Source organism: Myxine glutinosa, chromosome 5, assembly GCF_964187855.1.
Source record: "Myxine glutinosa chromosome 5, kmMyxGlut1.1, whole genome shotgun sequence".
NCBI classification, from domain to species: domain Eukaryota; kingdom Metazoa; phylum Chordata; class Myxini; order Myxiniformes; family Myxinidae; genus Myxine; species Myxine glutinosa.
In genome coordinates this window covers 156,710,459-156,854,637 of record NC_136265.1, presented here as the reverse complement: position 1 = coordinate 156,854,637, position 144,179 = coordinate 156,710,459, and the positions used below count along the sequence as shown (strand labels likewise).

The 144,179-nt window shown below is 44.0% G+C and overlaps 2 protein-coding genes across 2 annotated transcripts in view; both read right to left on the bottom strand.

Annotated features, from left to right (window-relative positions):
* The window catches only part of LOC137426894 (solute carrier family 22 member 6-B), a 95,469-nt gene extending 89,695 nt beyond the window's left edge, over nucleotides 1-5,774 (bottom strand). Inside the window, exon 1 of the mRNA XM_068115896.2 lies at nucleotides 5,305-5,774. Coding sequence (XP_067971997.2) covers nucleotides 5,305-5,700 — 396 coding nt within the window. The 5' untranslated portion in view covers nucleotides 5,701-5,774. The remainder of the gene's footprint in view (nucleotides 1-5,304) is intronic.
* Nucleotides 5,775-43,842: 38,068 nt separating this feature from the next.
* LOC137426897 (uncharacterized) lies at nucleotides 43,843-133,019 on the bottom strand. The gene is made up of 19 exons (XM_078777106.1): nucleotides 132,917-133,019; nucleotides 130,197-130,304; nucleotides 118,905-119,087; nucleotides 118,690-118,804; nucleotides 107,175-107,277; nucleotides 106,796-106,943; nucleotides 84,503-84,576; nucleotides 82,064-82,204; nucleotides 76,055-76,159; nucleotides 71,894-71,959; nucleotides 70,053-70,145; nucleotides 69,703-69,828; nucleotides 66,473-66,630; nucleotides 58,209-58,428; nucleotides 56,296-56,483; nucleotides 55,976-56,055; nucleotides 55,225-55,670; nucleotides 53,635-54,842; nucleotides 43,843-47,110 (listed from the first exon to the last, which is right to left on the bottom strand). The coding sequence occupies exons 1-19, from the start codon at nucleotides 133,017-133,019 to the stop codon at nucleotides 46,537-46,539; spliced, it is 4,239 nt and encodes a 1,412-aa protein (XP_078633232.1). The 3' UTR covers nucleotides 43,843-46,536.
* Between the last annotated feature and the right edge of the window lie 11,160 nt (nucleotides 133,020-144,179).

Here is a 144,179-nt window from a genome sequence, read left to right as displayed (position 1 = left end):
GAAGATCAAATAAAGACTCAGAGAGCGCAAAGAAAGGTCTCTAAGCAAACCAAAGTTAGGCAATTATGGACAAATAAACTAAAAAACAAAAACATGAAGCAGAGCTCCTTGAGCAACCAAAGATAGGCAGTTTAAGGATAAACAAACTAAAAAACAAAGGCTTGAAGCAGAGCTCCTCGAGCAAACCAAAGATAGGCAGTTTAAGGTGAGTTTTTGATAAATGACCAAACTTTCTTTTTTATCAAATGTTGTACTTGTGTGCTTCCTCCTCTCTCCCCATCTTGTCCCCCTCTCCCTATATTATGTCTTATGTGTCCATTTGTTTGTTTTGTCATTAATGTTAGCTCTTACACGAGCCTCGATCTTGTGTACAAAAACAAAACAAATAAAAAAACATTTATTAGAGATTCATTCATCAGTGGACTACAATCCCCGTTGATCCGCCAACGCCTCCTAGAAAATAGGACCTTAGACCTAGCGACCATGTTCAACCAAGCACGAGCCCTAGATTCGGCGCAAAAGAGCTCCGAGCAATATGGGGCATCATCGGGGTCATCGTGTAGTGCCGCCGCTGCTGAACTGAAACAAGCTGTTCTGAATCCGTTCCACCCAACTATCGAGTCACCCGACTCTCCAACAGTATCAGCTGCTACCGGCAGCAAATGCTTCTTCTGTGTTTACTTGAAACACCCACGTACAAGGTGCCCCGCACGCGAGGCTACATGCAACAAATGCGGGAAGAAGGGGCACTTTGCTAAAGTCTGCCGTTCGTTACCAGCTGCCGCTGCCGTTGGCGCTACCTCAGCGCCAGGGAATCGCCCAACCCTTGCCTCTGTGACATCTGCAGCCATCTCTCCTGCACTATCAAAAGCAACCTGTAAGGTTGCCATTAATGGAACTGAAGTCGATGGCCTCATCGACAGTGGAAGCACGGAAAGCTTTATTCACCCACACCTCTGTCAGGCGACATTCGCTAAAGTTTTACCAGTCAGGCGAAGCTGTCTCTATGGCTTCAGCATTGCTTTCAATGAAGACGCTTGGATTCTGCATAGTCAATTTAACCCTGAAAGGACGAAGCTACCAAGATGTGTGACTGTCCATACTCCCCAAGCACTGCGCAAACGTTATCCTCGGGCAAGACTTCCAGAAACAGCATGACAGCGTCACACTGAAATTAGGTGGTAACCTGCTGCGTTTAGTTCTCTGCGGACTAACCACACTATGAGTTGACCCCCCCGGAACTGTTTGCCAATCTAATGGCGGAATATCGCCCTATCGCTGCCAGGTCGCGTCGGTTCATCTTCATCGACCGCAAATTCATCGAGAAAGAAACTCAGCGGCTACTATGCAAAGGAGCCATCAAACCGAGTCAGTCCCCGTGGCGTGCCCAGGTTGTTGTCACTAAAGACAAAAACTACAAGAAACGGCTCACGATTAACTATTCTGAGACCATCAACCGATTTGCGCTACTCAACGGGTACCCGCTACTGCACATCGATGACACAGTGAATAAGATCGCCCAGTATTGCATCTTCAGCACCATTGAGTTGCATAGTGCTTACCATCAGGTACCCATAGGGAACCAAGACAAGCCCTATATGGCCTTCAAATCGAGTGGAAGTCTTTATGAGTTCACGCGAGTCCCATTTGGCATCACATACAGTGGAACTTGCTTCCAACGCATCATGGACTCCTTTATCAAGGAAGGGAAACTCACTGGAATGTTTGCTTACCTAGACAATCTGACTATCTGTGGCATGACACAAACCGAGCACGATGTCAACCTGAAGCAGTTCCTCAAAGCAGCCGAAAGGAAGAACATCTGCTATAATGAGGACAAGTGTGTTTTCGACCACTAAACTCAGTATACTGGGCTATGTAGTAAAGGAGGGTCGAAAAATGTCATGCATCAGTCAAAAAGGAAGCTAAGGCTATCATCGAAACTGTCTGCCACTGGAGACACTACCTGACAGGAAGGCACTTTACACTGAAGACTGACCAACGCTCTGTCAGCTACATGTTTGACAAAGGACAGAAAGGCAAGATAAAGAACGACAAAATCATGTGTTGGCGCATGGAGTTATCCTGCTTCGATTTTGATATTATCTACCGTCCGGAGAAAGAAAACATACCTCCAGACGCATTCTCAAGGTCATACTGCTCATCTACATTCCTGCACCATCGTTCACGATACGACCTCCACCAGTCCCTATGTCACCCAGGAATCATCACACACATGTACCACTTCGTGAAATTTCGAAACCTACCTTATTCGGTGGATGTCGTTCGACAGATGACCGGCTTGTGCAGAACCTGTGCAGGGTGCAAACCCCGGTTCTATCGGCCAGAAAGGGCCTACCTCATAAAAGCCACCCAGCCATTCAAACGCCTTAACATGGATTTTAAAGGACCTTTGCCAAGCACTGACAAAAACCAGTACTTCCTCACTATCATCGATGAGTACTCAAGATTCCCTTTTGTGTTCCCATGTGCGAACGTGACAAGTTATACGCTGATCGACTGCCTTTTGCCAACTTTTCACCCTCTTTGGAATGCCTGCCTACATCCATTCAGACCGGGGACCGTCGTGTGTGAGCCGAGAGCTCGGTGAATTCCTGACAAGTAAAGGCATCTCTAGCAGCAGAACCACTAGCTACAACCCGCAGGGTAAAGGCCAAGCTGAGTATTACAACGGAACAGTATTGAAGGCTATCACCATGGCCCTGAGGTCAGGCCAACTGCCTACCCACTACCCAGTGTTGACAAACTGTCTTGTCTGACGCCTTACACTCGATCCGTTCTCCTCTCGTCAACAGCTACTAACGCTACCCCACATGAAAGACTTGCTCGCCACACCACAACAGACGGCTCGTTACTGACTTGGCTATGCATTCCTGGACCTGTCCTACTCAAAAGACATGTGCACCAGAGTAAGACGGAACCACTGGTCGACCAAGTGGAACTCCTGCAGGCGAATCCGCAGTACGCCCAGGTCCGCTATCCAGACGGCAAGGAAACCACTGTATCCATCTGGCATTTGGCCCCGACTGGAGACACAATAGGATGGGAGCAACAGAACAAGGCACCGTGTGACTCGGAGAATGGGGTTGGCAGAGATTGGATTGCATCAGACGATTCTAGCTCCATGCCCACTGAAGTCTCTGGAGATGCTACTGAACAACAGCCGCTACGATGATCACAACGTGCCCTGCGGGCCCCCGACCGTCTTGGCCTCTGAGTAGTGTTTTTCTAAGCAAGGGGAGAATGACATAATTCCAATTTTCTGGATGCCCCACTTCCTGTGTACCTCACTTCCTGTGTCCTCACTTCCTGTGTTCTGGGATCATTACTGTATAAAAGCGGGTCAGCCGACGACATGCGGCCTGCCTATGATCCGCTCCATGCTACGTTCCCTCTTAATGACTTCAAGCCCTGCTTAGGCCTCTTCTTGTGCACCTGGCCACCATTGTGTTGATTAAAGCCTACCTAAGGCCTACTTGTCTTTTCTGCTCTGCTCTGCCACAACACCCTAAAAGGCCCAGAGGATTCAAAATACCATGAAGACTCAAATGGCCCTGAAAACCCAAAACACCATGAAGACCCAAAAGACCTTGAAGACCCAAAAGACACCAAAATTGTCAAAGATGCTTAACCCTTTCAAATGACGTGTGGTGAGGCGCACAGAGTGCGTTGAGTCACTCTAGTATTATTAATTGGGAAAACATGATGGAGTATAAAGTAGCACGGTTTCATGTTTGATTGATGAAACGTTGCGCATAATGGCCGGATGGTTTTGGATCCGGTGGCAGAGCTTTATGATGCTCTATGATGATGGCAGTGCTCAAGTTCATACATGAGCTCAAGTTGAGCAGAGCTCAACTATGATGTTCCAGGGGGAGAATTCCGGACGAGATTAGTGCAGGTTTGTGACAAGACACAGCACGGGTTTTTTGTGAGTAAATCAGAGTTTTCTCCACCCGTGATGATTGATGTGTGTGCCGTGAGGTTTTGTTTGCCCCGGGGATTGTTTCTTTTCCTTTTATGTCAGGACACTGCCACTTTTGACCTTTGCTACATTTGTTTATTTTTTTTTGTCTTTTGCCTACTTTTGTCTTTTTGCTATTCCTGTATATTTTTCAACTATTTGGCTTTGTAAAGTTACCACAGTGCGACGGTGACTTTGTTTTGCGAAGTGTTGATTAAAATTCCAAAATCTCAATTTTGCCACTTGACAGCAAAATAATTCCAGTGAGTAACCCTGAGTCATGTGTGTCCGAGTGTACTGGGCAACAATGAGCTTATACGATACATTATTCAATCCTGCCAGTAGCCAATCACATTGCACTTAGCCTCACAGCCAATCAGCACAACCGCAAATGGGCGAACACACAGCCATCTCTGTCTTATAATTTGGTAACGTGGTTATTATATTGGTTTTAGGTCAGGTCAGCCTTTTGGGACTGCCACTGGTAACGTGTAGTCCAGTGCTACCTGCGGCATGGTCGGCGACTAAACCGACACTCCTCACTAGCTTTGCTAGTGGGGAGGGTGACTGTGACACCCTGCCAGGACCAAAAACAACACCGAGCAAAGGGTGGATGAGCTCCTGTCGGGAGCCAACGGCCATCCAGTAAGGAGATGGTGTCCCCTAAAGACACCCATCTGGTTTGGACCAGTTCAAGTCATACCAAAGACTTTAAAAATGGTACATGCTGCTTCCTTGCTTGAAAAGCATAGAGCACGGACAATCCCATCGGTTGGCATACATGAGGAGGAGGAAATTCCTCTTGAGGAAATGCCCCACTGAGTACTGTGAGAAAAGCGGCGCCATTGTTATAACCTCGCTGGTACCCAGAGTATCCAGGAAGTGACGGTAGTGATGGCACTCTTCCCCCAAGCTCAGTGGCTGTGTTAAGATCTTTCAGCCAATTCTGACCATTTAGACCTCAAATTACACCCTTCGACCTTTTAAGACCATTTCGACCCATTTAGACATTTAGACCTACACTTTTCAACGAGACCATTTAGACCTTTCATTTGCAATCAATGACCTTTCATTTAATAAATCCTTCCATTTATTTGCTACACAAAATACACCGCACAAAAGACACCACTCAAAACAAAGTCATGGCGATAGAGTCTGCAATCTCCGATTTCTCTTTCTCGTTTGTATTTTGTAAACTTGCTTATATCTTCAAATCCAATTGATGACATATCAATGCATTCAGTATTCATTTACCCGAGCACCGAATAGGAGCCTAAATGTCAACAGCACACTCATAAATGGTAATGAGGTACTTTCACCTCAGTAACGATGGTGGACCTGAACTCGCTGGAATCGAACTTCCAACCATCCAAACAGCCCTCAATCTCTACATCGTCCGACACAGAGTCGTTGAGCAAGAGCTGCCACTGCGGTCGGACAAAGCGACTGCACCTGCTCAGAGAGTCATGTTCCCAGGGAATGGCGACCCTCAGGAGGTCCTCCTTGCTCAGGTTCCATGGAGTGTCCCGCGTAGCCTCGAGCGTCGCATTCTCTATCCACGGGACCCGACAATGGTGCCGAGGAGTCGCAGCACTGAAGTTCTGTATTAAATGATGAGCTGGAATTATCAGCAAAGGAATGCACAGTATGATTGAGTTTATGAGCTGAAATCGCCCAGAATCTCCAACAGTTTTGAGCAATTTTGAAAACGCCATTATTTGAACAGGTTATGGACTTTCTTCTGCTGAAGAGAAGTAAGCGATTCATTTTCGACGATCATACATATACTGTTTCCTAATCTTTAACTATTTATTGGTCAGCTATGTTTCAATCAATATTCGTCAAGTTGAAGTATTTTTTTTTAAAGCTGAAAGCTAATGTTTTACAGCATTCCTCATCCAGGTTAATATTTAGGGATAAAGCGAGTTCAAACGTTTGTCAGCATTTGTTTCATGAAATGACCATTTCATCAAAAGTGATCGTTCTATTTGCCTGGTTATAAACATCAATTTGAGGAAAGGGGTGCCAATGGGTATTTTTTAACCCCCCGTTGGACTTTGTCCCAAACGGGGGGTTATGGATTGGGTATCCGTCCTTCCATCCATCCAAGCGTGCGTCTGCAGCCATATCTCGGAAATGTATGGACCGATTATTCATACCTGGCAGAAACACATTAGGTGATAGTATACAAATGCACATCATTTTTTTTTACCTCCGCCACCAAAGGTGGATGGAGGTTATGTTTTCACCACTGTCTGTCTGTCTGTCTGTCCGTCTGTCCGTTTGTCTGTCCGTTTGTGAACAATATATCTCAAAAAGTTGTGGACGGATTCGGACGAACTTTGGCAAGCCGGTAGCAAGTGTGACAAGGACGAAATGATTAGATTTTGGTGAAGATCCGGATTCGGATCCGGCTACTAGAATTTTTGAAGTGATTCTTCACCATTGGCAGATAGGACCAAAAACGATACAAAGCAGGATATCTCAAAATGTTGTGGATGGATTTGGACGAAACTTGGTGGACCCGTTGGGTGTCTGATAAGGACAAATAGACTCGATTTTGGTGAAGATCTGAATATGGATTCGGCTACAATAATTATTTAATTTTAAAGTGATTCTTCACCATTGAGAGATCGGGAGAAAAGCGATATATAACATCATCTTTTTAAAAGGTTATGGACGAATTATGTCTAAACTTGGTGCATGAGTTGGTTAGTTTACTCAAGAACAAGCCGATTAGATTTTGGTTCAGGTCCGAATCCAGATTTGGCCTATTGGTGGGATACAAAACGTAAACTCTTCATCAGGTGGAGGTATGCTCGCTACTGAGTGACGTTCTAGTTTCGTGATGCGATCAAAGGTGGCTGTCTGGCGGCCATTTTAGTTGTAAAAAAAACCTGATGTTGAAAACATCTTCAACCATTTCTCGTACATTTATTTACCCATGTTGTTCAGACTTGGCACACAGATGACGAATGAGGCTTACATATGCACGTCATTGTCTTTTGAGATCAGATCCAAGATGGCCGACTGGTGGCCATTTTGTTACTTAAACGTGTCCCCAACCATTTTTCAACATGCATCGGCAAATTTTGTTCAAACTTGGCACAAAGACAATACATGAGAGTATACATATGCAGAAGATTTTATTTTGTAATCCGACCAAAGATGGCCGACTGATGGCCTTTAACTCCGTGCAGCAAAATTACTAAAACCATTGGGGCGATGACATTTTATGTCTTTTTCTTGTTTGTTTGTTTTTAACCAAATTAGAGTACATTTGGGAAAGAAAAATCTGTTTGGTAATGAAAACAGTAGTTTGTGTGACAAGAATGAAATGATCAGATTTTGGTGAAGATCCAGATACCAAATTTTTTTCGTGAATTGTGCTCCATTGAGAGATAGGGGCAAAACGATATATAGCACAATGTCTCAAAAAGTTGTGGACGGATTTGGACGAAATTTGGTGGACAGGTTGGGTGTGTGACAAGAACAAGCCGATGAGGTTTTGGTTGACATCGGGATCCAGAACCGACACATCAGTGGGATACAAAACGTAAACTGTTCAGCCTACCGAGTGGCGTTATAGTTCATATGGTTTTCAGTTAGTTCAGATTTGTTATTTACAATGTCTACAGATCATTATATATCGTTTGTCACATCTGGGACTAATTGCGGGAATCTCGAGCACAAAGCCAAATTCTATCTATCTTCACACATTAATTTCGCGAAAATCCTAAATGTACGTCATAACTTATTTGTGAAATGTCTTTCCACGTCCTTTTCTCAAATGAATGGTACACTTTATGGTAACACAGGTGGGCATTTTGCAGCTCGAGCAGTAAAATGAGAGGTTCACATTAATCAATGTTGAGGTAAATACAGTACATGAGCAGCGTGGTGTTGGCTTAACCGTTAGGGTCCCAGCTTGGGATCCAAGGATCCAGACTTTTAATCCTGGTTGATCGTTGGATTAACGCCAGGGGGGTTGACTCAGCCTGTCATCCTTCCGAGGTCGGCAAATTGAGTACCAGCTCACTGGTAATTGGGGCACTGAATCAACAGCACTAACGCACCTCCAGATAAATTATGCAACCAGCAAGCAGCCACAGGCTGCATACAAAGACTAGATGGTATTCATAGAATACTTACCCTGCGCAGTCAACTTGGTGTGAGCCAACTCTTCTATTTTTGAACGTTTCTTTTTTTTTTAAATCCAATATGGCTGCCAGACCACGTGAGCGATGACATCATAAATTTATATTCTCCAAATATTTGTTGCATAGATCATGCTAAATAAATTTCAAACTGATCAGACTAAGCGTTGTCCCTGTCGAATTATGACGTCATAATTATGGCACCAATGACGTCATCGTTAACAACACCTATTCCCCATATGGAGTTCTTTACAATGAGCCACGTTTCAATTTTTAAAATGCTGACATGGCACTGTTACGTGCTCCTCACCGACCCCCTGGTCACGGTGTACCTCCGAGCCCCAAGAGGAGTCACGGCAGAAAAATGTGTTATTCTGTATGTCAAAGATCAATGGAGAAGCCACCCCAATTGTTACTCACAAACAAAGATTGTATTAAGATCACACAAGAATAACAGTACAACAATAATAGTAATCAAAAGTACAATCAATATGTCCTATGATGGTACCATCAGTTTTGTAATATATAACTCACTGTGCTCCAAGTGAGTGAAACAAGAACACCCCCAATGTCTCTTATTCCCGGCTTCCAGCCAAAGTTGCTTCGCTCCAGCGATCGCCAGAACGATGTCCAATCGAGACCGGAATCCCGTTCGGATGGCAAGAACAGTCCCGCTGCCAAAGCGGGGCAAAGGCGCCCTCAAGGCGACTGGGAAATCCAAAGGCGCCCTCCAGGCGACTGAGAGATCACACCCTCGGGTATGGACGTTCCACAGCTCACAGTCGGCGACACGCAGACTTTCCACTCAAAAGCCACGTCACACACACACACACCCCAGATCGACGTCTGAATGCGATGAAAATGGTTGAAACGAGACGAAACCGTGAGCGAAGCGCAAATCCTGCGTGAGTCAAAATGGCCGACGGCCCGGTCTCGTGGGGCAACGGCACGACGATGATTCTCTCCTGAATCAATTGCAAAACCTGACACGCAGGTTAATCTGTCACAGCGATAACCACTCTGTCGCAGGAATCCTTTTCCTAGGAAACTCAAAAGTTCACTCGTGACTCTTGCTCGCCAACGTTCGCTCCAGACCGCAAGTAGCTCGGCTCCTTCTTGTCCGACTAACTCGCTCCGCCCTCTTTTCTCTTCTTCTTCCTCCTCGTCGCCGTCCGGTTCCTGTTTCATTTAAAACATTAACTTTTAACTTTTGAAAATAGAAATATCTATTCCCTTTAAATGACAACAATAATAATACATGGAATCAGAAATGTTTACAGTGGATGAAAACCACCACAACGGAAGTGACGAATCCGTAACAGGCACACACTTTACTTTACTGAAATGCCTACACAAATGTTATATTTTCGTCAAAAATCGTCGGAATTTCGCCAAATCTGTTTTGGTCATTTATTAATATACCTCAGCGATTGACAAATCTGAAATCAGAATGTTATTTGAGGTCAAAATGACCCCGTGATGTCGCTCCGTACTTTGCCTGCTCGTGATGTGCAGTGTGATAATTAATTCCATGCCCACTCGTGAAGACTTCTTCTTCATGCAATAACAACTTCTAGCTTCAATACCATACATCCAGTCATCTTGAAATGTTGCACACATGTTACACTGCATTACCTCTACTATAATATAATGCTTCCCGTCGATCAATGAAGCGGTTCAAGAGTTATAAAAATTTTTTTCTCGTTTAATTATTTATATCTGCCAAACCACGTGACCTCTCGCAAATTAGAAACGGTAATTTTAGTAGACTGATATGCTGACCACATCTGTGAAGTTTCCCCTCGATAGGATCAAATATGGGGGAGGAGCTAGGTTTTAAAAGTTTATGCTTAAAAACGTCATAACTCTGAAACCATGTGACATGACGTCATGATCGTTGACGTTTTTGTTCGTCATGGGTATGCGATCCTGCCTGCAAAGATTGGCCTCGATCTGTTCAGTCGTTAAGGAGAAAATTGGATTTTAGTAGTTTTTCACTCAAAACAATATGGCGTCCGAACCACGTGACCTACGACGTCATTATAATTTTATTTCTGCATCAATTTATGCCGAGAAGATGCTCAAGAAATTTCATCCTGATCGGATAAAGTTTTTTACTTGTCGAATTATGACGTCATAACGGCGGCACTTATGACATCATCATTCACATATATTATTCCGCATGGAGAGTTCTTTGCAATGAGACTTGTCTCAATTATTTTTGGGCAGCTGTTTTTGAGATATAGAGGTGCATTTTTTTCGGTTTTTTCAAGATGGCGCCCGTACCACGTGACCTGTGACGTCATAATATTCACTAAAATATTCTACAGGAGGAGTCCCTCCTGTGGTGAAAATTTCATTTCAATCTGTCCCACGGTTGCCGAGAAAGTGCATTTTTAAAATGCAGACACGCACGTACGGACGGACCCGAATGCTTAACCCTGCCTTTCACTTCGCGAGTGCAGGGTAACAACAACAACAGTACATGAGTCAAAATATATCTGATACGACTGAGTGGGCCTTCCAAGATGGAGACTGCACTTTGGTGGCGACAAATCCGCCCCACTCATAATATTTCCAGCAGAATAATAATAATAATAATATTTATTGTCCCATATTCAGGGAAATTATTATTTGGTGACACCGTAAGTTAACAATAATAAAAGCATAAAACACAAAGGGAATAAGAAAACAAAATAAAAAGATATAAAATATGGAAGATGGACTAAACAGCAAAATGTCTAGGAATTTGAATTTAAATTTCGCATTTGAATTGCACAAGGTAAAAATGACTTTTTGAAAATGTTCGTCTTCATCCTCCTTACACGAAATTGTCTCCCTGATGGCAGTTTTTCAAAAAGTCCGTTCAAGAAGTGAACTGACGTAGCCTAAAATCTCATAATAGCTCAACTCGCTTCGCTCGTTTCACTATCATTCATTTTTAGTCTCCGATACCAAATCACAGTCCAGTCCCTCCTTTTGGTCCCTACTCCACTGCATGGGGCTGGCTTCACCCTTTAGAGTAGATTTAAAAAAATTATATTTATATAGTATGAAAGTCAAGTTTATTGAATTTAAGAAAATCATTCATAGATCCAATAAATATCTGATCATGTTTTATTTCTCTGATAAGATCCATCCTTTTAGCACAGGAATCACCATCTAAAATATTGACAAATATTACATTAGAATTTAACTCTTGGTTTTGATATCGCTGTTGAGCTAATATGAAATGATAAACCTCTCTTAATGACCTCGTCTGACTTCCTCCTAAGCCACATATCATTTTGAGATTGTAGTAAATTATTTTCCCATTAAGGTATTGACAATAATCGAAATCTTCATTCCATTAAAAAATGTTAAAATTTCTAGAAACAGAAGATAAATCATTTGTTTCAACATTTATTATTTTATTTGTTTTATTTACTTTTACCCTTGTTGTTTCTTCAGTAAGACTTATTTGATATTTCTCACATTCGTGATGTTTGCCATTAATATACCAATCTGAACTATTCCCTCCATTCTTTAGTTTCATTCATTTATACAGATTTAAACCCGTATGGAAGTGCATTTACTTTATCATCTTTTATATACCTTTTATCATCAAATGAAGAAAGAGCTTTCTTATTAACAGTCTCTGTAAAAAAAACTCATGACCATAACTTATAATAAGGTTCATCTCTCTAAAGATGACATCATCTTTATGTATACAATCATAATAATGATCAAAGTTTATTGTTTCCTTCAATATTCCCTTTTTAATACCCTTTAGTTTTATTTATCAGTCTTGTATTTATCTCCATCCAAATATTTATAAGCATATGCTTTTGATCTAACCCCAACAAATTCACTTAGAATATTACCTCCGAGTTCATCTTTAAATTTACCAATTACCTTCTTATTCTTTGATGAGTATAAATCATTATTAGGATTATAATTACTCATATCATAACAATCTATATCTTCTTTAAGATCATTATAAATATCATCAGTTTTTATCTCTAATATAAAACAATCAGTCTCCATATACAATAAACATGCTTCATTTTAATACCTTCTCTTTATATTATTATACAGATAATCATACATAAGATATTTTGATAAATCCAATACCATTGTTCCAACATAAATTGGTTTATCCATTAGTATACACTCTTTAACTAGACTCTAGAGGAACTGCACAAAAGTTTTCAGTGAATATCTCAACTCTTTTGAAAACCAGGTTTGTTTATTAGTTTCTCTGCTTTCTCTCTTGTAGCTAATCTTACATCTTGTCTACTTCTTAGATTCTCCATAGTTTTCCCAAATACAGCATTATTCATCAACTTGTAAAAATCCTTTTCAAAATCATTATTTGCCTTTGTTCTCATGTTTGTATTATAATCAATATATTTACCTAACCAATGACTTTGACTATAGTTTAGTATCCTATGTACTTTCTTCACTACTTGTCCAGAATCCACCATTTGAACAAGATTTCTTTGATGAACATAATTCTTTTTATCATATAATGTAGTCATAAGTTTTGATGTTGGAATATATTTAGATGTTTCAAAGAATCACTTTTGATAATCACTAAAAAAAATCTGAATTTAGAGTTTCACCACCAGGACCAAATGGAAGATCCTTATGTTTATTATGAATTATCTTGGGATATTTTAAATCAATTTCAAAGTAATGACCAAACTTCCTATTATCCAAATTTTTATCAGTATGTTTTAGAACATCTCTCAATACCTCATCATGCTTATTCTCATCAATCCATTAAAAACCACCATATGGTAATGCTTCCGACATTGCCCATCCATAAAGATTATTAGCATCAAAATACATAAGATATGATAAACTTTTTCCTTATCATAATCTGGAAGATATTTATCATTTGCTTTAGCATACCTCTTACTACATACTTGTGATATACCACCCCTCTTTGCTTTCTCAATCATCAATAACATATCAACATCACTTAACAAATCCAACGGCTGTTTTGTCATCTTCAACTTAGCAGACCAAGCTAAACCAGGTGCTGTGAAATAATTTACAGGATCGAGACCATATGATTCTTTGTTATGGCAAACATCTCTGAATGTCTCGAATACATCAGCTAATAGTAATACATCAGTTTTTAAATAGAGATCATGATATTCATCCATATTATTTATGTTGAAGTTATCCCATACTTCCTGTGTTCTTTTATACTCTTCATAAGTTATATTTAACTTAAGTTCATTATATAAATTTTCTTTTGATGGAAGTTTTGTATCATTAAACTTTTCAAATGAACTCGTATAAATACCCTTCTCATAAATAGAACCCTTCAATAGAACTCATATAAATATAAGGATAAATACCCTTCTTAGTTAACAAGTTGATATCTTCAAAATGACTTGAAAGAATAGGAAATGACTTTATGTTTGATACTAAAGAAGCTAGAGGACTTGCCATGAATTTATATGAATCAAGAAATCTAATATTTGTTTGTTATTGTTAGTTTACGAGTCACCACAATTTCACCGTTAATACTGTTACGGATTCGTCACTTCCGTTGTTGTGGTTATCATCCACTGTAAACATTTTTGATTCCATGTACTATTATTGTTTTCAAAAGGTTTATTGTGTATGAACTGTTTTCAAAAAATGAAAAAGTTAGTGTTAAAAGAAACCGGAAACTGGGTCGGGAACCGGACGACGACGAAGAAGAGGAAGGGAGAAAAGAAGGCGGAGCGAGTGAGTCGGGGAAGAAGCCGAGTGGCGTTGAGGGTTTGAGCCAACGCTAGCGAACGGAGGTCAGTAGCGAACTTTTGGGTTTCCCAGGAAAGGGATTCCTGTGACAGAGTTGTCATCACTGTGACAGATCAACCTGCGTGTCAGGTTTTGCGGTCGATTCTGAAGAGAATCATTGGAGTGCCGTTACGCCTCGAGAACGGGTGGTTGGCCATTTTGACTCACGTGCTTTGCGCGTCACGCAAGGTCTTTGCTTCGCTTCAGCCATTTTCACCGCATTCAGACGTATCTGGTGTGTGTGTGCAACGTGGCTTTTGAAGGTTAATTTGCAGTTCGCCGACTGTGAGCCGTGAAACGTCCATACCCGAGGGTGAGATTTCCCAGTCGCCTGGAGGGCGCCTTGTGATTTCCCAGTCGCCTGGAGGATGCCTTTGTGCAGCTTTGGCAGCAGGACTGTAACTGCCAACCCAATGGGATTCTGGTCTCGATTGGACATTGTTCAGACGATCGCTGGAGCGGATCGACTTTGGCTTGAAGCCGGGAATAGAGACATTGGGAATCTTCTTCTTTACACTTACTTGGAGCGCAGTGAGTTATATTGTATGAACCTGATGGTACCATCATAGGAATGATATACTATTTGTTGTACAATTGATTACTATTGTTTTTGTGAACTGTTATTCTTGTGTGACCTTAATACAATATTTGTTTGTTGGTAACAATTGGTGTGGTTTCACCATTGATCTTTGACACAGAATAACACATTTTTCTACCGTGACTCCTCTCGGGGCTCGGAGGTACACCGTGACCAGGGGGTTTGGGGAGGAGCACGTAACAATACCAACACTCTTTTCAATGATTGGATTTCTACTAGCAAAACTAAATGATTTTGCAAGTTTATCACTACTTATAATTTTGCCATCAAGACCAATTACTTTACGAACAATATTTGATCTTATCGCCTCCTCTATTTTAGCACCTTAAATATGTTTATTTGAGCGTATATGTCTATTATACGTCTTTGGTTCTTTATAGTCTCTATTGCAAATATCGCAGAAAGTTTTACTCTCCATTTATAAGCAATTAAAGTTAATACAACACATAAAATAAACCCTAAAAAGGGCTACTATTTACTAATATATCTTTGCTTAAATTAAAAACATAATCTAGAAATCATCATCATCTTCATATGGGTCATAATCACTATCACATGTATCTTTTGATCTTGCATATTCAAGCAATGAATCAAATGATTTAACACCTTTAGTATTCATCTTGGTCATATGTCTTTTCGTTTGTGTACACTCCCGGTCGAAAGTTTTAGAACACCTCAATTTTTCCAGTTTTTATTGAAATTTACGCAGTTTCATGTCTCAATGTACTCGGAAATTAAGCATAGAATAAATAAACAATTGCAGATAAAAAAGAAATCATAGAATCATTTTGTTTAACAAAATTTAATTTAAATAATTACTGTGAGTTTTAAAATGGTGCTCACATAGATAACAATAAGTTGGTTCTGGTTCAGACGGATGTTTCTTTGTTAACGTTTGTCTTATATATTTTAACCTTGAAGGAAAATTATGTTCACAAATATCACAATATGTAATAGGAGGATACATAACATTATATGTTTCTCACTTATTAGGTGATTATGAAGAGACTTCACAGAGCAGTAATAGTTTTTTACAGTCTGAGCAATAAGTATCCATTGATATATGAAAATTTTATTTAAAATAAAATCATTCATAGTAATTTTCAATCTATTGATTCTTCAATTTCCTTCAGTGGAAGGGTTTTTAATAAAGATGGTCATGTTTTTTCTCCTAATTAAATATGAGTTTATTCAAGTGAGGATTTTGGGAATTATGATAGTGATGATAGTACCTCTATTGGACCAGAAAACAGTTATGATACTGAGAGTTTGTTTTCAAACAAGAGTTATAAAAGTAGATCTATAGATGATGATGATTATGAAAGCACTGATTATAGTGAAGATTAAATTTATTTCATGTAAAGTTTTACGATATAAATATGATGAATATAAATGAAGCATCAGATGTTGAGCCTCTTGAATTCCCTGATACTCCAGATGATAAATTGGAGAATTGTCCGGCTTGTGATAGAGTGGGATTAAACACAGAGTCAAAAGCCCATAAACAATGTTTATTCTGTGATTATCTCTTAATTAATGATGATAAAAATATAAAAAGAAACATAACTATTTTAATATTACTCCAAAAATGAATTACTTTACAAGATTAATAAGAGTTCAAACCTGTCTCCCTCTTCCAAATCCTGGTGGCATCTGGTCAAATCTGTTTCTGGTGTTTGTTCCCCCTCCATCCCCTCCCTTACCTCAAACGGCTACACAGCTGACTCGGCACGTGAAAAAGCTGAATGCCTCAACTCTGTGTTTGCCTCTAAATCTTGTGTCTCAAAGCCATCCCTCTCTGTACCCACCGTACCCAGTCGTACCCAGCTGCTCATGGACTCTGTGTCCTTCTCTCCTGACAAGGTGGAGATGTTTCTGTCAATCCTCCAATATGATTCTGCAACTGGACCAGACGCCATCAGCCCACGGGTCCTAAAATCCTGCCCTACCGCTCTTTTACACCCTCTCTCTGTTCTCTTCACCCTCTCTTTTGCTAAATGTCATCTGCCATCAACTTGGAAATCAGCCAACATCACCGCTTTACACAAAAAAGGTGCAAAAACAGATCCTTGCAACTACAGACCATTGCAACTACAGCTAACTCCAAGGGCCTTTCACACACTCACCGCAGGCAGGTTGGTGGTCTTTCTGTCTTCTACCGACTCCTCTCCGGCCTAGCTCCCCCAGCTCTCTCTGTGCTCTGTCCCCCAAATATTCCTACAGGTCGCACAAGATCTGCCAGCAACCCACTTTTGGTTAAACTGCCAAAATCAAGACTCTCTGCTCACCTTCACTCCTCTTTTCTCCCGCCTCTGGAACAAACTGCCTCACTCTCTTCAATCCCACTCCTTCCTCCAGGTATTTCAAACAGCTGTTCACCACCATCTCTTATCTTCCCCCATCAAAAACCTTGATCTTTTCTACCCCCGTTAATTTCACCCCAAATCCACTTTTTTGAAATACCAACTTCTTTTCTGGAAGCCCTTGTAGTGTCCTTGTGTTTTATACTTTTCCAATCCCCCCCCCCCCTTCCCACGCCTCCTCCCCCAAAGCCCTCTCCCTCTCACAGATCTCCCGATGTCCCTGCTCTCAAATGTTGTGTTTGTGCTTCCCCTTCTTTCCCCATCTCGTCTACCGCTACCCTTATTATATGTTTTGTGTGTCTGTTTGATTTTTTGTGTGATAAATGTTAGCTCTTTCATGAGCCTTGATCCTGTATACAAAAAAAAAAAACCCCCAATCCCAACCCATCCCTAACCCTCACATTCAAAATCTCAACCCCAACCCTAACCCTAACCCCAACCCAACCCAACCCAACCCTAACCCTCACATTCCAAATCCCAAACCCAGCCCTAAAACAACCCTAACCCAACTCTAACCCAACCCAAACCCTCACATTCAAAATCCCAACCCCAACCCTAACCAAACCACAACCCACCAACCCTAACCCAACATAATCTCTTCTTTTCTTTTTTTAAATACGTATTTCAATAAAATAAAATAAAATTCCTCTTCTTCCAATTCTGTTTTTTAAGGCTTTTAAGTTTGAAGAAGTAAAAATGTGGAGGAAGAATTTTCCAGCATTTTCTTCCTCGAACTTTCTTGATATTGCTGCAATATATGTAAAAAAAAGAAAAAAAAGAACTTATCTAATATTGAATTAAATAACATATTGTTGCGGTTTTGAGAACCCACACAGGTAACATCATTAAAGGTTAAAGGTTGCACCCCATAGATAGGCCATATGCAACACGTAGGTCACCTTAGGACGTTAGTTATTTCTTAGTATGTGTTTAGGATAAGGCCATTCCCAATAGTTGCATCTGCGTTGTGTAGAACAAATAAGAGTAGGCCCCATTCGTCCATTTTGCAGCTTCCCTTCAATCGACGCCATTAAGCGCTAACCAGTCTGTACATCGCCCTCGCCATTTAGGCTGCCAGCAGCCTTCGTGAACTCGTTGGGCCTCTGCTCAAACCAGCCCAAAGGCCATGAGGTAAGGCCCGGAAAGGGAGCGGAGCGCAAGGGTGGAGGTGCGGCCATGTCAAGCAGCCATCAAGGCGGAGCCGGTAAGCCCTAAACAGCCAATCAGGGCTGAGGCGAGATCGCCTGACAGGGTGTGGCTAGAGATTCGAGAGGGTTCGCGGGGCGTGGCAATATAACCCCTTGCGCGAGGCCCCCACCTCAGTTATGAGCGGGGATAGGGAGGCGCTTGACCTGATCAGAGTTGAGTTACGGGAGAGACGCTTGAGTAGTTACGAGAGGGAGAGACGCGCTGTGGCAACAAGCTTTACAGAGGGCGGGCGCGCGGCACGCATTGCAGAGGACTGCAGCGTGCAGAAGGACATTGGGGAAGTGGTGCATCGATCGTAACAATACCGGGCGCGTATAAAGGCGCCGGTACAAGTATTACGTACGATATATAATCGCCAGCTTACCGATCCCCCGAGATATAATAATTGTCCGCTCGCGCCTACGCCATGGGGACAGCTGCCTGCCGTATTCCACCATCTGCACGGTACGAGTCGGGGACCGGATGAGCTGTGGACCCTTGGACCCTCAACCCGACCATCTACAAACCCCGTGTGAGTGAGTCTGAGAGTGAACGGGCCCGTGTCCAGGGATAAGTTAAGACTGTTATTAAGGCTGCCCTGTGTACCTGCTTCTTCCTCTTCCCTGTACATTCTTTCTTTTCCTTCCTCTTCTTATTTGTACATAATTAGTAAACCAATCTGTTCTTCCTGTTTTCCTGATTCGACCGTATCAGTCTTTTCTTCAATTGGGTAAACGTGGCACGATTATAACCGCTCCAATCGGGTTAGTTCCTGCTAACGGCCCGGATCGCGGCTCGCTTCGCTCGGCGAGTCCACTAACGCCGTGGTTCGGGTGGGGTTATCTCCTTGCTTCACGGTCGGTGTTAGTACTTAGTTCCTGTTCTAACTAAATTAGGACTAAATTCGACCAACAACCCTATTTAACACCGACCGGAAGGAACGTGATAGCTCCGGATCGCGTCGGCTAGTAAAAAGGACAATGGGATTAATCCCCCCTTGATAAGGGGAAGGCCGACGTTTTGGGAGATCCGCAACAATATATAATAATAATAATAATAATAATAATAATAAGACATTTATTTTATATAGTGCTTTTCAAGAAGCCCAAAGACGCTTTGACAGAGTACAAAAAAAAAACAAGTGCAAAAAGACAAAAATCAAAAGGTAAATAATCAAAGCAAAAGGAAGGAGAAGGAGAAGAGATAGTCAGGGGTTAAATGCTGTGGGTTAAATGTTGAATGCAGTGTTGAACGGGTGGGTCTTGAGTGATGTTTTGAATGTGGTGAGTGAGGAGGAGTCTCTGATGGTGTGAGGTAGTGAGTTCCAGAGGGTGGGAGCAGCGATGGAGAAGGCCCTGTCCCCCCAGGATCTGAATTTGGTCCGCATGGGGGGGGGGGAGGGGGGGGTCAGGAGGTTGGTACCAGCAGAGCGGAGGTTGCGGGTGGGAGTGTGTCTGGAGAGGAGGTCAGTCAGGTAGGATGGGGCCAGGTTATGGAGGGCTTTGTAGGTCAAGAGGAGGATTTTGTACTGGATTCTCTGGGGGATGGGGAGCCAGTGAAGCTTGTAAAGGACGGGGGTGATGTGGTCACGGGTCCGGGAATGGGTGAGTAGGCGGGCAGCGGAGTTCTGAATGTATTGGAGTTTATTGATGATTATTGAGGGTGAACCAAAGAGGAGGCTGTTGCAGTAGTCCAGACGGGAGGTGATGAAGGCCTGGATGAGGGTTTCTGCAGCCGTGGAGGAGAGGGATGGACGGAGACGGGCGATGTTTTTCAGGTGAAAGAAGGCTGTCTTTCTGATCTGTTTAGTGTATTTGTCGAAGGAGAGGGTTTGGTCAAAGATGATGCCAAGATTCCGGATGTGAGGGGAGGTGGATACTGGGATACCGTCGATGTTGAGGGCAAAGTTATGGGTGGATTTGGTGAGCGTTTTTGGGCCAATGATGATTATTTCAGATTTATCATAGTTAAGTTTGAGGAAGTTGATTTGAAGCCAGGATTTTATTTCAGTGATGCAGTTTGTCAGGATAGAGTGGGTGGCGGTGGAGATGGACTTGGTGGAGATGAAAAGCTGGATGTCATCGGCGAAGCCGTGGAATTGGAGACCATGAAGGCGGATTAAGTGACCAAGGGGGGACAGGTACAGGATGAAGAGGAGGGGGCCAATAACTGAACCTTGGGGGAGGGGAGCAGTGCGGGATTTGCAGTTATTGATGGAGATGAACTGGCATCTGTTGGAGAGGTATGATTTGATCCAAGAGAGGGCAGTGCCGGTAATGTTAAAGGTGGTTTCAAGTCGGGTGAGGAGGATGGTGTGATTGATGGTGTCAAAGGCGGCGCTGAGGTCAAGGAGGATGATAATGTTGAGCTTGTACTGTGGTTGGAGCAGAATCCGGATTGGAATGTTTCATACAGGTTATTGGCAGAGAGGTGATGTTTAAGTTGAGTGGCTACAGCGCGTTCCAAAACTTTTGACAGAAAGGGTAGGTTGGAGATGGGTCTGAAGTTGTTTAGGGTGTCAGGGTTGAGTCCGGTTTTTTTCAGAATGGGGGTAACAGCAGCAATTTTGAGGGATGGTGGGACGATGCCTGTAGACAGGGAGGAGTTTCTTGTTGCAGTGATAAGTGGAAAGAGAGCAGGAAGGGAGGCCTTGACAAAGCTGGAGGGGATGGGGTCAAGAGTGCAGGTGGCAGTTTTCATTTCTATGAGGAGTTCAGAGAGGTCAGTAGGGGAGACTGGGGAAAACTGAGAATATATATATATATATATAATTTAATTTCTTTTCAATCAACTCAACTTACCTTAAAGCAAGCACCATTAAACAAAGAACAATGTTCATTGCTTTAGAATCCAAAGAGTTTCCAAGATGGACCCCACAGGTAGAGTCTCCAAGGTAAAACTCTTCGGTTGGGTCATCAGGGTAGAACTCATTCTGTGAGTCTTGGTTGCTCAAAAGGTCTTCAAACATATCAATCATTTCACCCCAAGTTGTGTTTAAAGCTGTGTTTTCATTTAGTATCTCAGATACAATTTCCTATGAGAGAAAATAATAATATGTTAATTAATTAATTAATTTTCATTTAATACATGATTCTTTTATGTATATTTTAACATAAAATCTTACCTCCATTGATAAGAGGTTTGAATCTAGTTCATCAATTTGAAGGTTTAGGTCCACACAGGTAGAGTCTCCAAGGCATACTTAACTCAGAATGGTGATGAACGGCACATTCACCAGCATATATTTAACGAAAAGGTAAAATGATTATTTGACATTTGTGATGGATTCTGATTTGGATGTAAATGCTTTTCCATTATATTTGCCTTCATTTCAAATATGTGTGGGAACTGATCATTGCTTTATTTAAAATTTTCTCATTAGATTGCTGACAGGCTGAGAATGTGCATCTCAGGCTCTGTGATTTGTTTTCCATTTGCCTTTTGCAATCACAGCTGGTTCATGTTATTCTCTCTGCTTATCTAACAATGAAAGGAACTATGTGGTTTCCTCCCTTTGTACTAAAACTCCTACATCCTGGGGAGGGACCTTCAAGGTTGCATGTGAGATGCTTTGGGCATGAGCCATGTCCTTGGGGGAAACTTCCTGGGGAGATGGTTATCTTTGCGCCGCTGAAACTGCCTTTGTGCTTATAAACGAAGTGCACAGTGAAACCGATTGAGAAGGGACCTGGCATTTTCTGGAGCCTTTCCTTCTCCCACATATGTGTGAAATCTACATTAAACGGCTTGTTTGTACGGTGTACGGCACCGTCTCCGGCACCGTCTTCAGTACGGTGTTTTTCGTGTCTCCTCGGACATCCGACATTGGATTTCGATATATGTTAATGTTTATTTTTCGCTTGAGCAACGCCGGGTACTCCTGGTCGGAATTTTGTTCAGGACCTGAGGGTGTTAAATAAGTTTATTGTGAGCATTGCCCTTGTGATACCTAATCCAGCTATGATTATGGCGTCCATGCCGCCAGGTGCGGAATTTTTCACGGTGATTGATCTATGTTCTGCCTTTTTCTCTATACCTTTGAGCCGGGAATCACAACATCTGTTTGCCTTAACCTACGAAACACAGCAGTACATGTGGACCCGCCTACCCCAGGGATTTGCAGACAGCCCTATGCTATTCTCGCAGGCCCTACACAAAGACTTGATGGGAGTGGTCCTCGCTGAATGGTCAACACTGGTACAGTATGTAGACGACCTGTTACTTTGCAATGAACGAGAACAACAGTGTCTGGCTGACTCGGTAACCCTCCTCTGCCCATTGGATGAAAGGGGCCACATCGTGAGTATCAATCATTTACAATCAAGTAAACCGCGACAAATTACAACTGTGTAAAACTAGGGTGGAATATCTCGGACACTATCTCCGAGATCATTGAAAAGGGTAAACAGACGCTGACAACCAAACGAGTGAACACTATCTCCGAGATCCCCAGACCAACAACAAAAAGGGCCCTTCGATGGTTTTTGGGAATTACAGGGTACTATCAGACATGGATCACAGATTATGCTGTGCAGGCCCACGCTTTGTATGATGCTACGAAGGACAGTGCACCCTTGCAAATTGAATGGTCAGCGGTCATAGAAAATGCATTTACTGGGCTGAAAGCTGCGCTGTCTACGGCACCCGCCTTTGGCTTGCCAAACTAGGACAAAACCTTATATCTGTACGTGCATGAACGGGAGGGTTTTGCCCAAGCGGTATTACCACAAAAACATTGTGAAAAAATGCGCCCCATCGCATATTACAGTAGTCAGCTCGAACCTGTAAGCAGAGGACAGCCGTCGTCGTGTCTCCGCACTGTGGCCGAAGCAGTGTATGCAGTCACTCATTCTTCCCAACTGGTCTTGGGGAACCCCCTAGTGGTTAGGGTACCCCAAAACGTCAGCGCGCTTATTTTGCAGGTGAAAACACAACATCTCACCACCGCGAGGCCTGTCATAAGCGAACTGGCGCTATTGTCAGCTACCAACTTAACTGTCGAAAGATGTAATACGCTGAACCTTGCATCACTCCTTCCACTACCTTGGCACTCCACATGATTGCCTGAAACTTGCGGATTCAGTTTCCGCGTAGAGACCAGATTTGAAAGATGAAGCACTACCGAATGCTGAATTAACATATTATGTTGACGGCTCTTCAAGCCTCCCTCAGGATGACTGTCTGCTCTCAGGCTATGTGGTGTGTGAGGACTGGGGAACTGTCGAGGCTCATGCGTTGCCCCCGCGTCATTCCACACAGCAGGCCGAACTGATAGCTCTTATGCGAGCATGCCAATTGGCTGCGAGATGTGCTGCCACGATTTACACAGACTCTGCATATGCATGGGAAGTCGCACATGACTCAGACAAAATATGGGAGATGAAGGGGTTTCTCACCTCTATGGGTTCACCAGTAAAGCACGGTAAAGTAAAGTAAAGCAAAGTGGTGCATAATAATGGCCACATGTGCGGAGAAGGGGTAGTGAAGGTGATCTTACGTTCATGGTATGTCCAAGGTATTACAACCGTAGCCACGGAAGTATGCCGGACATGTACGATTTGTCAACATCACAATGTGCGACCCTCACCAAAACGGTTTGCCGCACATCCTATGCCATGGGCACCGTTTGTCCATTTACAAATTTACTACATACAAATGCAACCATCACTGAAATACAAATACATACTCGTAATCATGGACATGTTTTCCAAATGGGTAGAAGCATATACTACTCAATGGTGTGATGCCACCGCAGTAGAAAAACACCTGGTGCATGACTTCATTTGCAGGTTCGGCATTCCGTGCAAAATATCAAGTGATCAGGGCACACACTTTACAGTGGAGATAGTCAAGGAACTATGCAAAGCATTACAGATACGATAAGTACTCCACTGCATTTACCACCCCCAGTCGGCGGGAGCAGTGGAACGTCAGAATGGTATCTTGAAGTCTAGACTGACAAAAATATGTGATGACACAGGACTCAAGTGGCTAGAAGCATTGCCTCTTGCTATAATGGCAATGCGATCGACAGCAAACAGACACACGGGCCTATCCCCACATGAGATCATTATGGGATGCCCCATGCGACTGCCAGTAATGGCACCAGCTATGACAGATTTACAAAATGTTTACCACCTAGATGATAACGTGTTGACCTTTTGTGCAGAACTAATGAGGACTGTCAAAAGTTTCCATTCACAGGTTAAGGAAGCCTTATTGGAACCAGCATCGTGGCCATGCCACCCCTTTGAACCAGGAGATCTGGTGCTAACCAAGAACTTCAAAAGGAAGCACAGTATCCAACCAAGGTGGACTGGCCCACACCAAGTGCTGTTAGTCACACACACTGCGGTGAAGTGTGAAGGAAAAACCTCCTGGATACACGCATCTCACTGTCGGAGGTGGATATCCCCAGAGGCACAACACCAAGAGGCCCCTCAAGGAACACCAGCACTCACCCAGGGCGCCAAACAACCCCAGCACAATGGGACCGGGAATGATGCAGATGTTGCTGTTAGTCATGATGGAGACACCACTAGTACATTGGCAAGCCCTAAACAGACAAGGAAGTAGAAAACTGTAAAGTATCTCGACAAACTGCGATCAATTGTCGTATGCGTTTATTCACTCTGCCGATCAAGGCCCAATTCACAGCAGCGCCATCCGAGCTCTGGCGTAGGGATACAACCCGGTCCCGGTGTAGGGATACAACGGTGAACATTTGCACTGCATACATGACATCCTCCCCTTTAAGTCCAAAATTACCAAGAGCAATACGTGCTAGATTTCCAGAATTGACATTTCAAAAGCAACATTTCCAAAACATGTGAAAATATGTGTGCAAACGGTTATGAGAATAATGAAAATACGTGAAAATAGAACATGTGTCAATGTGAAAAAAAAACATCTTCAAAGATTCAACCGGTCGGGTGCTTTTCTCTCACGCATTGAGCGTCGCGGTGTACCAGTGGATACAGAGTCCGAGGTGATTCCTTTGGGTCGTGGTGTACCAGTGGATACAGAGTCCGAGGTGATTCCTTTGGTCTCCACGAAGGGTGTAGCGTTTGCAGAGGTTTTCGGGGCATCCGAGCCGGCTGGAGCGGCCACGACGATCTCCGGCAGTGGCGGGTCGAACTGTTGTCCTGACTGTGACGATGCTACAGGCTCCATCGACTCACAGTGACGGTAGGTTATGTGGTCCTGATGTCGACGAATTTCGCGGCCGTCCTGCAGGCGAATCACACTGGACAGTGGACCTGGCTTCTCGATGATGTCTCCCAGTAGCCACGTCGCACCTGCACCAAAATTTCGGGCAAACACTGGATCTCCAATGTTGATACATCGACTGTTGGACGTCTTATCGTGCACCAACTTTTGATTAAGCTGGCTCTGATAAACATTTGATGATATGTCTGGTTTGAGATTGTCAAGTGTCGATCTCAAGTGTCGTTTCATCAATAACTCAGACGGAGCTGCACCGGTTGTTGATTGTGGCGTGATGCGGTATTTGAACAGGAGACGAGACAGCTTTGTTTCCAGGGTTCCCTCCTGAAGTTTCTGCAATCCGGATTTGATGATTCCCACGGATCGTTCGGCCAAGCCATTTGAAGCCTGGTGATGTGGGCTGACAAACTTATGTTTGATGCCGTTCCGACGTGTGAACTTGGCAAACTCGGTACTGGAAAAACACGAACCGTTATCACTCACGATCATCCTGGGCAGACCATGAGTGGCGAAACAGCGTCTGAGTCTTTCGATGACAATGGCTGACGTAGTACCACGCGTCACATAGGCATCAATCCATTTTGTGTGCGCGTCCGTAATTATTAGAATCATGCTGCCGTTAATAGGCCCGGCATAATCGAGATGTAGGCGATGCCACGGTTCGCTGGGCCATTCCCAGGGATGCAGTGGCGCTTTCGCAGGTGTATTCCGGGTGCTCTGGCAGGGGTAACAATGTCGAACATGATGTTCGATATCAGCATCAAGATTCGGCCACCACACATAGTTTCTGGCGAGTGACTTCATCTTCACAATCCCGGGGTGACAGTCATGGATTTCATCCATGACCCTGGAACGCAGATTTTTCGGGATCACGACACGACATCCCCAGAGTAGGCAACCATTTTCCACGCTGAGTTCGTTTTTACGTGCTTTAAAAGCCGCAAAATCTGGGTCACCCTCAGGTAGCAAATGCCATCCAAGCTGTACAGCCTGGACAGTTCTGGACAGAACGGGGTCTCGTCGAGTATGAGTGCGGATCTGGCCGGAATCGACAGCACAATCTTCCAGATGATCCATCAGTGCGATAATGGATCCTGGTGTAGGCGAATCATCAATGGATTCTGGAAGGGGTAACCGACTCATGGCATCTGCATTTGTGATAGACGAACCGGGCTTATAACACATGGTGTAGTCATAAGCAGCGAGAAACAGGGACCAGCGGATGATCCTGGGCGGTAGTGTGTCAGATGTCGCCTTAGTTGGACCAAACAGACTGATCAGCGGCTTGTGATCAGTGCGAATCGTGAAATGATGTCCAAGAAGGTACTGGCGAAATTTGCCGACGCCGAAAACGATTCCCAATCCTTCCTTGTCAAGTTGGGAATAGTTTTTCTCTGCCGGGGACAACGTTCTGGATGCAAATGCAACCGGTCTTTCCGTACCATCAGGCATCACGTGCGATAATACACTCCCCACTCCATACCGACAGGCATCGCATGTCAGCACAAGATCCTTCTCTGGATCAAAATGAACGAGAACATTGGACGATTTGAGCAGATCCTTAGAGGTCTGGAATGCTGATTGTTCAGTAGACCCCCAGCTCCAGGAGACTCCTTTCCTCAAAAGCCGATAAAGGGGGCCCAAAACGTCGGTCACATTCGGGATGTAACGACCATAGAACTGAAGCAAACCGAGGTATGACTTCAATTCGGTCACATCTCGTGGAGAAGGAGCATCCTTGATAGCTCGGACTTTCTCATCTGTCGGGTGTAGACCCTCGGCATCAATCGTATGACCCAGGTACGTGACTGATGGCACCATAAACTTGCACTTGTCTCGACGCAAACGTAGGCCGGAGCCCGAAATCTTCTTCAGAACTCTCTCCAGGTTCTGTAGATGTTCCGCGTCCGTACGACCAGTAACCAGAATATCATCCTGGTAACAAACGACGTTGCGTTCGGCGGCAAACAAACTGTCCATGACACGCTGATAAATTCCAGGTGCAGATTTCACTCCAAAACTAAGTCGGTGGTACCTATACAACCCACGATGCGTGTTGATGGTAAGATACTGTTTCGAATTCTCGTCCAAGCAGAGCTGTAGATAGGCGGATTTGAGATCGAGTTTCGTAAAAGTCTTGCCTCCCGTGAGACGAGCATAGAGGTCTTCGATCCTCGGGATTGGATATTTATCCAATGAAGAACACCTGTTCACGGTCATTTTATAATCTCCACATATGCGGATGGACTGGTCCGATTTTATGACCGGAACGATGGGCGCCGCCCATTCGGCATACTGGATTTGCTCGATGATCCCCAGATTTTCAAGATGATCCAGTTCCTTGTCAATCCGCTCACGCAGGGCGAAAGGGACTGGGCGAGCCCTGCAAAATATAGGATTGGCATCCCGGTCAACCCTGAGTTTAGCCGTATGTCCTTTCAAGGTTCCAAGCTCATCCTTGAAGACATCCGGGTACGTATCCAGCACATTTTTGAGTGTGCAATGAAGTCTGCGATCGACTGACCTTGCTGCTGTCTGCACATGTAAAAATTAAACCGACACAGGATGACTGAAGGAGATGGGTTGCAATGTTCCTTCAAAGCGGCCTTGAGCTCTGCATACGTGAGCTCCTGGATTGTCCGAGGCCGAATCAGGTTTTTAACGAGTGTGAACGTCTCACCTCCGCAAACGGACAGGAAGACGGCCTTCATCCGGCCTTCGGTCGCAATGCCGTTCGCCTCGAAGTAGAAAGACAACCGCTCAGAATACGTGTCAAAATCCCCCTCATGAGGGTCGAATTCATCGATATGGCCGAAAGATGTCATGGTCTAGATGTTTATCCTCGTCGCCATGTAAAGTATCTCGACAAACTGCGATCAATTGTCGTATCCGTTTATTCACTCTGCCGATCAAGGCCCAATTCACAGCAGCGCCATCCGAGCTCTGGCGTAGGGATACAACCCGGTCCCGGTGTAGGGATACAACGGTGAACATTTGCACTGCATACATGACAAAAACCCCGGGCATCACACCTAGGAATAAGACAGAAAAGAGGGTTAGATGACCCCAAAAATTTTAGTAATGGGGTAGACCCCCTAACAAACAATCCTAGAGCATTGGTTCTTATGGCACCCTCCTCTGTGATGGTCGAAAATGGGCAGAAAGTAAAAATTCCATGCATTAGCGATACAAGCATAATGAGCGTGGGTGGCCACAGGTACTCATGACCCCCATACCCTGCAAGCCTGGTAGAATGGTCTCGGAAAAATAAGAGGGACATGGGAAGCTGTGCTAGAGCATGTTTCCATTAACGAAGGGGGAAAAAGCAGCTCTATCCGACAAATGCAACCGGGTACAAATGGGGAACTAAAAATTACGCCTTATTTCCGCAATTCATGGGGAATGTGGAACCTCGATTCAGGACCCAACAAAACAGCCCCAGGAATTTAAATGCCTCGTTAAACATATAAACTGCAGAACATCTTGCGTGGGACAGACGTACCAAGTAAACATCACTATTGAGGGGTATAAGCTAGAGGATTATAGCGAAGTGATGAAGGGAAGACCGGGAGAATCGAATACCTACTGTGGGGTTGCCAGAGAAGTGGCTGCGACCCAAAATCGCACCAATTGTTGGTCTTATATGCCAATGCTTTTCTCCTGTGCAGCCATTGTATTTTGAAGTTTCTCCTCATGGTCTGGCACCACCACCAAAAAATCTGCAGACAACATTTTCCAAGGTAACCCTCTTTTCCAATGTAACCTTCTTTCACCCTCACTCAATATATCCATCACCAAACACAAGCAAGAGTTGACCCTTGATGTGAACCTACCATTATCTCAAATGCCTCTGAGCAACCACTCCAAGTTATGGTTATCCTAGACCTCTTATGCATCACCTTACCTATCCTTACCAATCTTTCAGGTACCCCCTTCTTTCTTTCCACCTTTCCTGTTTTCCTTCCAGATAGTTTGCTTCTGTGTCCATCTTGTCCACCCCCTGTGCCCTCCCCTAGTCCTCATATCCCTTATCGGTCGAGATCTCTCTTTTTTTGTCCCTAACCATGCTGTTTTGTGCTTCCCCCTGTCTTCCTGCTGTTTGTTTTGTTATTTTGCATTCTGATCCATTCTGTGTTCTAGCTCCTCCATGACCTTTGACCCTGCATATAAAAAATAGGTTGCTGACTTCTCTTAATACATCCTGCCTTTCCTCAAATATTACATCCATCAACTAAGAATGTCTTTCTCATTAAGAATCTCCCCTCAACTCCTCTTTATCTCCTTCATGTCCCCAATATCTCTTCTACCTCTCACCCACTTTATAAACTAGAGAGTTCATAGAACACCTGACCCCACGCAGTCTTGAGAAAGAGGACATGGAAGGGTCTTTTCAACTCTCGCTTTGCATTTGCAAGCACGATCTACTGTATAGCAGTGTTGCTCGTGAACTTTGAATAGCAGGCACTATGGCAATAACATAAAGCCAATGGGTCAAATGGAACAGTCCAGAGCTGAACCCTCCACCAATTCTTCTCAGAGAAACTGACGATTTTGGAACTATCTTTGAGAAAAATATGCCCTAAACAAACTTGTCTTTTGGACGAAGAGAGCTCTAAGGTTGCATTGTGAAGCGCCGTCATTTTTGGCTGAATCTTGCTGTTACCCCCTCTCAGAGCATGTGGTGAATTTGTTTGGTCAAGATAGCGTACATTTTTGTCCAAATACTACTAAACCGACTCAGTAGAGACAGAACTCTGCACTGAAGCAAAAAGCTTAAGAAGTGCCACCTGCCACAAAACCAACTAGAAAGAGCGATCATAGATTGCAGACCTTCGCCAGGACGTGTTTGCAGTGCTTTTTAAGGCTTTTGTGTTAAAACAAAATGTGGCAGCCGAACCACGTGACCGATGACGGCGTCATTATTATTTTTTTTCTCCACCAATTTATCTGTAGATGACGCTCAAGAAATTTCATTTTGATCGGATGAAGTTTTGTACTTGTCGAATTATGATGTCATAATGGAGGCACTGATGACATCATCATTTACATATTTTATTCCCCACTAGCGGTAACCTGTGAAAATCACGGGCATAAATAGTGTTTATGTTCATACAAACTAGCTTGTTAAGAAGTGATTATTACCATAAATCCACATATTTAACTTGGTGCAGCATTTTAGGTGCCTGCCGCCTTCCCGCTTCCTTTCAAAATAATTGTGTCAGTTGGCACCAACATTCATTCTGGCGGATCTCCTGAATATCGCTTTGTAATCAACTGCAGTATTGTCTCTTATGGTGTGGTTACTGGTAAATATCCCCTTTACATTTCTGATCGCATTTATATTTGTATTAAAGGACGTAGCATGCCTCTCGAGTCGCTGCGCATCCGGCACACATCAGGATGGCTTCTTCTTCTCCTCGGTACACCATCTCACTGTGCGTAAAACAAAATGGCGTGAGGTATTCAAAAATTTTCACTGATTTTCAGCTTTTATTCCACACTTTTAGACATTTGGAGACATAGGTATGCTTATATGGAAGGGTTAGTCATAACTACATATTATCACACATATCTTAGGGCGACAGGAGAAATAGCTGGAGAGAAGTTCCAATTACAAACTTCAGAAATAAGCGTTTTAATGATATAGATGGAGAGTTCTTTACAATGAGCCATGTATCAATTTTTTCTATGCCGTGCTTTCGGAGATATAGAGGTGCAAATTTTTTCGGTTTTTCTAAGATGTCGCCCATATCACGTGACCCATGACGACATAATTATTATTATTTAAAATTATACAGGTGGAGTTGCACCTCGGTGAAAATTTCTTGTCAATCGGACCAACTTTTGCAGAGAAAATCATATTTATTCTGTGCGGACAATCAAACAAACAGACAGATGAAAAATCAGTCAGAGACCGAGGACTTGCCGGAATGTACTTTTTTTATCGGCCATTTTGGATCAAAATAATAATACATAAGGACATGGGTTGAATCCCTGCTTGAGAGAATGCCAACCCACTCCCCGCCATCACGGTCATCTCTCCAACTCACAATCCCACGAGATATGCGGAAAGGACGACCCAAAACCAATTATCTTCTTTTTGATTCGTATATAAACATCATTAAAAGTAAGTAATGACCTCTGCCAAAGTTCAAACGACGTGGGTTTAACCTCTACATGAGAGAATTCCACATAGCTATTTGGGCGGTGTATAAGCTAACAGATCGCTGTCTCCATCGATCTTGCCAAGGCCGTAACACCTATTGGCTCAAAATCCTTTTAACTGTTGACTTGGTAGTTTTTACAATGAAGGAAACACGTATCGGGAGTACATACGACATAGCGATTGTGAATGTGACAGCTCTGAGGCGTCTTTCGCTTCACATCGCAGTGACGGTGAGCACCAACATGGCGGCTGTATGATTAAAATCTGGCTTCAAGCCCCTTCACCACCTAAAATCTATTCTGGCGAATAGATTCCGGCAAGTAACAAATGGACAAACAGACAGCGGTGAAAACATAACCTCCATCCACCTTTGGTGGCGGGGGTAACAAAATCAGGATAAAGGTCCCAAATCTGCCTCATCGTGGCTTCATTTAAACCATCGAATCCTTCCGCTGTATCACTCCACCTCGCCCAGCTTTACGCTGCGGTCACGATTTTCTCGTTTTGGGTGACCTTGAGCTTGACCTTGGGCCTAGAGAGTTAAAAATTGGGCACAGTCTATTCCAGGGCAAGGCAAAGATGTGTGTAAGTTATGGCGATGCTATGTGCGACGATGTAGACGTAGTACTGCGCACAAACAGACAGACAACCAGACAAACTAACCAACCAACATACTTGCCGGAATCTATTCCGGCAAGTAACAAAAAGAGAAATGAAAAATCACTCATAGAGCGACACTTAGCAAAAGAGAACAAAGTAGAATGGCACACCTTTGCACAATTTGGCTTATGCATTCTTTTGACCTTATACATTACAAAAAATAATCGGTGGTTGAATTATGTGACCTAATATGCAAATCGTCTTCAAATTAGGTTAATTGGATGAAAATTGACAATTTTAGAAATTTGGCCTATGTTGACCTTTTGGCCTATGTTGATCTCAAAATAGTTGGTGGTTGGTTTCAGTAAGCTGATATACATATCTTGTTCAGATTTCAAGTCAATCGGACGAAAAATTGGGGATTTTATAAATTTGAGAAAAGTGGTTGACCTTAGGCCTATGTTGACCTTTTGGCCTATGTCAATCTCAAAAATAGTTGGCGATTGATGAATTCAGTTAGCTGATATGAAAATCCCATTCAAATTTCAAGTCAATCGGATGAAAATTGAGGATTTTTGAAATTTGAAAAGGTTGTTGATCTTTTGGCCGATGTTGATTTCCAAAATCGTTGGTTGTTGAATTCAGTTAGCCGATATGTAAATCCTATTTAAATTTCAAGTCAATTGGATGAATATTGAGGATTTTAAAAATACAAAAAAAATTGGTTGACCTTTCGCCTATGTTGACCTTGTGACCTATGTTGATTTCACAAATAGTTGGTGGTTGAATTCAGTGCACTGATATGCAAATCCTATGCAGATTTCAAGTCAATTGAATGAAAATTGAGGATTTTAGAGATTTGAAGGAAGTGGTTGACCATAAGGCCTATGTTGACCTTTTGGCCTATGTTGATCTCAAAAATAGTTGGTGGTTGAATTTAGTTTGCTGATATGTAATCCTATTCAAATTTCAAGTCAATCGAATGAAAACTGAAGATTTTAAAAATTTGAAGAAAGTGGTTGACCTTTGGCCTATGTTGACCTTTTGGCCACAAAAATATATAGGATTTTGTCTGGCCACGAACTCTACCATTTGGTGAAGTTTCATGAAGATCGGTTTAAAATTGTGATCTGTAGGCAAGTATGAGTGAGTGGAGAGATAAACAAACACACACAAATCGGTGTTCAACATACTTGTCCCAAAAAAATTTTTTTTGCCAAGTAACAAATGGACTCAAATGCAATACCCTCTCCTCAGGCGAGAGTAACAAGAAGCAAGCTCCAAACAAATAGAAAGATGTGAACTGAAGCATAGAGGAAGAAGAGACTATAGTGTACTGCAATGTGTAATCTGTGCATGAGGCATGGGGGATGCATTTTGTTCAAACATGGCAGAAGGGAGAAAATTTCAGTCCATTAAACATGAGCCTATACCAAAAATGGAGGTGAATACTGTGAATCCTGGGAGGATTCCATTCCACATTCTGAAACCCACAAATGGATATTACAACCAATGGAAAAATATTGTTATGTCGGTGGGTAGGGCATATATCGATTTAGGTAGATCTGTATAGGTATCATGCTCTGGTTGACGTGGGTAGCTAGAACCATCTCGATGTAAATAAGTAGAGGACCTGTCTAGACTGGATGTCTGATATGTTGGGTATGTGTCCCTGCCACGAGGGGGCGGGGCTTGTTAACTAGCGTAGGGATTATGCTAATTCCATTGTACGTCGTCCCCTCTGTGAACATACCTGTGTCCCGTATGGCAACATCACATGCATTAGTTAGCCCCATTAGTGCACACATTAATTAATTCCCCTGCCGCCTCAATGACTGACCGAAAAGACCGACAGCAAGCGGCCACGCAGTGGTACACCATGGCGATCAGCCATAGAGCAGGCAGGCTGAGGCCACGCCCACCTCGCGATAGATTGACACCGAGGGTTTGGTGGGCGGATCGCACGACTGGTGGGAGGGGACTCGTGGATTGGTAAGAGGCCCGGATGACGTCAGAGCGGCCTCGACAAGATACTTGGAGCGGCAGACATTTTGTCACTTTTGGTCCGGACTTTGGTGGTGAACGGTTGTGTGCCGACATTTTCCAGCTTCTTGTCCCTGGATCGATCCTGCCCGGACCTCTGTCTCGACTCTTCTTCTTGCCCTTGTTCTCCTGCCCTTGCCTCGTCCCTGCTCGTTGGGAGAGACCTGAGTGCCTGGACCTCGTTTTCTCCTGCCCTTATGCTTTGCTTCACCTCAACTCTCTCCCTTGCGACCCAAACGTTGAGTGCATCGCAGCTTCGAGCCAAATCTGGGAGGAGATTGCCCGGGTGTGGAGACGGGTTGCACGCCGCTCGCTCGCTTCACACGAGAGGGTGTATCGAGGCCTGGTGAGCGGGGACGCATCGATCGAGGTCTTACTCCCCGCCAACATCGGAGCCACGGTTGGACGACTGCGCTCAGAGCCGGACCATCCTTGACGACTGCAGATTACTGATCGAGCTAAGACGCACCACAGAACACAACGAAACGTTTATTTTCATATCCTTTCCATTTGTCGTGTCGTCGAAGTCTGTGTGTAAGAGCGCTCAATAGGGGGTTTAGTTTTTACCGGCGCATCATTTGTTCTCGGAGTCCAGCAATAAAGCCGCGTATTTTTGTACAGCAACTCCGTATTTGGTTGATTTATTAATTTACAGGTGAAGACGGAGTGGACTGTCAGGTAAGCCGCGGCATCCTCCCCCAATCCCCCAGCTCGTGCATCGATCTGCCATTCAATTGGAAACGCCTCGTTAAGCTCGATTCCATCCGTGGACGCTCTGTCTTAATAGAGCCATCCACGCGACAACTGGCGTCAGTGAGTGAGATACGGACCCGACGGACATGTTTTTTGTCCGCGACTGAGCCTGACACGGACGAGCGTACATTGCGCTCGGCATTCGGAAGCAAAATTATTTTATAGCAGAGGCGATAAAAATTTGAAAGTCGATTGGAGTGCACGAAGCGCGACATTGCGGTTCGAAAATTTAACGTTTTAAATTTGTTCTGAGGTAAAATACGCGAGCCGGAGACGCGTTAGCCAACAGTGAAATAGCGGACGTGGAATTGGACACGCGTGAGGGAAATGCCGAGGTTCGAAGTGAGCCGATTGTAGATGGGGTGGAGCATAGTGATGGAACTTCCCCCGCAGTAGGAACGGCCCCGATACCTGACCAGCCATGGGATCGATTATTTAGACAAACTGAGCAAATGAATGACAGCATTAAAGCTCAGAGTGAGTGCAGAGAGCGATTGAATCCTAAAATGGATGCTCAGAGTGAAAACATGAAGGGAATGAACGATAAAATGGGTGCTCAGAATGAGCGAGTGAATAATAAAATGGACTGACCTTACTGACCTTACTCCTAGTGATCGGTTGGAAGGAAAGATAGGGGGATTGAATGAAAGGATGGATGCCCAGAGGAATGACATGAATGCCCATTATGAACGAATGAATAGCAAACTGGATGTCCAGATTGAACAATTGAAGGAATGGCCGAATGAATCAAAGGAAGAACTAACGAATAGTGCCGATGGGGCTCAGGAGCCGTGAATGGCAATTGAATCAAAACGGGAGACTGCAAACGGGAGAAAACGGGACGTAGATCTTGCCTTGCGAAAGCCATATTGATGGTCAGATAGAAGACTGTGAGATTCAAGATGCTTGACGAAATGGGAATTGGGAAGACGTTCAAAGACTTTGGAAATAGTAGAAATCAGAGCAATAGGACGGTAGTTGGAAGGGTTTGAAGAATCACCCTTCTTTAAAATAGGCTGTACTAAGGTATGCTTCTGGGAAAGAGGAAAAGTTTGGGTTTTTAAACAAAAACGAAACAAATGAGCAAGCACAGGAGCAAGTTCTGAAGAACATTCCTTTAAGTCACGAGGAGGAATGCCATCTTGTCCGTATGCCTTGCTTGTATCCAGAGAGAGGAGTACTTTTTTGACTGCATGAAACAGAGTATAGGGAGGCACATACGATTGGTAAGGGGTGCATCAGAGGGGGATGGAATGTTAGAGTCATCCAGTGTGGAATTAGAGGAGAAAAGAGAACCAAAGTGATTTGTTTTATCAGACGGAGAGACAGTGATAGTATCAACGGAACAGAAAAGCGAAGGAAATGTAGAGCGACAAAGGTTGTTGGAAACACTTTTAGCTGAGGACCGGAAAGATATATTAGAGGAACAAGATGAGAGGTTGTCACATTCTTTTGGATAAAGGAATGCTTCGCCTCACGAATAACATGTTTGCAATGATTTCTAGCAGATATGAAAGCTGAATGTGAGTCAGAGGAAGGAGAGTTTTTCCATGTCCGATATGCCACATCCATTGCACAAATGGCCGCAAAGCAGGAATTATTGAACCAAGAGTTGGTAGGAGAGATAGACTTGAAAGAGAAGGGGATATAAGCCTCCATTCCTGAAGCAATAATTTCATCTATACGTTCAGCAGAGATAGAGGCATCACCCAAGGAGATGCAGTAGTCTTTCCAGGGCAAATCAGAAAATAAGTTTCGTAAACCTGTCCAGTCAACACTATTGAAATGCCAATACTGGCATTTAGTCGGAGCAGGCGGAGGAGGAATGGTGGTAAGTAAAGTGATGTTCATACCATTGTTGTCAGAAGAACTAACTGGAGATGAAATTGTGTAGCTGCAACGCAACAGATTGGAAGTGAAGAACAAATCCAAAGTATTGGAAGAGTGGTCATGACGATCTGGGATATGGGTAGGGTGGGTGATAATTTGTTCCAAATCATTGGGAATGGAAAATGTAAGAGCTTCAACTCCCCCAACAGTCGTGTGTGAAGATTTCAACCACTCCTTGTGGTGTACATTGAAGTCTCCTAAATATAAGAAAAAAAACTACTCTCTTAACTTATTACTACTGTCTTACACCTTACTTAACTACCCTGCCTTAATAGTCTTAACTCTCCTATTCTTTACTCTCAGGCTATGTCCCCTGGTCCTATCATTGTCCATTTTGCTGAAGAACTCTTTTCTTTTGTTACACTTATTCAGCGTTGCCCAGGTAAAAAGGAAGTGTAATACCCTCTGCCACCATCACCAGACATCACCTGCTTTTGATTTTCCTCTATCACATAGAAGTTTTCGTGATATTTGAAAGGTTATTGCCTTATCAAGCCTTTCAAATTTGATTGGTCTCATCCCCGAAAACCATGCATGAACCACCTTTAGAGGCCATTTTTCCCTGCAGGGTGGGGGTTGGCCTTTTTCAGGCACTCTTTTTGAAGCAATGTTTTACGGCCGGATGCCCTTCCTGCCGCCAACCCTGTTAGTCACCTCTTTCAACACAGGGAATTACCAGTGAACTGGTACTCAATTTTCCGACCTCGGAAGGATGGCAGGCTGAGTCAACCCCCCTGGCGTTAATTCGATGATGACCGGGATTCGAACCCAGGATCCTAGGATCCCAAGCCAGCAACATAACCGCTAAGCCAACACCAGGCTTCCGAAAACTATGCATGCTAGAGGAAAACCAAAAACAGATTTAGAATCACCGTCCCAAGAGCGATCCAGCCCACCTAAAATGATCCATGACCTATAAAAGGCAAAAAGTCCCCCCCCCCCCCCCCCCCGTCCCCTCTGTTTGTGTGTGTTATATGCACGGATTTCTGAGATTTCCCACTACTTACATCCTCCCAGGAAGACATCCTCCCACTCACAGACACTCTTTGCCTCCTATCACTGAGCCAGTTTCCAATCCAGTTAGCTACCTGACCATCCACTCCAAAAATCCTTACCTTAGCTAACAACCTCCTCTGTGGTACCAATTATTAAGGTCTAGATATTCTACGTCCAGTCTACAGTTTGAAACGTATACCCCTGCCACGATGACAGGTACAACAGTTTCAATAAAAGGTACCAAGATGTGAGGTATTCATGGAAATCAAAATACAAAGGAGAAAAGTCAAGGAATAAGACAGCTGAACTTCGATGCTTTTATGTGGAATATTTTCTTTTTTAGGAAGCTTATTTATTTCTTCTAATTCCATTGATAATTACTAGGGCATTGCCCGTACTATATCTATATCTAAAATTATATCCCCCCCCCCTCTATTTACATGAAATGGTTTGGTCCAAAGCGAACGGCTTCCGGAGTTTGGTAAAGAAATCGCCATCGCGTGCACAAACGCGCAGGAAAGCGAATGAATCGCAAATTCGTTTTTATTAGTTTTAAAACATCGTTTAACGCCAACATAGCGCCAACATAGTTTGCAAACGTGAAATAAATGAATATGCTCTCAAATGTGCCATCCGAGGCAGAGTGTGTCCGCCACGTTCGGCACACGCGATAGTTCGCTGCTCTCTGATTGGTTGAATCGTTTTTTGGACATAGCTCGGTAAGTAATTGTCCGATTAATATGAAACCTTGAAAAGGCACATCCTCGGGTCCCCAGCAATATACCTGGCAAGTTAAAAGTATATCGGACCCGTGGTTGTCGAGAAACAGCGGTCACAGACAAACGTACAAACGTACAAACAGAGATTACTGGAATTATAGATAGACTAGGGCATTGCCCGTACGTGGGTGCCCGTTCCGTGGCCAAAAAAAAAAAAAAACGCTACCCGTACGCTCTACCCCGCCCGTACGCCCGTAAACAAAAAAAACAACGCTCTTCGCTTCCGCCCTTCGCTCTGACTGAATTGGGAGAAATAATGCGCATAAGAAATCGAATTACGTACCGTAATGGCGGTCAGCTCGTAACGCGCTCAGCTCCGCTCGTCTCACATCGGCCACGCCTACGCAACAAAGCGTTCTGTGATTGGCTGCCGGAAGATAAGTCGTCACTGTCCGGAAGTTCGCAAATCGCAGTTACGATGAATCGTTTTAATTTAATCGCAGTTTGAATTCGTTTTAAAACATAGTTTAACGGCAACATAGTTTTCCAACGTGAAATAAATGAATACGCTGTCAAATGTGCCGTCCGAGGCAGAGTCTGATCGCCACGTTCGGCACACGTGATAGCTCGCTGCTCTCTGATTGGTTGAAGCGTTTTTTGGACATAGCTCGGTAAGTACTTGTCCGATGAATTACAAACCTTGAAAAGGCACATCCTCGGGTCCCCAGCAATATACCTGGCAAGTTTAAAGTATATCGGACCCGTGGTTGTCGAGAAACAGCGGTCACAGACACACAGACACACAGAGATTGCTGGAATTATAGATAGACTAGGGCATTGCCCGTACGTGGGTGCCCGTTCCGTGGCCAAAAAAAAAAAAAAAACGCTACCCGTACGCTCTACCCCGCCCGTACGCCCGTAAACAAAAAAAACAACGCTCTTCGCTTCCGCCCTTCGCTCTGACTGAATTGGGAGAAATAATGCGCATAAGAAATCGAATTACGTACCGTAATGGCGGTCAGCTCGTAACGCGCTCAGCTCCGCTCGTCTCACATCGGCCACGCCTACGCAACAAAGCGTTCTGTGATTGGCTGCCGGAAGATAAGTCGTCACTGTCCGGAAGTTCGCAAATCGCAGTTACGATGAATCGTTTTAATTTAATCGCAGTTTGAATTCGTTTTAAAACATAGTTTAACGGCAACGTAGTTTTCCAACGTGAAATAAATGAATACGCTGTCAAATGTGCCGTCCGAGGCAGAGTCTGATCGCCACGTTCGGCACACGTGATAGCTCGCTGCTCTCTGATTGGTTGAATCGTTTTTTGGACATAGCTCGGTAAGTAATTGTCCGATTAATATGAAACCTTGAAAAGGCACATCCTCGGGTCCCCAGCAATATACCTGGCAAGTTAAAAGTATATCGGACCCGTGGTTGTCGAGAAACAGCGGTCACAGACACACAGACACACAGACACACAGACACACAGACACACAGAGATTACTGGAATTATAGATAGATGAATGTGTACCAATATAATTTACTCTAGCAACAAATGCAGGGCCCTAGCGTCCACAGCAGACTAACTTATGGAAATCAGGTACTTTCACCTTGGTAACAATGGTGGACGAAAACTCCTGAGAATCAAACTCCCATCCATCGACACAGCCCTCAATCTCTACGTGGTCTGATAGGTCCGTGGAGTCGTTGAGCAACAGCTGCCACTGCGGTCGGACATAGCGGCTGCACCGACTCAGAGAGTCATTTTCCCAGGGAATGGCGATCTTCAGGAGGTTCTTGCTCGAGTTCCACAAGGAGTCCCGCGGAGCCTCGAGCGACGCGACTCCATCCACAGGACCCAGCAATGGTGCCGCGGAATCGCAGCAGTGAAGTTCTGTATTAAATGATGAGAGGAAACTACCAGAAAAGGAATGCATATAGTCCGGCAGCTAAGCTAAATATAGCATAACAATTGTGCATTTTGTGAGGAAAGCACCAAATTTGGCACACTAGTAGACTATCATATTATGAAAAGATCTGGTTATTGGGCCATCTCAGATTCAGAGATTTGATTTTTGCAAGATTTGCAGATTTTGCAGATTTGCAAGCTGAGATTGCAACGCCAGGGACGGCCGACTCCTTCCTGCGAGCTGCCCACGTCACCCGCACAAGAAGAGCTCATCAAATCACTGCAGCGGCACTGCACATCCTGCAACACCGTGCGTATGAACGCCACTGTATGACATATGCTGATGATGCAGAAGACCTGCCTGAGTTCGAAGACCGGTATCACCAGAGAGGAGAAGACATTCCCAACTTTCAGTACTGGGCAACTGTGCTGGAACTAGAGATGTTGGTACTGGTCTACGTGCGTTCTCTGCGGCAGGATTCATTCACGATGTACCTTGATGCCCTGACGGAACTGGTCCCATGGGTCCATGCCTTAGACCACACACACTATGCCAGGTGGGTCCCTGTTCACCTGAGGGACATGATTGCACTCCCAATGAAGCACCCAGATGTAGCCAGAGAATTCAGGGCTGGCAACTTCACTGTACAGAAGACGAAGAAGGTGTTCTCTTCGATCCCAATCGAATCGAAATCTTGCAAAAATCAAATCTCTCAATCTGAGATGGCCCAATATCCAGATCTTTTCATAATATGATAGTCTACTAGTGTGCCAAATTTGGTGCTTTCCTCACAAAATGCACAATTGTTATGCTAAGTTGCCCCACTAATAGTAAGATTGCATGTAAGAGCTGAAAGCGGCCAGAATCCTCGACAGTTTTGAGCAATTTTAAGAACGCCTTTGTTTGAAGAAGTTATGGCTTTCTTCCTCTCAAATTTAAGTAAGAGACTTATAACGGATCGTTATTCCTAAGCTAGTGCCCTAATCTTCAACCAACTCTTTATTGGACAGCTCTGAATGAACACTCCACCAGTATTTTAAACCTGAAAGTAAATTATTTCCAACAATTGGCCAACTTTGTGTTTGTTCATGGATTAAATGTTAATGCAAAATAATTTTTACAGGTTGTGTCATTTTACAGGCCAAACGAACCTTTATTATAGACTATTACATTTTTAAAGTGAGACCAACCGGTGTACCATGAATCTGATTTTCGAGCTCGGCCCCAAAAAGGTAAAACACTAAATGAAACTAGAACGGAACTCAGTAGAGCGCATACAGGCTGAACAGTTTACCTTTTGTATTCCACTGATAGGCTGGATCTGCATCCAGACCTGAACCAATATCTAATCAGCTTGTTCGTCACCTATCCAACTCATCCACAAACTTTTGTCATAAACCATCCACATCCTTTTGGGATATCATGTTATACAGTGCCTTCAGAAAGTATTCACACCTCTTTTCACATTTTGTTGTGTTACAGACTGAATTTAAAATAAAACAAATTCAGATTTTTGTCACTGGTCTACACATAATACCTCATAATGTCAAAGTGGAATTTTTATTTTAGAAATTTTTGCAACATAAATAAAAATGAGAATCTGAAATGTCTTGAGTCCAAGCAACTGTCTGTAGCACTCCGTGATAGAAATGTGAGGAGACAAAGATCTGAGGAAGTGTGTAGAACAATTTATCAAATGTTGAAAGTTCCCAAGAACACAGTGAGCTCCATCATTAGGAAATGGAAATAAGATGGAACTACCCAGACTCATCCTAGAACTGGCTGTCCGACTAAACTGAGCAACTAGGGAAGAAGGACCTTGGCCAAGAATCCAATGACCACTGACAACTATAGAGTTGGTTGGCTGGGATTGGAGGACCTTCCAGAAGGACAACGGTCTCTGCAGCCCTTCAGAAATCTAGGCTTTATATGAGAGCACCGGCAGAGTTAGGGTGGGGGAGGGCAATGGGGGCAATGCTCCCACCTTTATACTTTTCAGTAGTTTACAATTAAGAATAAAACATCCTGTATTTAACCCTGAGTAACAATAATGAACGTAAACTGTATTTGTGATTTCACGTACAATGGAACTATACTAACAAACGGTAATTTTTGAAGTCAGACCTAGCTACCCATTATTAATATTAAGCCATGCCTCCCCTGCCCCCCCCCCCCCCCCCCTGCATAGAGAAGTCAAACTATGCCTATGTGCGAGAGTGGCCAGACGAAAGCCACTCCTGAGAAAAAAGGCACATCACAGCACGCCTGGAGTTTGCAAAAAGGAACGTGAAAACCTCTGAGAGCATAAGGCAAAGGATTATATGGTCTGATGAGATGAAAAATGAACTCTTTTGGTTTGAATGTAAAGTGCTACATCTGGTGGAAGCTGAGTACAGCTCATCAGCCATCTAACACCATCCATAATGCGATGCATGGTGGTGGCTCCATTTTCCCCAGATAGTTTTCACTGTTAAATTTAAAAATGTTTAAACTTTCCCCTGAAGTACTGTATTCTGTCGTATATTATAACAACTTTTTCTTCTTCTTCTATAAAAGGGTGTTTTCGACTTGCTCACCAAATCTATTCATTCCAAAAAAAAATTACCCCCGCTAATTTCACCCCAAATCCACTTTTTTGAAATACCAACTTCTGTCCTGGAAGTCCTTGGTGTCCTTGTGTTTTATACTTCTCACACCCTCCCCCCCCCCCCCCCCTTAACCATGCCTCCTCCCCCCAAGCCCTCTCCTGCCCACACATCTCCCGATGTCCCTGCTCTCAAATGTTGTGTTTGTGTGCTTCCCCTTCTCTCCCCATCTTGTCTACCGCTCCCTCTTTTTATATATTTTGTTTGTCTGTTTGATTTGTTTGTGTGATAAATGTTAGCTCTTTCACGAGCTTCGATTCTGTATCCAAAAAAACCCAAAAAAAACCTGTAAACATATGCAAACCTCTTTTGAAATTGCAAGTCAATCATGAAAATTGACGATTTTATGCGACCTTGACATTTGACATTTTGATCTATAAAAAGCACAATCAGCTCCTACCTTTTGATTGGTGAACCAATTCAGTGACTCAATACACGAATTATTTTGTTAAAATTTCAACAACAACAAAATCTCAAAAAAAGAATCAATTTAATCCATTTTATATTGAGACTAACACAACAAAATGTGAAAAAGTCAAGGGGTGCGAATACTTTCTGAAGGCACTGTGTGTCGTTTTTGGCCCTATCTCTCAATTGTGAAGAATCACTTTTTAAAAATATAGACTCCAGATCTTCACAAAAATCTAATCAATTCGTCTTTGTCACACATCCAAGTTGTCCACCAAGTTTCATCAAAATCTGTCCATAACTTTTTGAGATATCTTGTTCACAGGCAAACCAGACAGGCAAACAAACAGGAGTGAAAACATAACCTCCGTCCACCTTCGGCGGCGCAGGTAACAAGACCAAAATTTAACGTGGAAGAATTTGCATGCAAAGTTTATTGCGTATTAAAATAAAATAATGTACAAGATTTCGATAACTTTGCACTTGTGGGGAAAAAGACTGCAAATTTATTACGAGATATGACTGCATGGAGAGCACATGTGGTGCTTTGAGAGATACCTTGCTAATGCATAAAGTTTGCTGTGCTCAGATTAAACACAAAACATTTACAATAAGTGAGATATAGGTGCCTTCCAGCAAGCAAACAGATTAGCATTTCACTGTTTGTAGATTAATTACAAGGAGTGATCAGTAAGTCAGCGGCCTGACATTAAAAGTCGAATTCACCCAAAATGAAGGCAATGAAGGGTATTTCTCTGCGTTGTTCAAATTACAATAAAAAGGACTGATTTTCTCTAAACAGTCAAATTTTCAAATTTCTGTAAACAGTCTTTAAACAAGTCTTTTTACATAAAAAAAAAAAAATTATAACCAGGTTCATGTTATCTTTCTGCTTCCATGCCAGGCCAATTACAGTACTCTCTTTATTATGTACGAGGGAGTATGTAAGGAGGTTAGACAAGTGTGCTGACAAAAGAGAAAGAAGTTTGCGTGAATTGTAGCACCGGCTGTGGTTTTCAATCATCATCATCATAATGTCTTGGCTGTGCCATTGATGTGGGAATTTTTAGAATTTTGCACAGAGTACCGACATACACCTGCCTACTATTTATGAAAAGTACTGTGCAGTATTTAATGTTTACAAGCAAATCCTTCTGAAGAATGCCCATTTTGAAGAACAGCATACTCGTTGATGCAGTGCCCAGTCTGTGAAGTAGCAGGATGGGAGCTTATATTTTTATATTTGTGGCAGCGATCAAATCCAGCTTACATCACTCAGAGGCCAGTGCACTACCTCTGCGATCCTTTGAGTCGAGATTGATTAAACGGCGGTGGAAAGGGAAGGGAAATGTATGATGCATACGAGGTTTACTGGTGTGGAAAAAGGGGGGAGATTGATATATTTGCTTATGTAATAAATATATGACCCCTTAATGATCATCCCTCATATTACTCACAAATAACCATGGGCATATGACATTTGATCAATGCTTTTGCATCTTTTCCAAAATTCACAAGACTTCTCACATCACTGACCTTATACCAGTACTTTTAAAATCCTGTAATCTGAGAAATAAAAGGCTTTTCTTACAATTCTACAGCATACACATGGTACAGACACTCGATTTGGAGGAGTAAAATAAATAATTAATAAATAATTATCAGAAAAAGTTCCATAAATTATTAAGTACGTACATTGAATTGAAACAAATAATGAAACAATCAAATTGCAGCATAATTAGAAAATACACAAAATAAATATGTCCATAAAATAATACATATGTACAGAAATTATGTGTATAATATGCAATGTAATTTTAAAAAATAGCAGCAAAAACTTGTGTCCTTAACACAACTTTCCGAATAAATAAAAAAATTGGATATTAATTTAATTCAATCACATGTGCCCATACAAAGGCATGCTAAACTCACCTAACGTTAACACATAAGAACAAAACCCTGAGATGCATCCCATTTCAACATAAAGGGGTCTCAAATTAATCCACAAACACATTTCTGGCTGACTAACCGTAGATTCCACTCCCGAATGTTCAGCTGTTCTTTGAAAGATTACATACAAGAATTGCACCTCTGAACTGGAATGGTGACACATCAGGATTTGTTGCAAGGGTGCTGAGTTGAGTATTGTGTGGTGCCTTGTTGTGGATGTTACCATTCCAGTTAAGAGGTATTTTTTGTATGTAACCTCTTGTGGGATAGATAGGCCAACAAGCACAGCCATATATTATTGTTGAGTAAGTTTGCAGGCTTCCAATTTTATATTGTAATGATCATAAGGTTTTAATAAATATTTAAAACATATTGCACAGATTTCCTCGCACACACTTGAATGATCTGGTCTCCGAGTATTCTCTCCCCCACACTCTGCCAAGCAAACCACAAGTGCACTGAATCCCTCATGGAAACGACATTAAAAAAAAAATGTTGCTGGAAGCATTTTTCATGAAACCGATTGATGCAATTTCCGACAATTTTGTATCCTTGTCCTGCAAAGTAGGATATACGTTTTCTAAAATGCCATTTATAAGATGTTTTTCATCATTAATTAAACATATTAGCTGTTGCATAACACGTGTCATTTTGAGACCCTCCCTGCCATATTACCCGTGTTGGGCTATTTATTAATCATGTCCAAACATATTAAAAGATGAAAATGGGAAGCATGGGTTCGGTTGATATACTGGCAATGCCTCAAATCTTGCCTTTTGTAGATATAGAATATGATACTAGTAGCCAAAACATACAGTATTACACAGTAAGCAATATGTAAAAGCACTACTGCAGCAATTAAAAGCAAAATTGTATTGCTATATGATAAATGTGTCAAAGCGTCACTTTCATGACCCTCAGGGTTTTCTTCAGACTCCATCGAAGGACTGCAGGGTACTGACCATGATTAGCATTAATTTCCTCTTGGTAGATTCCTTATTTAAATGAAAAATAAAACTTTCAAACACAGGCAGAAAAACTGTCTGAAGACTTCTGGCAAATTGAAATTGCCACATGCTCAACACAGTGTACAATGCAGTGGCATTTGTCGTTTTTGGGGCATACTTATTAAGAGCTAGAGTGGTATCAATTCCCCCCTCCTATCTGTAATGCCTTCCACAGTGGCCGCTTCGGACGCCGCTCCTTGGGGAGCCAAATGCCGAGAGTGTTGCAGCGCGATGCGGGTTGGTGGGTTCACGACCCCGTCGTGTGAGCTCTTGGCTCCAACCCTGACACAACCTGTGTGGCGATACGAGTCCAGATACAGAAATACCCGAAGATTGTCCCGCTGATTGAGTGACAAATGCAGAGGTCGTTGTGAGTGGTGCCACACTGAAACGTGGTTCCTGCCTCACGGACAGGCTTCGCTTTGGAGATAGGAAGTGTGCTACGTGAGCCAAAGACTGTCGACGATGAGGTGACACAAGTGCACTGAACGCGTAGCACCGAGTTAGTGCCATGGACGAGGAGGGAATGAATTGAGAGGGTCCACTTGGACTAGAGTGGCGAGCCTTGCTGTCCCTCTGCTGGCAAGGGGATGATGCTGTACGAGCCATACGCGACAACGAAATGCTCCTTGGAGATGTACGTCCTCTAAATATGGTAGGCGAACTTTTCTGGGACGTCTGTGTGCTCCGAGGAGATGACATTGGGCTGCTGTGAGTCGGTAGAACCCTGCAAAAGCACATCGTATCATGTTCTCAAATTATACAAGCACATACATATATAATTGTTGAGTAAGTTGACAGGCTTCCAAACTCCAATTGTAATTATCATAAGATTTTATTCAATATTTAAAACAAGTACAAATACATTCAAAGTACACCGCCCCATGCCAAATAAATAAATAACATATCCTCCAGAATGCGGCATTGCCGAGGCACCTTCGGCACACAGTGATACCGCCGTGCAGCACAAAGAGACGGTATTGGAAGAGAGAGGTGTACAATAATTGATTGATTAATTGTGTAATTAAAATCAATAAACAATAATCGTAAAATAATTTCTTACTTGGCTAATAGCATACCTAAACCACCAGTGTCTCATCTGAAGCTGTAACTTTTTGACATTTTATTAAATAAGTCATTAATCTAAAAAATAATTAATTTATTTATTAATCAATAAATAATAAATCGATTAATTGATTAATCAATAAATCAAAAATATCCTTTTCAGTCAAATCACTTGGTCATTGTCATGTCCAAATATCAGCTTCCTAACTCAAAAGTTGCCTGAGATATTGCTCAGATGAGAAAGAAAATAAATAAGTACTTAAATAGTCGATAATAACTAAGTAATTAATCAATTAATTGATTAAACAAAAAATACTGTTTTTGCCGAAGCACGTGCTCGCTATTGTGCCCAAACTTCAGCATCCTCGCTCAAAGGATGGCTGAGATATCGCCCGGATAAATAAACAAACAAGAAAGAAAGAAAGAAAACAAACAACCAGAGTGAAAACTGAGTACTCCCTTTCAGTGCGTGTCATCGCCGGGCCCCCTTCGGTGCCCGGCAATGACGTCATGCAGCGCCTGGAGATGGCATAAGAAAGGAGTGGTGTACAATATATTGCATAGATTGGATCTCCTAGTATTCACCCTCTCACACTCGGCTCAGCAAATCTCTTCCTTTTAAAAACATGAAGACAGTTGGTGATCATGCTTTTTCCAAAGTATGCCTTACAACGTTGGACATCCATTTAAAAAAAAAATTTTGTATACAGAATCGAGGCTCGTGTGAGAGCTAACATATTGATCATGAAAACATGCACATACACATAAAACATGCAATGAAGGTAGACGTGACGGGGAGAGAGAGGGAAACACACAAGCACAACAACAGAAGAGAACAGGGACGTCGGTAGATCTGTGGAAGGGGGAGGGCTGGGGGAGGATGGAGGGGCACATGGTATAAAGCAAATGAACACTTCTAGGAATCTCAAGAAAGAAGTTGGGGATTAAAAGAGGCGGATTTGGGTTGTTTTAATGGGGATAGAATGATTGATGTGGTAAAATGAAGTCAATGTAATTGCCATTGATGGCAGTTTAACCAAAAAATTTCCTCTTTTTGCAAAGCCTCATAAACTTTAACGTTGTCATAATGTACTGATTGTCCAGCAGCTTGTGCCAGTTCATAATGAAAAGCACTTTATCATTATCTCCACCACCTAAGATGGACGGACGTTGTGTTTTCACACATTTCTGTTTGTGTGTTAGCAGGACATCGCAAAAGGTTGTCGACGGATTCGGACGAAACTTGGTGCACAGTTTGGGTATGTGATTCGGCTAAATTGATTCGATTTTGTGCAAGATCCGGATCCAGTTCCGGATATGATGCAAAACTTTTAAACGATTCTTCACCATTGAGATATGGGGCCAAAAACGATACATCTCAAAAAGTTAAGGATATATTCAGACGAAACATGGCGGATACGTTTGGTAAGTGACAAGAACGAACAGATTCGATTTTGGTTCAGGTCCAGATCCACATCCGGCCTATCAGTGGGATACGAAACGTAAACTGTTCAGCATGGCGGGGGTATGTGCTCTACCGAGTGACGTTCTAGTTATTGATGTCTTTATTTTCTTAATGAGGAGATTCTGCAGGAGGGAAATGAGGGGGAAAAAAAGACTGTCAATAAAACATGCAAGCAGTGAAGAGTTTTAGAGAGGCAAGATTAGAGATTAACAGATGTCTTTAAATGATAGAAAGATTACGTGATGAAAGAGGTTTTCAAGATAAAAAGGAGGCCATAGATAAGGTGCAAAGCAACTTTTTGACATTACTTGGAGAGAATAGGACAAGGAGGTACAACTTGAAAATAAGGTATTATTAAAAGGGTGTGTGTGTGTGTGTGTGTGTGTGTGTGTTACTTGCCATCACCCCTTCCATTCATTCTCAGACTTCTCTTTCAATTATTGTGTGTGACTCTTCTCTGAGTCATTCTTCTCTCCCTCTCTTGCGCAAATAATCTTACTATAACTCACCAAATGTCTGTCCGTCTGTTCCCAGGTACCACAAAAACGGCTGAACTGATCGCAACGAAATTTTGAGTGGGTAAGCCTGGGACCCCCTGGAGTAAAATAGGCTAGATTGCTTTTTCAATTTTTTCCCAATTTTCCAATTTTTCCAATTTTCCAGTTTTTCCAAACACGATGGAATAATATTTGCCGATATCAACAACGATGCGGCTTTTATTGAAATTCGACAAATACTGTTTAGATTTTGATGACTTGCATGTGATATGATTTAACGGATGTTTATATGAATCGTTTAAAATAAAAAAAGCCTTCAATTTCTGATATTTTACCTTTTTCATTTGGGCCTCCCAATTGAAGCCCTGCCCAGTGCCCATTGTGCGGGTACCGTTACTAGTTATAATAATACTTGCTTCTTTACAGTTTTCCTTTAAATTAAAACCATCTTCTTCCACCCCAAACCCTCATCCCTCCCCACCTCATTCCCTTTCTAATTAATTTATAGAGGCGCCATTTCTATGCCCCTGCCAACGAAGTCGCCGGAGGCATTATGTTTTTTGGTTGTCCGTCCAACTGTCGAGTCATCCATACGTCCGTCAGTGAAGGTTTTCGTTACCCTGATAACTTGAGAGCGGTTGAAGAGATTAAAATCAAACTCAGATCAAGTCTGTAGTATAATATAAAGATTAACTGATTAGATTTTGGGGTCAAGAGGTCAAAGGTCAGAGTCTACAATAGGTTTTTGTTACCGTGATAACTTAAGAACGACTGAAGGGAACAAGTCAAACTTGGTACAAGTATATATAATGAGGTAAAGATAAACAGATTCGATTATGGGATCAAGAGGTTCACCTCAGTTCACGTTCACCTCAGCCCCGTCCCGGTGTGTACCCCGGTTTAGAATAGGTACACGGTATCCCTGCGTGTCGTAAGAGGTGACTAAAAGGGTTGCCGTCAGGAAGGGCATCCGGCCAGAAAAACATTGCCTCAAAAAGAGAACCATGACAATTACAACTACATATGGGCAGGGCACAGCCCGAAGTACCCCGTGGAGGACCACACTCCCTCTCGTCAAAACTCAAGGACAGGTTCTGGTGTGCAATAGAGAAGCTGATGGAAAATGTGAAAGATGAGGAAGTTGTTGTGGTCGGAGGAGAGCAAAATGGACATGTGGGAAGGAGTATAGACGGGTTTGAGGGAGTTCATGGGGGTTACGGATATGGTGTTAGAAATGGAGAAGGTGAAAGGATTTTGGAGTTTGCTGATGGAGCTGATTTGTTGATTTGTAATACTCAGTTCCAGAAAGAGGATAATATGCTTGTTACATAGACGTCAGGTGGGTCGACAAGAACCGTTGACTACCTGATGGTGCGTAGGCGAGATAGGGGGCACCTCCGGGACACAAAGGTGATCCCGGGGGAGGAGGCTGTTTCACACCACCACTTGGTTGTCTGCGACATAAAGGTGAAAGGTGCGAGGAGAGCTCGGCGGGTGAAGTACGAACCGAGAATGAAGGTGTGGAGGTTGAAAGAGTTGACAGTAAGGGAGGCATTAAAAGAGAGGCTGAGTAGGGCAGAGGATGATGTGGTTGAGCTTGAAAGTGGTTGGATGTCAATGAAAGATAGTCTGTTGGGAGCCGTTGGTGAGGCATGTGGATGGACAAAAGGACCATTCGAAAGGTTCCGAGCGAAAGGCACTCGGAAACATGATGGTGGGATAATGAAGTTGGAAAGAGGATTGATGAGAAGAGGAAGAAGTTCAAGGAGTGGCAGAAGCGAAGGGTACGTGGGCAGAAAAAGCAGACCATGAAAGTTATAAGGCAGCCAAGAAGGCTGCAAAGAAAGAGGTAGCAAAGGCGCTGGAGGCTTGTAGGAAAATGTTCGGAGAACGCTTGGATCCGGAAGAGGGTCAGAGAGCGGTATTCAGAATTAGAAAGCAGATAGCGAAAGAGAGGTGTGATGTGATGGGGGTGAGTTGCTTGAAGGATGAAGTGGGACAAATCGTTGTGGACCCAGATGGAATTAAAGCAAGATGGAAGAGATATATGGAAATGCTGTTGAATGCAGAGAATGAATGGGATGGCAACATAGAGAGTAACCCAGTTTTAGGACTGGCAGAGAAGATAACTGAGAAGGAAGTTGAGGAAGCGATAAAAGCAATGAAGAGTAGAAAAGTGGGAGGGCCGACGGGAGTTGTGGGAGATATGTTGAAGGCAGCAGGAAGTTGGGGTGTGAAGAGAATGACAGAGATCTGTAATCTGGTGGTGAAAGAAAGCCGCATTCCAGTGGATTGGGAACTGAGTACCCTCGTCCCTCTATACAAGGGGAAAGGTGACCCTCTGGAGTGTGGCTCGTACCGAGCGATAAAGTTATTGGAGCATGGAATGAAGGTATTGGAAAGGGTGTTGGAGAGGAGGATAAGGAAGAAAGTGAAGATTGACGAAATGCAGTTTGAATTTATGCCAGGAAGAGGAACGACAGACACACTTTTTATTGTAAGGCAGTTGCAGGAGAAGTACATGGAGAAGCGGAAGAAGTTGTTTCTTGGGTTTGTCGATCTGGAGAAAGCATTCGATAGGGTTCCACGCAAAGTAGTGACATGGGCATTGAGGAAGTTAGGAGTGGAGGAATGGTTGATCAGTGGTGATGGCAATGTACAAAAGAGCACGCACAGCTGTAAGGACGAAGGGTGGGAACAGTGGTGAGTTTGAGGTGAAGGTGGGAGTGCATCAGGTGTCGGTACTAAGTCTACTACTATTTGTTGCTGTGATGGAGGTGCTGGCTCAGAACGTAAAGGAGGGTTTACCGTGGGAGTTGTTGTATGCAGATGATCTGGTGTTGATTGCGGAAAGTATGGATGGACTGAAGGAGAAGATGAACAAGTGGAAGGAATGTGTGGAGACAAAAGGTCTGAAGGTGAACATCGGAAAAACGAAGGTGATGGCAAGTGGAGAACATGTGGTGAGGTGGAAAGATCTGGGAAGTAGCCGTGTGCTGTGTGCAGGAAGGGTGTCGGAGTGAACTCCATTCAATGTGCAATGTGCGTTGAGTGGGTTCATCAAAAATGTAGTGGTCTGAGAGGGTCATTAACCAGTGTGGCAGCTACATTCAAATGCAAGGTGTGCACAGAGGGAGCTGCAGATGGCGGAAATGTTGAGTTGGATCTTGGAGATGGCGTGAAGCTGGAAGGTGTGAAAACATTTTGCTACCTGGGAGACGTGCTGAATAGAGAAGGTGGATCAGACTCGGCAACGGTTGCTGGAGTGAGATGTGCATGGAAGAAGTTTCGGGAACTGAGTGGCATGCTGATGAGGAGGGAGTGTCGTTGAAGCTGAAGGGAAAGGTGTATGCTGCATGTGTGAGAAGTGTTATGATTTATGGGAGCGAGACATGGGTAATGAACGTAGAGCAGCAACGAAGGCTGGAAAGGGTGGAAATGCGAATGGTTCGGTGGATGTGTGGAGTATCGTTGAGAGAGAGGAAGACAAATGATGAATTGCGAAAGATGATGGGAATAGAGCCTGTGATTGATGCTGTGAAGAGAAACAGGTTGAGATGGTTTGGTCATGTGTTGAGGATGGATGAAAGTGACTGGTTGAGAAGAGTGATGGAAATGAATGTAGAAGGAAGTAGAGGACGGGGAAGACCGAGAAAGACTTGGCTAAAGATGGTGGAAGAAGAAATGCGTTCAAGGGGGTTAACAAGGGGAGATGCAGAAAATAGGGCAAAATGGAGAAGATTGTCATGGGGACCGCAAGGCTAACCCCCGCGCTAGCCAGGAAAATGGCCTTAAAATGCATGTTGTTGTTGTTTGTTGTTGATCAAGAGGTCAAAGGTCAGATGTTCCATTAGGTAAAAATGTTACTGGGCTAACTTGTGAACCAGTGAAGGGATTTTGACCAAACTTGGTATTAGTACATATTAAGATGCAAAGACAAACTGATTCGATTTTGGTGTCAAAGGTCGAAGGTGAGAGGTCATGTCAAGTAGAAAGGTGATCATTGAGAACATCTGAAGGGAATAAAATCAAAATCGGTACAAGCATGTATTATGATGTAATAATGTGGGCGGGGGCATATAGGTTTACGTCGCGACGTCGAAGAGTACCGTTCTAGTTTAATGAAGCAATAATTCAGATTGGGAATATTCATTTTTTAGCTATACCAGTATTTTGGGAAATACAATGCAGCTCATCTCATGGTATGAGCATTAAAAACCATACCTGGCTTCTCCCCCAGGCATGTTGAATGTGTGAGAGGGGGAAAGTTGAAGTGTTTCAGGACTCGTTCCAGGCTGCGCTGCGACTGGCCGAGGAATCTTGCTCTTCCACGTAGGGGAACGTGGGGGGCTTTTGCTTTTGCTCCACTCACTCTGACCCTCTGAGTCACGAGCTCCATGGCTCGTTGGCTGTGACTCATCATCAACTCTGTCACCATCATCAATTGGCTGTGGGCCACTCGGAAGCAACACCGCACGATATGGACCTGGTCTTTTAACTGCAAGGAGACGAGATAGATCCACTGGGTGCAGCCTCCGTTGGAAAAGTTTGTCCTTGCTGGTTGGGGGTGTGGATAGTTGTGTAGTTGACACTGGTACAGGGATGTGGCTCCTCCTGATTCCTTGGGAAGAAGAAGATCCAGGTGATCTTGCGGCCATACCCGCTTCACCTTGCATCAGCGTTCCATGTCTGTCTTTTTGTGAGTCATCATCTTTTAGCTCTTCAACTGACATGGCTCGTTCTGTCTTAAGCAAGGTTTCTGGACTGAAAGCCTGGCCAGTGACTTGGCCGTTGATGCAACGGTGCAATCTTTCAGCAACGGGACTGTGTGCTCTGCTTGATCGTGATGCTGATGGCGATATATTTGCCTTTCTATCATCTTCGCATGCCAGTGGTGATCCCTGCTCCGATCTTGGACCCTGGCGCTCTCCAAGTTCACCCGACACAGAGCCAACCCATTGTCTGTCCATGTTTGGTGGTGTGGCTGCTGCAGACCCGACCTCATGGTCATGTGCTGTGGAGTCCAATGCTGCAAAAGATTTTGCTCGTACATCACCTGGCGAGAACATTACCAATGTCCGAGTACCTTCCTCATCCTCGACTTCTGCTTTAATGGTGGATGAGCGAAACTTTTCTGGGTCCTCTGCCTGCACAGCTGTGCGTAACAGGTCACGGGGCTTCATCACTTCCCGCCGGCTCTCCGATTCTGGATGTTTGTCCATAGCGGGGGGAGGAGTATGAGAGCTTTTTGGGCTTTTGGCATGCTGCAGGGCCATATCATTCAATCCAGGTTTTAAATGAAGTGATTGCGGTATTTTTGCAGAACTGTCAGGACTTCTAGCTTGTGGAGATTTTTGAGCTCTTTCAGTTGAGCTCTGGGACATGAACTCCAGGCTGCAGGACATACGTAGAGGACCCCTGCTTTCCATCTTCTGCAAAATGTGGGAAATTGTCATTTTTACATTCTCATTCATTTATGGTCTTGTAAATTAAAATATTTTGTTACATTATTCACTGACCAACTGACAGATAATAAATACTCCTGGCATACTGGTGATAACCATGGAAGATAATAAAGAATGACAATATCTATTTTTTCACGAAATCGGTCTTTATTTCTTGAGCTCACTCTGCCCAAGAGATATTCTGTTGCCTATGGGAAATCAAACTTATAGCATGTGATATTGTACAAGCAACTCCTGATTGCCTGAAGGTCTTATTGGGAATGTTTTTGGGAAAGTTCCATGGGATCTTTACCATCAATAAGAAAATAATGTGACATTATCAACATATTTTTTTTCATTCTGCCCTTACCTGCACTGATTGTCCCAGAGACCACCATGATGTTCTGTCTGTATTCCGTTCCATCCCTCGTCGAAAGAATGACCCCACCGTTGTCCAACTTCGATCAATCCCAGGACGGTTTTCAGTTAACCCACGTGGCTTCCAAATAGGAACGGAAGGTGCTGGCTCAGCAGGTGATGATAAAGCTGTATTAGTTATATTAGCAGCCCCGTTCACCTCGGCAGATCCGACACCATTCGCATGCTCCTCTTCTAATGCCTGAAGCACTTCTGGCTCATCGTCCTCACTCAAAGGACCTGCGGCTCTCCCACTTCCACTACGACGTTCCTCAGCTATGAAGTCCCTCAGGTCTCCATCTCGGTCTACTATGACCCAGTCTTCACTGGCAGCACCGCACACAGACACAAATCCACTGCTGGGATTTGGCAGCTCTGGAGAAGCACCTTCTCGCTTGCCTAGTGAATAGGATGCCCAAGAAAAATATGATGTGAGCGACTAGGCAATAGGTAATAATTAATGTCGGATGTATGATGGATGAGGAGTGCCACCTCAGAATGGCAATAGGAGGACAACACTTTAATCTAAAAGAAAAGTATTCGAAGCAATACAGGCTTAAGGATGGCATAATAAATCCTAGAAATACCTGAGAAATATCAATTTACTTTTGACATTAGTAATCGTCTTCCAGTGTTACATTTTACTCTGTATCCCAACCCTTCCATAATATTGACTGGGCCTAAGAGGGGCATGTGTTTAACACCTGGACTCAATGGCACACTGCCTGATGGACCCGTCCCTGCCTGTGGTCCAGCACCAGAGCTTTCCTCATGGACAGCAACTCTGGGGGGGGGGGAAGGTTTAAAAACAAACTTAATTTGATAAGATCCCAACAGCCGATACATGTGTTTTGGATATTGTTCAAAGGTAATACAGCTTTTTTTTGAAACCTGGCAGTTTTCTGCTAAACTTGCTGACCAGGAAATCTACTAATTGAACTCAACTAGGCCTCCACAAGTATTTTCAACCACCATTATCACCAAGAACGATTCGCATCTGGAGGATAAAAGCATACAAGCAAACCTCGCATCGCCACCAATGGAACGCCCTGACGGTCGATCATTTTTCTCAATCCCGTTAAGGCCAACCACCTTCCAGTTAAGGGGCCGTTCGGCGGCAGGCCAGTCTCGCCCGATGCTTTGTGGATGGGCTCGAACCTGTGTCCCTCCAGCAACGCCATGGCTGTGATCATCATCTGTCCCACACTGGTTCTATGAAGAGAATATGAAAGAGAAAGGGTCGGGTATTGGCCTTTTTTGAGATATCGGCCTCTCATCCATGCATAGCACATGTACCTCACTAGTAAGTATATCATTTATCACAGAGTAAACAAGGCATCAACATAATTTTTGTGCATGGCAAGTGTCCCACACCTCAAAAGAAAGAATCAATTCATAATTGACATAGGTTCGAGTATCGCTTTGTAGAATCTTTTATTAGTCCCCTACCAGTTTCACCAGAGGGGACTATAGTTTTGCACTCCATCTGTCCGTCCATCCCACCTGTGGCTTTCCAGACATTTTCCAAATATCCTTTAACACCTTCAACTGAAACTTGGTACATGGCTTTATTATGATAAGATACAGAACAAGTTCGAACTTCAGGGTGTTTCATCAATTTTTCACAGTCTTATGCCCTTTTTGGACATTGAAAATATCACATTGCTAGGGTCAATGCATTGCAAAGCAATTCTCGCTCTTCTTCTCTTTAGCTGCAGTTATTTTATTCTCTTTAGCTGCTTATTCTCTTTAGCTTTAGCATTCTAGCCATTTTGTGATACCCACACGGTACATGGGGATTAATTACCTGGGCGTTCCTGTAAGAAATCGATTGCTCAAGAATAATTCATAATAACAGCTCAAAGCAATCGAAAAAAAATGTTCCATATTTATGTTCAACATGTCAGAATTTTGGTATTTGCACTCTATTTGCATTTGCAGTGGACCCTTGCATAAAATAACTCCAGTTCCACAAACACACAAATTATCCGCTGCAAATGCAAATAGAGTGCAAATACCCAAATTTTGACATGTTGAACATAAATATGGAACATTTTTTTTCATCCCCTCTGTTTAAAAGTTGTGTTCGCAGAGAAGGTTTAAAGAGCAATGGAGAAACCTCTTGTTGTTAATGGATTTACTGCAGCGTAATTTGGGTATATTCATGATTGGTGAGAGTCCTTGCTTTAGACGAATCTCTTCCCTTCGTTGGCGTTCTCATTAAGCATTGTGCGTTGTGCGATGGCTGTAAAGGTAAAAATGGGTGGTGAGCAGGTGAGCTGGTGTTAATGAAGGGAAAAACCTGCACAGAGAAGAGATTAATGTGATACAGGTGTGTGCTATCCCTCTCCCACTCTCTATTCCGATGAACATCGTTGGCTGCAGGTAGAGTAAATGCAACGTGAGGTCTGATGCACATGGGCTCAGCAGACTGGCCAGGTCGTCGGTATGATGACGGCTTCCTTTAATGTCCAAAGTGGACACAGCTGCCTGCAGATGCTGCGCAGTGATGCCTAATTTTGTGCCACCAATGACTTTTGTGGGCACATTTATCCACGATGTAGAGCTGTCCATGCTGACCTACAGATGTGGTTTGATATCTGAGTGCCCTTCTCATAGCCTTAGCCTGAAGAGGCTCCCCCCACAAAGCAGTGGGGATCCGTTACCCAAGGCAAGGGGCCCATACAAGGTACTACCAGTCGGAGCCAGCTGAGCCCGGGACTCGCATAGGGCAGGTATGTCACTCCCTGAGAAAGCTGAAAAACAGCTACCCTACTACCCATAACCGTATATTCATACCAACAGCAAGTCAGACGTCAATGCATGTTCTGACAAAAGTCATCCATTTGGCTATGGCTTAATACATGAATGAAGCTGTGCTATCATCACCAATGAGCAATAAACCAGTAACACCATATGAAACAATCAAAAGGTTACCTTGCAAAGGTTGACGCGAAGGCGGTTGCGGTTGAAATCGGTTTCATCCCAAGCCTCGGCTTCAAGGCTCAGAGGCACCTGGGGTTGTGCAGGCACACCGGACTCAGCACGTCCTGTCGCAAGAGGGCCCAGGTTGTCCTGATCACTGAGATGTTCATCTTGTAGAACCTCATCAGTGTTCTCTCGAAGTACATCTCCAGGCTGGGGCGTTCCCACCATGCTATCCACAGAAAAAGAATTTCGTGAATATCACCAAGGATAGAAACTTAAATCCATTAATGTCATGATGCACTGGAAACAAATGCAAGCACCCCACAAAATACCCTATAGAACTCTAAAAGGTTTATTTAAAATTACATAACTATTCACCCTTCATGACAAAATTTGCAGTTAATCAGAGTACAATATCTCTTTGTACCAAAACCTGAAGAATCAAAAAATATAATGAAAAATTTGCAGCACTGTAGGAATGTCCTTTACGTGGTCCTTCCTACAGCTCATGGGAAATCTGTCAAATACATAACCGATACATCAGCAAACAAAGATACAGGACAACACAGGACATGACTGCAAACTAACTAGAACAGCACTCAGTAGAGCGCATACCTCCAACAGGCTGAACAGTTTGCGTTTTGTATACCACTGATAGGCCGGATCTGGATTCAGAGCTGAACCAAAATCGAATCGGCCTGCTCTTCTCATCTAACCAACTCATACTCATCCATCTATTCTTGTCATAATCCGACCTCAACGTTTTGAAATATCATGCTCCATATCATTTTTGGCCCTATCTCAATCACTTAAAAATTTCTAATATCCGGATCGGGATACAGATCTTCATCAAAATCGAATCAATTCTACCTCATCACACACCCAACCTGTGCACCAAGTTTTATATGAATCCATGCAGAAACATTTGAGATGTCCTACTCACAGCCAGGCAAACAAACAGACAGGGGTGAAAACATAACGTCCGTCTGTCCTACCTTCGGTGGTGGAGTTAATAACCTTGGAGAAAGTGACGTAACTTCCCTGGACTCTCTAGGTAGCAGCAAAACCTCCCCTACTCCCCACCCCATGGGAGTCCAACACACAGGGTTTGTCTATGCTCTATCTTCAAAATTCTTAGCATCAGGAGAAGAAGCAGCACGTGCCGTTTATTGAATGTTTTGTTGTTATGATTTGGCCGGGGTCAGAATGGAACCTCCAACCTACTACACAGAGCAGACACTGAAGTTTTCAACATTTCCTAAACTCTTGTTGTTGTTTTTTTTTAAAGGGTTTTAATGACTCAGTTCAACATTTGAGATGTATAATTTTTCTATCAGTAAATATGAATGTACAGCACTGTTCTCCTTGTTAATTGTCTGGATCAGAGTATGAAACCTTGAGTAAATAAGCTGGCATATGCTTCCCGCAGCAAATAACGAGTCTGTTGGGAGTATTGCTGAATAATGGAATTTCGAAAGAAGATGCATGCATTTAGAATCCTCATCCCAAGGAAACCGACTCATTACAAAGGACTGTTTCTGCAAAGCAAACTTCAAACCTCACTTGCACATTTGTAAAACGGATAGATAAAGATAAAGACCATTCTCCAGTTGTAAAACTCTTAAATGTAGAATACTAAACCTCAAAATTATACTAAATGTAGGGGAAGGTGGGGCAAGTTGAGCCAGTTTTTGTTCTTGGAATGTTAGGACTGAACTTACTGATGATCTTGCACAAATGAGTATCTTGCCTTCTAATTTAATCCTTGGGAAACATTTTTAGCTAGTTCTTACTTTCTATCCCCACACTGAAAGTCACTGTGACCTTTGAAAAAACCGAGGCCAAATGGCTCAACTTGCCCGCCTGAGGGGTAAGTTGATCCAACCTCTGGGGTAAGTTGTACCACATAGGGGTAAGTTGATCATTGCCCCAAATAAAGATAACTAAAGTAGAAAACCATTGTTTTGCCAGAAAAATATTTAATGTTGTAAAGTTCTACAACACTGAACGAAATGATTACCTTGTGTTCATGGTTATAGTAATCAGTTACGAACAAATTGAGTCACTCTCATAGAAAAACAAGATTGTCAACTGTGGTAAGAAAAGTCAACTCAATCCACCTGTCACAGTTTCAAGTCACAATTTTTTTTTTTTGTTGTTTTGTTTGTTTGTATACAAGATCGAGGCTCGTGAAAGAGCGAACATTAATCACACAGAAAGACAAACAGCCACATAAAACAAATAACATCGGGAGCGGTAGACAAGATGGGGAGAGAGGGGGAAGGACACAAACACAACATTTGAGAGCAGGGACCGAGAGACATGGAGACATCGAGAGAACTGTGGGAGGGAGAGGGCTTTGGGGGGGAGGCATGGGAAGGGTGGGGGTGGGAGAGGTATAAAACATATGGACACTGCCAGGACTTCCAGGAAAGAAGTTGGAATTTCAAACAAGGTGGATCTGTGGTGAATTAGTGGGGGTAGAAAAGATCAAGGTTTTGGATGGGGGAAGATAAGAGATGGTGGTGAACAGCTGTTTTAAAGACCTGGAGGGAGGAGTGTGATTGAAGTGAATGTGGGAGTTTGTTCTAGAGGCGGGAGAAAAGAGGAATGAAAGAGTGAAGGTGAGCAGAGAGCCGAGATTTCGGCAGTTTAACCATCAGAGGGTGGCTGGCAGATCTTGTGCGACCTGTAGGAATATTTGGGGGACAGAGCACAGAGAGAGCTGGGGGAGCAAGGCCGGAGAGGAGTCGGTAGAAGACAGAAAGACCACCTACCTGCCTGCGGTGAGTGAGTGAAAGGCCCTCAGAGATATCTTCATCGTGGGAGATTCCAATGATTCTGAAAGCTTTGGATTCAACAGCGTGAAGCCGAGCCAGGTGTGAGGCAGGAGCACCAGCCCATAGGGGAGAACAGTATTCCATTGAGCTGCAGATGAAAGCCTTGTATGTGGTGAGGAGCTCAGGTGTGCCTAGGAAGGACTTCGCACGACGGAGGATGCCCAGTCGGCGACTGGCTTTGGAGGCCAGCTTGGAGTTGCCCCAAATTAAACAAAAAGTATCCCAAATAGTTGATCATTGCCCCAAATAAAGATAACTGAAGTACAAAAATTGGTCTGCCTGAAAAATATTTAATGTACTTGTTCCAACACTGAACGAAATATTTACATGTGCCTTGTGTTCATGGTTATAATTCAATGTGGCAGCTGGATTGAGTTGAAAACAGCTGCCACAGTTTTAAGTCACAATAAAACAAAAGTGTCCCAAATACACCCAGAAAGGCCAACAGTCAGACTGTGGCAATTAAGGCACAATATCTTGCTCATCAATGCTAGCTTCATCATTTGGATCTGGAACTAAAACTAAAACATGTCAGAAATCAAGTCAATTAAGCTGCCAAACTGACAAGTCACAATTGAACACAAGCTGTCCAGAACAACGGGCAGAACTGCCAACGCACTTAGGCTGTGGCAGCTTATGCACGATGTCTTCCAGTTCAAATCCTGCTTCATCCTTTGGGTTTGGAACAAACACTGGGTTGTCAGATCCAACTTTTCCAGCAACCTTCTGCAGGAAGACACCTTCAAACTGAAATTCCTCTCCATTCAGTACATCAACCCGAGCAATGTAATGCACAAATCTTGATTTGCCAGCACATTTGCCCGAGCTTTGCTCGGAGTGCTTGAAATGGCAGCACGGCAAGGAATGCTCCCCGGGGAGTGGAGATGGTACACCCAGTGTGGTGCAGGCTCGCAATGTATCCAATGACCGGGGTAATAATATGGTATTCTGTAAGCGCTTTGAGCCTTTGGGGAAAAGCGCATTATAAATGCTAATTATTATTATCTCCACCAACATGAGTTGGCAAGTTGAGCCAGACCCTACGGGGAAAGTTGAGCCAGGCTCAACTTGCCCCGCAGGGTCTGGCTCAACTTACCCCAGTCTGAACTTTCTGAGATGTCTCCACATACACACATATTCTATGCATCCATCGTATCAAAGTCTATGACAAGAATGGAGACACATACCTGGACTAACAATTGTCATCTGATATCCATATTATATCTATGCTGCATATGGAAGAAACGTGAACTTACCTGTTTTACACCTTTTTACTTTTATGGCTGAAAATTGGATTTTTCCCTCTGCAACACTGGTTTCTGTTTCAATTTAGAAAACAATATGGCAGAATTTGGAGTTATGCAATGGGGCATCTATAGATGGTGCCACCACAAAGTCTGACTCATTCATAACTGGCTGGGAGGTGGTGGCTCAACTTACCCCTATGCTCAACTTGCCCCGCCTTCCCCTATAATACAGCACCTTTGTCAAGTAAATGAAAAAGTATGTGAAAAAATATAAAAGCATACATTAAAAAAACGCAATCAATATCGAGCATTTTAAAATTGTAATTTCTATAACTGTAAACTGTGAAATAAACATGACAATGATGTCCGTAAATGAAAAAAAGAAAAAGCATCCGTAAATGAAAATTTACATTAAATTTACATCCGTAAATGGTTTACATCCGTAAATCTCAGTTCCTTCCACCAAGCTCGGAACAAGTGTGTGTCTACCCTCAGGAGTGCCAGGAAGCACTATCTCTCCTCACTCAAGAATGAACTCTCAAACCTGTCTCCTTCCTCCAAATCCTGGTGGCGTCTGGTCAAATCCGTTTCTGGTGTTTGTTCCCCCTCCATCCCCTCCCTTACCTCAAATGGCCACACAGTTGACATCGCACGTGACAAAGCCGAATGCCTCAACTCTGTGTTTGCCTCAAAATCCTTAGTCCCAAACCCATCTCTCTCTTTTCCCACCTTTCCCAGTCGAACCCAACTGCTCCTGGACTCTGTGTCCTTCTCTCCTGACAAGGTGGAGGAGTTTTTGTCAAACCTCGACTCTGATTCTGCAACTGGACCAGACGGCATCAGCCCATGGGTCCTAAAATCCTGCTGTGCCGCTCTATCTCACCCTCTCTCTGTTCTTTTCACCCTATCTTTTGCTCAAGGTCATCTGCCAGCATCCTGGAAATCAGCAAACATTACCGCTTTACACAAAAAAGGTGCCAAAACAGATCCTTGCAACTACAGACCAATCAGCCTGCTCCCAATTATCAGCAAAGTCATGGAATCCATCATTGCTTCGGATATGAAATCTTTCCTCTTCTCCAATGGCTTGATCTCTGATCATCAATTTGGTTTCAGACCAGGTCACTCTACTCTGGACATGCTGCTTCTGCTGTCTCAACAATGGATGGAGGTCCTCAATGCCAAACAGGAAATCAGAGCTGTCTCCCTTGACATATCACGTGCCTTCGATACGGTCTGGCACCCAGCTCTGCTCACCAAACTCTCCTCCTATGGTATCCATGGAAATCTCCATGCATGGCTTGCGGACTTCCTCTCTGGTCGTAGTCAACGTGTGACCCTGAATGGATTTCTCTCATCTCCCCTTCCTGTTCAGGCTGGAGTTCCCCAAGGCAGTGTGCTGGGCCCTGTGCTTTTTCTGGTCTTTATCAATGATCTCTCCGACTCTCTGGAAAATCCTCTCTATCTCTTTGCTGATGACTCCACTCTCTGCCGCTCTATTCCTCATTCCTCTTCCCTCAGATCGGCAGTCTGCAGCCGTCTCACTCTCTGAAGACCTGGACAAAATCACAGACTGGTCAAACAAGTGGAACATGTCTTTCAATCCTGACAAATCTCACTCTCTTACTATGTCTCTCCGAAAAGATCGACTGGACAACCCTCCCATCTACTTTCTCAACAATCCTCTCCAAGAAGTTCTGTCGCTCAAGCTTTTGGGTCTCACTATCTGCCATGATCTTTCTTGGGAAAACCACATTTCCAAGCTGGCCTCCAAAGCCAGGTGCCGACTGGGCATCCTCCGTCGTGCGAAGTCCTTCCTCGGCACACCTGAGCTCCTCACCACATACAAGGCTTTCATCCGCAGCTCAATGAAATACTGTTCGCCCCTATGGGCTGGTGCTCCTGCCTCACACCTGGCTCGGCTTCACGCTGTTGAATCCAAAGCTTTCAAAATCATTGGAATCTCCCGCGATGAAGCTATCTCTGAGGGCCTTTCACTCACTCATAGTGGGGTGGCTTAGCCCAAATATTCAAAAGAATTGTGCATTTTGTGATACAAGCACCAAATTTGGCACACTAGTAGACTATCATATTATGAAAAGATCTGGATATTGGGCCATCTCAGATTCAGAGATTTGATTTTTGCAAGATTTGCAGATTTTGCAAGCTGAGATTGCAACGCCAGGGACGGCCGTCTCCTTCCTACGAGCTGCCCACGTCACCCGCACAAGAAGAGCTCATCAAATCACTGCAGCGGCACTGCACATCCTGCAACACCGTGCGTATGAACGCCACTGTATGACATATGCTGATGATGCAGAAGACCTGCCTGAGTTCGAAGACTGGTGTCACCAGAGAGGAGAAGACATTCCCAACTTTCAGTACTGGGCAACTGTGCTGGAACTAGAGATGTTGGTACTGGTCTACGTGCGTTCTCTGCGGCAGGCTTCATTCACGACGTACCTTGATGCCCTGACGGAACTGGTCCCATGGTTCCATGCCTTAGACCACACACACTATGCCAGGTGGGTCCCTGTTCACCTGAGGGACACGGTTGCACTCCCAATGAAGCACCCAGATGTAGCCAGAGAATTCAGGGCTGGCAACTTCACTGTACAGAAGACGAAGAAGGTGTTCTCTTCGATCCCAATCGAATCGAAATCTTGCAAACATCAAATCTCTGAATCTGAGATGGCCCAATATCCAGATCTTTTCATAATATGATAGTCTACTAGTGTACCAAATTTGGTGCTTGTATCACAAAATGCACAACAGGTTTGCTATGCTGCTACACTATCACCGCAGGCAGGTAGGTGGTCTTTCTGTCTTCTACTGACTCCTCTCCTGCCTTGCTCCCTCAGCTCTCTCTGTGCTCTGTCCCCCAAATATTCCTACAGGTCGCACAAGATCTGCCAGCAACCCTCTGATGGTTAAACTGCCGAAATCTCGGCTCTCTGCTCACCTTCACTCTTTCATTCCTCTTTTCTCCCGCCTCTGGAACAAACTCCCACACTCCCTTCAATCCCACTCCTCCCTCCAGGTCTTTAAAACAGCTGTTCACCACCATCTCTTATCTTCCCCCATCCAAAACCTTGATCTTTTCTACCCTCACTAATTCACCCCAGATCCACCTTGTTTGAAATTCCAACTTCTTTCCTGGAAGTCCTGGCAGTGTCCATATGTTTATACCTCTCCCACCCCCCCCCCCCCCCCCCAAGCCCTCTCCCTCCCACAGTTCTCTCGATGTCCTTGCTCTCAAATGTTGTGTTTGTGTCCTTCCCCCTCTCTCCCCATCTTGTCTACCGCTCCCGATGTTATTTGTTTTATGTGCCTGTTTGTCTTTCTGTGTGATTAATGTTCGCTCTTTCACGAGCCTCGATCTTGTATACAACAAAAAAAAAAAAAAAAAGAACGAAAGATGCGACCTTAAAAAAAATTCAATTGATATCTAGGATTTGAAAATTTTAATTTCCTTAACTGTAAACTGTGAAATAAACATAAAAATAGAAAAAAAGAAAAAGCGCCGTCAATAATAAATTTAGAAAGGGAAATAATAAATAAATAAATCATACCTAAATTGATATGTAGCAGCAGGTCGGTGATGCTTGGCTATAACCATAAGGCTTCTATTTATTATGTACCTACATACGAAGCATGGTCTCTTATTGCTTACAATGTGTAAGCTTACCCCAATAGTAAGTAAATAACGTTATGCTAACCTCGGTGTACAATGTAAGACAACGTTATGCTAACCTCTGTGGGAAGCAAAGTAAAACCGACCTTTTGGCTCATGGAGCAACAGAGATCAAAAACTGCTCTTGCTCTGACAAAAAGTGAACACCCAAAATGTCAGCTCTACTCTGTGTTCCATGGCGGTACCTTTGTCAACCTTTGGTAGATAAGAACTTATCGTTCAACCTGTCTGGCAACGCAGAATGATACTCACCTTGATAAACAAAGTCTGCCATTCCTCCATACATTAAGTAGGTCGCCTGAGCAGGCTGTTTTCCTCCAATCACAAATGAGCATGGGCAACTTGACATTAACTCTCCTGCTTGTGATTGGAGGAAAACACCCGCCAAACTGGTAAACCCAGCCCACTGGAAATGACATGGTTGGTATCGACATTGATACATACAAGCATTGATACACTCAATATTACGGTGTCATGCAGGTGCAGATTTACCCAAACATGGCGGCGGTCTGCTTGGTGAAGTGTTGAGGTGGAGTGGATGTTGTAGTGCTAGCAAGAGATTCCTCCACACCACCCTTTTCCCAGTCATATGGCTCGTTCTCGGTGAAGCCACGCTCCCGCATGCTGTGCTCAAACACGGACGTGAGCAGCTGATCTCCATGAAAGTAGGAAGAAGAAAGAGATGCAACAGCTCTGGCTTCAGCATGACAACGCACCAATTTGTGAGAATATATTTATTTTGTGCTTTAGGAGAAAGAATAACAAGTCTGTGCCTTAAGCAACAGTGCATAGTGTGCATGCAATGATATACAAGTTAATCTGTTGAAGCTCCAGTCTCTTTCTACATTTATTCCTTATCTTCCCACAGCTGTCCACCCTTGCTTGTCTTGGAATAGATGCTGTGCTTCTTCCATATCGATTCCAGCTTCAATTACATCCTTTTCCACCATTTGCTTCCACCTGGTTCTCGGTCTACTCACTTGCCTTCTAATATATTCATGCTGCTTTGGAGTACTCTTTTCACTTGTCTTTCCTCATCCATTTTTTCAAAACGTCTGAACCATTTCAGTCTAGATTTAAACATTAAGCACTCTTCTTCTTCTTTTGTGTGCCATTCAAGGACTCACTGGAGTTTGTTCAGTCTTTCTTTGATATCCTCATTTTTTAGAAAATCATCCCATTTCAATTTTAACATGTTTCTCAACAATTTGCATTTCAAAGCAATCTAGTTTTTTTTCTCCTCGGGTTTTTACAAAGGTCCATGTTCTTCTTCGCTCCTATGCAGCACAAGGCTGCAGGGTACCATCATTGGCTGAGGATGCGGCTGTGCCGATGATGTAATGCCCTCTGCTGGTTATGGCCGGAATTTGTAATTGTTCAGGGTGCTGGCGATGGCTCGCCTACTCTTCGCGAAGGACACTGTGGGATCTTTAACGTTCACCAATTAATGTTGGGAGATGGGGAGCCAAGTTTACCATCCATCCAAGGGCTGGCATACACATTTATGAATCACCCTGCCGAATGAAAACAGAGGTGACATTTTATAGCTGGGTCAGGATTCGAGCCCAGACGGGACAGCCATAAAGAAAAAGTGTGCGTACCTCGAGGCCATCCTGGCAGCCCAAAGTCCAAGTGGATGATCCATATATCACAATCGGTTTTTTACTTTTTACCATTTCATAATGTGTTCCTCCTCTTCCAAAAAAGTTTTTTGAGTGTTATCAGCTCCATCAGTTGTTACAATGGATCCGAGATATACACTCCCGGTCAAAAGTTTTAGAACACCTCAATTTTTCCAGTTTCTATTGAAATTTAAGCAATTCAAGTACAGTGAATAACCTGAAATGGTACAAAGGTAAGCAGTAAGACAGACAGACCATTATAACCCTTAAAAGTGTAGGTATTTCCTTTAGAGAAATTGCAAAGAAAGCCAAGGTGTCAGTGAGTAGAGTTACCAACACCATCAAAAGGCACTTGGAAACTGGAGGAAACTCTGACAGGAAGAGGTCTGGCAGACCCAAAGCCACAACAGAATCAGAAGACAAGTTTCTGAGAGTCAACAGCTTGCGTGATAGGCGGCTCACAGGACAACAGCTTCAAGCACAGCTTCACACTGGTCGAAGTAAGCAAGTGTCAGTTTCAACTGTGAAGAGAGACTTCGAGCTGCAGGTTTGACAGGTCGAGTGGCAGTAAGAAAGCCATTGCTAAGATGGCAAAAATATGAAAAAGAGGCTTGCCTGGGCCATGAAGCACCGCCAGTAGACTATTGAAGACTGGAAGAAGGTCTTATGGACCGATGAATCAAAATTTGAAATCTTTGGTTCATCAAGCAGGATTTTTGTATGCTGTCCAGTGAGCGAAAGGATGGTTCCTCAGTGTGTGACACCAACTGTCAAACATGGAGGAGGAAGCGTGATGGTCTGGGGCTCTTTTGCTGGATCCAGAGTCGGCGACTTGCACAGAGTGACTGGCACCCTGAACCAAAAGGGCTACCAGAGCATTTTGCAGCGCCATGCAATACCCTCTGGTATACGCCTAGTTGGTCAGGGGTTCATCCTACAGCAAGATAATGACCCTAAACACACCTCCAGACTATGTCAAAACTACCTTCAAGGAAAAGAACAAGACGGTCGGCTTCAAATCATGGAATGGCCAGCATAGTCTCCAGACTTAAACCCCATCGAGCTGGTTTGGGATGAACTGGACAGAAGGGTGAAAGCAAAACAACCTACAAGTGCAACACATTTGTGGGAACTGCTGCAACAGTGTTGGGAAGAACTTCCCGAACAATATTTGATTTCCATTGTAGAAAGAATGCCACGAGTGTGTTCGGCGGTTATATCTGCAAAAGGTGGCTACTTTGCCGAGTCAAAAATTTAAATTAAATTTTGTTAAACAAAATGATTCTATGATTTTTTTTTATCTCCAATTATTTATTTGTTCTATGCTTAATTTCAGAGTACATTGAGACATTAAACTGCGTAAATTTCAATAAAAACTGGAAAAATGGAGGAGTTCTAAAACTTTTGACCGGTTGTGTATAAACTAATTTATTTATGTTTTAAATTATGCTTTATTATTTTTACATTGAGTATTTGTTCTTCTTGTCTTTTCATCGACACCATTCCAGTTTTTTCTTTGCTAATCGTTAACCGAAAATATTTGTTTGTTTTCTTTTTCCCCATCTGTAATACAAATGCATTTCATAGCAATTAAGCTCCAATGGATATTCAAATTATATTAGGATGAGAGACAGCCATATTGAAGGGTGCATTTACAGGCTAGACTGATGTGAAATCACATACTAAATCATTTTTAGTCGATACACAATTTCCATGCACATTTCCCCATATTAAGGGATAATGAAAGCAATGACCCTGACAAGCAGAACGTCCAACGTAGAGAAATTCCATGACGATCATGTTACATTTTCTAATATATCTGAGAAGAATGAAAATAAATATAATCAGTGGAAAGTAGAAGTCATGTCTTATATACTAAGTTGAAAATAAAATAGAATTCTTGTTCCACACATATGTCACAGACGTGCGTCTTAGCCAATCAAAAAGTTCTTGAAATCTCCCAAAAATTAGAAAATTCATAGGCTTCAATTTTTTTTCATTTTTAAATAACTTGATGATTATTTTTCACTAGTTTGAATGTTCTTCATGCAAGGACTTGTCAAACAATTTCTCATGACGCTCAATGCCATGACTGCGCACCTGGTAGTTAGGACGAGTGAAGTAATCCAGGGAAGAGATGTGGTCCAGAAAGATGTGGAAGTCGGTCGGCATGTGACGAAGAAGCAGTCTGTGGTCATAGCGTTCCTTTATCATCCCTACTTGTTCCTGTGAGTGAAAGAATAGGGCACGTGATCCTAATCAACAAAATCCACTGCATTCAAATTTATTATTCATTGTACATTTGTTCATAGACAGTTTCATTCTCAGGAACTTTTGTCAGATTGCGTCAGCTGACCTATTTCCAGCTAACTCGAAATGTGGCTACAAATCCACTGCGGGTGAAAATGTAACTGGAGGATCACTTCCCAAATTTAATTATCTGTACTTACCTTGTCCTTAATTTTCCTCCAAGGAAGCTGGCCCACTGTAAATTCCACAAGAATGTAGAAAAGGGACCACAGGTCATCGTGGCGGCCCATCTCCTGAATGGGCAGAAACCAAGTGTCAGAGATTTCTGCTAAATATAATGCTTCTCTACTAATCAGCTAGAGCAGGGGTAGGCACCCTATGACCCAAGAGCCGGATCTAACCCGCAAAGAGGTTCCGTCCGGCCCGCATAGACGTATATGGTTGGGACTTTAGACCCAAGGAACACTCGGTTTTCACTTCCTTTGTATTGCGCAAAAATGCAGGCACTGTCAAACCAACACGAAAACCATACCATTCCATGTTTAAACTGTATACAGGCCTCACTTTTGGTAATTAAACCGAAATTAAAAATAAACTGTTCTAACCTCTAATGATGACTCGGTTGTCGTACCGGCCCGCACCTGAACAGCCCTATGACGATCTGGCCCACCACCAGAAAAAGGTTGCCGACCACTGAACTGGAGGTTTGCTCAGTGTTAATATACTTACAAGTACTGCTAAACTGAAGGTTTTTGTAAGTACAAACAAGGCGATTTGTGTTCTACAGTGTTCAAATATGTCATTAAATTGAAATAAAATAATAGTTTCAAAGGCTGTAGAAAAACAAACAAACACTACATAGGAAGTTTACCACCATTGATGCACCCTCATTCACACCATCTTATTTAAAATGTTAAATTAAATGCTAAACTGAAATTAAATGTCCCTGTTGTTTGTTAAATTAAATGTCCTTGTTGTTTGTGGCCTTTATGATGTCCTTAAAACAGTAAATTTCCTGTTTGGAATTTTTTTTCAGTTTCGTTTTACTGCCAGACAGACTGAAGCAAATGCTTCACTGCCCTGTTCGCATGCGTGCTTGGGACGAGACGTCACACAATTTGCCAAATTCAGAGTCAAAGTAGTGCTAAGGTGCAGGTTTATGTTCCGATTCATGTTCTACAGTGCTCAAAATGTAAAATTCGACTGACATTAAGTAGTTCCTTGATCACAGAAACAGACTGACAGACAAACAGATACGTATGCGCATGGGGTAACTAGGTTAATGATAGAAACCAAAGTGTGCTGAGTGGGAGAATGTCTGGCTGGGAGCAATCAGTAGAATTCCATTAAATGTCAATAAACATTATCTTTTCATTCGAGCATTCGACTCTAGAGATAAACCAAACTATCTGGGGTCCCTTGTGTTTTTATCCACCAGTGTTCTGTATCATCATCCAACATTGTTGAGAACATTAAAATCGACAAAGAAAATAAAAGAAGGGAAAGATATGGACCAAAAAGGGAGAGGGCAATAGGGCAGCTCTATAGAAGAAGGGGAAGAAGAGAGAAAGAAGGTTGGAATAATATAAGAATAAAGAAAGGGAAGGGAAGAAGGATGTCTGGGGTATCGAGGGTGGCGGAGCACTGACTGGGAGGAGAGGAGGGAGGGTGGGAGAGGGTGGAAGTGCCAAAAGTTCCAATATTTTTTCAATAACCAACATGTAAGAATTTTTTGGCATTACCCCGTTCTCCTCTTACGTACAACATACACAACCGAAATTATTTTTGCTTATATACCTTCATGTCAGAAACTACGATTGGAAAGTAAGCAATTTAAAAATGTGAAAAATAACATTTTCAAACATTCTTTACTTAGCATTACAATCAATAATTATCCTCAAGCTCTTAACCATTTATTATTACTCACGACAAAAGCCAAATGAGCAGTTGGACTCTTTGAGGCCTACACTCTGCCACTTCAGCAATAACAGATATGACGAGGCATTGGAATGGACAGAAGTGGAAATGTTTTCGCACAAACCTTGTTTTTATGTGCATTGACCGAAGCGTACCGCACTGTTCCCCGAAAGCCAGCCACAGCCCTGGGCTGAAAAGACAAGCAAACCACAATAATAAACCATGGTGTTGTGATCGAGTTTGCCTCCTGCCAGTAACTCATCGAAAGCCGACCACATCCCTCTATGCCAGGTGCATTCTTCCATTAATGTCACACGATTTCTAAAAGTAAGAGTTCATGAAATGTATCACCTCGTATGATCAAGTGGCAAAATTGGAAAGAGAATGCATCATCATACCATATTATAATTTGAGAAGTGTCTGTTTCTTTGTTTGTTTGTGGGTTTATAATTTGCAAAATTTAAGTTTGTTATTCTGTCTGTTTGTCTGTCTGTTTGTCACTCGCCTACAGGTCACAAATCTAAACCAAGTCATGAAACTTCACCAAGTTGTAGAGGTCGTCACAATTGAGAAGCCTATTGATTTTAAGGTCAAAGGTCAAAGGTCATCTGGAGGTCATATTTCTAAAATCGCCATTTTTCATCCGATTGAATTGAAAATTGAACATTATTTGCATATTGGGTCACTGATTTGGGAAATAAACTATTTTAGGTCAAAAGGTCAAAGGTCAACTCAAGGTCAAACTTCTAAAATCATCAAATTTCATCTGAAAAATCATCAATTTTCATCTGATGAACGTGGAAATTGAAGAACAATTGCATAGTGCATCGCTGAATTGGGAAACAAACTATTTTAAGGTCAAAAGGTCAAAGGTCAATTCAAGGTCAAACTTCTAAAATCATCAAATTACATCTGAAAAATCATCAATTTTCATCCGACTGACTAGAAAAATAAACAGCAATTGCACAGTGCCTCACTGAATTGGGAACCCCACTATTTTGATGTCAAAAGGTCAAAGGTAACTTCAAGGTCAAACTCCTAATATCAATTTTCATCAGAAAAATCATCAATTTTAATCCCATTGACCTGAGCTTTGATCAAGATCGTTAATTTTAATCTTGATGAAATGGACAATTTGATGTATTCATGGCAGCCTGTTTTGAGGGGGAGGGTGGATTTTGCAAATATCATGCTCTGCATGACGTCTTCTAGATTGCATGTTGGCTTGTTTAACATCTAAATGCATTCCTAAACCGCTGGACGGTTTAGGTTACCGCTGGACGGTATAAATAGGTTACCGGTATGTTGGTTTGTTTATGTTGAACACATGCCCTTTTGCTGGGCCACAATGACAGGAAGTAATAATTATTTTAATGACAAACTATTCAGTCAATTCTGCCCAACATGTGATTATCTTTTTAAACAGTTGCTCGTCGTTGAAAGAAATTGGAAGGAAACCTAACGTCATTGAAGCCGTCTATGTTTATCATGTCCACCACAGATTAATGGATCTGAGCCATCTCGAGGTAAGCCGCTATAGCTCGGGTGCTAGCTACGCCACAATGATCTTTAGCTAATAAAGGTGCTTAAATTAGTATTTACGCATGGATTATGTATCCCATTGCCTGTCCCATTTTGCACTATCCATCATATTATATGTGCATTGAATATGTATTGTACATAACTTATATTTTGGGGCCTCATATGTGATTTCTCTCAACCATGGCTTACGTGTGATGTGCGAAATTGCCCCCCAACACCCTTATGGCCCAATTGTGACCTTTATTAGACGCAAAACCCCATTCCTAACTAGCATTTCTTTTTACTCGCCTAAGGGAAATTTGGAGAAAATTGGACAGACTTAAACATGGGTGGTGTATAGGCTAAGAGAAGCTGGTCCACACACATACCAAAAGTAAAAAATATTATAACCAACTTCTAGTGACATTCATGATCTGATTTCTCCAAACATCCCTATCCTGCACTACATCCCGAAGTTCTAGCAGAGACAGCTAGCTTGCAGCATTAACCCAATCCATCAGGCACAAAACAAGGTCGCCTCTTCCTCTTCTTTCCCCCAACCCTACCCCCCAACCCTACATGGTTGACTATTCCAGACTTCCATATTTTTGCACGCATGATGTGTCTAACCAAAGTTTTAGCATCAGTGCTTCTAATGCTCCCATGGTGGTTTAATTTATTTAAGCACCGATTTGCTTGTTCTTCTTGCAGTCAATGAAAATTTTAACATTCTTATCCAACACTATATTTCAAAACTCTAAATCTTCCTTTCTTTCTTTTTCACTGTCCATGACTCACATCCACACATTGCAACTGGAAATACCAGAGCATTCACCAGCCTCCTCTTGGTTTGTTTTGTCACATCTTTGTCTTTCCAGCTCCTTGTCTATCCTGTCATTGCTGTTCTTCCCAACGCTAACTGGAGGGGTCGGGGATTTTCAAAGTCCCAGAAGTTCAGGGTAAGGTGGGACAGATGATCAGAATTCTCTTTATGTAAATGTGTATCAAACAGCGCTACTTGGTGGTAGCTAGCATAAAAGGTCATAAATCCCAAAAGTGGGGGAATTTAACCCGTTCGTAAGGAGAGGTTCTTTGCTTGTAAATGTAATCATCTCATGGTCGACTTGTCCAAAAAATAAGTATGAATTCAGTATGTAAAGTACATGAAATTCTCTATGAAAGGAAATAACTATGAATTTACTTACTAAAAAATTTCAACGCAGGTGGCCATTAGGTCCATCAAAGCCTGTGCTCTGGTTGCCAACTGATGGTTTTTTTTGTGCCTGTGGTCTATCCTTTTTAAATGCTGAACATCAGCAAGGAAGCAGCACGCAGCATTACTAAAGTGTTTGGTATGACTCGGCCATATGACTTACCTCAGAGACTCAGAGTGGACGCTCTAACCTGTACGACATTGAGTCTGGTGAAACATTAACAACGTTCCACTGAGATATGAAGTCAGATCGCTGGATTCAGAGTCCATAGCACCATCCATTACATTGCTGAACCCTTTTGCTGAAATTATGTTCACAACCTTTTGCTTTCTGATGACACAATGTTTACCCGCAGTATTCATCCCCGGTCCCCATAGTCCCTGCATGAGTGGGATTTTCTCATGCATCCTCAACTCAAAGATATGAAATGAAACTTAGACATGGGAGAACATTTGGCCCATCATGCCTGATTCACGAAATATTTGAAGATATCAATTTACTTCTCTTTTCTGCACTAAACAGAATCTCACCATCAACTTAATTTAATTTACCAACATTCCTTAACAATTAACTTGCATTGTCTTTTACTAGCAACGGTACCTGCCCTATGGGTGGGGCTTCAATTGGGAAGCCCAAATGAAAAGGCGAAATATCAGAAATTGAAGGCTTTTTTTTATTTTAAACGATTCATATAAACATCCGTTGAATCATAGCACACGCAAATCATCAAAATCTAAACAGTACATGGCGCAAATTTTGAAAAAAGATTGAATTCTGCAAAACGGAAGCGGCCGCTAAACGTCTTTCTCAGTCGCACGTTTATGTGTGAAGAGTGCGCGCCGAATCTGTAGCACGGAAGTGGCCGCTACACCTGTTTCTCAGTCGCTTTGCACACGCTGCCATGTTACTTCGGAGCCACACGTTTACATAGGAAGAGTTCGTCAGGAGTCGATCTACTCTCTCCTGGTACGTAGAATAAACAGTATTTGAAGAATTTCAACAAAAGCCACATCACTGTTCATATCGGTAAATATTATTCCATCGTGTATGGGAAAATTGGAAAACTTGGAAAAATTGGTAAAACAATATAGCCTATTTTACTCCCAGGTGTCCCAGAAATACCCACCCAAAATATCGTTGCGATCGCTTGAGCCGTTTTTGCGGTATCTTCGAACGGACGGACGTCGGACGGACATTTGGTGAATTATAGTAAGATAATTATCTTTTAATAGATTAAATCAACAGGACATTCTTTGAGGTATGCAAACCACCTTGGGAAGCAAGGAGAAACTGACATTTTGGGTGTTAACCCATTGTTGGAGCAAAAGAGAGACTGAGACCTGGTGCAAGGACAACGCGTTGCTCAAGCCAGGATATTCTCCTACTCATTTCAAGAAATAAATCCCCAATATAAATGCAGAAGGGGCCACATGGCCTTATTTCTCAATGAGAAGGGCGACGTGCTCCGAGAACATGCATTCACTGTGGTCATTGCACCGAACTGTACTATGGTGCTCCCATGTGTGTCCAAAGAGATATAGTGCACACACCGGACGAACTTCTCCACTGGAGTTGGTGTACTGCCGTGCCAGGCCATAGTCCAGCATAAAGCACTTCCTCTGTATGCTTGGGAGGCGACCCATTGAAAAGTTTGACTGTCAAAGGTGGGGATCAGAAGTCAGTAATGAACAAGGAGAAACCAGAAAATAATTTGAAACAATCTGAGCACGGAATTAATGTACTATGTCAAAGCGATGTAGTCAACAAGGAACAACACAAACTTTGAAAGCAATAGCAATTATCAGTTGAGTAAAAAAAGAAAGGAATGTTACCAAAATAATTTATGAATTAGCTAAATGGACCAGTATTTCTGCATTGATCGAAGCTAGCGTTAGAGCTTGTACACATATCGTATGCAGGCCAAAGACACGAATAGACGTCTGTGTACGACAAGTACATTTTGCGTAAATGACAAGTACAGCACACACCAGTACACAATTTTCATACACATACAGAATATGAGATTTGAACTAGAGTTCACCTGCATTGTCAAACAATGATTCACATGGTGTCATGTGAACAGGCCAATCCCAAAGTAACTATTACAAAGCAACTCAAAAAGGGTGCGAAGGGATTGAGACACAATAAAATAAATGATAGAAATACAGTAGGACAAATATGGCTTGAAAAGTCTTGGAATGGACGCTTTTATCCTCAATTAATTAAAATCAATAATTAAAATCAATCGACTTCCGGTTCGCGGTTGCTCCATGTGCAGGTCGAATCTGCACCGAGCTGATCCCTTCCACCTCAATTAAAGCAAGGTTTTCCAAACCAGATCCATCATGTTTTCCCATTATATTTTTGTTCCTGTGTTGCTGTTCGTGTTTTCATCCAATTTTCCATGTTAAATTGTACCTTGTTGTGCTATATCGTCGAATTCATTTTCGTGTAGCTCAGGCCTACTCCGAGGACAGCCGGGAGCAAAATCGTCTCGGTTTTGAGGTTGTTTGTCATTCTGTTTCCTTTTTATTTTTTTCACCAAAAAATTTGTCCTTTCTGCCTCTTCAACATTATCCTATTACCCTTCCTCACTTAAAAATATAAAAACAAATAAAAAAAACTCTTTTTCACTACAAAACACGATTTTCATTCTGCCTTATACTTGTACTTCCTGGATCTCATTCTTTATCACACCCTTTTCTCAATATCTCCAAACTGGATATATTCATCGAAGGAAATGATTCTTCCTTGAATTAAAAGCTTTTGAAAACATATGAAAATGTGTTTTTCATTTTCCTTATTTCTCCATAATGTGTGATTGTTTTCTTGCATTTTTTCATTACCGGTATTTCTTCACATACTACTAGTACCCGACTGCAAAGCCGCAATGAGCCGGCGAAGCCAAAGCCTCTTACCACTATTTTACCCATCACTGTGGCATCAGTAGGTTAGGTAGTTGGTAGTAGGTAGGTGTAGTAGGTGCCGTACCAAGTTAAAAATGACACCATTTGCATTCTGGATGAGATTAAAATTTATAAAATTTCCTTCTGGATTAATTCGGTGAATTCGGTCTCAACTTCGGACATTTCCGGCCATGAAAAACTATCCCCTACGGCCGCGAGATTTCTAAAAAATAGTTCTTCGTCAATTTTAGAATATTTGACGCCATTTTCACCCTCCGAAACGCGTAATAAGCTCTTTTGAAATAATTTTTGAAATGCTCGAATCTCATTGGTTCCGGTGTTTGGTGACGATTTTCGTTGAAGATAACGAGGTTGGTTTTAAAGTATTTTAATTACACATTAGAGGCCCATCAGATTGTGAATCAAAGAAAGACGGGTGAAACAAACTCCTATTGAACGTTTTCGCAATTTTTTAATGCAAACTTCCGCATCCGGACGATGGCGGCCTCCATTGAGTGATTTGGTTTCTGAAATATTTTTTCAAATGCTCGCATCTCATTGGTTCCGGTGTTTGGTGACGATTTTCGTTGAAGATAACCAGGCCTGTGCGGGCCGAGGTTGGTCCTAAAGTATTTTAATTACAAATTAGAGGTGCATAAGATTGTGAATCAAACAAAGACGGGTGAAACAAACTCCTATTGAACGTTTTTCAATTAGTTATGCATACTTCCGCATCCGCAAGATGGCGGCCTCCATTGGGCGATTTGGTGCGTCACAGCTTCGGAATTCTCAAGCCAAGGGATCCAGCATAATCTGGTTTTCAACATAATACGTACGCATTTATTCACAACACCGGCTTCGCCAGCTATAAATGTTCTTCTTCTTCATCCAGATCTATTCCTCCTCTTCTTCTTCACATGACACATTTTGAAAATGTGTCTCTCACCTAAGCACTTCGTCTATTATCCCTCCTCCCATTCTGCAACATAACCTTTTTCTGTGACTTCAACAAAAATTCCTTCCACCCATCTTATCACCATTATCACAAAATGTTAAATTTGGGAATCTTGAGAAGTCCAGTTTTCAAAGGTTGTCTGTTCATGACAATCAAATCCCATTTACATTATTTTATGGTGTAAACCCCTCCTTTCCCCCCTCATCCTAATATGTGCCAATTTAAATTGTCACCATGCAAATTTGCTGGACCTCTCTCACCAGCCATATGGCACTTCAGCAAAGGACCTCTGACTCCATTGCATGGATTGACTCAATCTGTGAACTTTCTGATCCGGATGTCTCCCAATGGCAAATCCTCCCTTCCGGAATTGTTTCTTCTTCTTTAGTGCGGCGTGTCTCTGAGTTGTTGGTCTATGACATGAAGTTAGGTGGTTACAGCCATCTTCGGGCTCCCGTGGTCAGATGGTGCAGTTATTGCCATCCTCTCTCTTAGCCAGTGGTTCTGAATCCTTTTTTGGTCGGAGTACCCATTGGTCTCAGCGTGAGGCATCATGTATCCCTTCTCAATGGTGACTGGGTCATTTGTATATTATAATATTTGTGCAAACAGCTTCTTCTTTCACTGCCTCGATTCCAAATGTATCTCATATACCTCCTGATGAGGCATCACATACCCCCTTGGGGTCCATGGACACCCAGTATGTATAAATACATAGTCAACGCTCATGGAAGAGCTAGTCCAGTGAATGGATCAGGACATAACAATCAAAAACAGGACGCAAAACATATGCATGTGGTGGACAAGAATGGATACAGAAGGAAACTCCAAGGAGGGAAAACTGGAATATTGGAAGGAAGATTTGATGGGGTTAATGAGGGTAGAAAAGATCATAGTTTAGGATTTGGGACAATCTGAGATCATAGGACTGCCTTGAAGATCTTGAGGTAAGAATGAGATTGAAGAGGATATGGAAGTTGATTCCACAGGTGGTAAAAAAGAGGAACAAATGAGTGGAGATGAGTAGTGATCCTGGATTTAGGTAGTTTCACCAGAAGTGGGTTGATGGTGGACCACATGAGCCCTGCACAAACCTGGGGGGAACAAAGAACGGAAAGAGCAGAGGGTGCAAGACCAGAAAGGAGGTGGTAGAAGACAAAGAGACCATCAACCTGTCTGCGATGGCGAACTGAAAGACTCATAGACGCAAGACCAGAAAGGAGGTGGTAGAAGACAAAGAGACCATCAACCTGTCTGCGATGGCGAACTGAAAGACTCATAGACTCGGCTTCTGCACAGGAGATTCCAATGATCTTGAAGGCCTTGGTTTTCCATGGCATCAATCTGAGAAAGATGCGAGGCAAGGGAGCCAGCCCAGAGGGGAGAGCAGTACTCCATCAAGCTGTGGATGAAGGCCTTGTAGGTGGATAGGAGTTCAGGTATACCAAGGAAGTACTTTGTATGAAGAAGTATGCCCAGTCAGCGGCTGGATTTGGAGGCCAATTTTGAAAGGTTGTTTGCTCAAGAAAGATCATGGCTGATAGTGATACTGAGATCCAGGAGTTTGAATTATATTGTTGAACTTCCACAAGAGATTGTTAATTAAGAAAGTAGATGGCAAGGCTTTGACAGATGGTCCTTTTGTAGATATATAGTGAGAGGGTGAGATTTGTCAGTATTGAAAGACATATTTTACAAGTGTTTGATCAACTTTTGATTTTCTAAAAGTCTAAAGAGAGGAAGGAGGCTGCAGCCTGCCTGCCTGTCTGATGGATGAGGATGTCACAGCAGAGGGGGAGTCATCAGCAAATAGATAAAGGGGCCTTTTCAGAGTCAGATAGATCATTTATGAAGATCAGGGCCCAGAACATTGCCTTGGGGTGCTCCAGTCTTGACAAGAAGAGATGAAAGGATTCCCATGAGAGCCACACATTGGCTAAGAGAATCGATGAAGCCAGTAAGCCATGTGTTGAGTTGCCCTTGTATGCCATAGTCAAGCAGTTTGGAGAGTAAGGCAGGATACCAGACTATATTGAAAGCATGAGATACTGTATGTGCAGAGAGATGGCGTGGATCTCATCTGACATCCATTGTGATTGTTGGGTAAGCAGAAGCAGCATCTCCAAGGTGGAGTGATCTGGTCTTCAAGATCATTGGAATGTCCCATGTTGAAGCTGAATCTATGGGCCTATCACTTTCCCATCACAGACAAGTCGGTGGTCTCTGTCTTCTACCGCCTCCTTTCTCATCTTGCACCCTCTGCTCTTTCCATGCTATGTCCTCAACCCTCTTCCCCTTCCCCCCACCTCAGGTTTCTGCAGGGTGCACGTGGTCCACCATCAATCCCATTTTGGCGAAACTCCCAAAATCCAGAATCACTGCTCACCTCCACTCATTTGTTCCTTTTTTCCTGACTGAGCAACCAACTTAAACATTCTCTTAATTCTCATTCTTTCCTCCGGGTCTTCAATACAGCTGTTTACTTCCGTCTCAGATCACCCCCAATCAAAAACAATGATATTTTCTACCCTCGTACGCTCATCCCCAACCTCCTTCCAAATTATCAGTTTCTCCTTCCTGAGAGTTTGCTACTGCATGCATCTTGTCTGCCTCGTGCGTCCTCTCTTACCCCCTCATTCCTCCCCACATTTGTCCATCCATCCATCTCTATCTCTATCTCTATCTCTATCTCTATCTCTCTCTCTCTCTCTCTCTCTCTCTCTCTCTCTCTCTCTCTCTCTCTCTCTCTCTCTCTCTCTCTCTCTCCAACTCTGCTGTTGGTGTTTCCTTCCTTTTTCTACTGTTCCTTTTGTTCTGTTGCATTCTGATACATTCAGTGTTCCAGCTCTTCCCACAAATCTTGACTTTGTATGCAAAAAAGATGCTGGATAGCAGCATCTTACGTACGTGTGTGTGTGTGCTGTGTGCCGTGTTCCGTGTGCCCTAAGTGTCTGCATTTAAAAAATTCATTTTCTCGGCAACCGTTGGTCCGATTGACAGGAAGTTTTCACCATAGGAGCGCCTCCTCCTGTAGAATATGGATAGGGAGCTTTGGGCTACACTTGATTATCTTACGGTTAAAGAGCCACAAACTTACCAAACAATTAATTTGGGGAGTATATATAAAATATCATACAATGAGTTGATAACCAAAAGATGTCTCAAGTCCTCAATGATCTTCCCTGCCTCTCTCTTGGTGTAAATGACTCTGTGGATTTGTCCAAGTGTGTTTGCACAAATGTCTGACCATGTTTCATCATGTTTGTGCAACTTCAACTCACCTGTGACCTTTGCAAGCGCTTTGCGTCAACCTGAAAACCTTTTTTTTTAAAATTTGTTTTGGATTAAAACTTCTCTGATTTGTTTTGTTGTTCTCTCATGAGGTTTGCAGAATGAAGAATATTGGTTCGTATTCAGGATGATGAGCCGCGAGAAAGCAGAGTATGGCACATCATAGTGTGGTGCCTATTCATTTTCAGGATATAGGAATACAGTGTGGTAGAACACACCATGTCACAACATCAAGTCTCAAGGTGTGGTACAGCACAGAATTATAACAAAGCAAAGCACGACATATGTGACGCAACTGGGTGTGATGCACTTCAGTGAAAATTGTGCGGGCTAATCCAACAAGTAACAACCTAAGTGCACCCCCATTCGAGCTGTGGTGTGATACAAATCAGCTTAAGAGAGCCTACCGGCTTCACATCTCGATGTAAAAACCCGACGTCATGTATGCTCTCTATGGCTTCGAGGATCTGGCGGCCAAGGCGTAGCGTGGTACTGAGGCTGAATGTCCCTCGCGGTTGACCTCTCCGTAGGTCGGCAAGATTCCGTCCCTGAGAAAGCGACACAGAGGACAAAGTCAAACACCGAAAAGCTATGAAACAAGAAAAGCATGGCGCATAACAGATTCAGGCTTCAAAACAGGATGCTACATTTTTATATCTTCAGAAATGATTAATTCGTTACCCTGCGCTCGCGAAGCGAAAATCGGAGTTAAGCATTCAGTTACGTACGTGTGTGTGTGCTGTGTGCCGTGTTCCGTGTGCCCTACGTGTCTGCATTTAAAAAATTCATTTTCTCGGCAACCTTTGGTCCGATTGACAGGAAGTTTTCACCATAGGAGCGCCTCCTCCTGTAGAATATTTGAATGATTATTATGACGTCATATGCCACGTGGTACAGGCGCCATCTTGGAAAAACTTCGCACCTCCATATCTCTGAAACCACTCCATGGAAAAAATTGAGACCTGGCTCATTGTCAAGTACTCCCCATGGGGAATAAGATGTGATAATGATGATTTCATCGGTGCCTTCGTTATGACGTCATAATTTGACAAGTACAACACTTATCAGATCATTATTAAGAAAAATTCAGCAACTGTTGGTCTGATGGACACAAAATTTTCACCATAGGAGTGCCTCCTCCTGTAGAATATTTTAATGATAATCATGACGTCATCGGTCATGTGTTACAGGCGCCATCTTGGAAAAACCGAAAAATGTGGCACCTCTATATCTCCAAAACTGTTGCATGGAAAAAAATGAAACATGGCTCATTGTAAAGAACTACATATGGGGAATAGGTGTTGTTAACTATGACGTCATTGGTGCCATAATTATGACATCATAATGCGACAGGGACAACGCTTAGTCTGATAATTTTGAAATATATTGAGTGTGATCTATGCAACGATTATATTAGAGAATATAAATTTATGATGTCATCACTCACGTGGTCTTGCAGCCATATTGGATCAAATAAAAAAAATGTTCAAAAACAGAAGAGTTGGCTCGCAACAAGTTGACTGCGCAGGGTTCGTATTCTAAGAATACCATCTAGTTGCAGAAAGGGGGCCAGTTGTGTTTATAGGAGTTTCCTCACAAGGAACCTCAATGTAGTTGAAGGCCGTTCGGTTCATCGAAGCCTGCACAATAGTTGTCAACCTGCGTTTGAGTGTCCATGCTCCATCATTTTTAAATTCTGAATGCCAAACAATGAAGTACCATGTAAGATTTTTAAAGTCCTTGGTACGACGTTAAACCGCTGACTGCCCAAACTCAAAACGGACGCTCTACCCAGTACACCACCCGGTCTAGTAATTTATGCTTTTCCCTTCAAATTCACCGCTCGAATTAGCCCAGGAGCATTAGCCAAAAATGAAGGGGAAGCCTAGAAGAAATTAGTAGAAAGCTGATTTTTTTTGCACAGAGCTCCAGAATGTCATGTGGATACCCACAGTACAAAGTCCCACGAGTACCACCTTGTGGCATTTTCAAAATTCAAGATGTCCGCCGGTTAGACGGAAAATGCATAAATTGCGATAACTTCAGCCTAGAACCTCATAAAAGTATACTTTTTATGTCTAAATATTGAAAATGATATCTTGTGGATGCAAGGTGGGGTGTGGAAAACGATGCACTTGCTACAAGTCTGATCTGGAGAGTACCCTCTTGTGTACTGTTTGTAATGGCCATAATTGCTCTCGGGACATTGATTTAGAGGGTGATAACAGTGTTTAAGTCAGGAATAAGAAAAGTGACATTCAGTTAACACGGTACTGTCCAAAACACTAGAATCAGGTTGGGATGACTGGGGTCAAAAAGTTGGTCTGCTTTTGTGTCGTATTGTAATTAAATGTCAAATCCCCATGTGTTGTTTACCTCTTGCAGGCCTTGTGGTCACAATGTGAAACATTTTGCATTAAATAAAATAATAGCAAATTTAACTTATCATGATTTTGATGTTTTTTTGCATTACAGCAGCGGCAATTTTGTCAGCCATCTTGGATTATATCTACATATCATTATCTGAGGTCACTGAAATATATTCTATTAAAATCCTAGTGTGCTAAAACATATATTTAGCCACGAAAAGTACACTTTTATGAGGTTCTAGGCTGAAGTTATCCATATTTATGTATTTTCCATCCAACCGGCGGCCATCTTGAATTTTGAAAATGCCACAAGGTGGGACTCGTGGGACTTTATATTGTGGGCATCCACATGGTATTCTGAAGCTCTGTGCAAAAAATCAGCTTTCTACTAATTTCTTCTAGGTCTTAACCTAATGCTCCTGGGCTAAATATCCCTCTCCCAAAACAAGACCATTATCTCGCATACGGCCACTGTACCTGCAACTGCATCACCACGTAGTTGAACTTGTCATTTCTTCCACAACCAATGAAACGGCAGATGTGATCCTTCCCTGTCGGCACAAACAAAGCGCAAAATGGAGGAACATTTATCTTATTTTAAACCTTTACCAGGACGCCACTTGCAGTATGAATTTATACACCAAATGCCATTATCTCCAAAAATAAAAATAACTCATATTACAATTAACGGCATTTCGTGTGAAAAATCTTTTGACAGGTTTCTGTGTGAATGAGATATTCTCAGTTCTAGTGTCATCTTCCAAAACAAGGCCAGCATATGGATTGGTTTCTAGGAAGGCCCACAATACATCACTGGCCTTTAGAAAATGGTAAACCAGCCTAGGATAGTTCAACGCAGGACAAATTCTTGCCAAGTATGGGATGCCAATTGAGTCAGTAGCAGTAGGAATGGAACCCACAGCAACCAGTACAGGTTTAGGAAGCAAGTCCTCAACCATCCGATCAAACAGCCGATTCGAAAAGCAGAGGAATTTAAGACTTCCGGTTGCCTTTAGAAATCGCCAAAAACGTTGATCTTCAGAAATAATGGATGCCATTGAGTGCGTGCTTCGTTACAGAAAAAGGGGGAAGCACGGCACCTGCAATTGCGGTAACAGAACAACCGTCTCAGCAGCACTTGGGGAACTTCGCCATCGATGGCATCAATAATTGAGCATTGGAGAAGGTGGGTTTGGGGTGAACTTTGGGGCGAGCGGATGGAAAGAGTTGGTTTCCATTTCCTGCAAGACTCGGAATTTTTTTTTTTTTTTCAAACGGTTTCTTTCACCTTTTCTTGCCATTTATATCTCTGCCTAAAAATGAAAACAAAAAGGTGATGAGAAGAACAACGAAGAACTTGCCGGAAGGATATAACTGGAAAAATATGGAATTGGATGCTAAAAGAAAGAAATGATGAGCTTCTGCCATCGCACAAAAGAAATGTGATCGTTCCATTACCGTTTTCTCCATTTATTTTCCTGACTCAACAACCTTACCTGTTTGCAGGTAGAGGGCCTCAAAATTCTGTGCAAACATCATGATGTGTTTGGTGTTACCTTGCAGTTTGACTTTTGAAAATAATTGACGGAAGCTTCATCGATTTATACACAACAAAGCAATCTCGGTGGTTGTATAAATTCGATAGACCGACTACAGGTAGTAAATAAGAGGAAATGTTGACACATAGGGAGGCCATTTTACCCATCATGCATGCGGTCCATCTTGCAGGTGTACCTAGTGCATTTATAGAGGTAATGCCAAACAGAAAACCAGCACACGATGAACACAATGAACTCTACTTGAAAGTCGCAATGGGATCTTTAATATCGAAATCCCAATTGCAGGTGAGATAGGCAGATCCACGACCCCATTTGAAGGACTGCGTGCTCCAAGCTACAGCGCCCCCTGCCAACCCCTCGCCAGAACGACGGTTTTAGTGAAGTTGGATCTGTCGGAAATCAAACCCAAACGAGACAGCTTTGTATTGAACAGGCTGCAAACTGAGGTATTTATATTGCTAGTAAATGTTCAACATATTACAATTCTGTCAACTTACTCGCCCTTTTGTTTAAATAGTTAGTGACAATTTATTTTAAAATTTAGACTCGTTGCGAGACCCTGGCATCGATCAAGATTTCTTTGACATTATTTTATTTACATTATTTAATTATTTTTCTTTTTATTCATCGATCAGAATTTCTTTGACATTATTTTATTTACATTATTCAATTATTATTTTATTTTTATGTTCATTAATTGATCAGGATTTCCTTGACATTATTTTATTTACATTATTTAATTATTTTTATTTTTATTCATCGATCAGAATTTCTTTGACATTATTTTATTTACATTATTCAATTATTATTTTATTTTTATTTTCATTAATTGATCAGGATTTCCTTGACATTATTTTATTTACATTATTTAATTAATTTATATATTTATTTATTAATCGATCAAGATTTCTTTGACATTATTTTATTTACATTATTTAATTAGTTTTATTTTTATTCATCGATCAGGATTCCTTTGACATTATTTTATTTACATTATTCAATTAGGCTGAGTCAGCCCCCCTGGCTGAATTAACGCCAGGGGGGTTGACTCAGCCTGTCATCCTTCTGAGGTCGGCAAATTGAGTACCAGCTTGCTGGGATGAATGATCCCGGTGTTTACCCCGGTTTAGAATAGGTACACCGTATCCCTGCGCATCGTAAGAGGCGACCAAGGGTTGGCGTCAGGAAGGGCATCCGGCCATAAAAACATTGCCTCAAACAGGGAACCATGATTGTCATGGGGCCCGCAAGGCTAACCCCTGCTCTAGCGGGGAAAAATGGCCTTAAAACGATCATTCATTCATTCAATTATCATTTTATTTTTATTCATCAATCAGGATTTCCTTGACATTATTTGATTTACATTATTTTATTATTATTTTAAAATTTTTTTGTTATTATTAATCTACTATCAGGATTTCTTTGACATTATTTTATTTACATTATTCAATTATTTTATTATTATTATTTTATTTTTATTCATAAATCAGGATTTCTTTGACATTATTTTATTTACATTATTCAATTATTTTATTATTATTATTATTTTATTTTTATTCATCAATCAGGATTTTTTTGACATTATTTTATTTACATTATTTAATATTTTTATTAATCGATCAGGATTTCTTTGAAATTATTTTATTTACATTATCTAATTATTATTTTATTATTATTATTTCATTTTTAATCATCGATCAGGATTTCTTTGACATTATTTTGTTCACATTATTTAATTATTATTATTATTATTATTTTTTTCTTCATCGATCAGGATTTCATTGACAATATTTTATATACATTATTTAATTATTATTTCATTATTATTACAATATTATTATCATTATTATTATTATTTTTGATTATTATTTGCCATTATTCAATTATTTCATGATACGTTTACATTATTATTATTATTTTTGATTATTATTTGCCATTATTCAATTATTTCATGAGACGTTTAAATTATTATTTTCTGGTATATGTGCAGAACCTTAACATTGTGCGCTGACGAAATATGTAAGAGGAGGAATATCGACTCTCCATATAGTCACAATTCCTTCCACCTCCTTCACCTCTTCATTTCCCCTCCCTATGAGAATGCAAAATTGGAAAATAAAATAAAGAGAGGTGATTAGACGTTTCCTAATTCAAGATATACACAAATGCACTTCGGATCATAAAGTCATAAAAGTTATAGCTTCGCCTGAAGGTGAACACTCCATATGGATATTGTGCTTCGCACAGCATTGTGCTCGTTGGCAAGAGCAGCACATTATATTCTGGTGCTTGGCATCATCTTCCCTGTCAATTCCCTATTCCAACCCCATCCCCACTCCCATTTTACACTCCACCCATCTCTGACGCAATCAAACTCTCTCTCTGGCTCCCTCAAACAGTTCGACATAGCATTGTCATTGCTGAATATACAGTAACAAGTGCATCAATCTATCCAAGTAATTGTGAAGTGCGAATTGTACTGCAGCTGTTCTACCTGCCCTTTATACCTGAGGAAGTTTAAGAGTGAGAATTGCTTTGCAATACATGTCCCCTACCGATGTGATATTTCCCAAGTCCTAAAAGGGGATAACTCTGCCAAACATTGACGAAAGGCTATTTTTCTGAAACTAGAACTTGTTCTGTAACTTATCATAATAAAGTCATGTACCAAGTTTCAGTTGAATATGTTGAAGGATATGGGAAAAAGTCTGAAAAACCACAGGTGTATGGACGGACGGACAGACAGACAGACAGAGAGCAAACTTATAGTCAGTCACCTAGGTGACCAATAACATCTATTCTACGTGACGTAATCCAACACAGGTTACATGATCCAAAGTATTAACGAAAGATAACCCTTTGTTGATCGATTGAAGGTGACTTGCAGGCTGGTGTGGTAAGATGGTGGCAGAACCTGTGGTTTTCTGGCTGCGTAACAGTATCTGCAGAAACTTTTCCTTTCGGGAAAGATTATCCTCTTGAATAAGACATTTGTCTTACAGAAAAATGAATTGTCTGGCAAAGGGTGCAACACAAAATCGACATGATTTATCACCTGCAGTCATGTCTGTAACATCTCTAAAGGCTTTTTTCTTTTCCAAAGGCCTTATTCTAGGCCTGAGCTGTGTAGATGACAAATTGCAGGCCTAACAAAGGCCTTAGGCTTTGTTAATCTGAATAAGGAATGGGTATTTCAGCTTCAGGGGCATTGCAGATGTGATAAATACCTGACCCTGATTCCTGAACATGTATCCTATTGAGTACCTCTGCCAAACTACTTCTGAAACGTCATGTATGGCACCAACCCTCCACACGTTACAATACGCAGGACGTTAATTGAGTGGCTTTGGGGAACAAAGGATTTCTTTCCGCACGAGATTCCATGTTCGAGCACACGAGGATTTGAAGAAGAACTCAACCCTCTTCTGGTGAATTTGCCAAAACCAAGACTCTCTGCTCACCTTCACTCCTTCATTCCTCGTTTCTCCCGCCTCTGGAACAAACTCCCTCACTCTCTTAAATCCGACTCCTCCCTCCAGGTCTTTAAAACAGCTGTTCACCACCATCTCTTATCTTCCCCAATCCAAAACCTTGATCTTTTCTACCCCCGCTAATTCACCCCAGATACACTTTTTTGAAATACCAACTTCTTTCCTGGAAGTCCTTACAGGGTCCATATGTTGTTTTTTTTTACCTCTCCCAACCCCCCCCCCCCCCCCTCCTCCGCTCCTCTTCCCATGCCTCCCCCCCCCCCCCCCTCCAAGTCCTCTCCCTCCCACAGATCTCCCAATGTCCCTGCTCTCCATCTTGTTCTCCCACTCCCTTTATCATATGTTTCATGTTTTATGTGTCAGTTTGTCTTTTTTGTGATCAATGTTAGCCCTTCCACGAGCCTCGACCTTGTATACAAAAACAACAACAAAAAAAATAACTGCTTGAAGATGAAGTCATAAACTGCAGCAGCGACTGTGACTCGAGCCAGGGCTGCATTGAGCTGGGAGCCAGCCAGGTGTGGGCCTCCCTTGACTTTTGTCATAATGATGGGAAAACAGCATTATCATGCTAAGTGTTCATTCAGACAGTATAAGGTTACCGAAATAAGAATTAAAAGGCCTTAGATTCCTTTTTTTTCTTCAAAATCATTGTTGATCAATCCAAAGGCCAGGGTGGTAAAATAACTACAATGTCAGATTACTGTACGTGTGATGCCAACCTTCTATCAAGTTAGTGACCTCGCATGGCTATACACTCGCTTTAACCATTTCCTGGCTCGACCTCAGTGCGATTGTGTCGCAAGCCGCCTGAGGGACGAGTGTAAGTGTACTTTATGCAGTGGGTATACCACGGTGGCCTAGTGGTAAGGCCACAAAACTGGTATCCCATAAGAGTCAAGTTGAAATGAGAATATACGCAGCCTTGTTAATGATTTGGATCCCAAGCTTCAGTAACTCAAGCTAGTTTCAGGAGGATTATCCTGTTATCGGAATGGATTGTCGATAAAAACTCATCTGGCTCACTCATGACCTTCACAGCGGTGGCCAATCTGCCTGCCTTCCCTGTTCCGCTCTGGATCTGATGGTGGTCCAAGCATTACGCTTCATTACCCTTGCCCGAGGAGAGGGTATTGCATTTGAGTCCGTTTGTTACTTGCCGGAAAAGATTCCGGCAAGTATGTTGATCGGTTGGTTTGTCTGTCTGTCTGTCTGTCTGTCTGTTTGTCTGTTTGTTCGCAGCGCTATGTCTACACCGTTGCATGTAGAATCGCCAAACTTTACACACATATTTGTCTTGCCCTGGAATAGACTGTGCCCAATTGAGGACGTCATCGGTCACGTGGTTCGGCCGCCATCTTGGAAAAACCGAAAAACTTAGCACCTCTATATCTCCGAAAGTGCTGAATAGAAAAAATTGAGACATGGCTCATTGTAAAGAACTCTCCATGGGGAATAAAATATGTTAAAGATGACGTCATAGGTCAGGTGGTTCGGCCGCCATCTTGGAAAAACCGAAAACTTAGCACCTCTATATCTCCGAAAGTGCTGAATAGAAAAAATTGAGACATGGCTCATTGTAAAGAACTCTCCATGGGGAATAAAATATGTTAATGATGTCATATGTGCCTCCATTATGACATCATAATTCGACAAGCACAAAACTTCATCCGATCAAGATGAAATTTCTTGAGCATAATCGAGGAATAAATTAGTTTAGAAAACAAATAATGATAACGCCATCGGTCACATGGTTCGGCCGCCATATTTGTCCAAAATGGCCGATTGAAAAAAAGTACATTCCGGCAAGTCCTCGGTCTCTGACCGATTTTCATTTGTTTGTTTGTCTGTTTGTTTGTTTGTCCGCACAGAATAAATATGATTTCCTCTGCAACCGTTGGTCCGATTGTCAGGAAATTTCCACCATAGGTGCAACTCCATCTGTATAATTTTATAATGATAATTATGACGGCATAGGTCACGTGGTTCGGCCACCATATTGGAAAACCCCCAAAAAGTTGCACCTCTATATCTCCGAAAGCGCTGAATAGAAAAAATTGAGACATGGCTCATTGTAAAGAACTCTCCATGGGGAATAAAATATGTTAATGATGATGTCATAGGTGCCTCTATTATGACGTCATAATTCGACGAGTGCAAAACTTCATCCAATCAAGATGAAATGTATTGAGCATAATCTAGGAATAAATTAGTTTAGAAAAAAAAATAATGATGGCGTCATCGGTCACGTGGTTCGACCGCCATATTTGTTTTCACACAAAAGCCTTAAAACCCACTGAAAATACATCCTTGCGAGGGTTTGCAATCTCTGATTGCTCATTCTTGTTTTTGAGGCCCTCGGTGATAGGATTAATGTTTAAACACTGAAGATGACAATATTGTGGCTTATCATGATTATGTGCGTTCATGTAGAGAATGCGATTTTCTATGTTAGGGTTAGGATTAGTGCTCGGGTCAGGGTCCAAAGAAGAAAACTGCTGATGTCATCCACAACTGTAAATCATCAATTTGGTGAGGGCTGGCCTCTAATACTGCTGCTGCTATTACTACTACTACTTAAACAGTTCCAACTACTTTGGGGTGGCCAGGGAATTTTGTGGCCCAGGTCTTTCACGAACCTCTGTGCAGGCCCGATATTAGACCAGAGCCCATTTTAACAGGCATTTGTAGTTTTTCCCATGGTGCCTTTAATATAACTACGCTATTCTTTGCAGAAGACACCGTTGTATCTCACATCCACCAACTAGAGCTAACATACAAGACACCCAGCTCAACACGCCTCTGAGTAGACCGCCACACCAGCGAAGGACAAATCCGACATTTTAGAGTTGGGTCGAGGATGAAATCCAGCCGAGACACCTCAAACACAAGTGCGCATCTGTGCACCATCCTGTCTGACATTTTGGCCTATAATGCCTTGTGGAGATTCACTGAATTTGCACTTGCTGTTTCACATTACATTTCTCCCCATATTTTACCTGCAACACCGAAGGTGGACAGAGGTTGTTTCCACCCCTGTTTGTCTGTCTGTGACCAGGATATCGCAAAAATTATGGACATATTCGGACGAAACTTGGTGGACAGGTTGGGTGTGTGACAGGAAGAATTGATTTGATATTGGTGAAGATCCAGATCCAGATTGAGAAATTTAAAGTGATTCTTCAAGATTCGGTGATAGTACCAAAAACGATACAAGAACCACCTTAAGAGGCCATTTTTCCCCGCAGAGCAGGTGTTGGCCTTTTTCGGGCACTGTGGCCCCCTTTTTGAAGCAATGTTTTATGGCCGGATGCCCTTCCTGCCGCCAGCCTTGTTAGTCGCCTCTTGTGACACACAGGGAATTACCAGTGAACTGGTATTCAATTTGCCGACCTCGGAAGGATGACAGGCTGAGTCAACCCCCTTGGCGTTAATTCAGCGATTGACCGGGATTAACGAACCCAGGATCCTAGGATCCCAAGCCGGCACCCTAACCGCTGAGCCAACACGAGGCTAGTACCAAAAACGATACATCATACGATATCTCAAAAAATTATGGACGGATTCGGACGAAACTTGGTGGATGAGTTGGGTAGGTGACAAGAACAAGCTGAAGATATTTTGGTTAAGGTATGGAAGCAGATCCGTCCTGTTAGTGGGATACAAAACATAAACTGCTCAACATGGCAGAGGTTTGCACTCTTCCCAGTGCCGTGCTAGTTTTGTCTTTTGTTTGATGAAAAATGTGGCTAAACATTACATCGGAGCCGTTCAGCCGGGGGTATTAGAGTGTTCCTCATAATTAGGCAGAGGGCATTGTTTTTACAATTCCAAAATTAACAATCATTACATGGCTTCCAACCATCGTCATTGATGGGGGGAACCCTTTGCATGGCTAATCAGCGTGTGCATAGCAAATTAACCAAAAACCTCATACAGCCAAAGCCTTCTGGCCTTTTTTGTATACATACAGTAGTCGAGGATCGTGAAAAGCTAGTACAGTGAGCGGATCAAGACACAACAAGACCAAAACAGGATGCAAAAGACGCATGCACAGTGTGACCAAAATGGATACAGAAGGGAACTCCAAAGAGGGAAAACAGGAACATTGATTGGAAGGAGGAGAGATTTTGATGGGGTTAACGAGGGTAGAAAAGATGATGGTTGAGGATTGGGGATGATCTGGGATGGTGTTGAACAGCTGCCTTGAATACCTGGAGGGAAGAATGAGATTGAAGAGGATGTGGAAGTTGATTTCACAGGTGGGGAAAAAGAGGCACAAATGAGTGGTGTCGAGCAGTGATCCTGAATTTTAGTAGTTTCACCAGAAGGAGATTGATGGTGGACTTTAGATACTTGCAGAAACCTGGGAGGAGAGTGGGAAGGCATGGAAAGAGCAGAGGGTGCAAGACAAAAAAGGAGTTGGTAGAAGACAAAGAGACTATCAACCTGTCTGTGATGGCGAAGTGATAGACTCATAGACTCAGCTTCAGCACAGGAGATTCCAATGATCTTGAAGGCCTTGGTTTCCTTGGCTATAAGCTGAGCAAGATGTGAGGCAGGAGAGCCAGCCCAGAGAGGAGGGTAGTACTCCATCAAGCTGCAGATGAAGGCCTTGTAGGTGGTTAGGCGTTCAGGTGTGCCAAGGAAGGTATTTGAACGATACAGGATGGCCAGTCAGCAGCTGGATTTGGAGGCCAATTTTTAAATGCGGTTTGCTCAAGAAGGAGCAAAACCCAGGAGTTTGAATGACTGAACTTCCTCAAGAGGGTTGTGAAGAAAGTAGATGGGGAGGTTTTGCCAGATGGTCCTTTCGTATAGAGATAGTGAGAGGGTGAGATTTGTCAGGATTGAAAGACATAGTCCAAGTGTTTGACCAGGTTGTGATATTTTTAAGGTCTGAAGAGAGGGAAGAGGCTGCAGCCTGCCTGTCCGAAGGATTAGGGACATCATGGCAGAGGGTGGAGTCATCAGCAAAGAGATAAAGAGGATTTTCCAGAGAGTCAGAGAGATCATTGATGAAGGTTAAGTCATAAAATTAAAGTGGTGGTGGTAGTAGTAGTAGTAGTAGTAGTAGTAGTAGTAGTAGTAGTAGTAGTAGTAGTAGTAGTAGTAGTAGTAGTAGTAGTAGTATTAGTAGTAGTAGTAGTAGTAGTAGTAGTAGTAGTAGTAGTAGTAGTAGTAGTAGTAGTAGTAGTAGTAGTAGTAGTAGTAGTATGCATTTGTAGTGAATCCTATTTTGTGCAAAAAGGAAATGGAATGAAACTGAATTTGATGAAACGTGCATTCCTAGCAATATCACCACATTACGGATCAAAGGTGTTGTCTCATCTCCATGGATGAACTTAGCAGAACTGTTCCCAATTACCGCATGCAATTCCCATTTTATTCCTTTATTTCCTCACAGTAGAAAATGTTTATTTTGACCACAGAGAGAGAGATCGCATTAGATGAAATGTGTCACACAAACACCCGGTGATGGACCGGTCTCGACCACTATCCTGCGAACGGTATAGATTATTAAGGCAATCTACGAAAATGTTTCAATGAACAAAAGTTTGAAGCCTCCGAGCCACCCTGTGTCCCCACCAGAAACGTTTCGTGTAGTTAGTTGCCAGCTGTCTATGCCTGAAGAGCTCATCTGTGCATGGCATAATTGCACAAACGACCTCTGGGACAGCCACGGCACATAGACATGGGAAAGCAGATGGGACCCTTCAACTTCACAACTCCAAGTCACGGTCTATTAAAAATCCCAGGGATAGCCCCTAATATATATGACAAAGGGTTTGCTTATTTAGATGAAAGCTCAAATAATGAAGGGAAGAAAAAGATTCTCCTAAATGAGAGGTTGAATACTTTTTTATATATTTCGATTTTTGAGCTACACTGCATGACCAAAAGTATGTGGACACCCAAACATCACACATCTCATTCCAAATTCATGGGCATTAATAGGGAGTTGGTTCCTCCTCCCCCTTTGCTGCTATAACAGCCTCCACTCTTCTGAGAAGACACTTTCCACTCGATGTTAGAACATTGTTGTGGGGATTTGCTTCCATTCAGCCACAAGAGCATTAGTGAGGTCGGGCACTGATGTTGGGCGATTAGGTCTGGCTCACTGTTGGCGTCGTGGCTCGGTGCAGGCCAGTCAAGTTCTTCCACACCGATTTTTTTGACAAACCATTTCTGTATGGACTTCGCTTTGTGCACGGGGGCATTGTCATGCTGAAACAGGAAAGGGCCTTCCCTAAACTGTTGCCACAAAGTTGGAAGAACACAATCGTCTAGAATGTCATTGTATGCTGTCGCGTTAAGATTTCCCCTCACTGGAACTAAGGGGCCTAGCCCGAACCATGAAAAACAGCTGCAGCCCATTATTCCTGCTCCACCAAACTTTACAGTTGGCACTATGTATTCAGGCAATTGTGTTTTCCTGGCATCCACCAAACCTAGATTCGTCCGTCAGACTGCCGGATGGTGAAGCGTGATTAATCACTCCAGAGAACGCGTTTCCACTGCTCCAGAGTCCAATGGCGGTGAGCTTTACAGCACTCCAGCCGACGCCTGGCATTGCGCATGGTGATGTTAGGCTTGTGTGCGGCTGCTCGGCCATGTAAATCCATTTCATGAATCTCCTGACTAATAGTTGTTGTGCTGACGTTGCTTCCAGAGGCAGTTTGGAACTCGGTAGTGAGTGTTGCAACCGAGGAAAGACAATTTTTACGCACTACGTGCTTCAGCACTCGGCGGTCCCTTATTGTGAGCTTGTTTTACCTACCACTTCGTGGCTGAGCTGTTGTTGCTCCATGACGTTTCCACTTCACAATAACAGCACTTACAGTTGACCGGGGCAGCTCTAGCAGGGCAGAAATTTGATGAACTGACTTGTTGGAAAGGTGGCATCCTATGACGGTGCCACTTTGAAAGTCACTGAGCTCTTTAGTGTGGCCCATTCTACTGCCAATGTTTGTCTATGGAGATTGCATGGCTGTGTGCTTGATTTATATATACCTGTCAGCAATGGGTGTGGCTGAAACAGCTGAATCCACGAATTAGAAAGGGGGTGTCCGCATACTTTTGGTCATGTAGTGTTCTTCGATGTTTCCAGTTTTAGGATATCCACTATCAGAGATGATAAGACGTGATATGCAAACTTCATTGACAATTCTCTCAAATTTCGTACATCTTATCTGTTTATGAACACGACAGATACTAGCTTTTTGGCCACAAGTTGAGACCATGTATCGTTCATTTTCGTTCCAAGGAAGGAAGATCTAAAATATTATGAGTATTCAGAGATCAGGATAGATCTAGCATATATTGGAGTTATTCCTGCCAGTTTCGAGGTTTTGTAGGCTTTTTGGATGGACTATGTCGCCATGTTAGAGCATGAGTAGCGAGCGCTACTTTTGAATCTCGACCAATCAGAGCGCTTGCTTGTGCCACATGAAGTGCAAAATGTCAGCGCCCATGCAATGGTGATCAGTTGGTCATGTCGACCAGAAAATCGTCCTTGAAATGCTTTACACACTACAAAACCGTGAAAAAATGATGTTACTCACCCATTACTCGGATGGAGTAATTATCACGAATGTTTAAAGAAGTGGGAATAAATGGACAGTGATTGTCAATATGTCATCGCAAAGGATCGTGATCAAAGCATTCGGTTTAAGTCGAGTTCAGTTACTTTCCTGCTGAAGTAGGTTTGCATTCCACCTGTTATCAGCAATTCAATAATAAGCGTCTCATCAAACGTAGTGAGAGAAAACACCTGAAGGAGAAGCTGTTGCCCACCTCCTCTCAGTTTGAGGGGTCAGTTGAATGTTCTTCTATTTCTGCTCATCCATTTCATCCCAAGCCAAGCCCGTGGAAATAATTTAGGTCGTGGTCAAGCGTTCATACACGAGCAGATGTCCTGCCTGCAGCATACATAATCTGCAAAAAGGTGGACCACTATCCACTTCACAGAAGTGTCTCCAAAAACAACAAAATACACCTTCATGCAAGCTGAGATATTGACAGCAGGTACAGTCGTGGCCAAAAATATTGGCACCCTTGCACTTTTTTCAAATAACTCACAATTTTCTGGAAAAATAAGTTGAAATTGACAAAGTATTTGGTCTCCACAATTCTTTATTTCACTGTTAATATTACAAAACCTTTGTTTTTGATTCAAAACTTAATATATCCTTTTATATCAAAAAATAAAAATAAATGGCTTTTTTTGTATACAAGATCGAGGCTCGTGTAAGCGCTAACATTAATCACAAAAAACATAAACGGACACATAAAACATGTAATAAAGGGAGCGGAGACAAGATGGGGAGAGAGAGGGAAGCACACAAGTACAAAAGAAGAGAACAGGGACATTGGGAGATCTGTGGGAGGGAGAGGGCTTGGGAGGAAGGAAAAGGGAAGGATGGGAGAGGTAAAAACAAATGGACTCTGCTCGAACTTCAAGGAAAGAAGTCGGTATTTCAAAAAAGTGGATTTGGGATGAATTAACGGGGACAGAAAAGATCAAAGTTTTGGATGGGGGAAGATAAGAGATGGTGGTGAACAGCTGTTTTAAAGACCTAGAGGGAGGAGTGGGATTGAAGAGAGTGAGGGAGTTTGTTCCAGGCACGGGAGAAAAGAGGATTGAAAGAGTGAAGGTGAGCAGAGAATCTTGATTTTGGCAGTTTCACCAGAAGAGGGTTGCTGGCAGATCTTGTGCGACCTGAAGGAATATTGGGTGGACAGAGCACAGACAGAGCTGGGGGAGCTAGGCCGGAGAGGAGTTGGTGGAGGACAGAAGGACCACCAACATGCTGCGGTGAGTGAATGAAAGGCCCTCAGAGTCAGCTTCAATGTGGGAGATTCCAATGATTCTGAAAGCTTTTGTTTCAACAGCGTGAAGCCGAGCAAGGTGTGAGGCTGGAGCACCAGCTCAGAGGGGAGATTCCATTGAGCTGTGGATGAAAGCCTTGTATGTAGTGAGCAGCTCAGGTGTGCCAAGAAAGGACTTCACATGACGAAGGATGCCCAGTCGGTGACTGGCTTTGGAGGCCAGCTTGGAAATGTGGTTTTCCCAGGAAAGATCATGGCTGATAGTGAGGCCCAAAAGCTTGAGAGACAGAACTTCTTCAAGAGGATTGTTCAGAAAGTAGATGGAAGGGTTGTCCAGACTGTCTTTTTCGGAGAGTCAAAGTGAGAGTGTGAGATTTGTCAGGATTGAAAGACATATTCCTCTTGTTTGACCAGTTTGTGATTTTGTCCAGGTCTGCAGAGAGTGAAGAGGCTGCTGCCTGTTGATCTGAGGGTTGAGATATGGAGCGGCAGAGAGTGGAGTCATCAGCAAAGAGATAGAGAGGACTTTTCCAGAGAGTCAGAAAGATCATTGATGAAGACCAAAAAAAGGACAGGCCCCAGAACACTGCCTTGAGGAACTCCAGCCTGAACAGGAAGGGGAGATGAGAGAATTCCAATCAGGGCCACACGTTGACTGCAACTGGAGAGGAAGGCTGCAATCCATGCGTGGAGATTTCCATCGATACCATAGGAGGAGAGTTTGGTGAGCAGGGTGGGGTCCAAGAACGTATCGAAGGCATGAGGTATGTCAAGGGAGACAGCTCTGATTTCCTGTTTGGCATTGAGGAGCTCCATCCATTGTTGAGACAGCAGAAGCAGCATGTCCAGAGTAGAATGACCTGCTCTGAATCCAAATTGATGATCCGAGATCAAGCCATTGGAGAAGAGAAACGATTTAATATCAGAAGCGATGATCGATTCCATGACCTTGCTGATGATTGGGAGCAGGCTGATTGGTCTGTAGTTGCGAGGATCTGTTTTTGAACCTTTTTTACGTAAAGCAGTAATATTGGCTGATTTTCAAGCAGATGGTAGATAACCAGATGACCTTGAGCAAAAGAAGAGAACAGAGAGAGGGTGAGATAAAGCGGCAAAGCAGGATTTTAGGACTCGTGGGCTGATGCCGTCTGGTCCAGTTGCAGAATCAGAGTTGACGTTTGACAGAAACTTCTCCACCTTGTCAGGAGAGAAGGACACAGAGTCCAGGAGCAGCTGCATATGACTGGTTAAGGTGGGTACAGAGAGAAACGTGTTTGGGACACACGATTTTGAGGCAAACACAGAGTTGAGGCATTCAGCTTTTTCACGTGCGGAGTCAGCTGTGTAACCGTTTGAGGTAAGGGAGGGGATGGAAGGGGAACAAACACCAGAGATAGATTTGACCAGACGCCACCAGGATTTGGAAGAGGGAGACAGGTTTGAAAGTTCCATCTTGAGAGTAGAGATATATTGTTTCCTGGCTCTCCTGAGGCACTCCTGATACACACTTATTCCGGGCTTTGTGAAAGGAAGTGAGATTGTCTTCCGTTGGATTTGCCTTCCATGGGGCGAAAACAAGTTGTTTCAGGGCAACTGCCCCACCACAAGATTCTGTGTACCATGGACAGGAGGAAGGGTAAGACAACTGAAGACAAGATGGGATAAATCTGTGCATGAGAGAGCGAGCAGTTTACTTTGAAAGAATTCCCAGGATGAGTTGATGTCAGAGGCAGTGGAGATGGGAGACAAGTCCAGATGTTTGATGGCTGCTTGAAGACCATGCCAGTCAGCCTGAGTGAAATGCCAGACTCGTCAATGCTGAGGAGGCTCTCTGAGAATGGCCAGAGAGATGTCCACTTTAGCAAGGAAATGATAGGATGAACCGATTGGAGTAGATCCCATGGGAGGCGCCATTCCTAGATCGAAAAGGGGGCATACGTTATTGTGGAGTCGGTCCATAGATTTCGACACTTCCTCTTAGGGAAGCATTTTCAACTAATCACGGATCAGCAATCAGTCGCTTTCATGTACGACGGGAAATATTCTCAAAAGATTAAGAAGGAGAAGATTGCACGCTGGCGCATAGAATTGGCCGATTGTAGCTTTGATATTGTGTACAGACCGGGAAAGGATAACCTTGCGGCCAACGCATTGGCTCAGCTCATCTGCTCTGGAATGACGGTCGACGAGCTACGTACTATGCACAATGCCCTTTGTCGCCCGGGCATCGCCCGTATGGCCCACTTTGTTCGGAGTAGAAACTTGCCTTTCTCCGTCGACGATATTCGCCATTTATGCAAGACGTGTCATGTCATAACCACGAGTGTCCGGTATGCATAGAACTCAAGCCGAATTTTTACAAGCCTCCTTTGGGTACGTTGATCCATGCTGGACGGCTGTGGGAGCGACTGAACATCGACTTCAAAGGGCCCTTGCCTAGTGGTGGCGCGCATCGCTACCTTCTAAGGTAGTTGATGAGTATTCACGATTACCATTTGCATTTCCGTGCTCAGACATGTCTTCTCTTACGGTAATCCAATGCCTTCGCCAGTTGTTCCTCATGTTCGGCTATCCAGCCTTCATACATAGCGACCGAGGAATGGCGTTCCTATCCTGGGAAATCAAGCAATTTCTCCTCGAGCGGGGAATTGCTTCAAGCCGCACCAAGGCGTACAATCCCCAGGGGAATGGTTTAAAAAAAAATTTTTTTTTTTTTTTTTTTTTTCTTTGTATACAAGATCGAGGCTCGTGAAAGAGCGAACATTAATCACACAGAAAGACAAACAGACACACAAAACAAATAACATCGGGAGCGGTAGACAAGATGGGGAGAGAGGGGGAAGGACACAAACACAACATTTGAGAGCAGGGACCGAGAGACATGGAGACATCGAGAGAACTGTGGGAGGGAGAGGGCTTTGGGGGGGAGGCATGGGAAGGGGGGGGGGTGGGAGAGGTATAAAACATATGGACACTGCCAAGACTTCCAGGAAAGAAGTTGGAATTTCAAACAAGGTGGATCTGGGGTGAATTAGTGGGGGTAGAAAAGATCAAGGTTTTGGATGGGGGAAGATAAGAGATGGTGGTGAACAGCTGTTTTGAAGACCTGGAGGGAGGAGTGTGATTGAAGTGAGTGTGGGAGTTTGTTCCAGAGGCAGGAGAAAAGAGGAATGAAAGAGTGAAGGTGAGCAGAGAGCCGAGATTTCGGCAGTTTAACCATCAGAGGGTGGCTGGCAGATCTTGTGCGACCTGTAGGAATATTTGGGGGACAGAGCACAGAGAGAGCTGGGGGAGCAAGGCCGGAGAGGAGTCGGTAGAAGACAGAAAGACCACCTACCTGCCTGCGGTGAGTGAGTGAAAGGCCCTCAGAGATAGCTTCATCGCGGGAGATTCCAATGATTCTGAAAGCTTTGGATTCAACAGCGTGAAGCCGAGCCAGGTGTGAGGCAGGAGCACCAGCCCATAGGGGAGAACAGTATTCCATTGAGCTGCGGATGAAAGCCTTGTATGTGGTGAGGAGCTCAGGTGTGCCTAGGAAGGACTTCGCACGACGGAGGATGCCCAGTCGGCGACTGGCTTTGGAGGCCAGCTTGGAAATGTGGTTTTCCCAAGAAAGATCATGGCAGATGGTGAGACCCAAAAGCTTGAGCGACAGAACTTCTTGGAGAGGATTGTTGAGAAAGTAGATGGGAGGGTTGTCCAGTCGATCTTTTCGGAGAGACATAGTAAGAGTGTGAGATTTGTCAGGATTGAAAGACATGTTCCACATGTTTGACCAGTCTGTGATTTTGTCCAGGTCTTCAGAGAGTGAGGAGGCTGCAGACTGCCGATCTGAGGGAAGAGGAATGGAGCGGCAGAGAGTGGAGTCATCAGCAAAGAGATACAGAGGATTTTCCAGAGAGTCGGAGAGATCATTGATAAAGACCAGAAAAAGCACAGGGCCCAGCACACTGCCTTGGGGAACTCCAGCCTGAACGGGAAGGGGAGATGAGAGAAATCCATTCAGGGCCACACGTTGACTACGACCAGAGAGGAAGTCCGCAAGCCATGCATGGAGATTTCCATGGATACCATAGGAGGAGAGTTTGGTGAGCAGAGCTGGGTGCCTGACCGTATCGAAGGCACATGATATGTCAAGGGAGACAGCTCTGATTTCCTGTTTGGCATTGAGGACCTCCATCCATTGTTGAGACAGCAGAAGCAGCATGTCCAGAGTAGAGTGACCTGGTCTGAAACCAAATTGATGATCAGAGATCAAGCCATTGGAGAAGAGGAAAGATTTAATATCCGAAGCAATGATGGATTCCATGACTTTGCTGATAATTGGGAGCAGGCTGATTGGTCTGTAGTTGCAAGGATCTGTTTTTGCACCTTTTTTGTGTAAAGCGGTAATGTTTGCTGATTTCCAGGATGCTGGCAGATGACCTTGAGCAAAGGATAGGGTGAAAAGAACAGAGAGAGGGTGAGATAGAGCGGCAGAGCAGGATTGTTACAATGGCATTATTGAATGTTACAATGGTATTATTTGGAGAGCAGTTACTATGGCGCTGCGATCCCATGGGATGACTTCGAACATGTGGGAACGTGTGTTGCCGGAAGCAATACACGCCATCAGTTCTCTCCTATGTACCGCGACTAACGCCACCCCTCATGAGCGACTGTTCAAGTACCGACGTCGCAGCTCCAGCGGACAGCCTCTACCCTCGTGGCTAGCTGAGCCGGGACCGGCTTTCCTTAAGTGAGTGGTCCGTCAGAGCAAATACGAACAACTCATGCACCGGGTGGACATATTGGAAGCAAATTCGGAATATGCGCATGTCCGTTTGGCCGATGGTAGGGAGACAACCGTGTCGGTCCGGCATCTCACACCTTGTGGAGAGGTTAACAGGCAGCCTGTTATGAGTGTACCGGCCGAGGCCGACGCGACTACCCCCGCCCGGTTGGATTCGTTCCCGGACGATGCTGAGACCGATGCTGCCGCTTCGGACCCTGGGAGTTTGTCACCTGTGTCGCGTGCACCAGGAAGCATTCCGAACCCTTTGAGTAAATCGCCGATACCTAGCATTGGGGACCCAGGCGTTGACGAAGTTTATCGCTCTCGAATTGGGCGGCTTTGTCAGCCTCCGACACGTTTTGGCTGGTAGATTATTCCTTCATATGTATTCCTTTACACCTGTTGCTTTAGCCTTTACACCTGTTAGCTGTATTCTTAAGGGAGGATGATTGTGGTGAAAATGAAGAAGAAGAAGACGAAGAAGAAGAAGAAGAGCCTACGAAGGCATGGGGCATATTGGATGCCTATTTAGGGGCGAGCGCTCAGACAGAGAGGGGGTCAGTATCTTGTCTGCTGAATGAGTTATGCAGAGATGAGCGCTGGATATTATTGGTAAGAAGTGACTGGGATTCATGACTAATGTTTAAAATGCTTGACTTTCCTTTATAATGCTTTACTAGATTTGTGGGACTGATTAAATTATTGCCTGTTGTGTGGGATGCCAAAGATCGATTTGAATAAAGCCTCGTATCTTGAAGTGAGGTATGGAAGCTTTTTCAATACAGTACCAAAGGAGCTCCACGATTTTCCAGAATTTTGAGGCTAAAATCCACTTCAATGGGGAAAACAGCACCGTGAGGTTGGCAGCAGGGCTAAAAATGGCACTTTTTGGCTCTACATGACCCAGTTTGACCTCTAAAATAATTGACAGAATTAATAATAATAATAATAATTCATTTATTTTGTATAGCGCTTTTCCAGAAGCCCAAAGGCGCTTTGACAGAGTGGCAAACATAATGCATAACAATACATGAAAACAACAATTGCAAAAAGACAAGAATCAATAGGGAAATATTTAAAGCAAAAGGAGGGAGAAGGAGAAGAGATAGTCAGGGGTTAAATGCTGTGGGTTGAATGTTGAATGCAGTGTTGAACAGGTGGGTCTTTAGTGATGTTTTGAATGTGGTGAGTGAGGAGGAGTCTCTGATGGTGTGAGGTAGTGAGTTCCAGAGGGTGGGAGCAGCGATGGAGAAGGCCCTGTCCCCCCAGGATCTAAATTTGGTCCGGATGGAGGGGGTCAGAAGGTTGGTACCAGCAGAGCGGAGGTTGCGGGTGGGAGTGTGTCTGGAGAGGAGGTCAGCCAGGTAGGATGGGGCCAGGTTATGGAGGGCTTTGTATGTCAAGAGGAGGATTTTGTACTGGATTCTCTGGGGGATGGGGAGCCAGTGAAGCTTGTAAAGGACGGGGGTGATGTGGTCACGGGTCCGGGAATGGGTGAGTAGACGGGCAGCGGAGTTCTGAATGTATTGGAGTTTATTGGTGATTTTTGAGGGTGAACCATAGAGGAGGCTATTGCAGTAGTCCAGACGGGAGGTGATGAAGGCGTGGATGAGGGTTTCTGCAGCCGTGGAGGAGAGGGATGAGCGGAGACGCGGAGACGATGAGCGGAGATGAGCGGAGAAGGCGTGGATGAGCGGAGAATTTCAGAGTTAAACTTTTTACACATGGTCAGGTATGTCAGCTATCAAATGCCATGGAGAAATGGCAGTCCTCCAAGTTCGGAACGGAATTCTTTTTTTGCCATATTCTCACGTCTCAGTTTGCGGCCTATTAGTGATGAGAACATCATCCAGCTGAAGTTCAAATCATAGCAATGTTAATAATTTTCATTTAAAATTTTCTGGGACCTGAGATCATTTCAGGAGTCTTATTAAGGTACGAGCAGAGTATCAATTCTTAAAAACCACAGTTGGCACACGAAAAGATCCTCAGGGAGTGGGTAATCTTCTTATTCTGTCGAGCACGGTATTAATTTGGCTGCAAGCGCATTGTGGTTGACATTTAAATGCTCTTAGTATATTTTGCGATGAATTGATTTCGTAAAATTTGCAGTAAAATTCTGCCATTTTTTTGTGTTCCACATATCCATAAGTTACAAACAAGAATCACGGCACTATGGTGCAACCTGCGACAAAATCCGGTAACGGGCCGATTGGGAAACAATCTTTTAATAGCGCATTAAATGCCTAACTTGACGCCTCTCACCCATGACGCCTCCACCACGGTTATATCAGAATGAGCCGATGCGTCACACAGTCACATGTATTGTTTAACCCCAATATGGATGGGTCCGTTCAAAAATTACCTAACGCTATTTTTTTAGGGAGCGGCATACTGTGGTGCATGCTGACAGGCTTCATTAAACTTTACTAATCATTTTTATTCGACATCGATTAGATTTTTCGGGGTATGTCACCGTGATTAACACTCGACCCAAACAAAGCCAATGGAAATCTGATACAACAAACCCGGGTAGTGTATAATCAGCAGTCAGCAGAGGCCTACAGGTCTGGTGTCTTAGGCCCACAAGAAAACCAAGATGGCGGCCATATTATTTTGTCTGAGTGTCATGGCCATGGTGGGTGGAGTCCGCCAGCTGTCCGACCAATGGGTGCACATTTCAAAAATTGACCCCAACAACAACAACGACGATGACAACAACAACCATGTGGAGCTCTTGCAGACCTGCGACATGTTGCAGGTAAAACTAGAACGCCACTCAGTAGAGCGCATACTCCCGCCGTGGGTCAAGTTGGAATAGTACGATTTCACAAAAGTTTGAGGGAGTAGTTCAGTGACAACACAAGACAAGACAACACAAGACAGACACTGCACAGATATATATTTAGAATATATAGAAGATAATGTTTAAAAAAACAAGGCAATTTCACTGACATTTTCGGATTCAGCGTTCAATTCTATATAAGTGAGTGTATTTTGAGGCATGTGTGACTTCAAATAAAATTGTAAGCCAGAAAAAACGTTCGTTTCATTCCTTAGGGATACAACATGTAAAACTGGCCCAAACGTCAAAACAAAACTCGCTCATTTTAAGTCGTACAAGCTAATGCGACCACTCATTCTTCTGGGAAGAATCCCGTGCACATGCTTGTCACACTTATAACTCACCTAAGTCTTTATAAGTTCATCAAATACTGACACCGCGATTGACATTCGCTGAGGTAAATGTTGATATCTCTTCTGAGGTTTAAAAAAAACAAAAATAAAAAACAGTTTTAATGCATTATACGTATCAAACGATACATTTTATGAAACGGGGAAACGTAATACATACTATGCTGGTTTTAAAATGACAGAATATGTCTTTATTAGAAAGAAAAACGAACCTTGAAGACGACGCTGCTAACAAAATACACCGCTCTAACGCATAACCACGAGTTTAAACTACATTTACAACAAATATGAAAACTATTTTCATATCACAATGTTAAATATAGAATATATAGAAGATAATGTTTAAAAAAAATGAGCCCTATCTTCCAATGGTAAACAATCCTTCAAAAAATTCCTGGATCCGGAATAATATCCTGAACTTCACCAAAAACTAATCAATTCTTCCTTATCCCAAGGGCAATCATCCCACCAACTTTCATCCAAATCCGTTTAGAACTTTTCCAGATATCTTGTTCACAAACACACGAACACGCACACACGCACACACGCACACACGCACACACACACGATCGAATGCATTACTCCCTGGCGGGAGTAAAGATGACATGCTGGAATAGAGGAAGTCGAAGTAGAGGGAATCATTATAGACAGGAAAATTCAAAAGGCCCTGTGGTTACTGCCCTACCTTGACCACTGTCTGGTCATCGCAATGGAGTTGGACTTCACACACACTTCTCATAGCAATGCACCTCCGAGCATAATCATTTCTATTCATCTGGGCACAGGTTCCAAATCAACGATTTGAAAGTCTGGACATTGTCAATGCCATTCATAGTTGACTGTTTCAAGGCGATGTTCATAGATTGCAAAAGCAAAGAAAAAGCCTGGTCACTCCCAAAAAACACATTCATTTTCTCACCTTGAAGCTTTTTCAGCACGGCCACCTCCATCTTCAGCACCTGTTTTGGTTGCTGTGCCGACTCCACCTTCAAGGCGATGTTCTCCCGTGTAATCAGATCAAATGCCTCGTAGATTTCACCGAATCCACCTCCGCCAATCTTGCGGAACTTGGGCAGAAAAAGATGGCATAGGGTGGGAGAAGGTGAAAAATAAAACGTAAAAATCGTGGCAAAGCTTGAAGAACAGAACAAATTGGGGAATATACAGTCTCAGTGAAAGAATGAGGGATGCAAGTGATAAAAAGTATTAAAAATAGAATACATATGGCAATAGAGAAAACATCTGAGCTGTTTAGCTCTGGTATCGTTTGTGAAGAGTAGGCGAGCTATCGCCAGAACCATGGCCCAATTCCATATTCCTGCCATTAGTTCCTGTGTTGGAGTGACGACCTGTTCAGGATTGTAACAATTGCCAAGAAACTGCTTCGGCAGAACCGACACTCTGCATGGAGCATGGTACATGTTCAATAGAGAAAACATTGCGGTGCTTGTTGCTTCAATAACTTGACAGCATCTGAAGCAAGCCTGAAAAACTATGGAGTAATTAAAACGAAGTTGCATGATTTCTGTGATACATTCTGATCAAAGGGTCATTGTATTGTCCTTAAAGGGAGCCAAATCTAAATCCTCCAGGGATACATTCAGCGGTTCATAGGCGGAGCTAGGGGCTGGCAGGAAAGTCTCATACTGGGCAGTCTAGCCTGGGTTCGAATCCTAACACAGCTATAAACTGTCGCCCTGGTGTAATTGCAGTTGGGCGATGCATCAATGTGTGCGCCATCTCTCGGATGGCCCGGCGGAATATTGAAATAGCTTGCATGGTGGTGTGGTATGGAAAAGGAGGTGATGGCACAAACTGATGACATCAATTATTTATTTTTTTGTATACAAGATCGAGGCTCGTGTAAGAGCTAACATTAATCACAAAAAACATAAACGGACAAAACAACAACAAACAACAGGCATTTTAAGGCCATTTTCCCTGCAAGAGCGGGGGTTAGCCTTGCGGTCCCCATGACAATGTTCTCCATTTTGCACTATTTTCTGCATCTCCCCTTGTTATCCCCCTTGCCCACATTTCTTCTTCGATCATCTTTAGCCAAGTCTTTTTCGGTCTTCCCCATCCTCTACTTCCTTCTACATTCATTTCCATCACTCTTCTCAACCAGTCACTTTCATACTTCCTCAACACATGACCAAACCATCTCACCCTGTTCCTCTTCACAGCATCAATCACAGGCTCTATTCCCATCATCTTTCGCAATTCATCATTTGTCTTCCTCTCTCTCTCTCAACGATACTCCACACATCCACCGAACCATTCGCATTTCCACCCGTTCCAGCCTTCGTTGCTGCTCTACGTTCATTACCCATGTCTCGCTCCCATAAATCATAACACTTCTCACACATGCAGCATACACCTTTCCCTTCAGCTTCAACGACACTCCCCTCATCATCAGCACGCCACTCAGTTCCAAAAACTTCTTTCATGCACATCTCACTCGAGCAACCGTTGCCGAGTCTGATCCACCTTCTCCATTCAGCATGTCTCCTAGGTAACAAAATGTTTTCACACCTTCCAGCTTCACGCCGTCTCCAAGATCCAACTCAACATTTCCTCCATCTGCAGCTCCCTCTGTGCACACCTTACACTTGAACGTAGCTGCCACACAGGTTAATGACCCTCTCAAGCCACTACATTTTTGCTGAACCCACTCAGCGCACATTGTACATTGAATGGAATTCACTCCGACACCCTTCCTGCACACAGCACACGGCCACTTCCCAGTTCTTTCCACCTCACCACATGCTTTACCACTTGCCATCACCTTAGTTTTTCCGATATTCACCTTCAGACCTTTTGTCTCCATACATTCCTTCCACTTGTTCATCTTCTCCTTCAGTCCATCCATACTTTCTGCAATCAACACCAGATCATCTGCACACAACAACTCCCACGGTAAACCCTCCTTTACGTTCTGAGCCAGCACCTCCATCACAGCTACAAATAGTAGTGGACTTAGTACCGACCCCTGATGCACTCCCACCTTCACCTCAAACTCACCACTGTTCCCGTCCTTCGTCCTTACAGCTGTGCGCGCTCTTTTGTACATTGCCATCACCATTCCTCCACTCCTAACTTCCTCAATTCCCATGTCACTACTTCACGTGGAACCCGATCGAATGCTTTCTCCAGATCAACAAACCCAATAAACAACTTCTTCCTCTTCTCCATGTACTTCTCCTGCAACTGCCTCACAATAAAAAGCGCATCTGTCGTTCCTCTTCCTGGCATAAATCCAAACTGCATTTCGTCAATCTTCACTTTCTTCCTTATCCTCCTCTCCAACACCCTTTCCAATACCTTCATTCCATGCTCCAATAACTTTATCGCTCGATACGAGCCACAGTCCAGAGGGTCACCTTTCCCCTTGTATAGAGGGGCGAGGGTACTCAGTTCCCAATCCACTGGAATGCGGCCTTCTTTCACCATCACATTGCAGATCTCTGTCATTCTCTTCACACCCCAATTTCCCGCTGCCTTCAACATATCTCCCACAACTCCCGTCGGCCCTCCCACATTTCTACTCTTCATTGCTTTTATCGCTTCCTCAACTTCCTTCTCGGTTATCTTCTCGTCCTAAAACTGGGTTACTCTCTATGTTGCCATCCCATTCATTCTCTGTATTCAACAGCATTTCCATATATCTTTTCCATCTTCCTTTAATTCCATCTGGGTCCACAACGATTTGTCCCACTTCATCCTTCAAGCAACTCACCCCCATCACATCACAACTCTCTTTCGCTATCTGCTTTGCAATCCTGAATACTGCTCTCTGACCCTCTTCCAAATCCAAACGTTATCCGAACATTTTCCTACATGCCTCCTGTGCCTTTGCTACCTCTTTCTTTGCAGCCTTCTTGGCTGCCTTATTACTTTCATGCTCTGCCTTTTCTGCCCCCATACCCTTCGCCTTCTGCCACTCCTTGAACTTCTTCCTCTTCTCGTCAATCTTCTTTCCAACTTCATCATCCCACCACCATGTTTCCGAATGCCTCGATGGTCCTTTTGTCCATCCACATATCTCACCAACGGCTCCCAACAGACTATCTTTCATTGACATCTTACCACTTTCAAGCTCAACCACATCATCCTCGACCATATTCAGCCTCTCTTTTAATGCCTCCCTCACTGTCACCTCTTTCAACCTCCACACCTTCATTCTCGGTTGGTACTTCACCGCCGAGCTCTCCTTGCACCTTTCACCCTTATGTCGCAGACAACCAAGTGGTGCTGTGAAACAGCCTCCTCCCCCGGGATCACCTTTGTGTCCCCGAGGTGCCCTCTATCTCGCCTACGCACCAGCAGGTAGTCAACGGTTGTCGTCGACCCACCTGACGTGTATGTAACAAGCTTAGTATCCTCTTTCTGGAACTGAGTATTACAAATCACGGTAAATCAAATCACATATATCATGGGAGACAGCTCTGATTTCCTGTTTGGCATTAAGGACCTCCATCCATTGTTGAGACAGCAGAAGCAGCATGTACAGAGTAGAGTGACCTGGTCTGAATCCAAATTGATGATCAGAGATCAAGCCATTGGAGAGGAGGAAGGATTTAATATCAGAAGCAATGATGGATTCCATGACTTCGATGATTATTGGGAGCAGGCTGATCGGTCTGTAGTTGCAAGGATCTGTTTTTGCATCTTTCTTGTGTAAAGTGGTAATGTTGGCTGATTTCCAAGCTGATGGCAGATGACCTTGAGCAAAAGAGAGGGTGAAGAGGACAGAGAGAGGGTGAGATAGAGTGGCAGAGCAGGATTTTAGGACGCGTGGGTGCCGTCTGGTCTTGTTGCAGAATCAGAGTCCAGGACTGACAGAAACCTCTCCACTTTGTCAGGAGAAAAGGACACAGAGTCCAGGAACAGTTGCATACGACTGGGTAAGGTGGGAACAGAGAGAGAGACGGGTTTGGAACACAAGCTTTTGAGGCAAACACAGAGTTGAGGCATTTGGCTTTTTCACATGCGGAGTCAGCTGTGTAGCCGTTTGAGGTAAGGAAGGGGGTGGAGGGGAAACAAACACCAGAAACGGATTTGACCAGACCCCACCAGGATTTGGAGGAGGGAGGCAGGTTTGAGAGTTCAGTCTTGAAAGTAGAGAGATCGTGTTTCCTGGCTCTCCTGAGGGTGGACACACACTTGTTCCGAGCTTTGTGAAAGGAACGGAGATTTCCTTCCATTGGATTTGCCTTCCATGAGGCAAAGGCAAGTTGTTTCAGGGCAACTGCCTCACCACAAGATTCCGTGTACCATGGACGGGAGGAAGGGTATGACAACTGAAGACTAGATGGGATAAATCTGTGCATGAGAGAGAGCAATTTACTTTGGAAGAATTCCCAGGATGAGTTGATGTCAGAGGTAGTTGAGATGGGACACCAGTCCAGATGATTGATGGCTGCTTGAAGACGGTGCCAGTCGGCCTGAGTGAAATGCCAGACTCGTCGGCACTGAGGAGGCTCTCTGAGAATAGCCAGAGAGATGTCCACTTTAACAAGGAAATGGTCAGATGAACCGATTGGAGCAGAGGAAAAGCAGCAGATATTTGCAGGGAAGTTAGTCATAACCAAGTATGGAAGAGTAGATGCTCTATTGACTGAGATCAGGGTCGGGAAATTTACAGATTGTGTCAGTCCCAATGAGTCGCAGATCAGTCCCATCCAGGTATAAAGACAGCCTGCCAGAATTAGGGCACCTCTGACGACTTGGTGTCCTAAACAATGACTGCCACTTTTTAAAGAGGTTCTCCTGGAGTCCTGCAACCCGATACCTGTGTCAACAGTGTTCAGACACTGCTGTCTCAGGTCTAACAAACACGTTCGAAATAATCCACAGAGTTTGGATTTTTTTTTGTGAACAATACAGTTTAGAACTAGAACGACACTCGGTAGAGCGCATACCGGCCCCAGGCTCAACAGTTTCGGTTTTGTATCCCACTGATATGCCGGATCTGGATTCGGACCTGACCAATAGTTAATCGGCTTGTTATTGTCACTTACCCAACTCATCCACTCATCCACATCCATGTTTTGTCATAACTCGTAAACAACTTTTTAAAATATTGTTACGGGTACGGGGGACGGCTCTCCCGTTAGCAAGGGGTGATTAGCCCCTTGTCCTGTTAAGCTGGCCGTCTCCCCGGTCCTGGTACTTGTAACGCTATCCCGTGGGATGGAACGGATCAGGGTTATGGGTCCAGGGTCTATCCCGAATACCTTTATCCGTCCTTCCGCAGACTAGGGAGACAAGTACCGCTCGAACCCCGGTTTGGATGGTCTAGTTAGTTGCCGAGCGGTTTTTAGCAACCCGAAGTTCGAGTCATTAGCCTTCACTAAACCCGATCCTGAACGTTGGCCGAATCGCGCCACGTACACTCAATATGGAAACCTCTAAAGCGACCGAAGAGCATGAAGAAGTAAAGACAAAGTAGGAAATAACAAGATTTATTACTATTTACACACAACTAAAGCAGAAAAGAAATGGAATATGATTTACAAGGCAATGGAAGGAGCAGGAGACATAGTGCAATGATTAGCTTATATATATGGAAGTCTTACTTATAAACCCCAAGACAACATGAAAGACGGACAAACGGGCACACTTACATGGGGGAAATGATGGCAGGAATCACTGGAGGGAGGAGAAAGTCCAAGCCGATGGCAGGGCAGGAAGGTCCGGGCAATTCCACACCGTCGAGGTCCACGTTCCGTGCTCGAAGCGAACAGCAGCTGGCAGCTCCGCGTCTCCACAACCGGCAATAGGGCCTGGAGGGTCTCGGCGTATTGCTGCAGTATCAGCACCCCCTCACGTCTCGTTCTCTCTTGGCTGCTTTAGCTGGATCGCGCATCTGCCGCACCTCTCTCTCAATCTTCTCCAAAAATCCAGCCCTATAGAAACCCGCGCGTGTCCTTTTATAACGTGCTTTTGGGTTTCTTACCCGCGTGCGTTGTAAACGCCCCTCGGTCAGCTCGCCTCGGCCTTGATTGGTCGCGAGGGCTACCGATCCCGCCCCTCTTGATGACGCGTTGGCAAAGCCACGCCTTGTTCCTCGCGCTTGGCTGACTCCTCCCCCCCCCCCCCCCCCCCCCCGATGACGAGCTGGAGACACGCCTTTCTTCTCCGTTGGTTACCTCGTGCGTAATGGAGTCAAATGCAGCAAACAGTGGATGAAATGCAGCAAAGTGGCTAAAGAAGTCAATTGCAGCAAACTTGGCAAACCTGGCACTTGGAAGATGCCATGGGGCGTCGGAGGGACCTACACTTATTTAATTCGGTGCAATGAAGAGTCAAACTATTGGGAAACACATCCTTAACCTACATAAAATAAGGGACTAACTATTTAAAAGGATATATGGTGCCCTGTGTGTAGGTTTATGGAATTAACTAAGAGGACGAGCTTCGACCTTTCTTTACATTACGAGGGTCAGTTACACACAACAAAACCATAATTCTCACATTCTTTACACTTTCTCAAATTCGTAACAATATATTGTTTATGGCCTTATCACTCAATGGTGAAGAAATCAAAAAAACTCGCCTCCGGATCCGGATTCGGATCTTCACCAAAATTGAATCCATTCATCCCTGTAACATACCCAACATCTCCACCGAATTTTGTCAGAATGCGTCCACAAGTTTTTGAGATATCCTGTTCACAAACAGAGATGGACAGACAGACAGGGGTGAAAACATAACCTCCATCCACCTTCGGTGGCGGAGGTAATTATGCTAATAGAGGGCCAATAGTCTATTTTGGGGAACGATTGAATTGGAATGTGTTAGAAACAGTTGGTGTATTACTCATCAGTATTTGGGGTGCCAAGACAGGTTAGCTGGTGGTGTGCTCCCTATTTAGATATCTCATAATGAGGTCGACCCATACGTAATACATTGTTTATTAAATCCTTCTGTATAGTCTGTTACCAACTGAGCGATGAATATATGCTCCAACGTGATTGGGTAATTATGCCTGTCGTAATTATGCTGATATATTACATTCCTCAACTGGCAGACCTACAAATGCCAGAATCTTGAACTCAACCCTCAAAATTAACGTCACATTAACATGTGTGCAAATTGGGAACTCGGGTCTTCTTTCTTCAAGAATCAGCAAAACTGCAAGAGTTTCGTCAAGACCAAAATGATAGAATGTTTCTGCTCCTAATATTGTGTACAATTAACAATTGAAAATGAATGGACAAACTTGGCTTCGTTAAATAGGATATTACGTGCCATAACCCTGACCAAATTTCAAATTCCTGCAATGGACTTCTCCTACGGCAATGGCAAACTACCCATTGTATTCCTTGCCCAGGAAACTTGCTTTAGCAGCAGCTACTTTCCTATGAGGGAGCTGAAAGAGCAGACGGTGAAATGTACTTGAAGCATATGGCTATGTCTGAAAACCCAGTGGTGTCTCAAGGGGGAAAGTGAAAGGGAGGACTATGGGGAAAACTATGGCCCCACATCCAACTTTGCAACATCAGACCTGACCACGAGACCGAGTATGGACCATGAAAACTTTTATCCGATGGCGACAGTTTGCACGTTATCGAACAGACACGAGCTTGGTCTGGATCACGACTTGTGCCAATATCGATGAAGATGTTTGTGCTCGCATACAGAAAGCAAGTGTAGCGTAATATGGCCACCTCCATATCCTTGTATGGAAGCAGTATGTGATACCAAACTCAAAACCAAAATGAAAATCTACCAAACCGTCATCCTCACAATTCCCTTGTGCATGGTGCAGAGTCCTAGGTCTTCCTGTAGATGCCATTTAAAATGCTTCCACCAGGAGGCATCTCCACTCCATAATGGGGTGAGATGGCAGAACAAAATAACGAGCAATGAAGTCCTCAATCTAAACAGGGATAACAGCAAGGAAGCCTCTCTTGAGGAGGTCCACTCTTGAGGAGGTCCACTCTCGAGGAGATCCACTCTCGAGGAGATCCACTCTCGAGGAGATCCACTCTCGAGGAGATCCACTCTCGAGGAGATCCACTCTCGAAGAGATCCACTCTCGAGGAGATCCAATTGAGATGGGCTAGTCGTGTCTCTTGCAAAAAGAAGACCACCGCATCTTCAAGCAGAAGTTTTATAGGGTGTTAACCAGGAGCAGACACCATCATGGTGGTCGCTACAAGCGATATAAGAACACCCTAAAGAATAGTCTAACGGAAATGTGACAAAAATCACCAATACTGAGAGCAACTCGCAGGTGGCTGCTGGTTACATCATTTTCTGGAAGCGCTCCCTGGTACCAGTAAGCTGGTACTCATTTTGCTGACCTCAGAAGGATGACAGGCTGAGTCAACCCACCTCGTGTTATTTAACGGCACGACAGGGGCTCAAACTCAAGCCCCTAAGATCTCAGACAGCCACCTTAACCGGTAAGTCAACACCAAGTTTAACTTGCAGGTGACAGTCCTGGATGGAGCTGCTGTAGAGAGACGCTTTAAAGGACAAATGTACTAGGCCCACGATCTCAGACATACTCTCTGTAAGAACAGAACTGGTGCTCCATCTGCCACTCACAATTCCAACAACATCAATTGTAACATCTGTGGGCATCCTTGTTGTCAACATTTTGGTCTGTTCAGCCATGAGAAGACTCACAGGTGACCAAATTAAGCCACCTAGCACCTATGACATCGTCAAAAGTGAGCTGTGAACCACCATGCACAAACTATTTCGGCAGCCCTGCAATGTTCATGCACACTTTGCACCTGGTTCTCACCGATATTCGTCGGCCTGCATGAATAGCAGAAATAATAATTGTTGAAAATAGTTGAGCTCAAAAATACATCACGCCGTATATATATATATGCTCTGATAATTATGTAACAACGGGAAGTATCATTAATGTGATCTTTTTAAACCTCAGCAAAAAATTAAAATGCAAATGTTCTTTTTACAATATTGGAGAGTGGGGGGGATGGAAGGGGGAGCATATTAATGTGATTATGGGCTGGCATGATACAGAACCTACAAAGATGTGCAAACTCACCAATGAGCTGTCTCACCTGGGTTCGAATCCTCACTCAGCTATAGTAGTCCAGGAGCCAGTTTTCAAGAGAGGCCTAGAAAATGAGTTTCGTGCAACACCCACTACACAGTTGTTTTGTCATTTCAGGGTGCTTGGGATACATCTGTAGAACAAATCCAGCCCTGATGTAGTTAAATTGTGGCAGCAACAATAAATGGCAGCCACTTTTCTATTAAGGGGGTAGCGTAAAGCTCGAAATTGACGTTTTTTTTTTGTATTTTTGTTTTTTCAGCTCTTCCAATAGGGATTCTTCAACATTATAATTAAAAGGATAGTGGGAAGTATGAGGGGATTTTCGTTATGCTGTTCAAGTATGATTTAAAAAAAAATTATTATTATACCCAAAACACACAAAATCGCTGAAATATGTAGTTTTTACTTTTTGACTGTAATTATACAATATCATCTTTATGTTGTTCAAATGCGGTTATGGTTGTAATATGATATATCTTTATGATCTTTTCAAGAAACAAAATTGGACAATCCTTAAGTAAAGTCAGAAAAATATAGATTTCATTTCCCCTTAAATCATCAACCCCACTCCTGTTATGACCAAAAGTCCACAAGTAATCTCAGCAAAAAAATCTCACCAGGTCAAATCTGGCTGCGTATCATAACCATAGTCATTCACTGAACATTACAATGTTAACATATAACTGTTATTTGTTGTATTATTAAAATAAACACATATTTTGCCACTGAATCATCCTCTAAGTGGTATAAAATCACCAAAATGTCATCATTAATCTTCCTCATCATCATCTTCTGAGTCGCTTGTGGTAGGTTCTTTGTTTGGGTTTTTGCATTGTTCACCTCCCATGCAAGTGCAGGCTTCTGTGCATGGCATGTTATTGTTCTTGCAGGCCATACGTGGCTGCGTTGACATGCAGACACTTTACACTTGCACGCGTTCAGCTCAACTAGTCCAACTGGAGCAGGGTCTTTGGTCATGAGGGTGGGCTGGAGAGTTCCATCTTCGATGTTCCATCCATTACCATCTGGCTTTGGTAGTGCTTGGTTGGGGAGCAATGACTTCTTCCAGATGAATGACTGATAGTTAGCTCGATAAATGTGTTGCCTAATACTGTCAGATGTTGGTGGTAGGCATTCACTCTACTGCTTTTTCTGGCAGAACATCCAATATCTGATTTCGTCCACCGTGTCACCTGCTGCCTGAGCTGTTGTGTACAGGGAGCATATGAACCGTTCTCAAGCACGGACAGTATCCTCTGTCGGTGGGATAATATCTCCCTGTAGCCTGTAGGGGCTAAGAGAAAAAATAAATAAATAAAATCCGTCAAAATCTCAGATTTACGCCTCGGACACCACCCCCCTCATAGAAAAGTGGCTGCCATTTATTGTTGCTGCCACAATTGAACTGTACATCAGGGCTGGATTTGTTCTACAGATGTATCCCAAGCACCCTGAAATGACAAACCAACTGTGTAGTGGGTGTTGCACGAAACCGTTTTGAGCAGATTCTGGCTCCTGGACTATAAACGGTCACCTTGGTGTTTCACATGCAGAAAGATAAATGAACTAGGTGGTATTCATGGAATACTTACCCCGTGCAGTCACCTTGGTGTGAGCCAAATCTTCTGTTTTTAAGGTTTTTTTTCTTTGATCCAATATGGCTGCCAGACCACGTGAGCGATTACATCATCAATTTATATTCACTAATATAATTGTTGCATAGATAACGCTCAATACATTTCAAACTGATCAGACTAAGCGTTGTCCCTGTCGAATTATGACGTCATAATTAAAGCACCAATGTTAACATATCTTATTCCACATGGGGAGTATTTGACAAAGAACCATGTTTAAAAAAATTTCCATTGAGCAATTTCAGAGATATAGAGGTGCAGTCAGCGTTTTTTCCAAGATGGTGTCCGTACTACATGAGATATGATGTCATATCTATCACTAAAAAATTATACAGGAGGAGGTACTCCTAAGGTGCAAAATTTCGTGTCAATCAGACCAACGCTTGCTGAGAGAATGAATTTTTAAAACGCAGAGATATAAGTACGTATGTACGCCACACGTACGCACACAACCGATCACTTAACCCCTCTTTTTGCTTCACGAGCGCAGGGTAACGAGTGTATGTATGACACAGATGCTCCTTCATATCCTACCATAACAAGTTGGGTCAAGCAGTTCAAACGTGGGTGTGAGAACCTTGAGGAGGAACCCAGGTCAGGACAGCCTTCAGATGGGTGTGAGAACCTTGAGGAGGAACCGAGGTCAGGACAGCCTTCAGATGCCACTGAGGAGGCAACTGTAACCCGAGTCTAGAACTTGATTATCACTGAGGTTGGGAAAACCAGCGCATCAAGGTCGAATAAATAAGCAATGAGGTTGGAATTTCACAGAGAAGTGTTGTGACCATCATCCATGAACATTTGGGCACGTCTAAGGTTTCAGCAAGATGGGTTCCTTGAAACCTCAGCAGCCAGGATCGACACCAGAGGATGGCCTCGCGTCATAAGCTCCTTGACCTGTATGAAGCCAATCCAGATAACTCTATTTCCGGTCTGATGACAGGAGATGAGGCCTGGATTAATCACTGGGACCCCAAGCGAAAGATGGAATCCATGCAATGGAAGTGCTCATATTTTCCAAACCCACAAGAAGTTCAGAACTCAATCCTCTGCCGGCAAGATAATTTCCTCGGTTTTCTGGGATGCTAAAGAGGTTCTGCTGATTGAGTACCTGTCACATAAAACAACGATCACTGGCAACTGTTATGCTGGCCTAAAGCAAAAACTGCACAGTCATCCATGAGAAACGATGAGGAATGCTGACTTGAGGTGTGCTCCTGCTCCATGGCAGTGCGCCGGTCTACAAATCCTATGTTGCACAGGCGTCTACACTTGTGGCTTCGAGCAACTCAACCACCCCCATATAGTCCAGATCTGGCCCCAAGCGACTAAATTTTCTGTTTCAAAACCTGAAGTACCACCTTCGAGAGGCACTGTTTTCAGGATGACGAGGATCTGTAGGAGGCCACTGAAGCGTGGTTTGCGGAGCAGTCGGAAGACTTCTATAAGACTGGCATAGTGAGTTTGAAGGACAAGTGGAGTAAGTGTATTGAAGTAAACGGAGACTATATTGAAAAATAGGACCACTGGTCCTGAAGCTCACCAAGATCAGGAGCAACAGTCAATGAGGTCATAAAATGTAGAAATTTTGTTCATGCGAAGAATCCGGTGATGTTTTTGGTTGAATGGAAGCCCTCTCAATGCTGATTACAGCGATACATGTTTATAGGTCATATTTTTGCAGGTTACAGGTCATGTTTTTGGCTGAGTGCATGGCTATGCTGCTGACGCAACACCCCCTTTAGGTTAGGCTAGGATTTTATTTAGCATTTTAGGCCTGCTTTCAACCCGTTAAAGATCGCAGATTTTGATGCGGTCAATACACCTTCGTTAGGCATCACATATGAAGCTTATGGCCAAGTTTTATCGAAATCGTGTGTTTGGTTCAAGCGATAATGTCTGACGTGTTTACGGACTCACTGACTGGTTGACTTACCTATGGACACTGCTTGATCACATAAGCTCACCGGACTAAGTCTAGGTGAGCTAAAAATGAAATATGATATGTATGTGGTTCTGCCTTTTCATTACATACCCAGTTTTCAAAACTTGTTGACCGTCCCTCTTAAAAAAACACCTGCCCAAATCACCTTCCGTCGAACATGAGGCCTATCATCTGGTTCCTGAAAGTGTTGGGCCAAAAACATTCCCCGGCCAACCACATGAGATGGAAATCATTGGGGTTGTTAAAAAAGAAGAAGAAGAATAAATAAATGTCATTACTGTGCATCTCATAATTGTCGTTGCTCAGGAGGCCTAAGTGGGATATTTCCATGCAATGATTAAAACCTCTGGTATGACCCAAACCAGCATGTCAGCTTCTTCATACTCGGAGTGCTATCAATTTGCACTGCCCCCAATATTGAACGTGATATTCGGAGGATTTATTTATATTAAACAATGTTTGAGGGGAATTTTAGGCAAAAAACGTCATACCATGCAGTTATAAAAAAAAACTTGAAAAAATGAGGCAACAGAGCTCCTTTCAGATGTATCATGGTCCACATCAAGCGAATGAACAAAATAAGGTAAAATAATCAGGAATATTATCTGTGATATGAAATCGACATAAATACCAAAGGAGAGCCACTGATGAAATGAAATCCGAATTGGTGACGGTTCTTACCACCTTCCAGCGATCCTTGACGACAAACCCCACTGGGAGGATGTCCACGGGTTCACCTTCCCCGCTCATCTCCCCCTCCTTGTGTGCAGCTAGGCACTGCATGGCACTCAGGTCATTTGCTGCCGGCATGCACTAGTCCATAACCCTGGGAGCACACAGACAGGTACATATCCATAAACGAACGATAAATCTGTTGCATATTCAATCCAAGAAATTGGATTGCAAATCTGGCAAAGGGACATGCTGTGATGGTTGCTGGACAGATATCAAAGTAACTTTTAGATTGAGAAGGGAATTCAGAATCCTTCGATTTCAGATCAGGTGGCGATTTCCACTGCACCATTTGCAATCAATGGGCAGACAGGACAGCTTAGAGATTATGCGTACTTGACTATAAGCTGTCCAACCTGGGTTTGAATACCGACTCAGATATAAAATGCCACCCCGGTGTTTCACATACACTAGCCCGAGGCTTCAGACTTTGGCACGCTTACGAGGCTGGACCATCGAATAAACTGTTCCAACCAGTCATATTTAACACGCTTTTTACTAGTTTTATCGAGTAAAATCGGATTGTCAGCATTGCGCGTTGCATCTCAGAGAATGCTGTCCATCCATCCAGCAACACAACATCACCTGTAACATCTGCATTTCGCTTGTGGACATCACAAATCTATTGATGCCTTTCAAAAATAGAACACCATTATGAACAGGTACTTCAGCTAAATCCCCTGCATGTGGTTATTCGCTTAGTGCGGGACTTTCCAAATGACGTAATCTGTCGCAGAATGCTCTGGGCACATGCACGGAAACCCCTTGCAACAGCAGTCACCATGGGGCAGGAAACGTATATCGTGCGTGGCAGATAAGAATTGTTACCCAAATTGGCTCAGAAAGCTCCTAAAAGAAGCCAAAAATACTTGGAAAAGTTCCTGCGAAAAAGGGGTGTGCCTCTGCACAACAAAGGATTTGGAGAACTTTCTGATCAGCTCACCCAAAAAGTTTATATCTTACAACCAGTATTGTAAAAACTCCCAATGATGTGGGCCCGTGCAAGGCATGTAGACGGACTGTGGGCGGGCCCGTTCTACCTGACCTCCCGAAATCATCCCTGTCAGTCAGTGAGTGGACTTTGGACCTTATGAGATTACCTCGTGTGAACATGGCAGGCTTGGTGATTTATTCAACTTCAACTGGTATTGTATTCAACTGGAAAGGTGATGCCATCGTTACCAACATTCAGAGACACTTCGAAAAAGAAAGAAACCCATCTGGTTTGGGTGCTTCTTAACACTGATAGGAAGGCCATATATGTGGCTTGTCAATGCACAGGGTAAGTGTAAAATGATATGTACTATTAATCATGTTTGGAAGGAAGGGGGAGGGTGGGAAGGGGAGTTGTATAGGTTGTGAATATATGAATGAATGAATGATCGTTTTAAGGCCATTTTCCATGCTAGAGCGGGGATTAGCCTTGCGGGCCCCATGTCAATCATGGTTCCCTGTTTGAGGCAGTTTTTATGGCCAGATGCCCTTTTTTTTCTTTTTTTTTTGTATACAGAGTCGAGGCTCGTGAAAGAGCTAACATTTATCAAACAAACAAGCAAACAAAGTATATAAAAAGGGCCCTTCCTGACGCAAACCCTTGGTCACGCTCTTACGATGCGCAGGGACACGGTGTACCTATTCTAAATTGGGGTACACACCGTGATCATTCATCCCAGCAAGCTGGTACTCAATTTGCCGACCTCAGAAGAATGACAGGCTGAGTCAACCCCCCTGGCGTTAATTCAGCGATCGACCGGGATTCGAACCCAGGATCCTAGGATCCCAAGCCGGCACCCTAACCGCTAAGCCAACACCAGGTTGTGAGTGCGGTTATAAATATACAGTGCCCTCCATAAGTAATGGAACAGTGAAGTCAAATTTGTTATTATTGCTATATACTCCATAAATTTGGATTTGAGATCAAAAGATGAATACGAGGCAAGAGTACAGAAGGTCAGGTTTTATTTATTGGTATTTATTTGTGTATATGTTTTACCATTGTAGAATAATAGCACTTTTTATGCCCAGTCCCCCATTTTAGGTGAACACAAGTATTGGGACAGATTAACTTAAAGTAAATGAAAGCAGTATAATAGTTAGTATTTGGTTGCATATCCCTTGCTTGCAATAACTGCATCGAGCCTGTCACCCAATGACATCACCAAACTCTTGGTATCTTCCTTTGAGATGCTTTGCCAAGCCTTTACCGAAGCCATTTTCAGTTGTTGTTTGTTTTGGGGTGTTTCTGACATTGTCTCCTCTTCAGCAAGTGAAATACATGCTCCATTTGATTTAAGTCAGAAGATTGGCTTGTCTAAACCTTCTGCCTTTTCCCCCTGATTAACTCCTTGGTTGCATTGGCAGTGTGTTTTGGGTCATTGTCTTGCTGCATGGTGAAGCGCCGCCGAATGAGTTTGGAGGCATTTTCTTGTACATAGGCAGACAAAATGTTTCTGTACACTTCTGAATTCACTCCGCTGCTGCCATAAAAATTAGTTACATCATCAATAAAGATGAGTGAGCCAGTTCCAGAGGCAGCCATGCTCACCCAATCCATGACACTACCTCCACTCACAGATGAGATAGTATGATTTAGATCATGTATATTTCCTTCCTTTCTCTACACTTTTACCTTTCCATTGCATTGGTAAAAGCTTATCTTGGTTTCATCTGTCCTTAAAGTTATTGGGAGCAGAAACCGAAATAATATCTGGAGGAAAGACAAAGAGAGCCAACTTTGCAGCGTAATTTGAGCGGGTTGAGTTTTTGAGGTCAGATTGGGAGGGTTGATAAGTCGGATTACTTTGGATTCAATTCTCTCCAGTAAGTGTGTGGAGGTAGAACCTCCCAAGATGTGAGAGCAGTACTCTATACAACTATACAAGGATGAATCAATCCTTTATATAGTTGAAGCAACTGTTGAGAGGAGAAGAATCTTCGACATCTGAACAGGACTCCTAGTTTCTTCGAGGTAGACTTATCTATTTGTTTAATGTGTGGATTCTAGGATAAATTTGATGTTAGGGTAATACCTAGTAGGTTTATTGTATCACATGTTGTAATTGTGGAGCTTTCACAAGAGACTGGAGAGTTGAAAGGAGTTTTAGAAAAATGGGAAGAAATTGAGTTTTAGAAGCATTACACTTTAATTGATCACATTTGCCCCACTGGGGAATCTTGTCCAGATCCAAATTTAAAGAAGTGGCTGTGATGAAACGAGATGTAGATCGAGTGAGGGAAGATGGAGCAGATTGGAAAAGCATGGAGGAATGTAATGTCGAGTCATCAGCATACAAGTAAATTTGGTTATTTGTAGAAAAAAGGTCATTGATAAAAAGAAGGAAGAGTATTGGAGATAGGATGGAACCCTGAGGGACACCGCTGCTAATAGGGAAGGAGGAAGATGTTGAACCATCAACAATTACGGAGATAGAGCGGTTGGAGAGAAATCTTGATATGAGAGAGCAGAGTGAAGGAGGAAAGCCGAAAGAGGGAAGCTTGGATATCAGACCCCGACACCAAACTCTGTCAAAGGCTTTTGAGATATCAACGCCTACAACAAAGGATTCCCCAAAGTCTCTCAGAGAAGAGGCCCAGACATTCGTAATGTAAGAAAGGATATCACTGGTAGATCTTGCCTTGTGAAAGCCATATTGATGGTCAGATAGAAGACTGTGAGATTCAAGATGCTTGAGGAAATGGGAATTGAGAAGACATTCAAAGACTTTGGAAATAGTATTAGTCAAAGCTTCAGGGTTTGAATGATCACCCTTTAAAATAGGCTGTACTAAGGCATGATTCCAGAAAAGAGGAAAAGTTTGGGTTTTTAAACAAAAACGAAACATGGCGGCCGTATGATTTATCAGGTTGGAATTTTGGGTAAGGTGAACTATCCAACCAATGGGTGGAGCAGAATATTACACACAGACAGATGGATGGGCGGACAGACAAACAACCGTATCATTATCTAGATTCTAGAAGATACAACAACAAGCGAGACACTTAGCCAATCATGAATGCAGTGGTGCCAATTAAATTTAAATGAATAACCCCAAACAGGGAATTTGGCCAAAGTACCTGTACATAATGGCATTCTCTTTTGAAAGAGAGCATGTGATTTCTAATGTCCGCAAGTGAAATGCATATGTAATAGGCCTCCTTAGACAGCTAGATGGATGGACACCATGCTCTTATATATGCAACTCCCTCTGCTTACAAGCCTTAAAACTCCAGTTTGTGTTTGGTTGGACCCTTCTGGGAATTAATCCAGACAAACCAGCAAATGCAATACAAACGTAACATTGTATCGTATTTTCTGGCTCATTGCTGTAATTGTTTGTTGGCTGTGCCTCGATTTTTTTGATTACGAGATTCTGACTGCCTTAAACACACTTTGAGTGTATCTACAGCATATACCATGGGACCCCGCTATTCGTGGGGGATACGTTCCTGGAAAATGCAGCGAATTGCGAAACCACGAATAGCGGGGCATGGTTTCAATGGAAAAAGGGGGGATAGGATCCCGAGTCACAAAAATCTACAAATAGAGAGGACCAAACCGCGAATGGCGATGCAAAATCCGCGAATCGTGAGGCAAATCCATAGAATGTCAACGATAATTTTTTGTATACAGAATCGAGGCTCGTGAAAGAGCTAACATTTATTTCACAAACAAATCAAACAGACAAACAAAATATATAAAAAGAGGGAGCGGTAGACAAGATGGGGAGAGAAGGGGAAGCACACAAACACAACATTTGAGAGCAGGGACATCGGGAGATGTGTGGGAGGGAGAGGGCTTGGGGAGAGGAGGCGTGGGAAGGGGGTTGGGGGGGGGGGAGGGGGAGAAGTATAAAACACAAAGACACCAAGGACTTCCAGGACAGAAGTTGGTATTTCAAAAAAGTGGATTTGGGGTGAAATTAGCAGGGGTAGAAAAGATCAAGGTTTTGGATGGGGGAAGATAAGAGATGGTGGTGAACAGCTGTTTTAAAGACCTGGAGGGAGGAGTGGGATTGAAGAGAGTGAGGGAGTTTGTTCCAGGGGCGGGAGAAAAGAGGAATGAAGGAGTGAAGGTGAGCAGAGAGTCTTGATTTTTGGCAGTTTAACCATAAGAGGGTTGCAGGCAGATCTTGTGTGACGTGTAGGAATATTTGGGGGACAGAGCACAGAGAGAGCTGGGGGAGCTAGGCCGGGGAGGAGTCGGTAGAAGATGGAAAGACCACCAACCTGCCTGCGGTGAGTGAGTGAAAGGCCCTTGGATTTAGCTTCATCGCGGGAGATTCCAATGATTCGGAACGCTTTGGTTTCAACAGCGTGAAGACGAGCTAGGTGTGAGGCAGGAGCACCAGCTCAGAGGGGAGAGCAGTATTCCATTGAGCTGCGGAAATAGCAAGGCAAGGCAAATCCCACAAATGTCGATGAAAATCCGTGAATGCATGCCGTTTCAATGGGGAAAAGGGAGACAGCAAATTGCACTATAAATCGACACAAATTCTTGGAACACGGCCGTGGATAGGAAAAAAAAACACGATTTTGCAGAACACGGCCGCGAATAGAAAGAAAATCATGAATACGCAGGACACTTTTCCATGAATAGATAAACACGTCGCATTTTATCAACCGTAATTACGCAGAACCCACAAATAGCGGAACCGCGAATAGCAGAACGGTGAATAGTGGAACAACGAATATCAGAACCGCGAATAGCGGACCCGCGAATTGCGGAACCGCAAATAGCGGAACTGCAAATAGCGGGGTCCGACTGAATACATATATAACGCAACCAGGGTTCAACTCCCAAACGATTTGCACCTGGCCACACCAACGTTCCCACTCCACAAGATGCCTAAGTGTGTAATATTGCACTCAGAATAACGTTATTCATTTGATTCACGATCGCGGTCACGGTTTGTTTGTTTTTTACATTATCTGAGGCTCTTTGTAGAGCGCATGCACACACACACACACACACACACACACACACACACACACACACACACACACACACACACACACACACACACACGCACACACACTAGGAGAACAAGATAAAGGAAACACAAAATCAAAGAGGATGGGGGGTGGACTGGGTAAGGCTTTCCCTTAGCCTGGGTCTTTGTGCATTCACAATGTATGAGACATGCTGGCTGGTTCATATTGATGCACTGCAGCCATGAGGTTTGTACCTCCAGTAAGGTTGTGTCAAACACATCCCGGTGTTCCTCTGCATAACTCTAGGCTCCCACACAGAGTTCAGAGCTCAGGGGAGTTCTGATTCTGGAGCGCATCCCGCTGCATCAGTCCTGGTCAGACCACATGCTAAGAGTCCAACCCTGTCCATGTCATGTCACACTCACCATTCATTGATACACCATCGATGGAGTCCACACCCAACTGGGTGCTTTAGATGCTTCACGCTCATTGGCCGGCAAGACTCCACATGGCTGTACCCTCCAAGACTCTATATTGCCTTACTGGAACAATTAGTGTCCAGCTCTTAAGCTCCCTGACATCACACAGATAAGGCCTCCCATGACCGTTCCTGTGGCCTGCTCACCACCACACGTGGCCGTAATTAAACAAGGTGTTAGAGTAAAAAGAACGTAATTAGTGAAAATACAAAGGGAAGGAGGAGAGATGTACTGAGGGCTCCAGTAAATTAGCAATCAGAAATCTTTATCAGGAATAAAATCTCAATTCACATCCCCCCAGCGAAGCAGGAAATGGGGTGTAGGCCAAGTCAAATGACCAATTCCCAGACTATATGTTCATGATAATGATTAATCAATTTAAATTGGAGATTAATCGGCCTTTTCAACAGCTCCAATACCTTCCCTGCTGCATCAACTAAACGTTAGACAACTGTCAAGTCATCCATGAGTGAAAACATTGCTGGCAAGCTATGACCAACAGCCAGCTCCCCTTCTGTCTCATGTCCACTCACAGCACTATCAGCAACTCCATAACCAAAACAAGTGATATGGGGGAGATTTAATACTTCATCGGAATCCACACCTCCAACCTCTGCCAATCTGTTGCAACAATCTGTTGTGTCACAAAATATATCCATAAGTGATCATAATAGGCCATTAGAAAATCCCTGAATCTTCTGGCACCCAAAATAATTCCAAGGCATATCTGATCACGGTATGCGACACTGACACATACACATTCTCCAACACAACCACAACATACTTCCTTTGTCTTTTTGTCTCCTGGAATATTTGTCACACCCATTACTAAGTGTCTAACCCTAATCAGGCTGGGTTATTTTGGACCTTCTCAAAACCGGTGTGTCCCGATGCATTGAGTTGAGTCATGCTGCACAGTCCTTGAGTTCTCTCCCCCACTCCCACCCCACATGGCCCCACAAGTTGCATCACATCCATGGTTTGTCCATAATAAATTCCCCTCTTGTTGAGCTTCATTTCCAATCTCTGTGTCTTTTCCCACATTGGTCCAGCATAGTCCGCACCTAGGTTAGTCTGGGAGCTTTTAATTCCCCAATTGATTGGCTCTCATATAAGTCCGGCGTGCACTCAGCGGTTGCTCAGCCAACCTAATTAAGATCTAATTAAGATAAGATTAGTGCACATCGAGGGCACGAGGCCCAATTGGAAAGCCATATGAATCAGGTAAACGGTTGTCAGACAGACAACCCTGGGGTAACCTGGTAGACCAATTGACACTCTTGGTTTATTAACAACCCGCCGTGACACGAAGTTATTTGTGCTCGGTGACCTGAAACCCGGTAGGTCCGAGGGAAGCCGAGGATCCCTCTCGTAGTTGACCTGAAACCCGTGGCTGTAACAATATATGTTTCCAAAAAAAAAAAATGCCCATATTCAAAGGAACAATAAACCTGCACTCCTGCTTGTAGACGTGAGAAAAACCACACAATTGGTGTTGCACCTTGGCCCATTAAAACAATGTCTACAACCTTATTTGCAGTCAATGACTTGAAAGCATCCAATGAAAAACTATAACGGCACTCAGTAGAGAGATTACCTCCACCTGGTTAGCCATATCACTCAATGGTAAAGAATCACTTTAAAAATTCGACTTGCTGGATCCGGATCCGGATCTTCACCAAAATTTAATCGATTCTTCCTTGTCACACACACAACCTGTCCAACAAGTTTCATCCAAATACATCCATAACTTTTTGAGATATCCCGCGACGTTTCGTTTTTGGCCCTATCTCCCAATGGTGAAGAATCACTTAAAAAATGAAAAATATTATCATATCCGAATCCATATCAGATCTTTACCAAAATCGAATGGAATAGTCCTTGTCAGACACCCAACCCGTCCACCAAGGTTCCTCCAAATCCATCCACAACTTTTTGAGATATCCTGTGATGTATTGTTTATGGCCCGATCTCCCAATGGTGAAGAATCACTGTAAGAATTAGAGTAGCCAGATCCGAATCTTCACCAAAATCGAATCATTTCGTCCTTGTCACATACGCTACATCCCTGCCAAATTTCGTCCGAATCCGTGCACAACTTTTTGAGATATTTTGTTCACAAACTGACAGACAGGGGTAAAAACATAACCTCCATCCACCTTTTGTGGCAGAGGAAACAAAAGATCAGGTTGGATTAATCAATTATCCATTTGGAGTTGGAAGAATTAAGTACACCAAAAAGTGCAACAGTTGCAGAGAATAAATGCAAAATCAAACCAATATTTGCCAAAACAAACTTGCAAATATTTAAAGTATAACGCTTCAACAGCAGAGTGGTCTTCGTCGAGGACTGAACGACCATATTTTCAAGCTGGCCTCCAAAGCCAGTCGCCGACTGGACATCCTCCATCGTGAGAGGTCCTTCCTTGGCACACCTGAGCTCCTCACCACATACAAGGCTTTCATCCGCAGCTCAATGGAATACTGCTCTCCCCTATGGGCTGGTGCTCCTGCCTCACACCTAGCTCGGCTTCATGCTGTTGAAACCAAAGCTTTCAGAATCATTGGAATCTCCTGCGATGAAGCTGATTGTGAGGGCCTTTCACTCATTCACCGCAGGCAGGTTGGTGGTCTTTCTGTCTTCTACCGACTCCTCTCTGGCCTAGCCCCTCCAGCCCTGTCTGTGCTCTGTCCCCCAAATATTCCTACAGGTCACACAAGATCTGCCAGCAACTCTCTTCTGGTTAAACTGCCAAAATCAAGACTCTCTGCTCACCTTCACTCTTTCATTCCTCTTTACTCCCGCCTCTGGAACAAACTCCCTCACTCTCTTCAATCCCACTCCTCCCTCCAGGTCTTGAAAACAGCTGTTCACCAACATCTCTTATCTTCCCCCATCCAAAACCTTGATCTTTTCTACCCCCGTTAATTCACCCCAGATCCACTTCTCTGAAATACCGGCTTCTTTCCTGGAAGTCCTAGCAGTGTCCATGTGTTTTTTACCACTCTCAACCCCTCCCCCCCTTCCCATGCCTCCTCTCACAAAGCCCTCTCCCTCCCACAGATCTCCCGATGTCCCTGTTCTCAAATGTTGTACTTGTGTGCTTCCCTCTCTCTCCGCATATTGTTTCCCGCTCCCTTTATTATGTCTTATGTGTCCGTTTGTTTTTTGTCATTAACGTTAGCTCTTACACGAGTCTCGATCTTGTATACAAAAAAGAACAAGAAAAAAAAGGACGTAAATGCCGTCCAAAGGAAATTAGTTGCACAAGGTAGCAACCGACCACGAGACCCAGGTAACCCATGTTCTCATCACCTATCTTTCTACATCCAACTGCCTACCCCAACCACACACCATTTTACCATTTCCTCCCTCTCACCTCCCCAACCACGAACTATATTTCCTGCTTTCTAAAGCTCTATACCTCATTACCCCACCTGCTGTTTCCAAAATTCGTGCACAGCTCTACTGCTTGTGCTGCATTGTATTTGAATCATTTCCTCAAATACATTTCATCACAAAGTGAGTGCTGGAAGCTCTCATCGGTCCTCACTCCATGCAACCTCTCCTTTCCGTAGCCCTTCCTCGTGTTTCATTAGGTCAGCTTGTTTGTACAGGAGCTGTTGGCCAATTTCTAGTGCAGACCCCAACAGTCCATCTCCTGCAGCAAAATGGGACTTCAGCTTGTATCACAGATCATTCAGTGAAATTCTCCTGCCAGTGTAAGGCTCGAATTTTGCTATTTCCATTTGAAAAAAGAGCTCAGTATGCTGGCATCCCAAATCGATTTGTCAGCTTGTACAATTCCTCCATTAGACAAAAAAACAGGAATTTTAAAGAGTAAAAGCACAAAAAAAACAAAAATACAAAAGATTAAAAGTACAAAAGAGTGAAAGTACAGTGCCACCAACAAGACACCAACACCAACCAACCAACCAAAGGTGCCACCAACAAGAGCTCCTTCAAGCAATCACACTTTCAACTCGATTTTCGTTTAAACAATAATTATGAGAAGAAAAATAGTAATAATAATAATAACAATATTGGACAATGGAGTTTAACTACATAAGGAGATAATGGCTCCCTTCGCCATTGGGACAACTTGAACCCTCCTTTTCCACGAAGCGTACTAAACACAAAACGAGCACAAAACGTGACCTTGTGGGCAAACAAAGCAAGACAATGGCATACCGCACAGACCTGAATGTAGTAGCACAGCGCAAGGAGAGAAAGTCTAACAACCAGAGATACGTGCTGTAGACCTGCGTATAGTGGGACAGGAAGAAACAGTGATAGCGAAAGAAGATTGGAATCATCAACATCTCAGGCAAGGGCAGTTGAAGCTTATCTACCCTGTTGGATAATTGAACAACTGCTTATCCCACCATTGTAGGTTTTGTAGGTTTTTGTAGGTTTTTGTAAAACCATTGTAGGTTTTAAGAATCAGGGATGGAGAGTTTGTATTTCCACACAATGAGCTCATCCTTCCTGAAGTTTTTTCTCAACTAAGTTGTTATTTCCCAAAGGATTTATACATTCAAAACTAGAACGCCACTCAGTAAAGCACGCAGCTCAGCCAGGCTGAAAAGTTTAAGTTTCGTATCCCATTGATAGGATGGATCTGGATGCGGACCCGAACCAAAATCGAATCGGCTTGTTCTTGTCGCCTAACCAACTCATCTACCAAGTTTTGTTATAATCGGTCCACAACTTTTTGAAATATCATGCTATATATTGAGCAGGGATTCGACAAAACCTGGTGGGCAGGTTAAGTGGTCAAGGACAAAGTTAATCGATTTTTGTGAAGATCCGGATCCAGATACAAGAATTTTTTGGTTTAAGCGATTCTTCACCATTGAGAGATAAGGCCATATCGCTGGACAGATTAAGTGAACAATTGATCAAATGGTGATGGAAGCAATCAAATTGGCACGTATCAACAAAATTGGCATGTATAGTCAGTCTCATTGAGTTACTTGTTAAGAAAACCATGTTGGTCACTTGAAAATCCAAGATGGCCGCCATTTCATAACATGGCCACCAATGATAGAATGAATTCATGTTTTCCTATTGAAATTTACAAAGTTATCCAATTTTAAGGATCTAAGCGTGAATTTATACGTTTTTCATATGTAGACACGGATTTTGCAAATGCTTTCTCTCTATGATATTTCATTCAATAAATTTGGGTAGCTTTCATGAAAACATATTACGGTATTTCGATTGCTTTATCTAGAGAGCACTAGAAAGGTGAAACGTTCCATAATAGGGAAATGCAATCACCAACATCATGCATGTATAATGTTTGTGCCAATTGTTATGTTATGGTATGTTAGTCTGGGCATGTAAACCTGCATAGTGCTATGCAGCTTAGACAAAATCGATACAGCACTTGCATCTTCCCCGGCATTCAGTCTTGCGGACATATTTGTCAGTTCTTGGCAACTTTTCGCAATAGGTAAGGAGAGTGCATGAGTGGCGTGTGTGTGTGTGTGGAGAGTCCTGGCAGTGGTGAGTGTGGGTAGAGTGCAGACAGTGTTGATGGTAGGGAGAGTGCAGGTTGGGGTGAAGCTTTCAAGAGTACAAGCAGTAGTGATGGCAGGGTAGAGATATGTAGGAACACGGCCAGGGAGATGGTTTCGGCATGGGATTTACTAGCAAATAATAAATATATTGATTCTTCAATCTGCAGGAAGAATATTAGACACAAAGTTGTGAATTATTTTGAAGAAATCGGCGTAAGGGATATTGGAGGGACAATAAATAACATAGTTCGGACATGGCACAAAGGCATTGGTAGTGGTTCATATAGGACCAAATCAATAGGGAAAGTTTACTCACTTTAAAATATTGTGATGGATTTGGGAAACCCTCGGGATGTCACCTACCAAATCACCTAAAACAATAGAGTAGTTATGTTGTCGTATTTTATATTGATAAACCTGGAAGTACAACATATATTCTGGGGGAAAATATGCGTATTGCTTGTAGCGAGGCTTGCCACATTGTCCTCTCGTTCTAAACTCTCAAAACTCCTAAATTGGAACCACAAACACCACCCATCCTTCGATAAAAGATTATAATTGAAAATGCTGAACTTACAAGTCGGTAGAGCCGATGTTTCGGTGAGAATACACTCACCTTGTTCACGGCAGATGTTGAACCCATCGCCGAAACATCGGCTCTACCAACTTGGAGGTTCAGCATTTTTAATTATAAACATTTACTGATTTAATTCAACGGGATGAATCATAACAATTTGCATCGATTTACCCACAAACAAACAACCGCACACAGGGTAAAATGCATTCGCCATCGCTGCAGACGCCATAAACAGCACCTTTGAGTGGACACATGCAGGAAGCGAGACAGCCATGGCGGCTGCGGGTGGCCACATGGAGGAAACAAGACAGCCATGGCGGGAGCGAGTGGACACATGGAGGAAGCGAGGCAGCCATGGCGAAAGCGAGTGGACACATGGAGGAAGCGAGGCAGCCATGGCGGCAGCGGATGGACACATGGAGGAAGCGAGGCAGCCATGGCGGCAGTGAGTGGACACATGGAGGAAGCGAGGCAGCCATGGCGGCTGCGGGTGGACACATGGAGGAAACGAGACAGCCATGGCGGCTGCGGGTGGACACATGGAGGAAAGGAGACAGCCATGGCGGAAGCGAGTGGACACATGGAGGAAGCGAGGCAGCCATGGCGGCAGCGGGTGGACACATGGAGGAAGCGAGGCAGCCATGGCGGCAGTGAGTGGACACATGGAGGAAGTGAGGCAGCCATGGCGGCTGCGGGTGGACACATGGAGGAAACGAGACAGCCATGGCGGCTGCGGGTGGACACATGGAGGAAAGGAGACAGCCATGGCGGAAGCGAGTGGACACATGGAGGAAGCGAGGCAGCCATGGCGGCAGCGGGTGGACACATGGAGGAAGCGAGGCAGCCATGGCGGCAGCGGGTGGACACATGCAGGAAGCGAGACAGCAATGGCGGCTGTGGGTGGACACATGGAGGAAACAAGACAGCCATGGCGGAGGCGAGTGGACACATGGAGGAAGCGAGGCAGGCATGGCGACAGCGGGTGGACACATGGAGGAAGCGAGGCAGCCATGGCGGCAGTGAGTGGACACATGGAGGAAGCGAGGCAGCCATGGCGGCTGCGGGTGGACACATGGAGGAAACGAGACAGCCATGGCGGCTGCGGGTGGACACATGGAGGAAAGGAGACAGCCATGGCGGAAGCGAGTGGACACATGGAGGAAGCGAGGCAGCCATGGCGGCTGCGGGTGGACACATGGAGGAAACGAGACAGCCATGGCGGCAGCGGGTGGACACATGCAGGAAGCGAGACAGCAATGGCGGCTGTGGGTGGACACATGGAGGAAACAAGACAGCCATGGCGGAGGCGAGTGGACACATGGAGGAAGCGAGGCAGGCATGGCGACAGCGGGTGGACACATGGAGGAAGCGAGGCAGCCATGGCGGCAGTGAGTGGACACATGGAGGAAACGAGACAGCCATGGCGGAAGCGAGTGGACTCATGGAGGAAGCGAGGCAGCCATGGTGGCAGCGGGTGGACACATGGAGGAAGCGAGGCAGCCATGGCGGCAGTGAGTGGACACATGGAGGAAGCGAGGCAGCCATGGCGGCTGCGGGTGGACACATGGAGGAAACGAGACAGCCATGGCGGCTGCGGGTGGACACATGGAGGAAAGGAGACAGCCATGGCGGAAGCGAGTGGACACATGGAGGAAGCGAGGCAGCCATGGCGGCTGCGGGTGGACACATGGAGGAAACGAGACAGCCATGGCGGCTGCGGGTGGACACATGGAGGAAAGGAGACAGCCATGGCGGAAGCGAGTGGACACATGGAGGAAGCGAGGCAGCCATGGCGGCAGCGGGTGGACACATGGAGGAAGTGAGGCAGCCATGGCAGCAGCGGGTGGACACATGCAGGAAGCGAGACAGCCATGGCGGCTGCGGGTGGACACATGGAGGAAACAAGACAGCCATGGCGGAAGCGAGTGGACACATGGAGGAAGCGAGGCAGGCATGGCGGCAGCGGGTGGACACATGGAGGAAGCGAGGCAGCCATGGTGGCTGCGGGTGGACACATGGAGGAAACGAGACAGCCATGGCGGAAGCGAGTGGACTCATGGAGGAAGCGAGGCAGCCATGGTGGCAGCGGGTGGACACATGGAGGAAGCGAGGCAGCCATGGCGGCAGTGAGTGGACACATGTAGGAAGCGAGGCAGCCATGGCGGCTGCGGGTGGACACATGGAGGAAACGAGACAGCCATGGCGGCTGCGGGTGGACACATGGAGGAAAGGAGACAGCCATGGCGGAAGCGAGTGGACACATGGAGGAAGCGAGGCAGCCATGGAGGCTGCGGGTGGACACATGGAGGAAACGAGACAGCCATGGCGGAAGCGAGTGGACACATGGAGGAAGCGAGGCAGCCATGGTGGCAGCGGGTGGACACATGGAGGAAGCGAGGCAGCCATGGAGGCAGTGAGTGGACACATGGAGGAAGCGAGGCAGCCATGGCGGCTGCGGGTGGACACATGGAGGAAACGAGACAGCCATGGCGGCTGCGGGTGGACACATGGAGGAAAGGAGACAGCCATGGCGGAAGCGAGTGGACACATGGAGGAAGCGAGGCAGCCATGGCGGCAGCGGGTGGACACATGGAGGAAACGAGACAGCCATGGCGGCTGCGGGTGGACACATGGAGGAAACGAGACAGCCATGGCGGCAGTGAGTGGACACATGGAGGAAGCGAGACAACCATGGCGGCAGCGGGTGGGCACATGGAGGAAGCGAGGCAGCCATGGCGGCTGCGGGTGGACACATGGAGGAAACGAGACAGCCATGGCGGAAGCGAGTGGACACATGGAGGAAGCCAGGCAGCCATGGCGGCAGCAGGTGGACACATGGAGGAAGCGAGGCAGCCATGGCGGTAGCGGTTGGACACATGGAGGAAGCGAGGCAGCCATGGTGGCTGCGGGTGGACACATGGAGGAAACGAGTCAGCCACGGCGGAAGCGAGTGGACACATGGAGGAAGAGAGGCAGCCATGGCGGCTGCGGGTGGACACATGGAGGAAACGAGACAGCCATGGCGGCAGTGAGTGGACACATGGAGGAAGCGAGACAACCATGGCGGCAGCGGGTGGGCACATGGAGGAAGCGAGGCAGCCATGGCGGCTGCGGGTGGACACATGGAGGAAACGAGACAGCCATGGCGGAAGCGAGTGGACACATGGAGGAAGCCAGGCAGCCATGGCGGCAGCAGGTGGACACATGGAGGAAGCGAGGCAGCCATGGCGGTAGCGGTTGGACACATGGAGGAAGCGAGGCAGCCATGGTGGCTGCGGGTGGACACATGGAGGAAGCGAGGCAGCCATGGCGGCAGTGAGTGGACACATGGAGGAAGCGAGGCAGCCATGGCGGCTGCGGGTGGATACATGGAGGAAACGAGACAGCCATGGCGGAAGCGAGTGGACACATGGAGGAAGCGAGGCAGCCATGGCGGCAGCGGGTGGACACATGGAGGAAGCGAGGCAGCCATGGTGGTAGCGGGTGGACACATGGAGGAAGCGTGACAGCCATGGCGGCAGCGAGTGAACACATGGAGGAAGCGAGGCAGCCATGGCGGTAGTGGGTGGACACATGGAGGAAGCGAGACAGCCATAGCGGCAGCGAGTGGACACATGGAGGAAGGGAGACAGCCATGGCAGCAGCGAGTGGACACATGGAGGAAGCGAGACAGCCATGGCGGCAGTGAGTGGACACATGAAGGAAGAGAGACAGCCATGGTGGCAGTGAGTGGACACATGGAGGAAGCGAGACAGCCATGGCGTCAGCGAATTGACACATGGAGGAAGCGAGTGGACACATGGACGAAGCGAGACAGCCATGGTGGCAGCGAGTGGACACATGGAGGAAGCGAGACAGCCATGGTGGCAGCGAGTGGACACATGGAGGAAGCGAGATAGCCATGGCGGCAGTGAGTGGACACATGGAGGAAGCGAGACAGCCATGGTGGCAGTGAGTGGACACATGGAGGAAGCGAGACAGCCATGGCGTCAGCGAATTGACACATGGAGGAAGCGAGTGGACACATGGACGAAGCGAGACAGCCATGGTGGCAGCGAGTGGACACATGGAGGAAGCAAGACAGCCATGGTGGCAGCGAGTGGACACATGGAGGAAGCGAGATAGCCATGGCGGCAGCGAGTGGACACGTGGAGGAAGTGTTACGGATTCGTAACTTCCGTTATTGGGGTTTTCACCCACTTGACATGTTTCTGATATGAGGCATTATTATTATTCTCAAAAGGTTTATTATTCAGGAACAGCTATCTAAAGTTAAAAAGGTTAACTGAAAATGATACAGGAAATCGTGCACTGGAAAACGACGAGCGAGGAGGAGGAGGCGGTGAAAAAAAGTCGGAGCAGAAGCTGGTTGCTTTGCGTTCTGGATCGACCGTTGTCGAGCAAGAGACACGAGTGAACTTTGGGGTTTCCTGGAAAGGGATTCCGCAATAGAGTTGTTATCGCTGTGACTGATCAAACCTGCGTGTCAGGTTGGCGTTGGATTCGGAGGAACCATCGTCGTGTGATTACGTCTCAAGTACGAGCCGTCCGCCATTTTGACTCGTGCGCTTCGCGCGTCGAGCAAACTTTCCTTGCTTCGTCAACCGTTTCCACCGCGTTCAGATGTATCTGTGGTGTGTGTGTGCACCGAGGCTTCTGACGAGTACTTTGCGGCTCGCCGACCGTGAACAGTGAAAGTTCGTACCTGGAGGGGGCCTTTGGATTTCCCAGTCGCCGTGAGTGCGCCTTTGTGCCACTTTGACCACGTGACCCTTTTCTCCGCTTTGGGTCGTGTGCGCCTTGGTGCCGTTTTGGGTGGCTTGTCTGTGCCTGCCCTCGGAACGAGATTCTGGTTTAGAGTTGACATCGTTCCATTGATCACTGGAGGGGACCAACTCTGAGCTCGAAGACGGGAATATAGAGACATTGGGGAAGGTTCTTTCCACTCACTTGGAACACTGTGAGTTACTTTATGCATGCTAGCTGATGGAATAAAGAGTGCACTCTTAATTGTCATTGGTGGTAATGTTATTCCTGTGTGATTTATAATATATTATTGGATTGTTCGTAATCATTGGTGTTGTTTCCTGATTGATTTCGACACGGAAATATATATTTTTCTGCCGTGACCCCTCCCGGGGTTCGGAGGTATACCGAGACCAGGAGGTCGGGGAGGAACACGTAACAGAAATTGGGGGCTCATCTTCTGCGTCCGGGATCTAAAAATCCCCTAAATTTAGTCCGGGAAAGAATTCCCTAACATTCCCAGAATTCCCAAATTTGGAACTTGTTCCAACATTCCCAAATTTTTCCAAAAACAAACAAAAAATTTTTTTGTTTTTTTAAAAATTTCTTGTGTGAAGGTTAACAGGTGTTAACAATAGTCACCATGGAGTTTGACGCAGAGAAGTTTGCAGTGACCCCTAGTGAAGCACAGTACAGAGCGTTCGTAAAATCGGACCTCTTGAAATTGGCCAAACATTTTAGCTTGGAGGTCCGAACTAATATGAGGAAGGCAGAGATGCAGACAGTGGTGATACAATCTATGGTGGGATTAGGAGCATGGGAAGAGGTAGCCTGGGATTGGTTACCCAAGGAACAAGAAAATGTGGAGCTCCAAAAAATGGAGATGCAATTGCAGAGCAAGGAAAGAAGAGCAACACAGGAAAGAGAACTCCAGGAAAGGTTAAAAGCAGAGGAAAGGAAAGCAGAAAAGGAAAGAGCAGAACAGGAAAGAGAACTCCAGGAAAGGTTAAAAGCAGAGGAAAGGAAAGCAGAAAAGGAAAGAGCAGAACAGGAAAGAGAACTCCAGGAAAGGTTAGAAGAGAAAAAAGCAGAGGAAAGGAGAGCTGCAAGGGAACTCGAAGCAGAGGAGAGAAAAGCCGAAAGGGAGTTCAAGGACCGTGAAATGGCGCATCAGCAGGAAATTAAAGTTAAGGAGCTGGAGTTAATGAGAGAACGGGGAGAGCTACCATCCATGCCGACTGGTTCGACACCTAGTCAGAACACCTGGGATGTTGGCAGACATGTGAGGCTGGTTCCACCCTTCAATGAAAATGAGGTAGCCAATTTTTTTTTCACACTTTCAGAAGTTGGCTCAACTGCTAAACTGGCTTGAGGAGTCCTGGACCATATTAGTGCAAAGTGTTCTGGTGGGTGAAGCTCAAGATATTTATTCGGCTTTACCGATTGACCAATGTGCAGATTATGAGATTTTGAAGAAAAACATTCTCAAGGCCTATAAATTGGTCCCAGAAGCTTACCGGCAAAAATTCCGGAATGCCGGGAAGAGGGAGAGTGAGATCCATGTGGAGTTTGCCAGAATGAAAGAAACCATGTTTGATAGGTGGTGTGATTCCAAAGGGGTTGGGAAATACTTCAAATTATTGCGACAATTGATCCTGGTGGAGGAATTCCAGCAGTGTGTCCACGAGGACATTAAAGTACATCTGGAGGAAAGGAAAGTACCAAAGTTATATGAGGCGGCAACCATGGCAGATGACAATGCCTTAACACACAGGATGGGGTTCCACAAACCTAACTTCTCGCCTAGACTTAAACAAGGGAGCTACGGTACATCCGGTGCGGAGAACGAAAAGGCATGGGGGCGGTCTCGAGATGATTATGGGGACCAGTCTGATACCACAACTTTTAGAAATCAGAAGACAACAGTTCCAAGGCAGGCGTATCCTCCGGGGGGCCCGAGGCAGACCACGAGTTTTTCCTCCGGGCCTACTTGCGCTTTTTGCAAGAAACCTGGACATGTGATGTCCCAATGTTATGCCCTGAAAAGGGAAAATCAGGAGCGGAGTTCGACTAGTACGACTCCAAATGCAATGGCCATTGTGATAAATCGCCCTCAAAAGGGTTACCAACCAATTATTTCAGAGGGGTTTGTGTCACTGGATGGAGACCCGACTACCCGGAAACCTGTTAGGGTATTGAGGGACACAGGAGCACATCAATCTTTAATGCTTGAAGGCATCTTGCCATTGTCAGAGGAGACGGCAACTGGTGATAGTGTTCGTTTACAGTGGATTGGTGGCTGTGTTAGTGCTCCACTTCATGTCATCCATTTGGAGTCCGATTTGGCATCAGGACCGGTCACCGTAGGTTTACAAGCCACTCTTCCTGTAGAGGGGGTATCTGTTGTTATCGGGAATGATTTGGCCGGTGGTCAAGTTTATGGTAACCCGATGCTTGTTAAAAAGCCCAGTAGGGAAAATAACACCACACCAGTTCGGGATGGCGACAAATGTAGCAAGTTATTTGTAGGTGGACTGAACTTCAAAACAAAGGAAGAAGTTCTGACCTCTGTCTTCAGCAAATATAGACCGCTTTTGGAAGTGCGGTTGGTAAAAGACAGGGAAACGCACAAGTCAAGAGGGTTTGGCTTTGTCACGTTTGAAAGCACAAATGACGCCAAAGAGGCAGAGAAGAATTGTAATGGTAAGGATTTGGAGGGTCGGACCATAGCCGTAGAGAAGGCAGGCCGTAGGCGGCGAGGGGGCTACAGAGGAGGACCACGGAGTAGTGGTGGTGGCCGCAATCGATATTATTATGGAGGCTTCCAAAGTTATGGCAGCTCCCAAAGGAAGGATTATCAGAGCAGTGGCCAAGAAGGAGACCGCTATTCATGTGACTACAGTGACAAGTGCTCCAACCGTGATTGTTAGGAAAGTTAGAAAGAGTTGAAGCACTGAATGCTGCAGAGCAGCCGAGCCAATATTCCTTCAAGGATCAACCGTGAACGCCACGTTCCTAAAGGCGTCCAGGGAGTGAACTTTCCAACACGGATTAAACGTGAACTCCACGTTCCTAAAGGCGTCCCTGTAGTGAACTTTCCTACACGGACTAACCGTGAACTTCACGTTCCTAAAGGCGTCCATGTAGTGAATATTTCCAGGCCTCACCACCCAACCACCATGGAAGCTGGCTCTCAGCTCGGCCTCCGGGGAAAAGTGCTGTAGATTTGCTTGACTTTGGGATTTTTGATCCCCACCCCTTAACCTTCATGCAAATGAAACTAAAAGTGAAAAATCAGAGGTTGATGAGATGGAGTTGGCTTTGCAGGAGTTCAACTTGGAAATTGAACATGTAAAGGGCAGGGACAATGTCGTTCCTGATGCTTTGTCCAGAGTGAATTAACTTTCGAAATCTCTGTGGGTTGTGTGAAGTTTTGTTGCTTTATTTTTGAGATGTTGATAATTGTTGCTCACGGGAATTGGTGATTTGGGTTGTGAGTTTATTTTTGTTTGTTTAAAGAGTTTGCAGGCAAAGCAAGTTTTCGCTGTGTTCAAACTTTCTTTCTTGAGGGGCAGGGGGCGTGTTACGGATTCGTAACTTCCGTTATTGGGGTTTTCACCCACTTGACATGTTTCTGATATTAGGTATTATTATTATTCTCAAAAGGTTTATTATTCAGGAACAGCTATCTAAAGTTTAAAAGGTTAACTTAAAATGATACAGGAAATCATGCACCGGAAAACGATGAGCGAGGAGGAGGCGGTGAAAAAAAGTTGGAGAAGAAGCTGGTTGCTTTGCGTTCTGGATCGACCGTTGTCGAGCAAGAGACACGAGTGAACTTTGGGGTTTCCTGGAAAGGGATTCCGCGACAGAGTTGTTATCGCTGTGACTGATCAAACCTGTGTGTCAGGTTGGCGTTGGATTCGGAGGAACCATCTTCGTGTGATTACGCCTCAAGTACGAGCCGTCCACCATTTTGACTCGTGCGCTTCGCGCGTCGAGCAAGCTTTCCTTGCTTCGTCAACCGTTTCCACCGCGTTCAGATGTATCTGTGGTGTGTGTGTGCACTGAGGCTTCTGACGAGTACTTTACGGCTCGCCGACCGTGAACAGTGAAAGTTCGTACCTGGAGGGGGCCTTTGGGTTTCCCAGACGCCGTGAGTGCACCTTTGTGCCACATTAACCACGTGACCCTTTTCTCCGCTTTGGGTCGCGTGCGCCTTGGTGCCGTTTTGGGCGGTGTGTCTGTGCCTGCACTCAGAACGAGATTCTGGTTTAGAGTCGACATCATTCCGTTGATCACTGGAGGGGACCAACTCTGAGTTTGAAGACAGGAATATAGAGACATTGGGGAAGGTTCTTTCCACTCACTTGGAACACTGTGAGTTACTTTATGCATGCTAGCTGATGGAATAGAGAGTGCACTCTTAATTGTCATTGGTGGTAATGTTATTCCTGTGTGATTTATAATATATTATTGGTTTGTTCGTAATCATTGGTGTTGTTTCCTTATTGATGTCGACACGGAAATATATATTTTTCTGCCATGATTCCTCCCGGGGTTCGGAGGTGTACCGAGACCAGGAGGTCGGGAAGGAACACGTAACAGAAGCGAGTCAGCCATGGCGGCAGCGAGTGGACACATGGAGGAAGCGAGACAGCCATGGTGGCAGTGATTGGACACATGGAGGAAGCGAGACAGCCATGGCGGCAGCGAGTGGACACATGGAGGAAGCGAGACAGCCATGGCGGCAGCTGTTACACTCGTGGGATGGATTGTTTAATGATGCTAGACTCATGGGGCTGGGCTTGCAATGACGAGAAACTAGGGTCGTTGGGGTGTATATTTTGTGAAATTCCGGGCCGCTGTGAAACCAGATTTGTTCTTTAATTTTCCTTCTCTTTCGATTTTATTTTTATTCTTTTGTTAAAATAAAAACAAAGATCTTCCTTATCGACCTTCTCCCTCCCACCGGAGCTCTACATAATTGAATAGAGAAAGAACCTTTGGAAAGAAAGAAAGAAGAGGAGAGGGAGGAGGAAGAAGAGCGTGTGGAGTGGGTGGAAAAGGGCGAAAACGACTGATGCACGTACAGTCCAAGTTTTGACGAGAAAGTCGGCCTGTGTGAGCTTTTTGAGGCTTTGATTAATTAATATCTCTGAGGGCTGCCTGTTGGAGGCACAGTCGGTGCTGGAGAGATTGGGGTGGAGGAGGATTTTCTCGGTGCATGTGGGATCGTGAGGCATAGTGGAAGAGGAAGCAGAAGCTTTTGCTCCTCCTCAAGTTTCGTCTATGGGGGCCGGAGGCAAAGTGCGGCTTCATGGTCTTGCAGAAACTGCCCTGGGCAAGTCGTTTGTGGAGCTTGGGGACAACCACTGAGAAAGAGAAGAGAAGAGTGGAGGGGAGGCGCCACCCTCAGGACACGTGGCTGGGGCGAGGCAGCCAGGACGCCATCTGAAACAGGCCTGAAGTCCCCTCCTCCCCTCCTCTCCTCCCCGCCCGGTTTTATTTTACCTATAATTTTCTTTATCCTGGTGAATATTTATTTGTTATTTTGCTGCCCTCTCCCTCCCCTTTGGGATTAGATAGGGATACCGGGTGGGTTGTTTAATTGTCTTGTCTGTTTTGTCTTGGCGCCTGTCTGTCCTTTAATTACTTGATCTTTGCCGCTGCATATCAGCGGGATTTCTTTTCCTTATGATTGATCTTTTCCTTGGTGTTGTACCCTGTGTTTTTTTCTTGATTTTGAGTAAAGTATTTGCATTTATTTCCCTCTTTTGAATTTGCATTGCATTTCTGAATTGGCATACTGTTTTTGAAGATTGGGGGGAGGGGGGTGTAAAATTGCATCAGCATTTGGATCGTAGCTTCGCTCAGTCACTTCTGAATGCTCATACGGCGCAACCGCCCGCGGGGAACGTATTGGTCTCCCGAGCACATCAATTAGGATCTCCGGAGCAATAGGCAGTACCCCGAGCACCTCACACAAGGGCCAGGTCGTAAAACAGCGAGTGGACACATGGAGGAAGCGAGGGGCCACATGGAGGAAGTGAGGGGACACGTGGAGAAAGCGAGACAACCATGGCGGCAGCGAGTGGACACATGGAGGAAGCGAGTGGACATATGGAGGAAGCAAGACAGCCATGGCGGCAGTGAGTGGACACATGGAGGAAGCGAGTGGACACATGGAGGAAGTGAGTGGACACATGGAGGAAGCGAGTGGACACATGGAGGAAGTGAGTGGACACATGGAGGAAGTGAGTGGACACATGGAGGAAGCGAGACAGCCATGGCGGCAGCGAGTTGACACATGGAGGAAGCGAGTGGACACATGGACGAAGCGAGACAGCCATGGTGGCAGTGAGTGGACACATGGAGGAAGCGAGACAGCCATGGTGGCAGCGAGTGGACACATGGAGGAAGCGAGACAGCCATGGTGGCAGTGAGTGGACACATGGAGGAAGCGAGACAGCCATGGTGGCAGCGAGTGGACACATGGAGGATGCGAGACAGCCATGGTGGCAGTGAGTGGACTCGTGGAGGAAGTAAGACAGACATGGCAGCCCCAAATGAGTGCCACCATCGACTCGGTGAACACTATGGAGTTTTCCACCAGGCAATGGGTGCCAGCGGATCATAGGAGCTAGCCAATGAGTGCTGATGGATCACAAAAGCATGGACATGTGAG

Coding starts and splice junctions, on each gene's coding strand:
- LOC137426897 (XM_078777106.1), bottom strand. CDS start 133,019: ATGGCTGTCTCGCTTCCTGCATGTGTCCACTCAAAGGTGCTGTTTATG. Junction 82,205..84,502: donor ACGTGGTGATGCAGTTGCAG/GTACAGTGGCCG, acceptor TCGCTTTCTCAG/GGACGGAATCTTGCCGACCT. Junction 70,146..71,893: donor TCAATGCACATAAAAACAAG/GTTTGTGCGAAA, acceptor CTGCCCATTCAG/GAGATGGGCCGCCACGATGA.